The 124704-nt window shown below is 42.3% G+C and overlaps 6 protein-coding genes across 7 annotated transcripts; 2 read left to right on the plus strand and 4 right to left on the minus strand.

The window, feature by feature from the left end:
- Positions 1-10413: 10413 nt before the first annotated feature.
- Positions 10414-14634, minus strand: mrpl19 (mitochondrial ribosomal protein L19). The gene is made up of 6 exons (XM_079216269.1): positions 14541-14634; positions 14235-14346; positions 14010-14128; positions 11639-11773; positions 11148-11329; positions 10414-10929 (listed from the first exon to the last, which is right to left on the minus strand). The coding sequence occupies exons 1-6, from the start codon at positions 14617-14619 to the stop codon at positions 10708-10710; spliced, it is 849 nt and encodes a 282-aa protein (XP_079072395.1). The 5' UTR covers positions 14620-14634; the 3' UTR covers positions 10414-10707.
- Positions 14635-15282: 648 nt separating this feature from the next.
- Positions 15283-83058, plus strand: eva1aa (eva-1 homolog A, regulator of programmed cell death a; the record flags this gene model as incomplete). Of its 2 annotated transcripts, none has more annotated exons than XM_079216065.1 (8): positions 15283-15391; positions 35828-36051; positions 37989-38112; positions 39619-39771; positions 48758-48901; positions 78582-78725; positions 81273-81437; positions 82679-83058. In XM_079216065.1, 8 exons carry the CDS (start codon positions 15283-15285, stop codon positions 83056-83058), a joined length of 1443 nt encoding a protein of 480 aa, XP_079072191.1. The 2 variants fall into 2 exon arrangements, with proteins under 2 accessions (XP_079072191.1, XP_079072192.1); XM_079216066.1 differs by having other exon boundaries at positions 78582-78716.
- Positions 83059-85425: 2367 nt separating this feature from the next.
- efhc1 (EF-hand domain (C-terminal) containing 1) lies at positions 85426-89720 on the plus strand (the record flags this gene model as incomplete). Its single annotated transcript, XM_079216080.1, has 10 exons — positions 85426-85491; positions 86458-86679; positions 86790-87077; positions 87282-87431; positions 87711-87903; positions 88036-88262; positions 88529-88669; positions 88839-89052; positions 89369-89521; positions 89658-89720. The coding sequence occupies 10 exons, from the start codon at positions 85426-85428 to the stop codon at positions 89684-89686; spliced, it is 1683 nt and encodes a 560-aa protein (XP_079072206.1). The 3' UTR covers positions 89687-89720.
- Positions 89721-90253: 533 nt separating this feature from the next.
- On the minus strand, positions 90254-97629 carry tram2 (translocation associated membrane protein 2; the record flags this gene model as incomplete). Its single annotated transcript, XM_079215284.1, has 11 exons — positions 90254-91090; positions 91223-91380; positions 91981-92124; positions 92277-92381; positions 92606-92676; positions 93133-93217; positions 93905-93963; positions 94071-94187; positions 94997-95106; positions 95344-95407; positions 97510-97629. 11 exons carry the CDS (start codon positions 97627-97629, stop codon positions 91014-91016), a joined length of 1110 nt encoding a protein of 369 aa, XP_079071410.1. The 3' UTR covers positions 90254-91013.
- Positions 97630-99706: 2077 nt separating this feature from the next.
- Positions 99707-104263, minus strand: xkr5a (XK related 5a; the record flags this gene model as incomplete). Its single annotated transcript, XM_079214852.1, has 7 exons — positions 99707-100653; positions 101328-101439; positions 101654-101823; positions 102120-102332; positions 102466-102650; positions 102830-103013; positions 104131-104263. The coding sequence occupies 7 exons, from the start codon at positions 104261-104263 to the stop codon at positions 99707-99709; spliced, it is 1944 nt and encodes a 647-aa protein (XP_079070978.1).
- Positions 104264-105965: 1702 nt separating this feature from the next.
- Positions 105966-114337, minus strand: prdm1c (PR domain containing 1c, with ZNF domain; the record flags this gene model as incomplete). Its single annotated transcript, XM_079216267.1, has 7 exons — positions 105966-106696; positions 107068-107196; positions 107380-108407; positions 109842-110094; positions 111089-111208; positions 112666-112899; positions 114311-114337. The coding sequence occupies 7 exons, from the start codon at positions 114335-114337 to the stop codon at positions 106157-106159; spliced, it is 2331 nt and encodes a 776-aa protein (XP_079072393.1). The 3' UTR covers positions 105966-106156.
- Positions 114338-124704: the final 10367 nt, after the last annotated feature.

Genomic DNA, 124704 nt, shown 5'->3' on the forward strand with positions numbered 1-124704 from the left:
AAATTATAGTAATAAACAACAAGTCACCCCCCCGATCCCACCCGCCTCACCTCCCAGGAGGAAAACAAACGGCCCAGGATCCCGTTGCCCCAGCGACTGAACCCTGACCAGCCCGCCCAGCCACTGACTGTCTGTTTCCGACTTTGTTTGTTAGTTTGTTTACTTAAAAACACCAGAGACTGCGACAGCGGGGAGGGTTATCTTTACAGAGCTCAGGCTGAAAGCAGTTGGAGAAAAAAAAGGCCCTCCAATTACATGTGATTTAGTCCATCCTGGGGTATTATGGGGCTGGTGTATTTGATTGGGACAGATAAGCTGGACTGTGAGTGGGCTCTAATGACCGCCCGGCCTACGGGAACACTGGGTGTGCTTTATTCAATTGTGTGCTTACCGTAAATCACAAGTGTCTGTGAATCATAATTGTATCCTCATTTTACAAAGTCTGCATGTCTGTTTTCAAACAAATCCAGGAGAAAGTGAGGGTTGTGTGAGGTGTGTCACACAGTGAGGACCGGCCAGGTACACAAGGTCTCACCCCAAACTATTGGCAGGTATTTGCCAAGAGTTCTGTTTTGAAAGATTCTCATCCACACTGTTTGTCTCCAAGAGTTGGGATGGTTAGGATACTAAACTCCATGCTATGATCCTGATGTTGTGTCTGCTGCTTGTTTTTGCACACCATCCCATTCCCATCAAATAACACAGTGTGTCCAAACGGGCAGAACAACTTTATTAAAGGGAAAAGAAATGTACCACTCATATACTTGTGCAGCAGTCAAAGACTTCACCTCACGTCCAAAGCCAGCGGCACTCAGAAGGTGTGGAATTTGACAAGAGAATAACTCACAGCCCTCTACTGTAGCTCACATGGAACTGCTAACAGAGAACCTATGAAGGCTCGGGCGAAGAGTGGGCGATCATTCACGACTTTCTTCTTTTATCTGGTTTAGCTAAGAGAAAAGCCAGATAAACAATATCTGGTACAGCTTTTTTTCCAAGGTCAATCCCTGCGTGACACTAAAGCCTCGCTGGGAGATCCACCAGGCATTTAGGTGAGAGAGGGAGATAGAGATGCACAGACAGAAAAAGAAGAATAGATCGAAAGACGGAGGACCAAACATAAATGTTTAAGTTCAGGAGCTAAGTGGGGAGTGTACCTCCCCGAGCCTCGCTCCGGCAGATCAATCATGCTAGTATCAGACAGTCATGGGAGGAATGTCAACAGCGCTCACCTCTAACCTCATGTGTGAAAGCATTACAGTGGAGCAATGACCCCCTTATTCTCCTCACCGCGACCTCTGGGCAGCCCTGCTCTAATGGAGATTTTATGGATGGTGGTTCACTTTATAGAGACTGTGGGCCTGACTCTGCAGCTCTGGGAGCCAGATGTGTTATATGTAGGCCAATTACTTGAGACGGAAAGAACTTTTGATGCTTTTCTCAGGTACAGCCACTGATATGTCAATTTAACTTCACTCAAAGCATAAGAGAGTACTAATGCAAAAAATTGAAAGCCTGTCTCCTCCAAAATACATGTATATACATACTTGCCAATTAACTTGCTGCCTGGATTGTATTTATTGTATTATTATTTTTTCATCATACTGTATATGACACTGGTGTTACAGTTGTTTAGTCTAAGGCGCTGCCTCGCGGCAACATCTGTGCTCTATGTTTTAAACTGTTCAAATTTAAATCATGAAATTAAAACAGCTACAACAGTTAGCATATGTAGATTAATTATATTCAAAGATATTTTTTAGGACACAACTTGAACATTTCCACAGTGTATTTTATGCAAGTTGAGATATCAATCTATAAGAAATACTCAAGCAGACAAAGGTTTGTTTGTGCATTTTTCTTTATTATCCGCTGGCACTAAAGAGTTAAATGAACTTTTAACCGTAACAGTTAGGAAACAGAAGCATGTGGAAGCTGCCTTTTGTTACTATGGAGTGCGGAAAAAAAGAGCATGAAATATAGCTTTTGTATGAATACCCCTCTCAGAACTTCAAATTCTATAAGAAACATCATCGGACTCATTATAGGAAAATGCATTTTCAAATGTAGCTAACTCAATGTGGATTTATTCTTGGAGATCAAGAAAGTAAAAGAAAGACAGACGATGAAAGGAATGATGGAGCAAGACAGACAGAGAGTAAGTGGAGAGAGAGAGAGAGAGAGAGAGAGAGAGAGAGATAAAAGGACTAGAAAGAGAGGCAGAGAAAGAGTAGAGAGATCAAGTGTCAGGTCCACTGTGGTCCATTTTGCCCGGAGACAGCTGCAGCCACAACTGTCAAATCCAGAGGGGCCCCTTCCTCTATAGGCACCGGGAAAGCACCGGGAATTATCCAACGTCTCAGCTCTCTGCTCCTTGGAGAACCCCCCCCCCTCTCTCTCTCTCTCTCTCTCTCTCTCTCTCTCTCTCTCTCTCTCTCTCTTTAGTTACCAGAGAAGAGGAGGAGGAGGAGAGGGTCACGGCCAGTTCCACTTTCAGTGCCTCCACTGATACCCCTTCTCCACATGACTCTCCCCTTTGCAGTCCTTAAACAGGGTCCTGGACATTTAGGGGGCACAAACCTCTCCCACCCTCCTCTGCTTCCACTTCTTCCTCTATACGTCCTCTAATAATGATTTGTATACGTGAGTGTGCGTGAGTGTGTATGTGTTAAAGGGATGTGGAGGGACAGGAGGGGGCAAGCGTGAACAGCTGTGATGTATTGTCGTCTGGGGCATGATAATATACCCATGTAATTAGGGCTGGACATTGCTAGCATGTACATGGGTATGTGTGTGTGTGTGTGTGTGTGTGTGTGTGTGTGTGTGTGTGTGTGTGTGTGTGTGTGTGTGTGTGTGTGTTCAGGTAGGTTTTTAAACAAGCTAGTCCCAGTTCAAAGGAGGCCTGATACCTGCTGCGCCCGTAAAGGAAGGAGAATGAAGTGAGTACAATTAAATCAATGCAGCCTACCACCACAGAGCAAGAAAAAAACTCAGGGCAGGCTGCAGATATTAGTGAGAGAAAGGGGCTATCAGGTGAGTGAGTGTCTGTGTTAGAAGGAGGAAGGGGGGCAGTAGCTAGAAGGGTGAGAAAGGTAGAAGGTTTTGATGTTTGGAGCGAGAGTGCAGCAGGGGAGCGCATCGTAATGTATCTATTGAAGTTCAGGCCTCTGTGTTTGATACAGTACATCTGTACCCCATTTCCATCTTTCCCCCAGCTGTGCACTCTCACGTGTACAGGAACAATAAGACCCGGGACCATAAATTCCCTCACTCCCTCTTGCCTTTCGCAGCCATCTCCCTTAGCCTCTATGTTTCTCTCTTTTTAATCTCTTTTTCTCTATCTTGTTTTACTTCCCTCCTCCTTTTTCCCCTTCTCTCTTTTTGATGTAATGCATATAGCCTTTGCCGTTCGCTCTGACGTCTGCCGCAGATTGCTGACTTGGCTGCAGCCACTCATCGCATACACACTGCATCGTAAAAAAAAAGAAGAAGCTTGAATTAATTGATTTCCTCTCGGTAAGAGGGGTCATGTCTTCCGCTCTGGTTTCCACCATCCCTTACTCCCCACCTCTTCCCTCGCCTCACACTCCCCATTTCCTCACCCCACATTCTCAGTGCACCCCTCACACGAATCCGTCCACCACCACTCCCCGCAATGCAGAAGAGTGGACGTATCAGTTGGCCCCCGTCAGGTTCACTGGGGTCTGGGTGCGCGGCAAATGAAATATGGTAGCTGTCGCATTAGAAAATCCATTGAAGTTAATTAGGGCCGGTGTTCTCTGCGGAGCCACATCTGCTGCTGCTTAGGCGCCAACACCCCTTCCTCCCCCCATCCAGACACTACTAGGGGGACCGTGGTGGGGAACAGGAGGGTGGGGGTGGATACCAATGGGGAAACAGGACCTGGGGTATTGAGTGGTACTGGCCAGCGGTTGGCTGGGGAGAGTGGCAAGGAAGCTGAGTGGCTCCGAGGTCATGACCTCCAGGTAATTCATAATGGTGGCTGGATGGAGGATCGAGTAATGGATACTGCGTTGTTATCAGGGCTATCAGCTGGCTAAACTGTTGTAAACCAGCTACTCCACACCCACATGCTATGACAACAGATGATATCGACCAGCCAACTGAGATTATTTCAGGATGTATGATATTTCAGTCCCCACGTTTGAACACTGATTGGTTTCATTACGGTCAAGCAACGTTGACGATAAAATAATGAAACTGCCTCATATTATTGGTCTGTAATGAGCTGTGAAACAGATCTTAGTAATTTGCTAGTGAGGGCTATTGCAGGGTAATGGGGTGTAATTTTGTGATGGCAGTTCAGATAGAGCAGTGAAAGGGCATGTGAGGCTTTACAGTACACTCACAATCCACAACAGCTGACTTACATCATGAGGTGTGTGGGCCAGAGAGTGATAGTGGCAACCAAACAATAAAGACAAGACAAGTAAACTCTGTGACAGAGCTGACCACTACATCGACAGTAGTCAGAGAACTCAAAGGGCAGCGTTTTGTCAAAGAGTGACAGACCCAGCGGGGTCAAAAGTTTAATGATAGTGTGTGTGTGAAGCTTGGCGACTGGGCAGTGTATTGGTATGAAGACAAACGGTTCAGAGCTGCCTTGAATGGCCGGTCACAGCTCTTGAGTGCTGGACTGATGGGCCGGGTTAGGTTCTGAATCATCCATCAGATTCAAAGAGTGCCAGGCAGGCCCACGTGGAGTCTGCTGGCTGCTAGAGGGTTTGTTTTTATTTCAGGCTCAGGTCAATCATTTGCAAATTAGTTTAACTTTCTTGCTTGAAGTTCCAGATGGGAAATGTTTTACTGTATCAGAACGGTTCAAAGAGTGTTTGGTTAGCTGTCAGTCACCGAGTCTTAAGTTGACATTATATTTTTCTGTAGTCATTGTGTTGCTTCACAAAGACAACCCCACCCATCTGGTTTCTCAGATCGTTTAATTAAAAGATAACTAAAAACAGCTCTATGTTTTGGTATGAACAGGGATGTTAAGGAAGTCCATATGTTTCTTTTTCCCTGCACTTTTTAAGTCTGACAAATCTTTATGATATGCATTAATAAAAAGATGTGGATCAAAGTCTCGTTAACATAAGGCATCCTCAACTAGTGTTTCTTTAAAAATCAGTTCCAAATGGTCGTTGTTTGGCTTATTACATTCATTAAAGTGGATTAAATCTTTTTATTTAACTATACATGTGAGTATAGTTGTGACGGCACTTTTGTAAACTTTATAAACAGTTTCCGCAACGTTTCACTCCTAATTGTGGGTCTAAGGAACGACGTGAGGTATGTCAAAGAGATTTGACTTAACATGACTTTCAATTATTTTCTCCCAAAGAAAAGCATAAAAAGAAGGAGTGATCAGATCACCGATAGGTCTGCCAATCAGCACGGGAAAGAAGGTGAAGAAATGGTCACTTAACCTTTGTCAAATCACAAAATAACCCACCGTCGGTCAGCCATAGCAGGGGGTCAGTACACCCACTGAGGTGGCCGGCCATTTGTCACCTACAGTTCAGTTCAGAGAGCGTCTTCACTGTGTCATCCATCTTCACTTTGCATTATAAGTGTGTGTCCGTGGTGTGTGTGTGTTTCACGCCATTTGTCAATAGTTCAGAGTGCATCTTGACTCATTCGTCTTCAGCGGGCGTCTTTAAGGGTGCATTCTTTGTGTCCATCTCAGGTCATTAGTGGTCAGCGTATATAATGGATGAATGGGGTGGCTGACTATCAGGATAATGTGAAGGGTTTCTCTCTTCTTGTTTGAAACTGATTAGACAACTTACCACGATTGTGTTAAAACAGATTTTCTCCTCTGATCATTTTCTTCACAGAAAGACACAAAACATGAGGAAAACAATAACTGTGTTCAAATGTACCCTACTGTGAATGCATAAGAGTGACTCTGAGACATGTGGTACTGTCATTAAAGTAGACTTTTCTGGGATAAATATTGTACAATTTGGTAACTGCAAAATATCTGTAGTCCCCTTCCTCTCAAAACTATATTTTTCTTATTGTTAAATAATTTAGATGTTTGACCTTCACTGTGCAGAATCAAGTGTGCAGACTTTTACACCAGAAGTATGTTTTCACATTAATCTGCTGAAGGTGGAAGGTGTGTTTACAGACAAGCATCATTTATGACATCACAGCAAGTTTGTAGTCAATCGTGATCAAATTATGCAACTCGTTTATTGATATTGTTGTACTCAATTATTATACAAGATAGAGTATTTTCATATATCTTCAAACATTTCTGGATGGGATGTTTAAGTTGAACTTAACCTCAGTAAACAGGGGCCTCACAAGATTATATGATTTGTCCGTTGACCCTTTGGGCCCCAGGCCTTGCAGTGTTGGGTTTGCTTGACTTCCTGTAACTGCACTGGTTCCCTCCCACAGTCATATAGATCTCTGAATTCCCCATAAATGTGAATATCGTTCCATCTATGTCCGCAACACATGACAAAATATACACTTCAGACAATCTAAAGCGATGTGGTTTGGCTGGGAACCAAACGACTGTGAGAGCTTAAACTCCACTCCATCAACTCCCTCCATGTATATCAATAGCAATTTGGGCAGAATTGCCTCTCAGCTGTTGTTTGATATGAGAGAGAAAAAATATGAGGAGGCAGTAAGATGAAGCTGGCAGTACCCGGTCCTGTGAATGTGTGTTCTGCCTACATACTTGGCATCAGATGAAGGTGAATCTGGTATGAGCGAGGGAATGAGCTAAGGAAAGTGTGTGTGTGTGTGTGTGTGTGTGTGTGTGTGTGTGTGTGTGTGTGTGTGTGTGTGTGTGTGTGTGAAAGAGAGCAGTGTGTGTGCATTTGCAGCCCTCATTAGAAAACTCCAGCCCTGCATTCACAGTATGAACACACCACTCCTCCCCTTCCCCTCACTCTCAGCCTCTCTACTAAATGAGGTTAATAAACTCAAGCGTTTACTACCATCACCAACACCATCCCTCCTCCCCTGCTTTCTCCTTCATCTCTCCCTCTCTTCCTCCACTGCGCTTTGCACTCCCGAGCCAGCACTCCTCCACCTCCCTTCTCCTGCCTAAGCCTCCCTCCTTCTTTCATCTTAGCTGAAATGCTTTCTTCCTCTTTTCCTCACCTCTTTTTTATTGTCATTGTTGCGGGGTGAAAGCTCTGGGATTTCCTCCCTCTGCTTCCCAGGACAGAGCTGCAATTACAGCTCAGGAGAGAAGAGGACCAGCTGTGCAGGGGAATTGCAGCAGTGTACCAGCGGTAGCAGGGAGGCAAAGATGAGGGCGCCCCTCAGAGGAAAGGACAGGAAACTGCTTGCATTTCTACCTCACATCAAAGCAGAAGAATACTTTCAGACCACATGATTTTAGTACCAGGCAGGGTCATCATGACCAAACAGGAATAACAACCCATCATAACGAATAATGTGCTGTGTTATGACCGAGCTCCTGAGCATTAAAACACAACTGAATACCCCCCCCCCACACACACACACACACACACACACACACACACACAGGCTGTGACAGGAACGACCTGTGATACCAGGCAAATGTGAAGAATGCTTTAAACAGCCTTGGGTGCTCTTATCTTGGACCGCATGTGGACAGGGACATCCTAAAAGAAGAAAATACACAGAATATGATTAAAGAGAACATGTAAATATAAAACACTAATTCAGACAGCTGTGACCTGAATATGTGAAGGAATGCTGTTAGAGCCAGGCAGAAATAATATGTGGCAGTGTGTCAATTTGTTTATGAGGGAATGTCTTCTTTATCCTTTCATCTTTATACGTTTCGCTTCCGGGGATATAATCAATCAAGTACATTATTTCAGACAATATAGTTTACATACATTACTTATTATACTTCCTTAATATCTGAATTTACCTGGGATACAGTTCAGGACACGTGGATGCAAGACTCCAATTTAAATAGCCTCCGACATCTGATTGCATTACCTTCATACAAGATCATTATTTTCACCTCAGGCACTTTTATCTGTAAATATTTCAGATGTTTGGCCCCAACTGGAAATGATCCCGTGACCCTGGCAGCGCTGCACACTGGATCACATTATTAAAATGACTGTGATATGGGCTTCTTCGACTACAGGCATCAGCTGCTTGCAATGTAATGTTTCCTAACAGCTGTCGCTCTGTCGGCTTGTCTGTGTGAGTGTGTAACAAAGAGAGAGTGATGGCAGCAGGAGCTCCCGTCGGGCCCATGGGACAGTCGGGAGAGGAGCAGACGGTCGTGTCGTTTCACTGGAAACATATGGTGAAACTCAAGTGTGTAATTTACCTCAGACTACGGGTGGCCCCGAGTAACACGCACACGCACACACACACACACACACACAGTGACAGGGTGTAATTTACCTGGGGCCTATGGGTGGCCTAGTATCCCGTTGCACTTGTCATACACACACAGACAGCTCCAACTCAGTTCCCACTCCCTGGCAGAGACAGAGAGAGTGAAACTAATTTCCCCCGGCCCGCAGACAGGAGAGTAAGAAATCACACAATGACAGAGATGTTAGAGATCTACACAGCGAAAGGTTGAGAGGCTGAAACTGCATTTAGTGTATTGACCCAGTGGAAGACATTACCCCAGAATCTCCACCTGTGGGAGTTGCTGCACACCCTGGATCACATCCTCTCCAATTCATCAACCTGGCTCCTTTTCAAAGTCGGCGCTATCCTCCCTCAGAAAAATAAAGAGATGAAGGTCATGGGAGCACCAGCCAAGGGGAGGAAGACAGATTAGAGGAGTGTGTCCCTCCCTACATTCCTGCACTGACCTTCATAGTAGTGTGGCACTGTAGCTATCATCAGTCCACCATGCTTTATAGTTGGTTTTGTTTGAGGGGTGGGATTATGGGCTCCTCCAACCTGCATGCCCCACCCCGATTCCACGGCAACCGTAAATGGAGCATATCTCCTTTTGCATGAGGATTGACAGACAGGCAGTCCCAGACGAATACACTTGGCACTGTTTGAGGTGTCTGTCTGTGAAGGCTGATATGATAGTCTGTCTGCAAGTTGCTGTGTGTGTGTGTGTGTGTGTGTGTGTGAGAGCGAGAGCGCTGGTGTTTGATCTCCTTTCCCAGCCAGGAGGCTTTAACTTTACTCCAGGTGCAGAGAAGTCAACCTGAGGGCATGAGAGGCACATACAGTTGAGATCACACACACACACACAGGAAGTTTCCAGCAACTCATACTGCGTAACTTTGTGGTTTAAACTGGTTTACCAGTCCAGTGGTGTCGCTGTGGAATGCTCCTGGAGACTCGGCACTGCGCTGGAGGATAAACACGACTGTTACCGCCTCCACATGTGAACATCAATCAGTCCCAAACAGAAATACTGAGAGTAAAAAAAATGAAAAGGGGAAAGGGCCAGCTGGTTCAGTGGGCAGTGTAATGACAATGTGCAGGACAGTCTACTGTACACAGAAGCAGATGGAGTTGCTTTTCTCTGCTGCAGGTCAGGTCTGATTGGGCAGAGAGTAAATTAGGTGGATAGTAAACAACGGGACTAAACACACTGACGTAACGCTGAGACACAGTTGTTCAACAGGTGCAGAAGATTTGGCAAATTTGGCTAAAATAATGTGCGAACCATTAACTCTATCCAATAAAGTGGATTGCTGTGTAGCGACGTTAAAAGCTCTAAACTGCATTTCTTCCATTCCATTAGCTTAAATGTAGCAGGAATAATTCCTGTGTATCTCCACACAGGGAATGTGTGTGGTCCATAATGAGCTCAGTAAACATCTGCTACTCCTGTATTAAAGACCATTTTCTCTGCGTCTCATCCTGTAATATGGAGAAATTAGAGTGCAGGGACTCATTCGGCATGTTTATACACACACACACACACACACACACACACACACACACACACACACACACACACACACACACACACACACATTCACAGAGAGCAGACATAACATACGGAGTCCAAGTGTTTTTATGCTACCCAACTGACGCTCTAACATACCATCTCAACACCACAATTTTCCATCCACAACAGTAAAACACTACCGGGTGTCCTTGGTGTACGGTCCCTGAATACCAGGGTTGTTTTTCTTTTTTTTTCAAAGTGAAGGGTACTGAAGCCTGATCCAAGAAGCAGGTTTACAGATTCATCTGGAAATCTTTGTTAATTTAACCCCAGAAGCTCCACAAATCTGGAACATGTGAATGTAGAAATACTTTTATTTTTAGGTTTTAACCAGATACGCAACTGCTGTTGAACGCAACATCCGTAGAGGAATAGCACCACCAAGTGGCAATACTCCATAGCAATCAGACAGAAAAACAGATATCTAACAATAGGAAACAGAAACTCCTACAAAAAAAAAAACTGTAATTCAAAAGCTTGGAGGGTTTATTGGTTTTATTATAGAAACCACTTCATGGATGTCACAAGACAGTGACATTGAAAAAGCATTTACTGCACAGCAGACTGATAAAACAAAAAGAAGGCATGACTCCTCAGATCACAACACCAGTTTCCACATTGGGTCCTCCGTATGTACACTGGTGTAGTTGTAGTAATACATCTGGTTTAACTTAATCCAGCAGAGTTCCACATCCATGCAAACCTCACGTTCCTATCGTTTTCCCCACTCCTGAAATAGTCTGTTGATGATACGCTGAGCCATCTGAAGAGGATCTTTCTCACTTGCTCATCTCCAGCTGGACCTCACTGAGGATCTCCTCCTCCAGTTTGGACGTCTCGTACTCCTTCAGCATGTCGTACTCCCGCCAAGGCTGTGCCCACTTCTGGGCGTGCTCCATCTTCTCCGGGGTCAGGGACAGGTCAAAGCGAATGCCCTGGATGTTGAACTTGGGTCGTTCCCAGCGTTTGGACCACGGCTTTGGACGCATCCTGACCTTCATCTGGGGAATAGACAGAAATGCTTAAATGCTGCAGTTCTTTTTAGATCAAACCACAGACCGAAGGCACATTTTAATCTAAATTACTAGAAACCATTCCTGCATTAATAAGAATACTGCTACATGCAGCTGTAAGAGTACTTAGTATAATAATCTTTGGAGAAGCCCCATTTAATCCAGCCCTTTGTTATACATTAGTATCCATCTTGAAGCTCTCCTACCTTGTTGACAGGCACCTCGTCAGTGGAGGAGTAGGGCACAGGCTTCATGTCCGGGTCCACAGTGCTGTACTCGGTCAGAGCATCTCTCAGATACATGAGGTTGTCATCCAGCCTCTTCTCAAACTTCAGCACGTCAATCTTCTGGACACGGGGGCTGTACAACTCGTAGCAGATTTCCACTCCTGAGACACACGCGTGAAGAAACGGGTGTTTTAGCTTCTGGTTCACTTCTTGTAAATGTTAAGTAACTCTGGATATAAAAAGTTAATAAGCCAACCAAGTTATAAATGGCCAACACTAAGGTAGAGATAATATAGAGGGAGAGGGACAGGCAGACTTAATACTGGACCATAACAAAACATTTACAATGACATCAAACAACATTTTGGTTCGCTTAAAACAAGACATTTCATCATATCATGAGACAGTGATGCCACAGCCTGTGTGAGTCAACAAAGGTTTACTGAAATGTGAAAATAAATAAACCTCACCTTGATTATCAATGATGTTCCTAAGGACAAATGTGGCTCCCAGTCCCTTCCCACCCCTCTGGATACAGATGCCAACAAAGCGATTAATTTTCCCACTGGCATTGGGGTCGGCCATGGTCACGGCCAGGATGCAACCTTCAAACAATACAAATAAGTTACACCATTTAAAATTATGCAATCAACACACTTTGTGCATAATTAAAAATACAATTTATATTTGCATAGTTCTTTACAAGATATCGAATTAAAACCAATTGGAAAAAAAGTTTAAAAAATTGTCCTGAGATAAAAAATCTGATCTGAGGAGGCACTTAAAACACGGCTTTGCATGTCTTAGATCTTGAAACAGGAAGTTCCACAACTGAGGGGCGAAGACAGCAAAGGTTTTGGTAATCTTACAGTGGTATTGAACCTGTTGAGTTACTAACCCTTGTGTAACCCCTACATTTTTATCAAAAGAAAAATTATATGATTAATTATTTTTTCAAACTCCGACTCATTGGCTCATTTTCTAAATCAGAACACATTTTCAAGATCTCATACTGTACACCCCCTACACATGTATATTACATACAGGATGTTCAGGTCCACTGGTCCCGGGGATCATAAGAGTGTGGAAGTTGAAGGTCCTGTGTACCTTCACTCTGTCCTCCTGTCTGGGCCTGCTTATAGTGTGTGTGTGCCTGTGTTGTGTGTGTGTGTTTTGTTTTTATGCCCCAGCCGTCCCGCACAAGGTTGCAACTGACAAATGTGTGCAAAATGTGCAAATGTGCAAACGTAAAACAAATCTTTTTTGTGGCATTTAGTCCAGTGCTTCTGTAATGTGTCTTGTCCATATATTGAAGCAATAATGATAACAAATAAAAAATTCTAAATAATAAATACTTTTTATATACTTATACCTATATTAAAATAAGAAAATTAAGACACTTTTCAGTCCTCCTCATGTGGTTGGGCATATTTCTCTGAAGACTGAATCTTTCCCAAGAGTCGGCGATTACCTATCAAATAGGTATGAAAGTCCTTGCAGGTCATGTGTTTGAAATTTTACTTGCTCTGCATGTCATGCACTCAGCTTCCGAAGCATCATGGCCGAGGCAAACACATGGGTTTTAGTTTGTCCCGTCCGTGAACATACATTTACATTTCGGCATGGCTGCAGATGTCATGTGCTGTTGTAAACAATGCAACTAGTGGAGGTGGCAAGGTGCTCAGTGTTGCCAGATTGGGAATGGCGAAGTATCGTACCAAAGGGGTCACCCTAGGTTACGGCATGTTTCATCACGTTACGTTTTTTTACAAGCAAAACTGAACTGTAACGGAACATAATGGAACTTTAACGCCAACACTACCTAAACACGTTAGCTAACGTGATAGCAAGCTGACTAGCTTCCATTAAAAACAAGTTTGAGGGAAATGAAGACATCTTAACTCTGATTGGCCAAGACGTTCTATTTTTGTGAAGATCACGATTTAAACTTTTCTCAGCGTCTCACTCCAATCTCAGAAACGCTGGCAGGCCAGTTGCTCTGCTCCGCTCTTTTTTTTCTTCTTCTCAGCGACTTATTGACTGGCGTAATAATCGAGCGACACAACGAATCGATAATAAAATTCGTTGCCAACACTTTTGATAATCGATTTTGATCGATTCGTTGTTGCAGCCCTAGACAATACACAACCCAAACACGTTAGCTAACATGATAGCAAGCTGACTAGCTTTCATTAAAAACAAGTTTGAGGGAAATGAAGACGCTGTAGACATCTTAACGCTGATTGGCCAAGACTCGATAAGTCACATCAAAGATGTTCTATTTTTGCGAAGATCACGACCTCAGCTTTTCTCCTCGTCTCACTCCAATCTCAGAAATGCCGCCAGGCCAGTTGCTCTGCTCTTTTTTTTTTCTCTCCGCGACTTATTGACTGCCGTAATAATCGCGCGACACAACTAATCGATAATGAAATTCGTTGCCAACACTTTTGATAAATCGATCCTACAGAGGTGTCAAACTCATTTTAGTTAAGGGGCCACATGCTGCCCATTTTGATCTCAAGTGGGCCAGACCAGTAAAATCCTAGCATAATAACGCATACATAATGACAGTGGCGGGCCCGTCAGGGCCTTCTAATGCCGTGTTCACACCAAAACAGTTGCGAATTTTCGCAACGCCACTTCAAAGGTAAAGGGAAAATATTAACAACATATGCTGTTTATATTGCTTGTAATTGAGATGAAATGTGTTTAGTATTTTAGCATACAATTGTGTTGAATTAAAAAACCCAAAATGCAGCAGGTCCACCAGACCCATGAACACTGGCTGAATGCTGATTAACAAAGATATGACCACCACACAAAAATCAAGAGGTTTCTTACCTGCGTAGAATTCAGGGATGTTGAGGACTTTCCTCCTGCGAATCATATCTTTCCTCTCAATAGCAAATTTAAAAGGATCTGTCCTCTGTCTGGGAGGGATGAACTCTGGGCTCAGAAACCTGAGAGGGAAAACAGCATTTTAAAAAGCGTGCTTTACACAGTATGCAGCGGTAATGTGCGTATTATGGAGAGAGATTTAAGAGAGAGATTGAGGCAGTGTCATACTTTCGCAGAGATGCCACAGTCTGTGTTTTATCTATGACGACAGGTTTAGGCGGAGGGGTGAACTTCGACGGCTCCTTCGGGGCAAGACGACCCAGTGACGTCGATATGAATCCTGGAAATAACAAGAAAATACGACAAAAACATTATTTGTCAGTTAAAGTGGTCATTACGTTGAACTACGGCTAGCTAACACTTCAACGTTAGCTTATGTTCGTGGCTGAAGAAGTAGGTTACAACACATGTTCAAAGCCTGACAGAGAATTATGAAGTCTACCGGAGGAAAGAGAGCTTCTTCAGTTTGCTTACGTTCATTTTGGAGCCGCAGGTTTCGTAATAACCTCAGTGAAAACATACATTTGTCGAGCCCTTTCGCACAGGCTGCCATGTCTGACCTTCTGTTGTCACATGGGAACTAGTACGGAAGCCGTGTAAGGAAATGTCAATGATACGCGATTTGTTCAAATCTGCAGTAAAGTCTATTGTCCACAAGATGGCGCCACCGTTTCATCGGTTATACATCATCTCACCGGGTCCTATTTCAAATGCATTAAAAAAATAGGAAGTAGCACCGAAATATATATAAATAAATACATATACATAAATAAATAATACACTCCATTACAAGGAAAAGTCCTGCATCAACATTTTTACTTAAAAACTCAAAAGTATGAAAAACAACTTATTCTACATTACATGCATTATTACAAGTACAAATAGGATAGTCATTGGTTGGGAAAATGGCTCCTTTCAGAGTGTTATATTATTGGATGGTGGCAGGTGTCTGGTAGGGAACTCTGGTCTTTGAGACCATGCATGGGAACGGCGGTCCTCCAGGTGGGCTGCCTCCCCAACACGCAGTTAGAAATGCACTTAGAGAGCAGTGCACTGCTCGACCCGCTCAGTCTCACAGCGGTGTGGTGGGAGGATGAGGGACGACTAGAGCCATGGGACCGCACATCTCCCGCACGCGACGCAGAACCTGAACCCCAATGCGGCGGCTGGACTTTCTAGTGCTACGGAGAAACTCACAAACTTTGAGGCTTCAAGGATGTTCCTCTCAGACGGGACTCTCTCAGCCGTCAGTTCTGCGCTCCTGTTGGGAATAACGTGCCTGAGCGTCCTCGCTGATCTCACCAACGGCTCTTCAGACTTTTCAGGTTGGGAATTATATTTGTTGTGTTCATGTTTTGGAGACAAAAGTGGACAAAAACTTGTTTTCCACACTTTAAAAAGCAACGCTCCTACAGTTTGTTCAGATGACCAGGTGGTGTTTTACTGCGTGTGTTGTCTGCACCAAACCTCATCCTTTTTTCTTTTTTTCTGCGCGAGAGAAGTAAACAATTAGCACTCTAAGTCTAGGAGATGAAATATAACTCTGATAAGTTTTTAGGCATGCTTTAAACCGCTGAGCACGACACTCAAACCCACCACGAGCAGGGATTGCAGTGTGTCGCATGAACTTCTGCTCCCGGGACGACCCGTGCCCGTGGCGTGCTGCAGCACGCTCACCCGAATGTTTGTTTCTTAAAACGTACAACACAACTTTGACATGCGGAAAAAGCCCACGTTGTGCTTATCTTTTGACCAATTCTGACCCACATAAAGGCACTTCAAACAACAGGGTCTCCTTTAGTAAAGCCACCTGGCTGTAGGGCTTAAGGGTTGGTTTATCAGCACAGCTATATCTGCCACACATATATCCCATTGATGCAATGAAGATAAATGGGTTAATGTGTTACTAGATGGAAACTATTGTCTAGACCAAGTGCTGTGGATTTACAGCTCAGAGAAGAAAGCATGTTTATGCCTTGTATAGAATCAGTTTGAAAGGTAGAGGCAACGCTAGTAATATCAGTGCCAATTACCTCAGGTTCATGTGCAAGCCGGTGTGACAGAATCTGAAGGCTCTCATGTCCGCTCAGAAAAGCCAGCATATTGCTAAACTAATGAGTTATTTTCTGTGTTGCATTAAAGGCCATTGAGCTCTGCTGAGCCCAAGGCAAGCCTGCAGGTTTTGTTTACTGTGCCATAAAACGTGAAGGCAGCTTTGTGTCGGTGTTAATTGGCCTCTAATGGGTCTAATGGTTGGGAACGAGCAGACTAACACTGTGGGGAAAAGGTGCTAAAGAGCAGATGTATGTAACATGCCCTCTGTGTGTGTGTGTGTGTGTGTGTGTGTGTGTGTGTGTGTGTGTGTGTGTGTGTCCAATGTTGTGGCCTAATGAGCTGCTAGAGACCATGGTGAAGTGAAGGCTGTTAACAAGGTCACATTTCTGTAATTGCCATGCATGTCGGTGGCTGTTGGTTTGGTCATGAATATGATCGAGTAGATTACATGGTGGTTAATTAAGCAAGAAGGGAAAACTATTAGTGCGGTCTGAATCCAGATTTCCGCTGGTTGGAGCAGGTTTACCAATAACCCGGCTTATGCATGATTATGTAAATACTATGTCATAGGCGGAAGTTAATTCGTTGAAATCTCAGCTTTGGTGTGTCATTGTTTTTGTCCTGGAAGTGGCTCATTGATACTTTTGCTCCATAGGGGGATGGGGAGGAGACACTGTTGTCATTTTGGGATCTTTCTTTGCTTTCCGTGGACCTAAGATGGGGTCTGAAGGGACGCCGGTGTTGAGTCCCCAGATGTAATTTTGGTTTGCTCATCAGGGACTCTGTGCAACGTGCTTGTAGAGAAATGCTGACCCAGAGAATGAAATGAGAAAGAGGAGTAAGAATACCTCAGGGACAAAGAAATCCTTCAGTCCTCACATTCTTGACCAGCGGAGTCTCCCTGGAGACCGAGAAGGGTGTTTTGATTGACAGGTGCTGGCCGGCTGACAGAAGTGGGAGATCTAACCTCTGTCGCTCAGACCTCCTTTCGATCATGTGGTCGGAGCAACGATGGTGGACAATCGGGTCTCATCGGTGAACCGGAGCCAACTGTTGATTTCCAAAGGAATGTACATCTTATAGTAGTTCCTGCCTCTCTGTGTGTTGTGTTTGCATCACTTGTTGACAACTGGAGTAATAGCAGTGTCATATTTCATCATGGAAACAAACCACTGTATGTTGGTGGCTGTTTTGATTCTGTCTCTCCGCCCTGTTATCATTTTCTATTATACAGCTGCCTGAACAGGTAATTACAGGTGTGGAGTGAGCCGAGCAACACTTAAGAGCCCCCGGGCTATAACTCTGCAAGCGAGCTAATTATGCCCAACGTTTAACGAGTCATCGATTCTTCGCTGTTGATGTTTTTATTGATTTAGTTTTTTTTCATACCAAGAAGTCATAGAATCTATAGAACACAGGGTTATCTTCTGCTCTACATGTATATCCATTTTCTCAGGTTTACTCATGTGACAAGTTTGTTATGTAACTGTACTTTGTCAGACAGCGAGCCATAGACTGTATGCACTGGATGGTGTCTTACATACTGTAACACTAAAATAGAGCTGAAAGGAATAGTTGATTCATTTAGAGGTGGATCAGCAGAAAGAGAACCTGCAAATATCTTGATAATCTATAACTTGTTAACATAGCTTTATGAGTAAAAGTGCCAGCATCTCAGTTGTGAGGATCTGTTCCTTTTCTCTGTCTTAAGTCATAAATAGAAAGTTTGTCTTGTGTTGGTTGGACAATGAAAGTCATTTGAAGACTTCAGATTCATTGGCCTTTAGGGCGATAGGTGTGATTTTACTGACTTTATAATCTGCAGATTATTAATGATGAAATGGTAATGAAAATAGTCAGTAGTTGCATCCCTATGGTCAATTTGTGACTGTTTGTCACTGTAAATTGAATTTGTTCTCAATATTTGGTATCTGATTGAGTACTATATGCTGTCTCCTATGGCAGAAAATAGATTATCATCTTTGTCAACACATACCTGTGAAGCGATGAATGCTGGACTGTTTTGAAAAAAATGGCAAAACAATAACAGGAATCTAGCATTTGCTACAACTGGGCCTTTCGTTACTTACAAAACAAAGATGTATTGTATGTCACTTTTCACCGCAGAGCGCTTTAGGCCCAGTTGTTTGTTACCAGACAAAATATATGACGCTGCCAAAGGGTTACAGTGCAGCAACTTTTCTTCTCTTTTATTAAACCCTCGAGGCAAAAACCCTATTTAACCCCTGTCAATGGGATGTGAGGCTGTTGAGGGGCCAAGGGGTCAACTGAGGTCAACCCATAGTAACTGTGAGTGTGTGGTTAGGGGGAGTCATCATCCATCTTGCTCTTTGTTCCCTCTTGTCGAACCTCATCACACATGTTGACCACTGTCGGGAAAGCTGGAAGGAACAAATTTTTTTAGGTCATGAATTTAAAGTCAGTTCAGAAGAGGCAGATGTTTGGATAACTTCAAAGTAGGGCTGGGAAGTTGTTTGAGATCAATTTGTTCTTTATAAGTTTTGATATTTTTGCATTTAGATCTCTTTATTTTTTTCAGAAATGTTTTTGATGAACATATCTACTTGTCACAGGGGGCAGTTCAACAGTTTAAATGATTACATCGCAGTAAACCTAATTACGATCTCAAGAAACAGCATCATTTGATTTTTTTAGTATTTCGTTTTTAACATTTGATACACCTAATTGGTCTTTGGTCCGAGCCACTCCAGCCATATCTGCGTTGCCATGTTTACTGAAATATAGATGCTCTGCAGAAAGCTTGATGGGGAAAAAATACTTATCAAACAATTACAGCTGAAACGAGTCAACTAATCGCTTGGAATTCAACACAACATGAATTACTCTTTGAAGACATTTAGCAAGCAGACTTCGCAAACATTTCATAGCTTTTTGGTTCTCAAATGTGAGGATTTGCTACCTTTCCTTTGAAAGTCGGAAATGATAGCAAACTGAGTATTTTGCGGTTTTTAAATTGTCGGTTGGACAAAACAAGAAATAGGAATGGGCCACTTTTGGTTCTGGGAATTGTGATGGATATTTTTTAAACAAATTCTTGAGCTTTTATATACCAAACGATTAATTAACCATTTGAAAAAAAACAAGGAAATGAATCATTAGTTCCAGCCTTAAACGCTTGCTCTTGTGATGTAAAGAGCAGAGGTCGATCGATCGTGGCTGACATAATAAGGCCGATATAATAAAAACATAGGTCGATATAATAAAAAGGCCGATATAATAAAAATATTTTGGAGCAAGAAAAAGCTGATAGAGGATTAATCGTCCGATACTAAATCAAGAGCTGATGGTGTTGCATTACATATCTTAAGAGCTAACATTTGTGTGGAGAAATAAAGTCCAGACGGGTCAGATATGACATGAATACCACATGTCAGCTTCCTGTGAAATCAGCTGTTCCCGGGATTGTGTTTTTGGCCTGTATTTCCTAACCTTATCCCCAGAATGATGAGGTAAAGGTTCACATGCACACTGACATTTTAAGAAAAAGTAGCCCTATGTGAAGTGGTAATGCACATCCCGGAGTCACTGGTGGAGCTCAGTTCCGCCGATAGCAATAGTTTGTAGCAATCGATGCATATTAATCGTCCAAACCAATAATCAGTGGACCTCCAGTAAAGAGACTGGGCAGCTCGATCCTTCATCAGAGACGGATCAGCTGATTGCTTTACTAGGGGAAAGCGCTCTAAGCCGCCTGACACGGCAGCCAACAGACACACAAATCCACCTATGCTTTTACCCTATGTCCTAGTCCATATTACTGAGCGCTACCAGAGGCCCCTCAAATCTTAATCCGCTCTGATTTTTGAGTGGCCTTGAATAAAGGGTAGCACACTGAACCCCATGCTCTCTTATCCCAGCCCCTTCCCCCCACTCAAACTCTCAGCAGCTCCCTTGCCTCCTCTCCCCACCACCTCCACCTCACTGCCTCGACTCCTCCCTAGGGCTTGCCTGATCACTGTTTCTGTGTCTGCGTGCGCCAGGTGAGCTCTGTCTAAACAAATCCTGCCTCCCACTTGTTTTGTCTACTGCGGTGGAGGCAGGCGGCGAAGGCGGATAGCGAGGGCCTGGCATAAGGCTGCTTTTCTCTCCGGCTGAATAGAGAGGGGGAGCTGCTGCTATTCAAAGAGTATACTCTCTGTGAGCGAGTTCCCGAAGGAGGGAAGTGTCAAGATATTTTGATTCATTCCATGATGGTATCACAACACAGAGCTTTTGGGTGTCAACAAGCGAGTGCATTCTTTAATATCATGCATTGTTTTTGATCTATAAACAACGTGTGTGGTGCTTCAGACATGTTTTGCGGTTTGAATAGGTTTGAACTATAAACCTTTTGAAAACCGTTGCGTCCTGTTTCACAACGTTTGTTCAAATCTGAATCAAGTTTTGAATCCGCTTATCAAATCTAAATCCTTTCAAATCCCTTCTAAAATCCATTTAGGTGTTGCTTTGTGACAAACGTTACAGATAACAGTTAAGACCTACAACTCAGAGATTGACATTAAATTAGCTTTTGTCGACAAAGGAAGAGAAAAGACATACAATAAAAGATTCAACAAGATCTGTCTTAGTGTGAGATGAATTGATCCATTTTGTTTAGCAACTCAGAGCTGGCTCTAAACGAGAACCAGCTGACTGACGTTTATTTAAACTGAGACGTAATTCAGACAGAAGTTTGTCCAGTTTGACATGACAGAAAAGATTACATCTTGAATGCTGAGAATTTATTGCTGACATTTGAAACAGCATATCCAGCCGTTTGGTACAAGATGTCTCTTGCAATCCACAGTCTCGTAAATAAAGGGAAATGTGACGCGAAGGAGCTTTTGGCTGCATGATGTCGATAACTTCTGGATGTTGTATGCATTTATGGCACAGTGGTTGCCATACTGTGGGAGCGTGCATTTGTGTAATTTAAAGCGGAAGTCTGGCACAACATGATAGTGATGAAAGACTGTGTTAGTTCCTCCCCCTGGATACAATAAGTACATAAACAAACACACACATCAAGCTACAATGTGGTGTTGGTGATGAGAGATGGGTGTTTACAACAGGAAACAACTCTTCCCCTCTGCTCCCCTTCAGCGTGAGGACATTATTACCCCACCTCACACCGTAACAGAGACGGACATTTTAAAGACATAGCACTGATTCAAATGTGAGTTGGTGAACTTTTTTTCGAATTGATTTTCTTTCTTTCTTTTTTTTTGACGACAGCAACAATGGGCTGAAGATAATTCATGACAAAGCTTTGAATACAAAAGTGTTGACAAGATTAATGTGAAAATGTGTTGAAACTTAGACGTGGCCTTAAAAGCGAGTCAAGTCTCGGCACATAAGCCGTTTTAACTTGCACCAATCAAAGTACGCTTTTGTCTCATTGCCAAGATGTGTGTGGGAATACAGCACATCCGGACTGAGGTAATACTTAATTAACGATGTGGCTGCTCTGGGCTAATATTGCACTAAATGAAGTTCCAGTCTGTCAATTATGCCCTGGGAACACAAAAACTATACAGAAACACATTTGTCAGGCTAACTCTTTCCAATCAGTCAAAGTCTTTGAGCATTTCTAGTGTGTTATACATCAATAACAAGTTATTCTGTTGCTCTCCCAGAGCTTCCATTGGGATGATGTCCTGTTTCTTTATGCTACGTTTAATGTGTGTTACTTTTAATGTAAAACAGATAGATGGTAGAAAGTTTATGGCAAATTTATATTTTGTCTGTGTAAATTTATTGTTATGGACGAAGTGTCGAGAGTCTCAACTACCTGTTTAGTTTGTCTCGTTTGGGCTGCTGTGAAAGTGATTAAGGACCAAACAACTGCTCCAAGACTGCCGGAAAACATTGGTCTCAAAAGAATACACAGAGGGGAAGCTGAGTTGGCCCCCCAAGTGGTCGCGGCACTTGGATGTGCACCCCTGAAGTTTCGTAACTTGGCAAACCCGTGACTGTCACAAATAGTTAATTGATAAAAACAATTTTCATGCCATGGGATTATACGAAATAGGCCAATTCTTTTTGAGATGCTTTAGAAACAGGCGGTCCTAAAAATCTTAATTTTTCCAGCCAAATCAAATTGCTTACAGGATATCAAACCTTTGTCTCTTTCTAATGCATGTAATACTTTATTGTTTCTTTCCAGGGCTTGTAAAAAGGCAATAAAGTACTCCTTGAACATGAGATATTAATTGGTAGATAATTACAATCCCTCCTCGGCATTGTGGGGGTTGGTTTATGGCATTTTTCCGGTTACATCTACATTCTATATCTCAGAATTACACTCATTGTCCTTTTGATTCTTCAAATTTTGTTTGTACGCCCTATGGCGGTTCGGAGAATATTGCAGCGGAGAGTTTTAAACGCCATCAGCAGAATTGTATGCTACTGTGCTGAGCGCGAGTATCAACAAAGCTAAAGTGTTTTTGTGTGTCTACTCTGACTGAGTGATATTTAGTCAAGGCGGTAACTATCTGCTGGGCTTGACTGTGGCTCAGGAGAGAGCACGTGAAGGCTTGTGTTGTAAAGCGCTTTAAGTGGTCACTAAGACAAGAAAGAAGAAAAGGACTACATAAATGCAGTTCATTTACCATTTAATATAACAATGCAAGACTTCTTTCAGTTTCTTTGTATCTTTTTGTTATTATTCCTAATGGGTCCAAGTGGCAGCGTAATACGTCTTGTAGTCAGTTACATCTTATCTTTGATTTTGCGATGTGTGTTCATGTAGTGCTGATGTCAGTAACTGAATAACTTGTTCACAGCTCTTGTTTCATTTTGTAAAATGTCAAAAACGTTCTAGAACAAAAAGTCAACAATCTAAAAAAAAAATTGTCTTCTCTAAATCAAATAAATCAAACTACATGTGTGACACAGCCTTAGGGTCTCACCAATATACTATACTGTGATGCTGTGGGTATCAGTGTGTTGACTGAGGGTTCACTAGGCTGTGAAAAATCACTATAATCTGAGTGAGAGTAGGTGTCACCTTTTCAAACAGCGTCTGTCTCCAACCTGTTGCTTGGGGGGGAAACTCCCAAAATACACTCAAAATGACCGACGTAGACTGTGGATACATTCTAACTACCAGCTGAACAAGGCTGCGCGTCTTAATCACGGTTTATAATCAGTCCTTAATATGATAATCATTATTTAGAATAGATTTCTGTCAATCCCTAAAGCCACCCAAATTTCTAGTAATAGCTGTTATTGGGGAGACAGGAGGGGTCTAATTCCTAAAGCATTTCACTGCATAGATGTATATGTAGACTTCACAGGTGTGTGTTTGCACTTGCCCTCTCTTGCTTGGGGGAGGTGTAAGAAGGCCCAAAGAAAACACTGTGAAACGTGTGAGGGAGATTCTTGAGTGACACCACGGCGCTGTTGCATGCAGCTGCAGTTTAGCGAGCTGTCCTCACATCTCTGTTTAGGCAACGATTGTGTGGTTAATTAAGAATGTAGTCTCATTTGTCATATTTTGAGCACAGGGCGTATTTTTACAGAGATGAGATGTTGTGTTTACATTGGGAATCAGATAAGCAGTGATACCTGCTGCTGCAAACACGTGGGGTTGCACCAACCATTTAAAGGATGAAGCTGAGCTGTAAACAGAAAGAAGCATTGAGAAAGAGACTGGTGGGTTTGTGCACATGTCCTCCCCACTAACCCCATGACACACTCAAAACCAGCACACACACCTTTTCTGCTCCTGCATCTCAGAGAATGTCAACCATGCTTTGATGCCCCTCCTCCTCCTCCCCTCTGTCTCCCTTTTTTCCTGTGTTACTCTCTGTTTCCTGGGAGCTGATTTATGTTTGGTTTAGGAGTCAACATGTCCGCCTTGATCTGGCTTCCTTTTTATCCTTTCTTCCTCTGTCCCTCAATCCTCTTTTCCCTCTCCACCTCATGCTTTGTTAGAAGAGGGAAAAGAACATTTTGAACACCCTTAGTTTTTTTACGGTTTGATTAAACCCCCTAGAGGCAAAGAGAGAGATAGAGAGACAGCAGGGAGAGATGGAGAGGTAGAGAGAGAGCAAGAGAATGGAGAGGTAGAGAGGTGGGGCATAGAAGGGCCAGTCTGAACAAGGAAGCATTGTGTAGCCCCCCAACTGTGTTGGACTGACAGTCTGCATTACAGCACGCTACAGCAGCCCGCTTCCCAAAGCACTGCTAATCTGTTGCTTACTGGCCCCTCTGGCTAGCCCAGGTAAGGGGGAGGGAACCCACGAGAGGCTTTCTCTCGTTTTTTTCCATGGTTAAGCCTAAAAAAACTGCATTTGTTCCATTAGTAGAATACAAAATTATTCTTCACTAAAAGTATAAAATATGTATGAAAGAATACATTATTAGATTCATCTTGATACATCTAATAATGGCTCACTCCTGATATCTCTGTCCTGTTTAATTACACTATAACTATTTCATGGCGTTGCCTGATTGGTTGGTAGAACTTCTGGTGAGATGTCATTGGGTGTTGTAACTATCGTTTGAATTGCGATACAAGTACATTTTGGTTGGTGAGAGATTCATCCTCCTTCACTGATGGGCTTTGAGCTAAATGCTAACCTCAGCATGCTAACATGGTCACCGTGATATGAACACGCTGATGTTTAGAAAGTATAATGTTTTCTGGTCACAAGTTAGTTAAGCATCAGGGTCATACAATGAAAATTAGATGGCTCAAATGTGTCGACCAAATTGTATGGCAATTCATCCAATAGTTGTAAGGCTAGCAAGTCTACAGTGTATCACAGTATTTAAACTTGAATAGGATGGTTTGGTTTTTTTGGTTGCCAGACTAAAGAAGTGAGCGTATAATTTAAAAACAACCAATGGAGAGATTTATAAAAATAATCGTTAATTATAGTGCGGTAGTAGTACAGCTAAGGGTTTATGTGTAGCAGCGGATGTTTTACAAATCGAGACTGGACATTTAACAGGCGAGAAGAGTTTTACCCAGACCCCAGTTACAAAAACAAACTCTCTGTGAAACTCAGAATGAATAGGGCAAGGTAAGCTTTCACATCCAGTCTGGTCATTCCTGCAGATACGTCTGGGTTTGTTGTACAATAGATGGAAGGGGATCTCTGGCTGCTAAGTCCCATTGGACATGCTGCAGACGACTTTTCCCTCCCTCAGCTCCTTAGGAGTTGTTCTATTGCTTGTTTTCACAGAACAGCCCCCACTAAGCTTGTTAATTCCCCAAAAAGCTCAGCCTCTCAGTGCCCACCCACTTCTACCTTTTTTTTCTCAAAGGAAATACCTCTCTTTTCTCACAGCACATGCTCCAACCTTGATTGAGATATGCTGCCTTCTGTTATTGCATTAAAACTCATTACACTAAGTGACGGAGGAGGGAGGCTGCTGGAGTTGATGCCCGGGCCCCCAGGGTGTAATGAAATAATAGAGCTGTGGAGGAAAAAGTCACAATCATTTTCTGCGTCAATAATGTTAGCTGACCTGCGGTTGTGGAGCACTAAAGCTAGGAAAAAGGAAAACGAGTAGCAATGTTAAGTAATAATTAATTAATATAAAAATATTTATATATATATATGAACATTTAACTCAATTATGAATCATAAGGTGAAAGATTCTAAACCATCATCATTACTATCACATTTCAGCATTCTTCATCTTTCTGTCGTAATTTGCAACAAAGTCAAAGGTAATGTGTATATACTGTATACAAAAGTCGGGAAGGTCTACTGTAAAAAAGTAAGTGTTATAGAAACCTTGAGATAATTCTGCAGTGATAATGGATTCACTTTCAGACTCCGGGTCATTTCTGGATGAACTCTGAAACTTTGGCGAAATATTTTGCTACTAATTGCATCGATGAAGCTTTCTAAATAATATGCTCCTTTTTCAATTTGCGCCTCTCACACTGTCTTCTTCTCCTTAGCGGTGGCAGCTGACGCTCACGGGTATCAAAGTACCTATTTTATTAGTTTTCCAGCAGAATCAGGTTCTTTGAGAGCTCCCTCAAAGAGCAGAGCGTTCTCCAACTCTAAACATATAATTTACTATAAATGGTTGATTCCTTGACATATGTCTGACTGACCTGCACAACAGCAGAGAAAACAAGTGAAAGGAGATCGTTCCTTTATGACCTTTCTGTCACAAGCTGTCTTCTCCAGGCCTGAGGCTACCACTGCCCCACCCAACGATCACTTAAATCCAATCCGTGGTGAGGACGACTGAAGAAAGATACATCTGTCGTTCACTTTGCGACAATAAAGCTCACACACTAATGCATCTGTCTGGTGTCTGAGGTCAGTGACGAGGCCGTCTGGATGCCACCCAACTCTCCCAAGCCATAAAAGTGACCATTAAAATGACAGATTCCTCTTCCTCTGGCTCTCTCTGTCCAACTCCCTGTGTCTTTCTTTCTGTCACACACTTTTTCTGGTTGTCTCTGTGGGCGTCTGGACATGCATCCGAACATCAGGGAGGCTGTTCTCGAAACCTCTGTGCCCATCACGCTTTCACCGCTCACCCCCACCGCCAATGCGAGCAATGATAAGAAACACACAGGTTCAGAGACTCAGAGTAAAAGCGTCCTCTTGCCTAGTGCCCTTTGACCCCCAGGGGTCATAAGGAGAGGCACGTGCTAACAGAGGTCATGGGAGGGCTTGGGTGGGACCAGTTTTTGGGGGCTCCCTAGGGTAGACTTAGCGGCCTCTTTCCAACCGTGAGGCCATCTCTGAGCCCGGCAGATGTTTAGTACCCAGTCACCCCCTCAGGATGAGCTTAGACAACAGACCCACAGGGGGACATCCGCCCATTGTCTGGAGAAAGTAAGCTGACGCCGATATCCTGAAATATCAACTGCTGCCTTTTTGCCAACTTCACTTTTTAGTCTCAGCTTCTCTTGTGATTTCAGGCCAACGCGTTCTGTGTGGATCTGTTTTTCTGACGCACAAGCAAGAAGAAGCGAGAGGAGCAAGAGGAGCATGTTGTGTTCATGTGCTCCTCCAGAGCATACGTTTCTCATATTATTATATATATATATATATATATATATATATATATATATATATATATATATATATATATATATATATATATATATATAGTTATCCAGCTTTTATTATTGAAATGTGTTCTATTTTTTTAATTCAAAAGTTTAGCAGGACCAGTTCTGTGCAGCCCAGTATTTGTTGGAGAGACTGTATGTCCATATTGGTCCTATTCTGTGTGTAGCAAAGTAAGGGTGTTGGAGTTTGGATATCATAAGGGCTTATTGGGGTGGGAATCACCAGAGGTCCCACGATTCGATACTATCACGATACTGCGATTTATTGAGTATTGCGATTTATTCCCTTTTTTCCACCACAAATTGTCCCCAAAGGAAAACTTTGTCAACATAATGTATCTAAGAAGATACTGTTTTCAGTCTCTTCATCTCACTTCAATAATTTTTCTTCGAGCAAAATGTGATTGTCAAGTAGACAAACTGACCAACATGTAATAGATGTTGCACCTGACAAACTGAACTGTTTGTATTACAGTCTACATAGTCACTTCATTCGAGCTGGACGCGCCGAAGAGGGGGCGGGGCTTATCTCCGTGCAGTTTTAATTTCTGCCATTCACCATGGAAATGACAATTCTGTCTGCTTCATACTTGTTGTGGAAATCCCAAAAACGTCGGAACAACAAACCCCCTTTTGTCTGGGTTTATAATATTATCCGTAGCCGCACACAGCTCGGTGGATTTCAGGTGAGGAAGTACGTCTGAATGGCGGCCGCTTCCAGCGCTGCTAGAGGACCCGTAGTCAGTTTGATTCATGCTTTTTCTAACGTCTTTGACCAGCACCATGTTGCGCATGTTGTCCCGTGTTTCGTGTAACAGCTGTGCAGCAGCGGCGCTACGAGTGACAGGAAGTCAAGACGTCTGCTTTAAACGCGGACGGCACATTTCTAATTTCTTTCTCCGGTGTCTCCATGTTTGTTTTTACCAACTTCCTACCATCACGCTGATCCGGGACCTCTGCTGACCTCACCAGAAAACAACACAGCACCATGTAGTGGGCTGAAAAAGCAATTGATTTTATTTTTCGAGGACCAAAAAGTTTATAATTGATTAAATAAAAGATCGATACTTGGCTTCTGTGTATCGATACATTATCGGCACGCAAAATATTGCGATACTATGCTGAATCGATTTTTATATATATAGGCACAAGAATGTATATATATATAGGCACTGCCAACTTTCATTCAGGAGATCAACGTGTGCATCCCATAAACCATACCATAGTTGCCATGTATATAGATACTGTAAAAATATAAAATATAAAAAAACATGTAATGTAATGTAAGGTCAGATAATGAACATCGTTGCATTAAAAATATCCTTGATTTATTCTGTATAACTGCATCAGTCTGTATCTAATTCTATTGCCGCTTACTGTCAAAGAAACAGCTGAACAAGGAATGAGGATTCACCAAATGGGTTGGTGAGAATTATGTTAATGCTATGACCAATTGAACACTGGTGCAAACAGCATCAAGATTACAAATGGTTTTGTCTTGTTTGGGGTTGATGGTGCCCCAACACCTTACTGAAACACCTAATGTTGTTTTTTCCATACCTTATTTATCCCATTTATCTATTTGTAATAATCACACATCAGTAAATCTTCCAGGAGAAAGCCCTTGTTGCCTCCTCTGTCTGGTGTTTATTTATTTGATTTTCTTTCCTTTTGGTATAATGAAAATGTTTTTTTTAATAGTTTCATCCTTTTAAGACCCATTGGTCATAATACACACACAGCCCATTATAAGCCTGGGAGACTGCTGCTGTTGGACAAAGTGTGAGCAAATAAATAAGCTGTATTCAGGGAAGCCGGGGGCTGGGCTGGGTGTGGAAGTTTGTTGATCATGTCCAGCAGATTGAAGTTTGTGGGTGTATGTGTATATGCATGTGTGTGTGTTTGTGTGTCTAGGTGTTAGAAAGATAAGCCACCGGGCCAGCACAGTGTTTGTGTTTGTGTCTCCGGTTTAATGACTTCAGCTGCTCGGACTCCGATCCCTGTCTGTTAGGGGAGAGGAAGGGGGATATGTTGGCAACCCGGCCATTCAAATTAAGGATACTGTCGCCTGAGGATATTGATACAAATCATACAACAAGCCCATGTGGTGATTTAAAAAATGTTAGCCTTCACTCATCTTCTGCCTCCAGATTCCACACCGCAGTATTTCAGTGAACCACATCTAAACATGTGAGTTATGTTTGTTTGTCATAGCTGTCCCTGCTGATGGACTGAAAAGGGTGAGGGTGAATGCATGGCCCATGTTAATGTATGGTTTAACCACTGTGCAGCTCCACAGCTTGCTGTGAAGTTTCACCTCAATTGGCTCAAAGAAACACAGTACATATTGCTTTAAGTATAAGCATGCCCTCATATTTACTCAAATTCTCAGTTTCCTCTTCCTCTATCATATTGTTTTTCTCTATTAGGTTTTTTCAACACACTCTTCCCAATTTCATTAGCTGTTGGTTGATCAGTCTGATGAAGTTTGAAAGCAACGTGTGAAACACATGCTGGGTGTATATCCTGGGGAGAAGGGAGGGGAGGATACTCTTTAGTGTGAAGCCAAAGAGCAAAACCAATGGGGTTAAATCCAGGGGACCAACCTCATGTTATTAAGCCCCCTCAGCTGACACCCCCACACCCCAACACTGTGTGTGTGTGTGTGTGTGTGTGTGTGTGTGTGTGTGTGTGTGTGTGTGTGTGTGTGTGTGTGTGTGTGTGTGTGTGTGTGCGCGCTAACATGTCCAGTAAGTACTCTAGGAATCCTGCACCTTACTCATTTCAACAGCCGTCACGTGCCACCCATTAATGCTGTCAATACAATACAGCCCCCACTTCTCTCACACACTTTTCCACTTGTACTGCACATCACCCTGCTACTGATGACTAAAAACACGAAATAACATGAAATAACAACTACTGTTTAAACTTAAAAGTTTGCTAAAATGTATTTGTTCCTGAAACAATGTATTAACTTTATTAAAATTTATGGAGAAGGATTATAGCCCCTGACTTGGCTTCAAAAACCTAAAGTGGCTACGATCAAAGCTTATATTCACTGTGGATCAAATGCGTTATGTGGCAGGAGTCACTCACAGTGACAAACCTGCAGTTATCAACCAACTATGCTCTACAAACCCTTCTATCATCTTTCAGCTCATTTTGCCTGTATCTCCCAAAACGTAATTGATTTGTTTCACTCTCCCTACTTTCATCCACCTCACTTTCTATTGGCTGTAACCCAACTAGACTCACATTTTGATTAAAATGTTGCTCAAAATCACATTTTTCCCATCACAGTCCAGCCCTGTGAGAAAAGCACAGACCAAAAACAGCAATAGAGAAAATAATAAAAACAAAACAACAATGATTCCAACAGGACGTCTGTGTTCATATGGGACCCTAATCTTGCTCAATAAGAATCTGTGATAGTTCATCAAATCTCCAGGTTACAACAATCCATCAAAAATTAGCTCTGGACCGAAATGGCAAGCTTGTTCAAATTCATGCACACAATCTGAGATAGTTTCACTCATCACGTACTGCAGCCCTCGTACTTGAGTAGTTTAAAAGTCTATCCTGCTGTACCTCAAATTTAACTGCTAAGGTTTGAGCAAAATATCTGGGCGCTCTTTTTCTGCCCCATTGCGATTAGCAAGAAAGTAGGCTAATCCAAAACATGACTATAGCAGCACGACTAATGTATTGTAAGCAGAGGAATGCAGTGCATTTTAGGAATGCATTTTTTTAGACCCAAATCTGAATGGCTTAGCAGTTAGTACTGGCATCTTTACAGCAGCCGTATATTGTAGATTTCTTTGGACATCATGACCATTGTGTGGCGGTGCGTCCTTTGTAGCGTCCATGTGAATTTTTGCTCCGCTTTCTTTTCATGTTTGAGGTCTCATTTCATGTTTACACACCTCATCAACCTGTCTCATGCCGCTATCATATATTCAGCTCACGTTCAGGTATGAAGAGGTGAATGCAGAGTTTTGACGACGTATGATTTAGAACCAGTGGTTGTTTTATCTTAACGCCATACTGAGCTCCAGGCCCTTGTGGTCTGAGGAGAAAAGTAATTACTACAGAGCCTAAAGCCACCAGCTCTGGCCTTTGGACCTCTGCTGCCACATCCTGTAAGCAGTGGCTTCACTTTTAAAGCTCTCTTTTTTCTCACGACCAGAGTGCTGTCTTTTTCTTCTCTCGTCCAATTAAAACCACTGCCCTCTTGACATCTTTTCAGATTTTGAATTAACACTTGATTATGTAGCGGCTGTCTTTTTGGATTCGGCATGTCTTTATCTCACACTTTCCTTGTCTGTCACTCATCTTCTTCTCTTCTTTTCATCGTCCTCTTCATCTCCACCAGCCACCTCTAGAGTGTTGCCAAAGTGTCTTTGAGGGAAACCTCCGCTCTTCCCAGTAATCACCACTTAAAGGAAATTCCTCTTTCAGCAGTAGGCCTGCAGTCCTGCATCTTTGAACATTTGATGGTTTGATGGCTATAATTTGCCTAAAATAACACCAATGAAATCATGAATCTGTAAATGCTTAAATAGCTAATGCACCAAGATGAAACACGATACAACCTTTGATTTTGTAGCTTTCAAGCAGGTCTTGGTTCCTTCCTTTCTGTGGAATATGTTTTGAGCAGTTGTTCCAGATATATCTTAATTGTTCTACATAGATGATCTATTTAATGCGGTTGTAACTCTCTTAGTTATGCCTGCTGATTATCTCTAAAATACAATGTGAACTGGAACCTTTGAGCCACTAAGCTAAAATGTAATATTCTAATATTCTGCAATATTAATCATACTTGCCCAATGCAAGAGGCTTTACAAACATTACCTCACAAGCAATATGAAAGCCAGTTAAATGGGTAAGCAGTTGAATAATAAGCATCATTAAGCCTGTGCTATTATAACACCTCAGTAATATTTCTTGCTGCAGTGCATTGTTCATGCTCCAGCCAATAGGAGGATGGAGAATCTTTCAAAAGCTCAAAAGCAGGGGAAAGCCCAGAGCATAAGTAACAAACAGACTCCACCTGAAATGCCTCTGGAGTCAAACCGTCCCCATCTCCTCTCTCCTTTCTCTTCCTCCCTCCTGCCCTCGGTTCACGTGAGAAATACCTGCCGCTCTCATTCGTAGCAGACACTGAACACCTCAGCTTAGTGGACCATGAAAAGTGAATAAGAGCTTCCTCTCAGTCTGACCTGAAAGGAGAGACAGGTAAGATTGCAGTGGGAGCTCCAGCTGCGGAAATGCACGTTATATGGAAGAAATAAAGAAGCATATTTAGCCACAATCTGCTGTAAATTTGCATTGGTATGTGAGGTGCACCAGGTTATGTCTAATCAGTGGATCCCAGAGAGGAAAGCCTTCTCCTGACAGGCCTCTTTCTGTGTCATGTTGACACAACACAGTGGCCCGTCACTAATCTCCATCATACCTGACCTCTCCACCGATGGGTCAGACTTTAGGGTCATCACATGACCACAAATGAGGAGCTAACGATCACTAGGGCCTTCCATTCTGGCTTTACAATTGGCTGAAAGATTGCGGAAACTCTTGCCTACCGACAGGTTAAGTCGTATCATATGACAAGTTCCCATCTGTGTTGGATGATAATAATAAATAGATACAGAAAGCAGGTGCCGCCGTCTGTGTTTATAGCAGATCCCTATGCTGCTTGTGCAGAGATTAAATGGACCTTGCACGCCTTTCAATCCAGTTCACGACAAGCGCGACTTGTTTGTACACGAACAGCATCGCGACCGCAACCTCCTGTCTTTTAATGGCCGAATAAACAAACCAGCAGACATAATAGTGCGCCGCTTTTGTCAAGGGAAAGGGCAGAGAGCTAGTTAAGGAAGGAGTCGGGCCCCACATGAAAAGGAACCGAGAGGAGGAAAGACGCCTGGGTGTTCCTTCTTTATTGTTCAGCCTTCTGCCTCTGAGGGACACCTGTCATTGGCTGGGCGGTTTACACAGGTGCCTCAACCCCGCCTGATTTGTCGGCCTTGAAAGGAGACTTCAGTCAACAGGTAGCGCGAAGGGAACAATAGCGATGATCCTGAAGACGACAGAGAGCGAGAGAGTGGGAGGAGGGCGGGATGGCTGAAAAAGAGAAATGGATTCTTTAGAAAGCACCTGAGGGTTTGTGTGAGATAATCTGTTTGCTTTTACCCACAATCCCACTTTGTAGGGCGGAGGAAGGCGTATCTGTGTGTTTTTGGTGCTCAACGATCCCTCTCTGGAAGAAACTCCTCCTTCAAGTGGCCTGTGCAAATTCAATCATCCACCTTCATCCCTCTCCGTTTCACCCTCTTCATAACCTCGGCCATTTCCATGGTTACACCGCTGTACCCGTGTCTCAGTGTAACTGCAGGGCTGCACAAACCCCGTGGTCTCTCATGGCACGGGCGCTTTGCCAAGAACCGGCCTGAATAATGTGATACTGTTACCCTAGTGCACCACACACCCTGGCCTCAAGAGCCAAGCGGCGCGGCTTGTTCCTTCTTTGTTTGTGTTGATGTTTTCTATATCTGTGTGTGTGTGTGTGTGTGTGTGTGTGTGTGTGTGTGTGTGTGTGTGTGTGTGTGTGGTCTCACTGCCAGGGGGAATGCCAAGTTCCTTCTCACTCTGTGTGGAATGTGGCAGACCTGTGTGTGAGCCGGAGATCACTGTGGGAGGGAGAGAAACTAGTTAAGCCCACACGACTGAAAGAAAGAATAAACATTTAAATGAGTGACGTCATAAGTGCAATTTCTAAATTGGATAGCCTTAAAAATCATGTTAAATTGGGTCATTCACACATTTAGTCGTATAAAGAGAAACATTTTCATCATTCAAATCCGAACACCTACATGTTCATATACCAGATCTTATTTCAGGGTTCTAATTTCTATGATGTTAATGATGCATATGACCTAGTTTGGATCAAATAAATAAATATAGGTATTCAAAAGAATTGAGCTGTGATGTAAAGACAGCAACTGTATCTAGTTCACATACTACATTTTAAAATAGGATTTTTTGTGCACCTGTTCTCCATTTTCACAACCCAGCCACAGGTGTAAACCTGTTACTGTGAGCAATGGTGGTTTAATAAGCATCTCTATTTAGAGAGGCCGGCCTTTCAAAGCCGGAGAATGTCTCTTGTTTCCCTTCCTTCTTTTAACTGTGGCCATGGTGATAAGAGGACAATGTGTGTGTGTACGTTCATGTGTGCTAACGTGTGTGTTAGAGAACGCTGTTATTTCCTCTTCCTTACCCAAACATTAACCAAATACTGATAATGGAATCACAGCGTGTCCACTTAGCGAGTGTGTGTGTGTGTGTGTGTGTGTTTACTTCTCTGTAAATGTGTTTGCACAGCACTTATGGAAGGAAGCCGGAGCTCGCTTTGGAAGTAGTTTTTTCGCTGATAAATTAGTCAAAATGATTGCATTTCTTTGAATTGTCTCAGTTTGAGTTTGATTTATTTCTAATGACCTGGATGTATTTTAAAACAGAGACATTTGAGTATTAGACTTAAAGAGAAGCGTTTGTTTCTCTGCCAGCAGATAAATGTTCTAGATAAGTTCAGAAAGACAGTGGCCGGTGGATCAGCTCACTCCTTTATCTGTGATTTCCTCCTCACTGGCTGGAATGTCAATGGTGGCTTTGTGATGGGTTCACTTCTCCTGTGTGACTGACAGGTTGACTGGCAGCTCTCAAAGACTCTTAATAGGAAAGTAGAATTAGCCGAAAGACTTCAGTGTTTTAAAAGAAAGAGAGCTTTTATGTGATTTGAAGCAGCCTCGGCTCCAAGTTTTGCTTGTTCCATTAAATGGTTTATACAATGGTTGTATTGACAGGCTTGATACCAGATGGTTGTGTGGTACAAGTCAATAAAGTTACTGGCAACATACTAATGGAAATAGATAAAAGCATTGAGAAAGGCCACTCCATTCTGTCTGGATAGGCGTATCTGAGGCTTTAAGTCACTTTTTAGTGGTAGCGTTCTGCAGAAGGCTCTCAGAACTCTGTTACAAACCTGTGGGAAAAGCCCAGTGAGGAGGTATGTGTGCACTGTATCCTGGTAGGAGAAAGTGTAATAATGTCAGGCTTTAAAAATCATCCCTGTCAGGTATTTTTTAATATCAACCAGATAAGTGTATGTTCCACAGCCATGACTGGAGGGCAGACGCTAACAGCTAAATAAGCTTTCGCTTCACCCTCTCTGTGTTATTGTGGTATTCTAGGCCTGGAGGTGTCTTCTAGATGTAAGCAGTGATCTGTCAGGGCTTGCTGATATGCAGCTCTAGCAAATGTCCGTGAAAACACTACACTTTTAAACAAAAAGATCACAAGAGCCCGTAGCATGCTGCCAACCCTCTCTGCATATTGTAAAATGTATCCATATATAGAATGAGGGAATACATGGTCATTTAGTTTGGGCAATGCAACGCATTAGCTTTAATCTGCCAAGTAAGCATTTTCCTCCTTATTGGTTCTAGTTTAGTCAAATAAAGTCATACAGGATGAACATACAAGGCTCAAGACATTGTCAATGGTGTGTGCATGACGTGATTGTCTGAAGTAACAGCTGATTTGGCCCTTTGCTGTCTCATAGGCTACCTGTCCAAAGTGTTGAGGAACTACACCGAGCAGGCCTGTGACGGAGACTTCCTGTCTGTTCGCTGCCCGCCCCGCACCACCATCACCATCCAATCAGCTTTCTATGGAAGGAGAGGCGCCTCTGACCGCCAACAGTGCCCTCAGACCTACCAGGCCCTCCTAAATTCTTATACCACTTGGGAGGATGACCGATATTGTTCTGTGTCCACCTCACTACAGGTTAGTAACTAAGCTTACATCTGATAGTGTTTTGTGTCAGAAAATTATCATTTTGTCATCATTTTGGTTACTTTTCTTCATTTTTTTAATAAATTGTCCCGAAAGTTAAAGAGTTTTCCTAAGCCTCTGAAGAGATCTTTTAAATCCGTCCCCAGTATCTCATGTGCCCCAGACCTGGATCTTTCTTTCTCTTTTTTTGGCTTTTGTCCATCAGTTAGTACACACACACACACACACACACACACACACACACACACACACACACACACACACACACACACATCACTTGTGAGCTGCAGCTCCTCCTGGGAGAAAGTGTCCTCTAAAATGCTAAAATTGGCCACGGCTTATATTTTGGAGGACCACACTGATTATGTAATGCTTTGTGAGGATGTTTTCCGGCAAATTACACTCTCTAAAGAGGAAGCATGCTTGTTCCCATGACACAAAGAGATTTCATGGGGTCTTTGCCTCAGCATCCTCTCCTAAATTGGGATGCGGCTGGACTAGAACCCTCCCTTTGCAGCACCAATACAAACACACACAAACACATCCTGTTCAGCATTCATTGCGTCCTTTGGTTTATTCTTGGTCCCCCTGCCTTCTAGCGTCGAACACCCTCCGTTTCCATAATAGACAGGACAGCCATGAATGCACAGACACAGAGAGTGCATTGTGCTGAAGTGAGAGAATGACTGACTGCTGTGCCACCCACATTAGTACAACCCTGAAGAATCCTATCGTACGACCTGTTCGTGACCCCCAGTTTTGGGGGGTATACGTTTGGGTCTCCATATAAAAAGGCTTACTTCAATGGTATCCCAATCTTATGATTATTTTCATTATCTGTCAATCTAATATTTTTTTTTTCATTCTTTATTTAATCTATCAAATGCCCATAAATAGTCTAAATCGCCATGTATGTGTACACATCAAATAAATATGACTGGATAACAAAGCTTGACAAAAAAATACAGGACTAAAACTGTTCACAAGTATTCAAAAATAGGTATTAATATTGTAAATATCCATAAAAAGCATCTATGACCTACAGAATAATACAAATAAAATGTCTATAGTCAAGTGTTCTGTAAATTGTAAAATACAAACAATGGAATACTGAATACATATATGCATGGACTGTATATGTATACTGTATTCACAGTGTGTATCATTTATATTATCAGTGATAGTTGATATGTACATATTGAAAACTGTAAAATGATAATCTATAATGGGAGCAGTGGATGTTTAAATAGTTAGATAACATATTATTAAGAGTTACCAGTAACAGTTTCAAGAAATTACATTTTCAGAATGTTATTTTAATTTATTTATTAGTTTTTGGTGCAACAATGATGTAAAACGGAGGAAAAACATATTTTTGAGAAGCTGTGAAATGCAAATTTTAGCTTGATAGAAGAATTTAATGATCAATTGATTATAAAAAGTAGTAGAACTGATACATTTTAACTTAACATGTTCAACTGGCTTTAATATATATGTTTTCCTTCTGTCAAAAAATCCCTTGAAAAGGGCCTGCATATGTAAGAAAACCCTTGTTTCTTCTTCTGCATTCCATGATCTATTGCAGTAAATGCTTCTCCTCTAGGTTAATTTCGGGGATGGCTCTGAACAGAATCTATTGAGTCATTCCTCCAGCGAGTGGGAGTTCAGTATCGGAGAAGCTATTGTGTTGGAATGTGCTCACCTGGCTAAAGATGATGAAACGAGAGAAGCAAAAGGATGCCAGGAAATGAGTGGAGTGGAGCTTTCTCTTTACCTGCTCCTCTCCTCCTTATTCCCATGGCTATGAGCAGCCTGTTTGAAGTGGTTTTAGGTTTACCTGCTGTTGGTCTCACCGTCGTTGTTTTTTGTTCTCCCTCTAAACCTCTCTTTGGTCTTCCCCCGCTCCCTGTCACTCTTTCCTTCTTTAGAAAATGCTGGACGAGTGCCAAGACAGAAGGAGCTGTCAAGTCCTTGTCAACAGCCGCGTGTTCGGGACGGACCAGTGTCCTGGCAGCAGTAAATACCTCATTGTCTGGTACAAATGCAGACCGAGTAAGTCCATCACCGCCTCAAATCTTGACAGTGACGCACATTTCTGTCTCTCTCTGTGCTGGGACACACCTCCACATTCAATCAGAAACACACCAGAGGTGCACTTGAGGCAAAATTAATTACATTATTAATAACAGTCAAAGGAAGATTATTATTAGAGCTGTTAGTGTTGCTTTGAAGTGTACCTCCTCCTTTCAAACAATGACCATAATATGAAAGGTTGATTTCCACTGAAATTGGTTATTTCCATCTCATGTATATGTCATTTCATTATTTTAAGTGTACAAAATGTGTAGAAAAGTGTGTAGTTTTTATTATGTGTGCAGCAGCACTTTGCGATAAATTCTACAACGGATTAAGCATCACAGTATCTATGTGAGTCTTTCCTTCTGCTGCAATCTTTGCTGCTTCATTTAAAAGGAGAACCATCTTTGCATGCCTCTCCCTTTATCCCTCTCCATCCCTCTCCCTGTGAGCCAGGAAGCTAAGAGTATCACTCCAGAGGGGAGCCACAACAGTGCAGTAATCCCACCCAGATTCTGGTCTCCATTCATGGCTCAGTGCTGTGCTGAGCCGAGCCGCACTGAGCTGTGCAACAGTTCACACTAGAGTGACCAGAAGTGGGCATTAATCCACTGATCCCCCTGCCCTCCCCACTTTTTCCTTTTTTCACTGGACCCCAGGGCCAATCAACAGATCTTTGTTCACTGTCACTTAACCAATGACTTCTCAGGGGAAGAGAGAAAGGCTGCATGGAGTGTTAGTGAGGTGCAACGGACAGGTGTCACTGCCTCTGAAAGGAGAGGTAGATGTAGGATAGAGGAAGTGAAGGAGAAAGGGAGGGAGCAGCGATAGCGAACAAGATCGAATCCGTCACTAAGAGATATAACAAACTGGGTCCTGCCCCTTTTTCTCTGCTCTCTTCCTCTCTCTTCTTTCTGCATTCCTGTTCCACTCCCCACATGGACGGAGAGGCGGCTGCTGTTGTGTTTTTATTTGCCGGCCAGTGGAGCTGCTCTGTCTGTCACAGGTCACTGTGGCTGGATGTGTGTGAGGAATGCCTCTGCATGGCTCTACATGTCCACTGAGCAACTCTACCTCTGCTTCTTCACACTGAACCAAGCCATTTGTTGTCAGTCTTCTGCTTTCAGTGCTTATTAAAAGGGATGGGATAACGTAATGTCTTGTTTGCAAGGCCAGACAAGAAATGAACAGAATCTTTGGGTACCAGCTCAAATATTTTGTTTATTGTAGTGTTTTTGCGATAAAATCAAATAGAAAGCTAATATTTAGCCATATATGGATAATTCTTAAATTCAGAATTGCTTTGTTTATTATTATTTTTTAAATCTATGAGCCTCAACTCACACTCTATATCATTAGTTAAAACATTACTATGCTTTGTTTGTTTAAATTGTATACACAACTTTTGGGAAGAAACTGGTCTTTTGGTTTTTCTTTTCATCATTTGTAACACATATGTATCCTCTGTCCTTCTATCAATAGACGAGTATAAGAGCAAGGTGGTCTGTGAGGAGGAGAGGATGAGGCTGAGCTGCAAACGGGGTATGCAGATTGCCGTTTACTCCGCCATGTTTGGCCGAACTCAACAAGGCACCCTGGAGTGTCCCCTGCACCACAGGAGGGCCCCGTCAGTAGGTGAGCCACCTTCTCACTCTCACACTGAGGGTAGCAAGAGAGGAGCTTTATGCAGAAAGGAGCTAACTGACACAATTAACGTGAGTTTGCAAACATATGACGAGTTAAGTCAGAGAATAAAAGATGTAATAAGTTCAATACGTCTGACCTAAAACTAAAAAAAAACTAAAATTGTTTAATTATAATGGGATTATGATTTCACAAAAATAACACTTAAATACTTTAAATTACTAAACACTATACAAATGACAGGTTGAAATAGAAATGAGCGGTCATGTTAGCATTATCGATGTCGCACTGATTCTAAACTGCGTGAATACTACTAACTGTGAACCACATAGTTCTGCTTGTTTACCATATTGCCTCTAAAACTTATATTTTTGGCAGTTATCCTTTCTTGTCATGCTACATTGACTTCATGTTCACATGTTCACATACATTATATCAATTTAGTATTTTCAAAATGATCTCTAATGTCAGCATTACCAACGTGCACAACCAAACATGTACTCTTCCAGTGTGTGCAGAACGTAGCAATTCTGTTGCTGGTATTTTACGAAGGAAGAGTAAGCCTCCTGGAGCTCTTTAGAAAATACTATAATAGCCAGTCATCATCCTGGTTTCTGGTGCTGCAAGACATTCCTATCAAGTCCCAAGCTGCTGTTTTGTATTGAGTGATACTCATATTATCAATGCTGTTGACATTATTAGCATTTTCTCCATTCATAGCATCAGTCTTGGGGTCAGCATGAGGTCAGTATCGTCAGTATGAGATTTCTTACATGGAGACACAAGCTGGGGATGCAAATCGAGTCTATTTGCTTTTGCATGATGTTAAAATGAGTCTCCTTGTCCTGCTAACGTTCTTATACATATTCATGATTTCAGAGCTTCAGGTCACTCTAGGCTTTGATTTGTTTCTTTTTGCCACAATTTGTCTGAGCAAAACATACCAGGAGTCATTATGCATCCATCCGGTGGAACATTTTTTTTCATTGATGAGTTTTACGCGTCAGGACTCGAGCACCTCAGAGCCACAAAGAGAATTACAAACTCTGCCAGGCGTTAAATCTCTCCATTCCTTTTCTTTGATTTGGGTGATATTGCCTTGAGATACTTTTGTGGTTTGGTAAGCTTTTATAATATCCTCTCCAGTCTCAGAGGCTCTTAATTAAAGTAACACTGGCCTATGTCACCCATCCTTCATGTCAGATGTTTACGCAGTTCCACTGCAATTACTCAAATAATTGTAACTTTTAGAAACATATCACTATTTAACATGTTTTCATCATGTTATTAAGAAAGCATGCTGAGATATGTAGATCCACCACTCAAGCTCGGCTAGCTGCAGACAAACATGCACACACACATTGCCAGGGGAATTGGGGTGGAATGCAGATCAGGTGTCTCCGTCATCCAAAGCGCAGAGTTTGGCCCGTAGAAAAGGGACAGTATTGAGTTCCCTCCAAGTATGTGTGTGTGTGTGTGTGTGTGTGTGTGTGTGTGTGTGTGTGTGTGTGTGTGTGTGTGTGTGCGTGTGTGTCTATGCGCATGTGTGAGGGGTATCCAGATGTACCCTCACCCTTGTTTAGGGGAATGTTAATGACTCTAAGCTTGGATCCATGACAAGTATTAGTATAACCATAGCTCATGTGGTGGTCCTGGCCTCTTTGCTGGGCAGCTCATTTATTCCGCCTTAACTTGCTTCGTAAACGTATAGAAGGCAATGTACACTGATGTTTGTGCTTGTGAATAAGTAGCCGGAGCAGGTGCTAAAAACAGCTTGTATAAGGTTGTGATGGAAGGCAAAATGTCATTCGTCGTGATTCAGAATTCAACAATGCACTACAGACATGCCCTGAAGTGTGTGTGTGTGTGTGTGTGTGTGTGTGTGTGTGTGTGTGTGTGTGTGTGTGTGTGTGTGTGTGCGTGTGTGTGTGCGTGTGTGTGTGTGTCACAGAGGTGACAGGATGGGGTCGAAAGGCGGACACAGGCGTCAGTCACCGGGTAATCAGAGAAAGATATAAAGAATGGCTGTGTGTGTGTGTGTGTGTGTGTGTGTGTGTGTGTGTGTGTGTGTGTGTGTGTGTGTGTGTGTGTGTGTGTGTGTGTGTGTGTGTGTGTGTGTGTGTATGTTATTGTATACTATATGAGCATTGCGGTCTGCTTTAAAGCCACCTCTGCCACTCCTCTGCAGGTGGACCAGGAATGTCGTGGTAGGTGAGACAAGGCTGGCCTGATATCTGGTTTCAGGCTCAGGATTAAATACAGTAGCCAAGTTCTCCCAGCATAGATGGAAAATGCCCTCTACTGTTACAGTTGTACAAAAGCCAGATTAGAGCAGAGGAGAAGTCTTGTTTACCGCCAAATCCTGTGAACTTTGTGCGTGTTTACGTGAACTGAACACTTAGATTTACACAAACGCCTTGTTGTTCCTATTCACACATTATACAGCGTGTTTCTTCTACCTCTCTATCACACACACGCACAAACTCCAACCACCCACAAACACCTCCTCAGGCTGTTTCAGACAGTCTAGAGGTGCCGCTGTGAGATTTCCCCTGTCAGCTCTGTCTTTGATGTGGCTCCCATGTCACCAGGAGCAGGAAGTGAGGGTGTTTTGAGTGACAGCTCAGACACACACAGTTGATTTTTTGAAACAGCTTTTATCCCCTCTATCTGCCCTCCCCGTGTGTTTGTGGCTGGGCATCGGCTTGGCCATCGCATTAAGCGCAAGTTTGTTTTGTATCTATTTTGATTTCATGTCTCTTTAAATGTGAGTTTGAATGTGCCAACAAGGTGGGCTAAAGTAATCTCCTAAACCACAGCGTGTTGGCAGCCTCATGCTGCCTGAGGTGTGAGGTTCTCAGCTGAACTCACACAGCTGGCTGCACCTGCCCAGGTGATCTATGCATAGATTAACTCAGATAGACATTACTGTGTGCAGCAGGAAGTTTTTGCAGCAGCGAAGCAGGTTTCATCCTTAGACTGAGGTTGCAATTCAACACCAGCCACCTGTCACCTAGAGGTAGACTTTTCTTTGTGGCTTGCTGGCGACATTGTCTGAAAAGCGAGCCTCTTCTGGATGTCCTTTTGTGGTCAACAAACCATATTAAGCTTGTGAATTCTGCTGTATATTTACCACCAGAGAGCTGTAGAGAGCTGCTATCTGGTTGCTTGTTGAATCCAAAGGCCTGGAAAACTATGACTGACAAAAACAAGTGGGCATGTGTGCACAAAAGTAAGACCTCTTTGATCTCGTTTGTTCCTTGGTTTTAGGGTGGGGTGGGAGTGGTGGAGTTGGACAGATCTTGGCGGCAATGGAGAATCCTCAAAGCAAAGGGGCCTGCTTCAGCCCTCCTCTCTCATCTGCCCCATTACCATCACACACACCTCTTGACATCTAAATAGCCCCCCATGCTTGGCATGCAGGGTCTCAGACTGCTTCTTTTACTTTTCTTTTCTTTTTTTGCAGGCCATTGCGCTTTCACTTTTGAGTCTGTGCTCCAGAGAAGGCCCACAGCAACATGTTTAAAACTGTGAGCACGGACTGACTGGTGTCTCATATGATCACAGTAGCTTTTAAAAGCCGAGTACGCACAGCTGCAGGTCAAATTTAACACTTGGCTTTTAGAATTCTGTTCCAGTTGTTAGGGTGCAAGCTGCCTCGCTGTAACTCTATCTGCATTTCTATCTGACTTTGATGCATACAGAGCAGATATGGAGCAAGATGTTGGTGTTGTTTTGGACCAGTTTAGATAAAATACAGTTTTAAACCTCTCCTATAGTCCAGCTAAAGCAGTAGCTGGATCATTTATGTCATTGAATTCTTAGGTGGTGACTCCTTTTTGCCCTAAACTTCTCTCAAAAAACAACCCTGACGTTTATATTCCGGCTACCAAGAACTTCAGTCTGCATATGTTGTCCAGGATAACAGGTCAATGGACGGTTTAGGGAAAGGGGTCCCACTGATTGGACTTCAGATGTGCTGTCTGAATATATAAAGTAACATGTTGTCAGTGAATAACACACATGCTTGGGGTTGACACTGTATTAAGAATAAACCTGCTATCAATTTACAAACACAGCTGAAGAGAACTCTGCATGTGTTTGTGCAATTGTGTTCGCATGTGTCCTTTTTTAAGAATGGAAGTATAGTGTGATACTGAAATGCATTATGTTACAGTAGAATTAAATCCTGCTGAAGTGAATAGAACTTTAACAGCAAATGTGTGTGTGGGAGAGCGGTCTACTTGGCGTGTGCATGTCACTTCAACCTCAAAATCACAGAATCTGAAAGTCACTTTCATGTCACACAAAGACTTTTAATCCCACAACAATGACTTCGGCCTCCCCAGCAAATGATAGGTATCTCAGGTGAGTCAGGGTAGAAGAGGAAATGAGTGCTGTTTGCCCACCCATCATCTTGGAAATTCCAGGAAAGGTTTGCGTGCGTGGATAACCTGGAGGATTTTTATGGAGCGTCGCTGAGAGGATTTTCTGGGAAAGGTCGCTGCCTGTGTTTGCGCATGTGTGTTTGTGTGTGCGTGTTTGTGTCTGTGTCTGGATTTGCATGTGTTCTGAGTGTCTTTTTAGCAGATGCTGCACCCACACTACACCCAGACACAAGTCTGATAATAAGGGCTTTGTGAAGTTGGGAAACTGGATGTAATCCAAGGCTGATGCTGGTTTTAAGGCAAGCAAGTCAAATGCATTATGGGTGATTGCTGTGACAAAATGAGCTGTTGGTATATGGCAGTGTATCAACGCACACCTCAATAGCAGGCATGATGATAGTGGAGGTTTCTCACTAGAAGTGCTCTGCTTCAGGTATCAGTAACTTTAAGAGGCTTTGGGTGATCAACCCAAAGCCTCATTCAAGGTCATTCAAAGAACCTGCTTTTGTGTTTTCTTGTTTATCGTTCTCTGTGCATGTTTCCTGCTGTGATCAGCCATGAGTGAGAATAAGTGTGTGTGTTTGTCCAGGAAAGTTCTCTCTTTCCCTCAGTCCACTGCTCCTCTTGATGCTGGACCTTCTCCTCTAAACCATAGATAAGCCTGTCGTGGTCGGGCAGGTGGAGGCTAGAGGATGGGTGCACAGTCTTGGAGGTGGTTGAGGGTTAGAGATATCAGGGGTTATATTCATGCAACTGTGTGTGTGTGTGTGTGTGTGTGTGTGTGTGTGTGTGTGTGTGTGTGTGTGTGTGTGTGTGTGTGAGAGAGAGAGAGAGAGTGAGAGAGAGAGGACTGTTGCATGCTTGTCTGTCTGTATTAAAGCCGCTAATGAGTGTCAGAGGAGGTCAGACCCTGAGGAATGCTCTTTTAAACTGCATTGCAATGTGTGTGTGTGCGCACGCACATGTATGCATGGAGAGCCAGTGGACAAAGAATACATGTATGTGTGTCTCCATCCTCTTGTCTCGAGAAGTCTTTATCTGTCACTGAATCCCCCCCCACCTCCATCCTCCATGGGACCCCTGCTCAACTAATCACCCAGTCAGGGAATCAAAGCTGCAGCTAATAGGGTCCTGTCTGTCAGTGGCCTCCCTCGTCAGAGAGGAAGGTTTTCAGCATGGCACACCAGCTCAAACGAGCCCTCTGGGAAGGAAAAGAGAAAAGGGAGAGCAAATACACATCAGGCAGACCAGTAAGGCAATGTGCATCTGCACATAGACATTGAAACAGACAGAAGACACTGTGACAAAGATAAAGGCTGAAAGATAGGAGGATAAATTCAACTTTTTTTTGTGAAACTTCAACTATCTGACATTATTTTGTCATGAAATAATGTGCTTGTGAGTATGTGTTTATGGGTGTATGAATAGAGCTTTCGGTAGGTACATACATACGATAAAGACTAAAAATGATATGTGAATAGGCTGCATCTCAATTAAGTCATTTTTCAGAAAAAAAGGCAAATATTTGCTGGTTCCAGCTTGTCAAATGTGAGCATTTGATGTTTTTTATTGTCATATATGATCAATATATTACGATATGATCAGTGAACTAAGTATCTTTGGGTTTTGTAACTGTTAGATAAAACACCAATTAGTTGGGGCGGCTTATCACATGAATTTTTCACAATTTTCTGAAATTTAATAGATACAATGATTATTCAGTTAGTTGAGAACATGATAGTCGTTTGTTATCGGTCTACACCTTTTAGAATGGTTATCAGGCTTATAGGCACCGGAATGTCACCAGTTTGCACGTTTAGGATGCTCAGCTGAGGTTGATGACAACCATCAGTCAATGCTGCTGCTTTTGTCTTTTATGTACTTCTTCATTTTATCACACTTGAATGAACACCCCCTCCTTTCAATTATACTGTTATCAACCACATTACAGAATTATATAATTTTGTGTTGTAGTGAAAACTGATGCGGGCACGTTTCAGACATGTTTCTACTGCACTAAACAAGCAAGAGGAGAGGTGTGTCTGTATAGGGAGAAGTGTACCAAAGTAACAGCCTGTTTTGTTTCTTTGGAGTAACTCCTTTGAGACGAGCAGTGTGGCATAAACTAATGTATTTTAAAGCACCGGGGAATTAGCTTCTCCCAAAATCCATCGTAGTGCCAGCAGTATCTCAGAAATGTCAGTCTCTATTAATGAATCTAGTTGTGTTTTACGTGACAGTGGGAGCGGTCTCATCTTCGAGGTGTCTGACCAGTTATCCAGTTACACTCACTGGTTCCCACAGGCTTCCCACCTCACTACATCCTGGTTTGGAATTCCAGTGTGTCAGCTCCAGCTGGGGAGTGTCCGGTTGCCCCTTCAGACCGCGTCCAAGTGGATAGACGTTGATTCAGGTTCACATTCTTAAGGAGGTTTCTACACACAGTCTTTGATCTGGCTTCGCTACAAACACAATCATTACCAGGAAATAAAGCGTTGCCCTCGATTATGATTGTTGTAATCCAATAGGACGGGGTGGCACAGTTGCATCATTCAATGAATACTCCTGTTGACACTGTGCATGGACACTGGATTGCTCTCTTTCACTTCCTGACTGGGACATTTGCCCTTTGACCTGTGCCATAATTCATTGGGGCCTGTTGACGTGTGAGCCAAGCCTTAACCAGCTTGTTCTCTCTACCTGTCTGATCTCTGTCTCTCTTTGGGGCCCACCAGGGCAGACACTGCAAAGGCCCAGTGTCCACTTTCAAAGGCTCATCTCCTTGTGTTGTTTTTAGAGGCTAGATGGGCTGTGGGGAACCTGTGGAAGTCATTCATGTGGAACCCCAGCCCATCCACATTCCCACAAGACTCAAGCGGGAGGTTCTTTAGGACTTAATTAGTGCTCCCCACACCTCCGTTTGGGGTGTTACAGAAGTTCACCAGGTGAACATAAAATACTGATTCCACGAGAGTGAGTTGGGCTCATTGATTGGTTCACATGATTTGCAATATGTAAAACGATTTTGTAGCCACAGGTTGGGTGTCTCTACAAACACATTATTACTTTGAACCACAGATTCTTTTGACGATGTTTTATCTCCAGCCCCCTTTGCCAATGTTGAAGTTGAAGTGTATGTGACCTTGCAACACGGACCGTGGTCTGTGTCTTGCTGATTCAATTAATCGTTTAGTCATCACCAGAAATCTCATCAACAACAATTTTGTTAATTGCATAATCATTTAAATCTTTACATGTCTGTAGGTTGAACATTCCCTATTTTCTAAACCAAACAATTCATTGATTAATCAAGAGAATAATGTGCAGAAAAACTGCTCATGAACATTGTCTGTTTGTTGTCGCCTTACTTAAAACATAAACACACTAGACACCTGTCTTTAAATTAGCTCTAAAAACTTCAATCTAAAGTCTGCGAACACAGCGGGTCAGCATATCATCCATCAGAGAGGAAGGAAGTGAGAAAAAGAGCCTCATCTGTCCGTCCACACTCCCCCAGAAGATGAGAGCTGCAGAAAAGAGGGTCTGGAGGAGCTGGCATGTGCTTAGTGATGATGTATGAGAGTTGGAGTGTTGTCCCCTTGCTCTCTCTCTCTCTCGTGTGTGAGTGTGTGTGTGTGTGTGTGTGTGTGTGTGTGTGTGTGTGTGTCTCCATTGTAGCTGACAGAGACTCATGTAGTCCTTTTGTGCCTAAAGTGCTACTTGTCCATCAAACACTACAGTAGTAGTTGTAGCAGTGAGAGACTCAGATGCAATATGAATTTCAGTAATATAAAGTTATATAGACTCAGTTGCAATTTTGATGACATTTTCAGTAACATAATCATGTCATGAGCAGGTTATCTCTCTGTCTTGTGGATAAATACACTTTCAAGCATAACCTTTAGGCTAACTGGCTGTTTTTCTTTTTTCTTTCTGTCCGATAAAACAGAAAAATTCCAACCGATAAAATATATTTCATACTGCTATGGAAATAAATCTTTATTTCACAATTACTGTAATTTCTTAATAGGATAACTATGTAATTTGGTACCAATTACAGGGAACATGAAGCAGTGCATGTAGTGACTTAGAAAGAACAGATAAATAATAGTATAGTTACATAGTCTAGTTTATAAGCAGGTGGAAACTTTATTTTTTCATATTTCTTATATTTCTTGCCTGAACTTTACAACTGAGAAAGATACAATCACAAAAGGCTTTGGCAGAAGAACGTTTTGCTATTAATTCCAGTAACTGGGCACCATCTCCATTTCAGGTACAACTAAATGATAATGCATTTTAATATTATAAACTAAGAAAACCAACAAATATTTAAATTTGAGGAGCTGAAACCAGTGAATATCTTTGTTGATTGACTAATTGATGAATCACCTAATAAGCTCCACAAATTACAGTCTTTTTCCAGAAAGTAAGTTCCTTTTAATATTTCTGTGAACCTTAGAAGTGTAATCAGAAAATAATATAGAAGCAACTCCGCTTATAATGTACAATTAGCTTAACTGTATTATTCCATCCTTCCAGATGTCTGATACTAATTCAATACTTCGTCCTCTCCATCTTTCTATCAGACTGCCAGTCATCTGTGGCTCTGCAGGTTCTGACCGCCCGCTGTCAGGGAAAGAAAAGCTGTCTGGTTCGAGCCTCCACCAGAGACTTTGGAGATCCATGCTACTCCGGCACCAGGAAGTACCTCAGTGTCATCTATACCTGTGGTGAGTCCCCATAATCTTCCTACCACTAGGGGGTGATATCCACTCACTGATCGGTGGGTCTATGTTTTAGCTCGAAAACGGGCTCTGTTACACTGAGAAGAACTGTATGTATTTTAAAGGTATGATAAGGATGCTGTTAGATGCATAGTGTTAACTCATATGGATCTCTCTACCACATCTCAAGCATGAAGTTCAAAGAACTTAATAATACTTAATATTAATAATTAAGTTTGTTAAGTTAATATTACTTAAAATATTTTCCATGTTCAAGTCACACCTAAATCAGGTTTAGAAAAAACAATGTTGGCTATCTTCTATTTTGACTTAACGGCTGGAGAATGACGGTCTTCCTTTTTATCTGTTTTCCTCACCCCTGGGCAAATCCTGCAATACATTAAGCATATCATATTCTTAAGTTGTGATCACACTTTATGGCTCGTTTATTGTCTGGTTTTGAAGATCCCCCACCCTGAGGCCTTTGTCTCACAACGCTGTGTGTTTGTCAGAATACTGTTGTCCAAGAAACCATCCATCCTTTATCTCAAAGACAACCGGTGAGCGCAGACAAGAACACACAGACCATTCAGCTGTGTTTATGGAGTCGCTCGGCTCTGACTGACCTCCCTTATCTGTCACTGATAACACAACGTACTCTCCTAACAGCTCTGGTGCTGAGTTGGGTCAGTGCGAGGTATGCAGGGGATGTGGGATGGTGTAAATGTTCAACAACGTGAGGGGGTTAGAGATGGGCTGGCTGCGCTGCGGCGGGAGCGGAGAGGGTTGAACGTGAGTAAATCAGTCTAGCTGCTGCAGACATGAAGTCACTGGTTGCTCCAGGCTCCAGCAAAGTGGTAATTTTGGGGGATCCTCTTTCATTGGTGGTCGAGTGTGTGTAGGATTGACCCCATTTGTGTTGGAGTCGGGGACGGAGGATGTCTGTCTGCACATGATTGGTTGCATTTGTGTGTGTGTGTGTGTGTGTGTGTGTGTGTGTGTGTGTGTGTGTGTGTGTGTGTGTGTGTGTGTGTGTGTGTGTGCGTGTGTGCGTGTGTGTCAGTCTTTGCAATATTTTGTTCCCACTGATAAAAGTGGTACTTACACAAAGTGATTGATAGCCCAAGATGTATTAACTTATTTATCTCTTAGAGGTAATTTAGAAGAGATTCTTTTGGAGAAAAAAATGATTTAGTTTTGCTCTAAAATCCATGAAGTGAACTTTGAGTGTGTGGGTTTGTGTGAGTTTCGGCTCCACTAAATGAACCCTGCTGCCAGAAGGAGGTGTTAACCCACTTAAAGTCTTAACTGTCCCTGTCTAAGTGCTATTTTAGGGGCTTTTGCAGCCTGCCAAGAAGAAAATAATTTTAAGAAACGACGTCTGGGGTTAATGTTTAGGTGTACCACACACACACACACAGACACACACACACGAACATGTTTGATGTAGATTATGGACTTGCTATCAGCCTCGGTTTGCCTGTGATTTATAAAGCCATCAACCCTCTGAGCTCCAGCTTCTTCCTCACACCGCCCCAGGGGTAGACTTGCTCCTGAGCAATAACACAGCAGCAAATGGCCCGGAACCTGCCATCAGTCTCCTGGCAGATCACACACACTCCTCACAGCCGCCACTGTCAGGCTTCATTTCCATGCATTCCCCCTGGAGGAAGTCCCTAAGGATTGTTTATTTGTGCAAATAAAGTACTTCAGCCAGGTCTCCGATCACAGCTCTAAATATCTGACATCTCTGTATTTTCACAAGATGAAGTTCAAAACAAGTTTGCAGCTATGAGTTCTGTCTTGCAAATCATATACAGCCTAAACTTGGAAATATTTATTCTCAGTGCAGCTGTGATGAATGAGCTTGCTCGGGGCACTTTCTTCAATTGTCCAATATGGACCCTTTGAAGTTTCTTTCTTGTAATGCTGTGTTGGTTACTTTGTCAGTGTTTGACCTACGTCTTCTGAAGCTGCAGGAATATATCCATCTGTACGTTTAATGAAAAAGTGCGAGGTATGTAGGGGATGTGGGAAGAGTAGTGTGAGTGTGTCTTTTGTCATGTGTAGGAAGCGTCCTATTTATACAGCTTGCTCCACCAGGCCTCTGAGGCTGGTCCTGCAGCCCCACAGTATTATCCTGAGGAAGAGATACTGCTTGAGGGCTCTCTGCATGTATGTGTGTCTTTGTACCGTAAAGCCCATGCAGCGATAACTTTAAACATCTCTCCTTCCTGTGTCAGTCCTAGACACAGGCCTCCCTACACAGAGCACAGTGCTCTTCCTCCCCGGAGAGGTATTAAAGCCTGAGACTTCATATCAAGGACTCTCCCTAAACTTCCCCGAGCTTAAGAGTGTTCGCCGTGGTGTAACGGATCAGCCTGAACAAGACACACAGCCTCGTTTGAACCACGCAGAGCAGACTTTCAGGGGGATAAAAGGTTATGAAAAGCCTAATGAACAGGTCTAATTTCTGAAGGGGAAATGGATTAATTGCGGCACTTAGCTAGTTAACATGGGGTCTGGGTTTGGAGAAGGGGGGGTCGGTGGAACAGGCAACTCCGGCATTTACAACCCTGGGGTTGAAACCTCAAAATGGAAATAGAATCTCTAAAAAAACTCCTCATGAAAGTATAATGAGCCCATTAATATCATATGTCAGTTTTCAAATAGGACTACTACCACGACTATGGCTTTTGGACAGGATGCATAAAAACACTATGCAGCATAGCTGCTGAAACATTAATACATATCAAATATAATGATTATTTTGACAAAATAGTCGCACCTCAAGGTCTAAATGTTTACTAGATTTTCTGTATCACGCAATCTAATCAGCAGATGGATATTGCTCCGTGCTCCATTGTTATTCACATTTCCATTTTATTCACATCACTTTTAAGGATTTTTCGTTCATGGTGGCTTAGAGTTTCAAATTGCTTGATGAAAAAAAGCAGTCCATAAACTTATAATAACAACCTACCAGCAATATGTTAGTTATAATAGACTCACAGGTCAGTCAGGGAGAGTTTAAGAGATAGAAGGAAATATACACAAATTTAAGCAAACGGTAACTGTGCTTCTATTTCTGGGTTATTTTTGTTTGTTTGGTTTGTTTCAATTTCCACACAACTCAACATATGTCATATTGAGTTTCTTACAATGAAGGAGTTTTCTATAAAATAAACATGAGTATTATAATACTATAATATTACTGGTGACATTTACTAAAATAAAAGACAATGGATTTTTCCTTCATTGTCAAAGCTGGTCTAGTAATTGAATTTCCCTGTTATGTTTTCACCAATTGTTTAATAATTTCATCATCTATTCCTTTAGCTATTAGGATCCTAAAGGAGCTTTCAGAGACTAAACCCCCGACAGAGGTGTGGTCACTGAACTGTGCTACAGTTATTTTTAATGGACACAATCCGAGCAGCCGACATGTGGCTCAGAGGGGCGCTGATTTAGATGTAACAGGGGAAAATAGAGGAAGATGAAGATGTAATTGAGAAACTTGAGGGTTTGGATTATCCCAATTGGTTCTGCAGACATGCACACATATGCGTACACACAAAATATACATGCACAGAGATTCTTGAGGTACACATGTGACCGCTGCAAGCCACACACTCCTCCGACTGCCTCACGCGCGTTTATGTCTTTTCAGCAGAGGAGACTGTGGGGAAGATGTTTATTTTGGCCCAGTTATGTGGAGCTGCAGTCCAGGCAGGCAGGAGCTGCTGCAGCTGGGCTAGAGGACCAGAAAAAACACAAAAAACACACATTTAGAGTAAAATATTAAGCTACTGCAATGTCATCCATAGTCATAGATGTATGGAGGACTTAGTGCCACGTATTGACAAGTGAATCAGAACGTGATGATTATATGTGAATGTCATGTTTCTTCATTTTACTTATTGTTTTGTGTTTTTATTTTTAGGGGTAAATATTAAAAGAGAGGGAAAATGTGTGATATAATGTGACAAATAATCCATGCATGAAAAGAACATTTCCCAAGTTTAATGGACATCATTTGGGCCCAAGATTGCTTTACTATCTTAGAACTAGAACATAATGTTGTCAACATGTTTCACTCTTCTCAAATAAGAGTGAAGAGAGAATTCCAGTTACAAATATATGTATTTTTAAAGACTTAAAAAAAAAAGGATATTCAAGACTTGGAGTGCGTTTGGATTATTTTCTTCTCATTTAAAATACTTTGACCCTTGACTCCATTGAGTGTGATTTTAACACATTCAAACCATTTTACACTTTTTCTTTATTACTTTATAAAGCACATACTTATATTCCCTATGAACTAATTTATATTTATCTTTGGAAGCTTAATTTCAGTGCTGCTCGATTTGATTATGTATGCCTGTTTATCAACTTGGGATTTCATTGTTAACTTGATTGAAGAAACCTCCAGGAAACAACAGTACAAACATCTATTAGTAAATATGTTGGGGGAAGTTGTGGCTCATTTTAGTCAATCATTTAACCAAGTATTTATTTTTTGCTGTTTTAATGCCAGCCATGTCAATTATTTTTGTTATTTAAATTTTTTGAAGCCGTACCTTGAATTCTTTGAGGGTTATTTCATCTGAGTGCACGGCCAGATTGGGTGTGGTGTACTACAGACTGGCAACTCCAATTGTACAAAGTAAGTTGTCAATCACAGGAAAATGGCCTACCTTAACTCTCAAATACTCTAGCGATAACGTCAGAGGATTCTTGCTCTCATTGCATCATTCTCCAGTATTGGACCCGCCCCGCCCATTGTTTTTTTTTATCATTGTAAAATAAACCAAGAACCAGGAAAAGGTGTTTGGTCTTTGACCCACGTGTGATCCGTGGTGTGTCTGATTCTAGTGAGTGAAGAGGCAAGCAGAAAGGAATGAAGTGGCCCCTCTGAAAGCTCCCTAGCCTCGTAACACAAACCTGACTCTGCAGAAACCCTGGAATAACAGCTGGCACTGCTGCGAGAAAACACACAGCACGTGACCTCAGCTGACCTGTGTGTGTTGCTTTATTAATGGTAATGGTTGGTTCAGCCAATGCCCATAATAGGCATTTTTGTTTGATTGTTACAGTATAACATCATCTCTAAACTCTGTAAAGTACTGAAGCTTGAAGCCACCCAGGGTGTGGTCTCCGGAGCAGGCCGTGAACAAGGAGGGAGTTTTTTTTGGCGGGAACACACTGTTGCCGTGGTGATTTGCTGACGCAAGGGGTTGTGGATCTGTGCTTTGCCAGCAGGTTGAGTCAGCTGATGTCTGGCCCTGCACAATGTCTCGCTGACTTGTGTCATCTGATTTATGCAACCTGTAGCACCAAATACAAATAAGAATGTGTTAAATGTTAAATCCCACCTTAATTCTGGTAGTTCTCCCTTGAAGCAGACTTGGCGATATGCAGTGTGGTCACACAACATCTACTTTAATGCCCAGCCGATGTGGTCACTGGGCCTGAGGGAAAGTCTGTAAGAACTTTAATCTGATTAAAATGCATCTTGAACTAAATGGACAAGGTGTTAGATTCCCTTTTAAGTCCTCACGGCTTTACTGACTTTTCCTTTTATTTTTTCAGCTTTTTTTTTTACCCCACTCACATGTTGGACTCACAGGCTTTTTGGGTTTTACTGGCTTACTCTCTCCCCTTTAGTGTTCCCAATTTCTATGTCCACGTCACCCTCACAACCTGCAGCCTTTCATCTCCTATGCCACCCTTATTTTTCTTCTGTCTCCATTCTGTCCACCATTTCCGACCCTGCAGACAGCGATAGCCTCGAGGTTAGAGCTGGAAGTTGACTGGTTCATGTCCCTGAATATATGAGGAAATATGGGTCTGGTCATGGGGAGGGATTGAATTATGCAGCCAATATTGTCATAGTGGGTGACTGTGGCTCAGTGGTGAGCAGGGTCGTCTTTCAATTAGAGGATCGGCGGTTCGCTCCGCTAGACCATGTCGATGTGTCCTTGAGCAAGACACTTAACTCTAAATTGCTCCCGTAGCTGTGCCTACAGTGTATGAATGGTTGATAATCCTGATGTGGCACCTTGCATGGTAGCTTCTGTCATCAGTGTGTGAATGACGTCATGTAGTGTTAAAGCGCTTTGAGTGGTCGGAAGACTAGAAAAGTGCTACACAAGTACGGGTCCATAGTGCCTATGAGCAATCCACTGAGCTGGCAATAGCTTCCCAAGTTGCTCAGTGCCACTCACACAGTTTGTCATGTGGCAGCTCCCACATTACACTGTAGTAACACAACACATGACCTTTAAATGACAGCATCTCTATCCAAAATACATAATTATGTTTGTTGCATTATAATCTAATCCTTTAAAGTTGTTTTATTTCATATAATAAAATGCAACTTCATCTTAATATGTTCACAGAACAAGTTTATCACTTTAATTGCTTTGAATTAAAATCAGAAATTTCTCCAAAGCAAGAAGAAAACAAAAGTTTGAGGCTTATGAAGTGTTAATAAGTGGTCATTTGTATTTGTTATGCAGTTAAACCGCAAGCAAATCCTTCAGGTGAAAGAACTTTAGCAAAACTAATTAGTTTTCATTTTCCCGCGGAATTGGCATCCATTACTATTCACTTTTTGTTGTCTCATGGTACCACAACTTAAAAACGTCCCTTTAATGAAGAGCTGGAAGAGGAAACTGGGCTGTGTGCCAGCCAGATGCTTAGATTCCACCCTCTGCAGACTGCTTAGTAAACATGGGGAAGCAACAACAGAGAGCTGTGCTGATACAGACAGATAACACAGGAAACTGCTGTGTGATGCAGTAGTATCAGAGCCAACTTTACTCACTGAGTATGATCAACTCAATTCTAACCTTTCACACTCATCAGCTCTGTTGGTCAAAATGTGCATCATCATCAGAAACACGAGATAAACCCACACATTGATAAGTATCACGTTTGGATGAGGAAGGTTTCAATGGTTCAATCAATGAGGACCAGTGGTGCAAAAGAACTGAGTTAATTTACTCAAGTATACATTTCAGATACTTTCGTTGAGTGTTTTCATTTCATGCTCCTTTATACTCCTTTTAGTTCTCTTTGATGATACTTGATATCGATTGCAAATAATACTTTTCAATGTAGGTGTTTTACTTGTCATGGAGTCTTTTTATATTCTATTATTTGCTACATTTACAGGTAAATAATTTGAATAGTAAGTGTGCTTATTAAATGCCTTTGGCTCCCTGAGGATGTACTATATAGTATTTGCATAGTTTAGGATCTAGAAGTAGATAATTTATACTTGTTGCTGAGAAATGTTTTATTCTATGATGGATGTATAAAGTGTAGTCCTTGCTAAGTGTGTGTTATCAGTGGCATTAGCTAAAGATTTATAGTTTTGAGTTATTTATTGATTATTTGATGTTCTCCCTTGACGCTGCAGTAAATGTAGATTTGAAGAAAAGCTCACTCCTTCCTACTTGCCTCCCCTCCCGTTATCTTCATTGTGCAGCGGGCCTCGTGACATTGCAGATAATCTAATCTAAAATAATTGATATTTCCCCTCTTGTTTGCCCTCCGGCCTCAATTCTGCCCACTCACTTCGACCTGGCCTCTGTGGCTCTTCTGGTCTGTATGGGAGCGGGAGAAAGTGGGCCTCTCTGATGATCATTTTGGGGTCTGTCGCTCCACTGCCGCTAGTTAAAGCCACTTATGTCCCTGTAACCGTTCCAGCCCCCAACATAGCAGGCGCTTTCCAGAGCGGAGGAATGTTCTGCGTTTGGCTTTAGGCTGTTTGTCTGCTTTAGAAATGTTGGATAATAGGAGCATGCAGTCAAGTTAACTTCCATACAGTCACATGTTTGCACACAAACACATGCATACAAACATACCGATACACATGAATAGATTATACAGTACATGCACAAACTGAATGCACAAACATCGTATACACACAAACACAAACATCTCCACCTCCGTCCTGTGTTTTTTTACTTGGCCTTTTTCCCCAAATGAGCAACTGCCTCTTTGTTAAGTTGGAAACTGCAAAATAAGCAAAGTTCTGGACGTCGCTGCCAACTTTGTCGGGTTGAGAAAGTCGTAAACTGTGTTCACTACTGTTGTTGTGTCACTGAGTCACGCTGCATTCACGGGGAAAACTACTCTCAACTCCTTTTTGTGATCCATAGTTCTTGTTTTCGTTTGGAGAGTGTGTTGAATCGTAGAGGGGGGCAGACTAATGCTTTCCAGTCTGTGGCTGGTTTCAGTTTTCCTCCTGCGGTGAACAGAGGGGAGAGAGGAAGGGAGAGAGGAGAATTAGTGGAGTGGCGGCCTAGGGGGTGGGAACCACGGGCAGAATTTCCCAGGGCATCTTAAGTTAGAATTATAGTTCTGCAGGATACATTTAAATGTCTCTGTGGGTGATGTGCTGGGTAACTTTGGGTCTAAGAGGATCACAGAGGAGTCAATGTGGGCACCTCAAATCTTCTTGTTGTTTGAAGAGGAGTTTGTGTCACTGTACCATCTGGTTTCATTATGAAGCAATGTAATTAAAATAATTTGTCGATTTTTGGTTGTGAATGTGGTATTTCATCAATACAATTATTCAGTTTAAATCACAGTGGGTAGTTTTTAACCACTACTGAGTAATGTTTTCAAGAGTGGGTCCCTGTTGTGTTTGTACACATGTACGCACACAGCGGTGCACACGCACGTGGCTACGCAATACACATGCCTGGTGACGAGGGTTTCACGCTGTTCTTGTTAACAGCCAAATAATGCCAAGAAAGTCAGGGAGGGGAACAACTGCAAGCTCGCAAACTGGATCTTAACAGCGCAAGATTTAAGACGTTTAAGAAATCAAATGTTTAGAGCAGGTGAGAAAACACAAAATGGAAATTTAACTTTTATGTAACAAATATTTGTTGAAAAGATAACTCCACCGCACTTTTGACCATATACTTTTCATTTAGCATGTTTCTATAAGAATTGTAGGGAACAAAAAGTGCATTATCCAAGCATACCTGAAAGACCGAGACCATTTGTTATGGTGTATGAATGTCTTTGCATAACGGTTATGAATGAGCACAACGGCAAAAGAAATGTAAACGCTTCCCAAATGTCAACAATGTATGGTACCGCTCTGAGTGTCCGAAACGCTGATTGGTTTATCCAACTTCCTGTCAGGAAAACCATTTTCATCTTATACAATTAAATTCTCTGTCATGGAATATGTCAATATTTATGTGCTCTTTGTCACAATATAGTACATTTTCTGGTAAATCAATTACATGTAAAACATGTGAGGATAAAATACCCAACAAATCAATGATCTCTATGAAACCCCAAGATTTCAATGAAGCAATCCTGCTCATTGATTTGCAACACAATGGCCTAACTTAACCAGAGGCATTAAAGGGGCCATGTTACCAACTGTGTGGAAAGACGTTTGACAGTTTTATATATCGCCTAGCGGTATATACACGGGCCATGCTGCCCAACCTGACCGTGCACACTCTCTCATGTGCAGCCATGAAGGAGCAGCATGCTCCAGCTCTTACACACCACAGTCCCAGATCTCCAATCTGAGCTGAATGAAATTCTCAGGTAATTTCCTGTTGCTGCGCTCAAACTTTTTCATCGCTCTCTCTCTCACTCATGCATACACTCATAGCCCCCTCCTCCTCCTCCTCTTTTCTCTGCTCCTTCCCTCCCCTTCCTACCTCTCTGCGACTGCTCACTCACGCAGCAGTGGGCTGTGTAGGTGGACACTACATGTCCCTGCGTCTGTCTCTCTTTCTCTCTCTCTCTCTCTCTCTCCCTCACCACCCCATTCTCTCTCCCTCGCTCTCTCCTGCTGTCACATTCCAGTTGTCCAAAGCCGGGTTTAACTTTCTCTCTCCCTGAGAGCAGGAAGGAAGGGGAAACTAAAAGAGGAGAAGAAGTAGAAGAGTCTGATTCTCTCTGGATGAGAAGAAGAAAAAGAAGAGGAAACTCTCTTTATACTCCATTTGGCTTAAACACGGGGGGAGTCACCATAAAGGAGCATACCTTTTTAAAGGGGCAATCCTTTTTTTTTTACTCCCTCCCTTCTTCTTTCTTTTCCTTTTTTGAGGCTGTAGTCTCTCATTCTGGTCGGACACACGGTGGACTATTCACGTGAGTGCTTGTTTTTACGGCAAAGCTACTCCCACCTCTCCTGGCGGGACCGAGAGGAGCAGTAGGAGGAGGAGGAAGAGGAGGAGGAGGAGGAGAAGGAGGAAGAGGAGGAGGAGGAGGAGGGGGCAGCGTTTGACAAGACAGACACACAAACACACGCTCAGAGAGAGAAAGTTCTTTCCTGGACCCTCGGAGGATTTTCCATTCAGCAATGTGTGTGTAAGTGTCCACTCGTCTTCTGTGTAAGCTTCTACATCTGCCCGCTTTATTCTGGCTGCTTTTGCCCGCTTCTATCTGTGAGACTTTTGAGTTATTTAAGAAGTTGGAACATCCCTTTTGTTTCCAGTCTTAAATGCTTTTGACTAGTAATGATTAAAAGTATTTTTGTTCTGCATATTGAATCTGCTATAAGACTGTTATTACCTTTTGCTTGTTGCAGAGTTTAAATGCCTCACCATGTGTTGCCCCTCAGGAATGTCCTTATTGTTTCAGCTCTCGCTGTTAAGGATGAGAATTTGGTGTGATTGGTGATTGATTTGAGTGTTTGTTAATTATTTGGGAGATAGTGTGTGTGTGTGTGTGTGTGTGTGTGTGTGTGTGTGTGTGTGTGTGTGTGTGTGTGTGTGTGTATGTGTGTAGCATGGGGAAACAAGTGCTAAGAAGCTGATAGAGGGACTTAACAGGTTGACTGACTGGATTAGACTCTGACAGGGAACTGTAATTTCACTTGTGGACAGGTGAAGCAACATCCACGTGAGATCACTTGGATACACACAACAGTGCACACACTCGCACACACCTGACTAGACTGATACCAGACAACACCTCACTCAGTGTTGGTACCTCTAACAGGAACAGAGACACTCTTTTTTCAGGCATCCTTCTCTCTCTCTCTCTCTCTCTCTCTCTCTCTCTCTCTCTCTCTCTCTCTCTCTCTTTCTCTCTCTCTCTCTCTGTATATGTGTGTGTGTGTGTGTGTTTCCATAAATAGTCAGTGCCGTTTCCCCAACAAGCTGCTGGTAGAGAGCAGGCTCTGCTGGCAGGAGTTTAACTCCACTGTAATTAACCGGGTGCACGATACAGTAAAACCAACAGTGGCAGCGAGGCCTTCACACAATGCAAATACTGGCGCTCAGCAGGGTTGAGGTCACTGAAGAGATGTCTCCCAACTCCTTTCGTTATCTGTTAATCTGCTAAACATTTCTAGATTAATCTAAAATGTGTAAAAATAATGCAAGGTTTTCGAGCGGGGCCAGAGATGATGTCTTCAGATCTTGTGTTTGGTCACCAAAGATATTCAGTTAATGAGCGTTTATTTTTGCTTAATCAATTAACTAAACAGTTGCTCATTGATTTTCTACTGGTCGACCAATCAATTAATCAACTAATCATTTGCAGCTGGTCCATTTCTGGTCTTATAGGTCTCCGAATATTTTCATAGTGTTTGGTGAAATGATGAAATCACATGTGTCACATTATTATTATTAATGTATCCTGGATTATGATATTTCCTTTCTCGCACTGTTGTACTTGTTATATATTTATTAGGATTCATTACTGTATTGTCAGTTATATATAATATAATATAATATAATAACATTCTGGACAAAAAATTTGTGGATTGGTTATTTGATCTTCTGTTTAGTTCTCAGTTTGGTTTTATGGTTTCAGACGGTGTGCTTACTGTAAAATATAAAAATGAATGAGCAAGTGTAGGTCATGAAAGATTTAAGAGATTTCGTAATCAGTAAATGTAGTTTATCGTTGTATATACCGGTATACTGAACCAGGATAATCAGACTCATCCTCTCACTGTAACACGGCCGATCGGTTCCTTTGAACACCTTTTGCTGGAATAAAACCAAAACATGTTCAGTGTTAAATTCACATGAACTATTGTAGCAATGTCTCTTGCAATTCAACACACTGATTTGTTTTTTTCCACAGTAGCCTGCCTTGAGCTCAACACAACTGCAGGCTTACAGTAACTCCCACCGGTGCATGCCCACTTTACACACACGTCACCCCTCGTAAACAGGACGAAGAAAACCAGCGAGCCGATTACACCAGACAATGGCGCAGTCAGTTCCTGAGCTCCAAAATGACAAAATTGCTTTGATGGCTTCCAAATGGTGTGCGCATGTGTGTGTGCTGTGAACATGTGTGTACAGTAGGTCTGTGCTCCCGCTGCCCTGCTTGTAGTGTGTGAGCCTGCTGGTGTGTGTGTATGCGTCCACACCTACGTCTCCCCGTCAGCCAGGTTTCTCTCTAATTGACACGTAGCCGTTCCGCTGTAGCGCCAGTTTGCAGAGCCGGCCCGGTCCCTCCCAAACCACAAGGGACTCTTTGTTTGTAATTTATGAATTAGTGTGTGGTTTGGGTTACGAGAAGAGGGGGCAGGCCAGAGGCTGAAAGCAAAAGAAACAGGAACAAGTCCAGCGTTCGTTTTGATGAGCTGGATGTTAACTGGCTTTTTGTTTATTATTCCTGATTAGCAGTGTGGTTGTCCTCTGGGGATGGAGGGAGAGATTGAGATGATAGTAGAACTGATGAATGGGAAAGATGAGTGATCATCTGTTTTTTTTCTTTCTCTCTCTTTTGCACCCCTTTCCCGCCACACACAGAGCTGTGACTTCATGTTTGACAATGCTGTGATGATCTGTGTAAATCTGTGTCCGGCCATCAGATTAGGCCGACCGCTCAGTTGTGAAAACAGAAAGTGCAGGAAGTCAGAGCTTCTGGTTGTCTCTATGCTTGGAGAAGTCTTTCTGCCATCCATTGGCTTATTTTCACTCTTTTTCATCAAGTGGTTTTATTTACTTTGTCTAGTCTGAATGGAACCTGGCGCTGGACTAAGCTTTGGCCGGGTTCTTTCACAGAAAAGCAAAGCCCTCTTTCCTTTCCAACCCCCATTTTTTTCTTCTCTACCCTTGATTTGATTTTTTATCCTTTTCTTCTCCGTTTTTCAAGCATGCATTCCTAATGGCTTCAACTCTCCTAAATTGGTGTTTTCTTGTTTTCCTTCCTTCCTACTGCCCTGCCATCCTTCCTTCCGTCCTCCCTTCCTCCCTACTTCCAGTCTTTTGCACACCAAAAAAATAAATACAAGTCATTTTGAAGTGTATGAGAGACGACTGGGTCTCCTGATAGCCAAAGCAGATGTGCCCCCCCCCCCCCTCCCCTAAATAACTTCCTGGCATTCTTCAGCACTAACATGCAGCTGCTTGCAGGGGGCGCTGGGGCTCTCCTGTCCTCTCACCCTATAACCCCCACCCCAACCATCATCTCAGTAATACCTGCACATCCTCATACCATTATCTGTATGGCTTCCCTACTCCCCAATCCTAGCTGCCAGGGAGCCTCAGTCTCATTATTATACACCGCAATTATGTGTAAGCTGACGTTACAGACTATAGTTCTGCTTCTAAAACACTTTATAGTTCATCAACATTTTTTTTTTGCAAACAGTGTTCTCCTTGAGGAGCAGTGTTTTATCACTCCTCTGATATCTGTGTTATTGCCTGGACTGGTCCTGGATGGACGGATTTGGGGAGCCTCATAGCTGTAGGGAGTAATTTATCCCCCAGTGAGATTGTGGGGGTAAATCCCCTGGATCAATGGATTCTGCTAGATTTAAAAGTTCAGCGAGATGGGAGAAGGAAAACATTTTCAAGGAGTGTGCACATGGAGTTCGCACAGATATGAACACCTGAGGATCCAAAAAACACACTCGTTTTGTGTTATGTTGCAATGGCAAGAATAAAGTTGCATTGATAACATCATACACACCATTGATAGCTGCAATATGCAGAAGCATCCAGAAAGCATGTGCTTGTCCAGCAGTGTGTTTATTCAGCAAGCGTTCTGCCTTTTTAGTTGACCTTTAGCAAGCCATGCTTACCTGGTCAGGGTGAAGGACGCTGCCCCTGTGTGTGTGTGTGTGTGTGTGTGTGTGTGTGTGTGTGTGTGTGTGTGTGTGTGTGTGTGTGTGTGTGTGTGTGTGTGTGTGTGTGTCCTGCTAAAGCATTGCACCATGAGCAGAGAAAACAGAAAAAGACCAGTGTTGAGGGGTTAAAATGGATGGGTGGTGTTTTTGACTCTGCATTGTATACTGAAAGATGAAAAACTACACATTAATACAAACTGGATTGTTCAGAGTTTTCCTGTATTTCCAAAACAAAGTGTTTGAAGTAACCCAAGAAAGAAACACTTCACTAAATTCCTCATTACATTAACTGTTAAGATGTTGTTGTTTTTTGCCAATCAGTGAGTTCCTGTATGAGTATATGTGTTGATTCTTGCTCGCACATATTACTGTTAGATTTGAGGGAAGGAGTAATGCTGCTTTTCTCCTGGTAGGGGACTGGCAAGGAGTAGCATGTCATCCCCCTCAGTTCACCCTGCCTCACTCCCATTAAACTCAATTTGTTCTGAGAGGTAAGGCTCACTATGAGTCCAGAAACATGTGCTGTACGGGCAGAAGAAGGCAAAGCAACTTGCTTTAGAGGAGGATTTAGTGGCAAAGTGGGAAAAAGAAAGGACCTTTGGCTCAGAAAGGAGATATAAATGGAGAGAGGGAGAGACATTTATAACATACATTTCAAGTCGTCAGCAAATAGTTTGAATGTATGAAATGTTGTTGACCTGCTTTCGGCTTTGGCCGGCAACTTGCAGTGCTTTCTACGACCTTATTGAATTGAGAGAGAGAGAGAGAGAGAGAGAGAGAAAGAGAGAGAGAGAGAGAGAGAGAGAGAGGCAAAGAATGAGAGAGAGAGGCAAAGAGAGAGAGGCAAAGAGAGAGAGAGGGAGGCAAAGAGAGAGAGAGAGAGAGAGAGAAAGAGAGAGAGAGGCAAAGACAGAGAGAGAGAGAGAGAGAGAGGCAAAGACAGAGAGAGAGAGAGAGAGGCAAAGACAGAGAGAGAGAGAGAGAGAGAGAGAGAGAGAGAGAGAGAGAGAGAGGCAAAGACAGACAGTGAGAGGAGAAGAGACAGAGCACTCCTTTCATATCAACAAAGTGTTTTATGTTTTGGCTTGGTTGACTCTTTATTAGAAGTCTTTTCAAAAAGCCCAAACACTCCTCAACAATCCACAGAGACTTCCAACAAAGGTTGAAATGTTATGCTGCATGATTACTGGTTGCCGATTTAATGAAGTCTGAACATCTCAATGAAGAGACTCTGAGAGGAGGTTTCTATCTAAACATGTGTTTTAAGTCGGCCCACATTTAGAAGGTTTTAATATACAATAAACATGTGTTTTGGGTTGCGTTGCCTTAGTAATTTTATTGCTGCTGTATTTCAGGTTTCAGAAATTAGCAGACGCGCTTAATGATGTCTGTGGATTTTACAGGCCAGGTTTTTGAATGAAGCCGTAAATGACTAGCTGCAGATGTGAGGCAGGTTTTCAGATGTCTACCAGTTGTAGAAGGACCATCTGCTGTGAAGTAAATTTGTGTAAGTGATATCTAATAAAGCGCCAACTGTTTGGGGCTGACTTGTATCCCACTGCTGTCTCAACTTCAAGATGTGTCGGCAATATTTATATCCAACAACTAGCTACTGATGTTAAAATGGAGACACACATTGAGGAGGTTGTATACTGTTACAGGAGATTAGCTTGAAGTGAAGTACAATTGTTGGTTTAAATATTCATATTTCATTAGTGCCTTATTTGTATCTTTGAAAACATTGCTGTCCTTATTTGAGCCTCAAATTAAAATCACGTTTCCTTTAAATCAAGTTGAGGAGCTGGACATCAGCCAAATTAATCGATTACCTGAAATATGTTAGGGTTCCTGACTGAAGACTTTTTCATGACTTGATCTGACATAGCGTGAGAAGCTTCACAACGATACAAATCTAAGATTTAAGATTCGGAAAAACACAGAGCTCAAGAAAACATGTGATGTATCACGACCTCAAATGGCCGGGGTTAGTCCACTTAGCGATGTGTCCTCTGTGCAGGCCGGCCTTACTAGATATCGTTCTCTGATTGTTGCTTTGAGGGGTGAAAGGTTATCTCCGATCAGCAGTCGATGTTTCAGTGCTGTGCACCTGGCAAAGGTCAGGAAGTTGTTTTGGAGGAAGTAAACTTCACAGGCTATGTGTTCAATGTGTCTGAGGGTGTTGCTCAATCATCAGTGTCTGATCAGTAAACCTGTGTGTGTCTGTTCCTTGACAGGTATAGTAACAGAAATTAAAAGGAGAATTAAAGCATAGATCTGTTTTATAATTTTGGCCATTATGTCTATCTTCTACGACATAATTGCTGAAATTGGGGGATGAACCGATAAAAAAACAGTCATCAGACAGTCAGGCAGGTTTTGAACCTTAGGTTTTGAACCTTACTTTCAGGTAGCCAAACATTTCCAGCCGAATGAAATATCCATCAATGCGCACACACAATTAACTCTGCCCATTATTTATTTCATTATGGTTTACTTCCACATGAAGTGGTTTATAATCAGCTTGCCCCATAAACAAGTTGTGGTTTTACGGAGAGTTATAACCAGAGCGTAACCAGGCCAGTTGGCTCATTGCTACATGTTGTTTGTGTAGGGATTAAACAAACAAGATGCAACCTGATTATGGAGATTTAGAGGTTCTGGTACGTGTATTTTATTTTAGACAGAGCCAGGTTAGCTGTTTCCATTCTTTATGCTAAGATAATCGCCTCCTGGCTCTAGTTAAACATAGCTAAAAGAAATTAAAGTGGCTCTTCTCATCTAGCTTTCAGTATTTCTCAATATTTTAAACCTTTTATCATGACATATGTAACATATTCTCTCAAATAGATACTGTAATGTTAGCACATATATTTGTAATGTTAATGATAAAAGCAGTACTTTATAGGAATATTATTCCTCAAAGGCTTGAACTATATCCTCACCCATAGGGTAGTGTCCTAAATAGCCTGCAGGCTCTGCGCCCCGGCCTAGCCCAGTACAGTAGAGCCGTGCAGGGCTGTTATTTAAGAATCTCCCAGAGAACTCCATCACTCTGATCTCCAGCCAGAGCCCACTGATCTAGCCTCCAAGCACCACCGCGGCCTCACTCTTCCTTGTCCTTCCAACTGAGGATGAAGGGATGATAGAAGGAGGGATGGAAGGAGGGAAAAAGGAGGGAAGCATTCTCTCTGGCCTTCTTTGGCATGTTATTTTTTTCTTCTTTTTTTACCCAGCAGGCCATCTGTTTCCTGTCTGCAACATGACACCAGCGCCCGATTGGGTTCTGCTATTCTTGAGGTGTGTGTGTGCGTGTGCTATTGGAGGCTTTATGATTAGCTACTATTCTAATACAGCTGGATACGTATGTTGCTACAAAGTGGCCCATGTGCTCTCATGTGATTGAAGTCTGACACGCTTTGTCCCAAGTGTGTGGCAACGGTGAACCTGTGTATCATTGATTTATATCGATGTAATGTGGGAACGCATTATTTTCTCCCACTGTGCCTTCTAGAGTCATGCAAATACACTGTATTTTTCACATTTGTTTGTATGGAACATTATGAAATACTGTGTACTCTAATTGAATATATAGTATGGTAATAGTGGCTGTTTTATCTGACCACTGTTAGGTCTTGTATACACTTGAATGGAGCGGTCTCTGTTTGGATCTTGGCTTTTCTCCACTAATAACAGTCATAAGGCTGGTGGGGTGAATCTGGATAATCCCCACTCTCTTATTTCACTTGCTTTTTCTAACAATGAAGGAGGTGTGAAAGTCATTCAGCTTAACTGTCATTTCAGTTACTGTTTAAGTGGTAAGTTGGCATCTTGGCATTAGACATCTTATCCAACAAACAAGAAAAATAGGACTTGCCTGTGCATCAGCTAAATGCTGCCTCAGGTCTCAGCCTCACTTTTTCACTCTCTTTTTCCCTTTCTGACATTGTCAGATGGGGATTTTCCACCTCTAGGCCCACACTGAAAAGCTGGACGTCTCTCTCTGCCAGTGTGTTTGTGTTTAATCGACGTGCATAATGACGTCCGTCAACTTAAGCGAAGCCAGACCTCCAAGTTGTGTTTGTTTAGCGAGGCCACTGTGGATCCAGACCGCTGTAGCCAAACCAGATAGATTTTGCGATGCTACATGTATGCACACCAACATTTTGGTTGCTTGCCTGCTGAAGTAAGCAAACACACATCAGGGCTCTGTTGTTGTCTGTGCCAGATTAACTGTAATTCTGAGCAGGCAATATTGAAATACCGACCTAGGAGTGCGAGGAGGTTGATTTCCAGTGCTTTGAGCTGCTATTTTCATTAAACACTTAAGTTAGTTACCGTTTAGCAAATTCCACCACAGAGAGAGAAACAATAGTGATGTCAGAACAAAGGTTGCAAAAACTGCACTTGATTTCTTGCATGATAAAAGTACTCAGCTTTTGAGACCCACACATGCCCTTTAGTAATGTTACAAACAACCACACGCTTCGTGTTTTGATCACAAGACTTCAACTCGTTCATTTGCCTAGTAATAAAAAAGTCTGTCAGTGTTAATATGACAGTTGCCCTATAAAGGCCAGTCCTGATTAATTCTTGGGTGGTCCTCCAGCTACTGAGAATCCTTTTGGCGTGAACTCTGGCTCCTCAGATGTTGGCATATCCCAGACCCTGCATGCATGAAATGCCATAGTGAAATTATTGTGGCATACCAAAGCATTGTGGCTCTCTTTGAATGTAACAAAATCCACTCACCATCAACTCTAAAGCTCACCAATTAACGTGTTATATCTCAGTTGTTTAATCCATAAAAAAACTAAGTTTTAAACCTTTAATTTGCCATATTACAGAGGGCGAAGTGCTGGACTATTTCTTGGCAGGGAGTCTTAGCTAAACTCTCAGCAAGAAAGCATTTTCCACGTATTTCCCAAAATGTCAAACTACTGCTTTAACTTTCTGTCTGCATGTCACTCATCTTTCTCCCTTCCTGGTGTAATTTGTGTCCCTCAGGTAATACTCATGAAATAGGTATAATACGTGTGTACATAAATACAAATATTTCAGACTATTTGATTGGAAGCTGATCTGTCTGCATGGAAAATCATAATTGTCTTCTCCCTCCTTCTCTTTCCACCCCTCCGACTCTTACTTCCTGTCTTCTTCTGTCTTGGGGTTGAATATACGTGCTGAGAAGGTGTTCTGTGTAATGTATGTGAGACTTAAAGTGTCAAGTGTTGACCCTTGTGTCAGTGTGTGCTTGTGTGAGTCTGTCTTGTGTCAAAACTGCACCAAAACCCCCCGTAGCAACTCAATGTGAAAACAGACCCAACCATCACAGATCAAATTGCATTTTCTAACTCTGTAAGCCACAGTTGGCCCATTGTCGGAAGGTTTCTGCATCCGTTTGATACCATAATGATTTAGAGCACAGCTGGAATGAAAATACTGCTCTCATTGACCGGGGATTGAGGACAGAGATCTTCTCAGCTGCAACAAGGGGTGGATTTCTCTTAAGTAGAGAGTTATTAGTCCCTGTATTCCGGGTTGTTATGATAACGAAGTGTGGGCCATGTCATGTTTACATTTATATATATATAGATATATTGCACATTCTCTCTATTCTCAATGATCAGGGATATTTCAGAATGAAGAAACCAAGAGACGATATAGGCAACTACTAAGTTGGCTCTTTACAACTTCTTTCCATAATTAGGAGAATAGGACACAACCATTGCATGAATGTTTATTGGATCACCATACAGCACTACTTGGACCAGAGCTAGTTGTATTGCTGTTAGTAATTGAAAACAAGTTATTTGATTCAGCCCTTTTTAGACTCATGTCCCTCCACTTATCGCTGATTCATTTATCTGCTGCAAATGTTTGTGCCAGCTTAATTTGTTTTAGGTCATTTTAAAATCTGTGTTGCTCAGTCTTGTTGAATTGCCCTCTGAAAGGGGCATTCTGGGATATAGTCAATTTGAGGCTGGCTCATAAAATGTTTCCTTCAATGGAATTTCTAAAGTAGAAGGCAGAGAAGTCCATGATTGTGCAGAATTAGACTATTTAGCAGCTCCAAGGACAGTTCAATGCATTTTCAGAATCAAGTTCTCAAGAGCTAACAAAGTATGGGTCTGATGACACCCTTAATTCCTGTGTGGTTTTCGTGATTTGATGATCACTCTGTGTTCACAGGATACAAAGGTCTCAAACCAAACTGTCCTAGACTTTTCAAAGGAAACTGAGAGGCAACACAGTCTGAAGCCACTAACAGGTGTAAAGTTTGCATAAATCCTCACAGGTGAAGAATTTGAGAGGAGGGCAAACAGTGTTTTATCTGCTTTTACCCTCCACTCCAGCTCTGGCTGCACGTTGGACATGTGTGTTTCCTTGTGCTTGTACAACATATCCAATCGAGACTTAAAGACTTTAGAGGTAGTGTGTATGTTGTAACTCTGCTAGCTCAGTTACATTATCTAATCAGAGCCGTGCAGTTACAGACTGCAGGATCTCTGAATCCCTCCAGCACTGCAGCCACGGCAGCAGGTGTTTGTTTTGAAAGCCGGTGTAAAAGTGTCTCTGCCAGCCTTTGTGTCTATCGCTCCTCTCTTAGGGACATGCATCCGCATCTGTTGTGGCTTAAGCTGTTTTAAGACCATGGCTAAGTTGACAGGAGCAAAAGAAGGAGACAGCACACAGAGTGGATGGACCAGGAAAGATAGACAGCAGGACAAACGGAATGCCAGAATGTCTGAAATGCTGAAGCTTTGGGTCACATTGGACACATGCGTTTCTAAAACTAGAGGTATATCATCATCTACGGACCCAATTAGTGTACTGCTGGCAATATATCCGCAAGCAGTGTGTTTTTGTAGGAAACCAATTTAGAACAATATATGTATTCAGCGCTCCTCTGTGCCAAGAAACCCAAGCCGTAAGGGGAGAAAGGAAAGGTTCATGGAGGTTTGTATACTCTCTTCTCTCATCTGTTCTCCTTTTCTCTTCTCTCTCGATCACAAACAGCTGCTCAGTGTAGCATGTGATAGCACCCGCCTACTAAAGTCTATTTTTGGAGTTGGTTCTAAAAATAGCGCCTTGCAGAGTAATGTCAAAAGTTTGCTCAGATGGGACAAGTTTGGTCCAGTGTAGGGCTGGCTATCAAACCTGTTTGATAGCCAGCAAGTCCTTCAATAGCAGCCTATTGTTAGATCTTATTGGCTTCTTTTGCAAAAAAAAAAATATTATTTGTATTGGCATTATCAAGAAATCTCAAACAATACCTGGCTTGAGTCCAGCAATGAAGTAGCAGACTAAACAGAAGGTGGAGGGTAATGTGTGTGTGTGTGTGTGTGTGTGTGTGTGTGTGTGTGTGTGTGTGTGTGTGTGTGTGTGTGTGTGTGTGTGTGTGTGTGTGTGTGTGTGTGTGTGTGTGTGTGTGTGTGTGTGTGTGTGTGTGCACTTGTGGCGATAAGACCGATGACAGCCTCAGTCTGACCGAGACCTCACCGTCTTTATCTCTGCCCAGGCCCAGCACCCTGTCAACACACCGAAGAAAAAATAATTGCCACCCTTTCACATACACATGCGAACACGCCAACTCCCACACACTGCATTGGTTTCTTCTGTGGAACTGGTAAGGTATAGCTTAGCCCACACTCTCACTTAGGGCTTGCCTAATTACCTGACAATGACAAGACGCTGAAGCACTTATGATGGACAAACGCCGCATGAGGCAGGTGGTAGCGTTTTACCAAAACGATAAAGAGGGCGTGTGCATCAAATCATAGAGCATGTAATGGCACACACATGCTAAAACTAACTCTGCCGTGTTATTTTATTGTGGGTTTATCCTCAGTAATTTTGCACAATGGCTTCTAATCTAATCTAGTCATTTCTGGTGTTTACTAAAAAGCCGATGTGTCATAGAGGGGCTCTTACGCGTGCCTCTCTGAGGTCATGCACTTATCTTGACTATCCTTTCCCTCTGGGGTCACACTTACTGCCTTTACTCAACAAGTGTGCCTATTGTACGATATAGTTGAATTTCCTATTCAAGACTTATCGCTTTAAAACAACTTCAGGGACACACCAGATACACCAGGGATGCATGTTGCAATGCATCAGCCATGTTATTGCCTCTCAATTAACTTCTTTAATGGACTTAGCTTTATCAAAGAGGCTCATTCATAAAGTTAGGTGCCGACCTCGGTGAACTCTCTGTTGTTGGATAGAGCAAAGTGGGAATCTGGCGCCGCAGGCATCTCTGCTAACATTTTGGAGCTTTTTGGTTCATCCATTTTTACTTTTTGTTGAATGTTGTTTTGGAAGTTTGTTTGTAGGTACTTTAACTCTTAAACCTTGAAACACATATAATGTAATACAAACTAAATTGATCCAATTGTCAATAAACCTGCCCGTTGGACAGTACACCCCCATCCCGATGACTTTCTTATGATATATAGACCATCCTAGTTTCTGAATTTAATCAGGACAACACAAACCAGTGACTGGAATGAACCTTGCATCATCATATTGTCATTTTAAGAATGTATTCAACCATGAGATTGAGAATGAAAGAAAATGTCGACAACCAACATTAATCTCAACCCTTGTTACTGTTGAACTTTTACAGAGACGACTGTATACTGCATGAAAAAGTTAAATAGAGACTCACTGGTATATTAAGAGGGGCTACTTTTAGCTAATCATAGTTTATCCTTCATCAAAACGCCATTCATTCCTCAGGTCCCAGTAGATTTTAAGTGTTGATTTTATAAACTGCTGTTGACGACCAGCTGTTGCCGTCTGCTAAAGATAGCACCATTGTTTAGATCAGCCTTGACATATGTTGGCACATGCTTGTTGAATGTTGCTGACTTTATTTCTGTCGGGATTGTGTCTTGACAGATTCGGCCATACAGTAGCTGTTCCTCCCTCTGCCCCATGTCAGCAACAACAAAATGACAATCTCTGTAATTTCACGACCTCAGCAGCTCTCTCACCCAATCAAAAACCCAGCATCCCATTACCTCACAACTCTGATATGAAGGAGTGAGTTTAGGCGGGCGTGTGGTTTGATGATTCAGCGTTCACATCCTTGTTGACCCAATGGAACATCAGATAATGATGAAGCAGTGCTGACTACGACAGTGTACCCATCTCTCCCACACCCAACTAATATAGACGTGGAAATGCAAACACAAGAGCTATCTGAGAGCGGCATTCAGGGTCAGAGGTCAAGTCTAGCTCACACAGAGAAGCAAATTGCTGGAAAAAGGATTGTGTCCGCATGATGAACGCAAATAATCCTACTGCAAGAAAATACTTACCTATCTTACATTACACATGTCCTTTAGTACAAACACAGCTTCTTTTTTTTTACAGTAATAGGAAGTTCAGAACACAAATGAGCTGCTGATTATTTACCAGACTCCTTTATATAAGTACATTAAGTTGAAAAAATGGTTAAACTACAGCGAGTTTGGGCTATACAATTGTATTTTAAATGTATTTTGCTTATTTGCTTTTGTTTCATGTAAATGGTGTCTAATATTAAACAGTCTTTATAATTTGCTACTGATAAAATATCTTGAAAATATGAACCTAGACGACAGTTATTGCAATCATTCAGGCTGTTGACATGGTCAGTGCAGGCACACATTAATTGCCATGTTAAGGTTAGAGTCTCTGAAGCTGAAAATCTGGGAGAGCACTGATTTGTATTTGATGCGATTATCTCACTCAAACCCTCCTCTTTGTGCATGTTTCAAACTGCCTTGACATTGTGGATATTATTGTTGTTGGATTATCATTATAAGACATCATTGGGATTCTAGTCTTATGTGGGATCTGAGGAGGGGAGCTCCACAACGGAGGGGTTTCTTCACTGATTGTTATGACCCTACACTGTCAACAGAGCATCTATTCCTGTCTCTGCATCCATGTTAAAGACACCAACTGTGTGCACGTGTGCGGTGTGTGAGGAGTGTTTTATATAGCCAAAACAGCTGGGATTTTGGAGTCGAACTGACGGTTGTGGTGAAGAAAGAGTGATTACGTTCACTGCCCGTGCTGTGGCATCTGCACGTGTGTGTGTGTGTGTGTGTGTGTGTGTGTGTGTGTGTGTGTGTGTGTGCATGCATGTGCATACATTTGCATTTGTGTGTGTCTCACAGCAGAGTGATGTGTGTTATCCATTAACGTAAATGGGGAAAATAATCTGAATGTAGGGCAGGGCGCTCGGTGAGGCAGGATGGGGGGGTTGAGCTTTTCCACTCTCTCCTTCCTGGAATGTATTCCCGACCTTCACTACCCCGACTCTGGTTGCTTTTAGACTATGTCACCGTCCAGCTATGTCTTGCTTTAGTAGAATATACCTGTGTTATTTAAAGAACACTGCATGAGCACAACTCTCTTCAGCAGGCAGATCTAAGTCACAAGAAGCTGCTGCCAACTCAGGGATTTTCTAGCCTACACAAATTCATGCTGACTGGATTTCTTGAAACCGCTGATTTGATTACGCATTCATGCATCTGAGCCAAAAGAAAAAAACTTTTCCTGGATCTCCAGAATTTGAGACTTGGTTCTCATAACTTCCTGCAAAGGTTTTCTGTGCTGTGCCTGCTTCATAGTTACATAAATATATATCATTGTAGGGAACTTCCTAACAGAGCCAGTTTTCCACAAGTGGCCTTAGCTGGGCTCCAGAAGTGCTTTTGGGCTGGGATTAGGCGTCTTGCTCATGGACACATTAATGGTAGTTGGCTTACTGGGACCGTTCCCAACTCATACTCTTTGTATGTCTATGGATTAAAGGCCACTTTGTGATTTTATACATTTGACCTCTTGAAATGTATAAAACAGGTATGTTAAATCATCCATGTCTTCTGTATCTGTTCCAACACTGTTTTTTTCTTCTATTACATGAAAAAGAAAATCATCTACATGTGCATTGTTTAATAGAATGAATGTAAATCAATGGCTGTCTTGAATGTGGGGATTTAATTTAAAACGTATGGCTTTTTTGTTTTGGTAAATTGTTGACTTTCATGTAAATTAGATTAGTTTATAGTCAATGGGATAAGATTCTCAAAACCACTGGTATGCTACTCTAAGCCTCCTTTAAAGTTACCACACTCCCAGTGCAAGTTGTATCTCTAGAACACACACACACCCACACACACACACACACACACACACACACACACACACACACACACACACACACACACACACACACACAACAAAAGCTAATAAAGTAGAAGAGAAGGTGAGATTGCCCACACTAACATAAAAATGGAGCAGAACCAGAAAAAGCCCACAGCTCAGACCACCAGTCCCTTAAAGGAGTTGGCATTACAAAGTCTACTTTGGGTAGACAAGACGAGAATTAGAGTGTTAATCATGTCTTGCAATTAGACATGTAGACACTCATGCAGCCATTCATTTTCACTGTGTGAGGTCAGGGTAGTGCATTCATTTGTGGGAAGATAAACATGGCGCTAACGCCTCAGCTTGGCTCAGTTCTGGGAGGTTTGTATCTCTCTACGCCGCTCACACATCTACATCCTTATACTGTGCCATCCACATCTAAGCAATGCACAATTGTTTCTGTATATTGAATATACAATCCATTTATTGCATGTAGGGCTATCAAATGTGCACAAATATTCTCATACACAAACTAAATTGAACCCAATCAGCTGCTGTCAGCCGGATGCTGTTAGAGTTACGCTGAAGGTTCAAGGGAAGAAAAGAAGCAGAGAAAAGAGGAAATAAATCTCAACACCTTAAGTTTCTGCCCTATTTACCTTACATGTTGTTCTGCAGGGATGCCTTTAGCTCGGTACAAAAATTGTTTTGTGTGTGTGTGGGTCGATGGGCTTGTGAATGTGAGCTTGTAGATGTCTGCAGGCCTGTCTCTCTGGTGTCGGATTGAGTAGCAGGAGAAAGAGCTAGAACAGAATTTATTTTGTGAGTCTGAGTGTGTCTATACACAGTGAGACATTGCCTGTGTGTGTGTGTGTGTGTGTGTGTGTGTGTGTGTGTGTGTGTGTGTGTGTATCAAGTGCACGTTGAGTCTCCAACAGTGCTTTAATGTTGTAGATTAAGTAGGCTCTGGCTGTGTGCTGATTGAAACCAGACGCTTTTGCTCAGACACATGCCCACATATGCCAGCACATTGTTTCAATGAACTTTTTTTCAAAATGCTATAGATCCCTTGAGGAGGACAATATTATCCAAAGTGAGATATAGAGAGTTTTGCTCCTAATCAGATTTAAACATATCACTATGTATGCCGTCATAAGTGTGTGTTGTACACATGGTTTTTCAGTTTCTCACACACTCTCCTTTTCTTGTCCTTGTCTTTTATGACTATACATGCTGTACATCTCAGTCAGCGGTGGGTCAAGTTGTACGTAATACTTTTAGATGAGTGCCACCACATTGAGGCTTAAGCTCACAGAAAAGTCATAGTGGCTGTATTTATTCAAGCCAAAATCTCAGAGAGCGAAAGCAGACCAAGCATTAAAAAATGCCCTAAAACATTGACCCAGGTCTGATCACATCTCGGATTTAGCATTGTTGAATGTTTCATTATACCCCTCTGGCGTACAGGGCTTTGTCCCAACTGTGTTCTGCATCGGTCAGCACACGGCCCACAAACAGACACACACACACACACACACACACACACACTCTGGCCTGCAGAGCCCAGTGAAAACAAAGCTGGGCTCTGCCAGTGTAAACACGGCCCATTGTTACGGGCACTCTTTCCCGCCTCGTATCTTCGCTCCCCGTGGCGGTCCCGGGCTCTGAGAGGTACAGCGTTGGCACCGGTTCCATTTCGTCGAGTTATATTAGGACTCATTTGCCATGCGTTTATGTGACCATGTCATTATAATGCAGGCTGTAGAGTGTGATTTATGTCCTTGGTTTCTCTCCCTTGCACTCCTCTTTCTCTCTTTTACTGCTTCAGATTTTACTGCTTGGCTCCTTAAGTGTGGTTTGCGGCCGTTTGCTTCGAGAGGTTTTAGCTTTTTGACGATTATTTTTAGACAAGCAGCAGTCAATTTACTATAATGTACCAGCTTCTGCCAACAAAGTAAGCCCATAGAAAACATGGGAAAGGGCTGTTTAGAAGGATAGATATTCTAATGTTGTAAGTGTGTTGGACTATGTGTGTACAATGCATGCGTGTGCCTGTGCATGTATCAGGTGGCCTTGAGTGTTCATGAGCGTTTCTCAATTATATGTCTCTTAATTGTGCAAAAATGTGAGAGAGTGTGCGTTGCATCATGGCGTCTCTCAGCTGTGACCCTGGGCCACATGTGCAGCTAATTAGGGCCAATCAGAAGGCTGTAATCAGGGCGTGGCGTGGGGATGGTGGCAGCGTGGCAGAGGGGGAGTTTTAAGACCCGTGATTAGTGTGTCAGCCTGATGAGGAAGGACAGGGGAAGCTGCCGGTCCCAATCCCATTTCTTCATTTCTCTGCGTTCTTCACCTCCACATATGGAGCAACTTTGTTTATTGTGTTTGTGCCAACCAGAGCTGAATAAAATGGGAGTTCAAATTCTTGTGTTTTTAACCTATTTAGGAAACAGATTGGTGTGGTTTGCCACATGAGATGATGCAATTACAGAAAGGTATTTAAATGTAAGAGTATACCTTACGATATGAATTCTCCTGATGCAATGGTGAGTGATTAAAACATAGTCCGGCATCGATCCCCTGCCTATTTCGCTGACAGGAGGTGGGAAAGCAAAGGGTGGAACCAGATTCACCAGCTATTTGAAGTCAATAAACCAGCTTTGATGAAAGGCTCTCACGTGTGCTTTGCTCCATACAGTTCTCTCTGCACGGTTGTACAATATGGTTTATGTATGGCAAAATTAATTTGAGAGTACAGTACTATTTTGTGCCTTTGTAAGGCATTTACTGTTCTCATTAGCAGCACAACAGTACAATACAATGTAAGTCGGTGCATTAAGGAACACATTACTCAACGCAGTTAGATCATGCAGTGTTTGCACTGTATAGAAGCAGCTGTAATTATGAGTGTGAGTGAAGGACTCCCATTTATGCAGCAATTTGGCAATCAAATGTTTAACTTTGGGGTTAAAACTTTCAAATTGCACTCAAATTGCAGTATGAACATTTGTATTGCCATTGGAGTCTTTACAGTTGTTTTGTTTGGCTGTGATTGAAATAATATGTGAAATGGAAAATAGGTATTAAATCCCAACAGCCTTGCTGAAATGAAAACAACATTTCTGTGTTGACTTTTCTTTAAATCACAGCACAAACCACAACTGCTGCAAGTTCACCTCTTTGGTTTCAAAATACCACAGAAAAAATAGGTTTGCATAATCATAATAACTGAATGGTAACTTGATGTACAACAACTTTTATAGCTGCATCAACTTCTGTTGTTTTCTTCTCACAAATGCAGCTAGCTATCATTGTAGGAAGATTACTTCTTCCTAGCTTACAGTCGGTGTAGGTGTACGACGCAGCAACATCTATCTCGTCCCCATCAGTAAACTTCTCAGTGATCGCTGTTGTTATATACGTGCATTTTACTCTTCACCAATATATTCCGTCAGTCTGTACTGTCAACAATCTATCTAAAACACTGTATGTCATGAAATGATCTCTACAATAAATGTCAGTAATCTTCCTGCACAGTCTTATCATCATTGCTTGCAATGTGTCCAGGGAACAAGTAGTTTCCAGTGGAGGGAGCTTTGTGAGGTCTGCTCCGCTTCTTCCTGCACTTTGATTGGCTCTTGGACCAAAGCCAGAATCCATGTCTGGAAATTTGATCAGTGTGGTTTATTCATTGGCCTTTATACAAATGGTCCATTTATATCCTAAATTACATGTCACAGATTACGAGTGCCACTGATGTCAGCGAAACCAGGCAGCGGATTATTCGTCGCTGCCTATTTGTTTGTCCGATTGAAATGCAGAGATGCAGCTGGACAGACAGTCATCTGGTGAGCTGTAAATCACAGCTGATCTGACAAACACAGTGACCGGAGAGTGGCCCGGCCGCCGAAACCACATGTGAGCGGGCAGGAATGCACAGCCCACTGCATTGTGGGTTTGTGTCTGTGGAGAAAGAGTGCAGACTCCCTGACTCACAGGACACTGTGAAGTCGGGGGGATGTGAAAGGGGGAGGGGGGGCAGCATAACTTTCGGGAATATGAGTGCAAGGTCAGAAGGAGTGTGTGATTCACGGCCATCATGCTGTCTCATTTATAGCTCCTTACTCCTCCATCCACTTTATACCTCCAATGATATAGCCAATACAGCTATGTGCACACAAGGGAGGAGAAGATCTATCCAAGGGGCAAAACAACTGTTTTTGCAAGTTTATTTAATGTGTACAGACCCTGCTTGTACTGATATATCTAAGATAAACAAATGTAAGCAGATAATATTGGGTAATCATTTTAGTCAGGCTCTATGGAGAACTGAAATAGAAATGACTGCTATACTTGTTCTTTTCAAATTAGACATCATCTAATTATCCTTGTTGTATGTTTCTTTGATTCCCTTATCCCCAAACTCCCTTCCTTTGCTCCACCTTCTCTTTGAAGTCCCAAAGAAGTTGCTCCAGGAGCATGGACCCAGACCGCCGGTGTTCTCCCCTCCACCCAGCGCCCATGACCCCAACATAGTGGGAGACAGCCCTCCGGAGGGGAGCTCAGTCAAACGGCCTGACGCTGTTCCAGGTGAGCAAAGTGAGGAACACATACACTTTTTCACTCTCACACTCACACTCACGGCCTCCCATGGAGAGCAGTTAACACTAAACAGTCCCGAGGCCTCCCAGGAATCAAGAGAAACACTAATTCAGGTCTCAAGTCAGGGCATAGATGTCTGTATATATATAAAGTCACACGGGTTCAAATGTTTCCATATGTATCCAAACAGAGCCATCGGTTTGGAGCATTTATGATCATTGGTCTTAAAAATATACTGCTTTCCAAGAGCCAATGATGTGACCACAGTCTAAATCAGTCCGCTATACTTTCTAACTCCCGTAGAGCGACAGAAGGAGAAGACAATGAAATGAAAAAGAAAAAAATTAGACGCCAGCAAAGGAAGGGAACTTAAACAAAGCTTTATTCATGAGGGATGGTGGCCTGCGTCCAGCACACTAATTACTCTGCTCAGCGACCGGCACTGTACTGATTAGGAGGATAGACGGATGAATGAGGAGCTAAGAGAGGGAGCAGGACATGTGTGCCGTGGTGCTAACAGTTCCTGACGCATGAATGGCTTCCCTTCCTTGCACCGGCTTCAAACACTGCCCTTCAAGCTCAATCTAGAAAAACCTGTTTCTATCCGTGATGCACCATTAAGGGATGAAACGTATGAAGGCGGAACAAGAAACATTAACCTGTAAATATAGGTGTCCTGATCGTCTCATTTCTCTTTGTTTATTATCAACTGGAAAGATTTGATCTTTCTGCTTGACCAAAACATTTCAGTTTACAAAACAGCTGGATCACCATTTACCCAAAATACTTCTTAAAGGAATAGGTCGACACTAAGGGAAATTTACTCAAAATCTGTCATGCCCAAAAGTGATTTTTACTTGACTCTCATGTGTTTCTCCATGTTGGTTGTTTTAGTTTTGTTATTTTTTATTTTTTTTATTTTTACAACAATTCAATATTGCTATGGATGCTCACATTGGGTTAAATATTCAAGCCCAATTTGTCATGGGAGCATTATCATATCAAATTTTGTAGAAATTAATCCACCCGTTAGAAGGGTAAAATGGGTTAGAGTTGTAAACCACAGGTTTTATTGTCTTTGTATTTGGTCTGATCATTTCTATGTGGTGTTTCTGCACTGCAATTCCCAGAGATCATTTGGCCACTAAGTGCTTTATTTTTACTCGAATTTTCGTTCAGTGAAGTCCTGTATTTATTTATTTTTTCTCCCTCTAGCGATGATGCCAATTGCACCTGGTCATAATCTGCTTCCTCTTGTGTCTGTTCTTAACACTCCTCTGTTGTTGATGCTGAAAACATGAACTACTGTATCTCACTCTGTATGAGGCACATTGTGTTTGGTTCAAGGATTTATAATTGTTAAAATGGCATTGGATTGTTGAGATTTAAAATAAATAAATGTATTATTAATAATAATTTCAGATAAAGACATCATTATAAAAGTATTCAATCTAATGATAAACTCCTGCATTTCTATCATTATCAATTCTGTTTTTTTCCGACACTGCAAGTGTTTTCTATGGACATTTGCCTGTGTTTAAGTGCGTTAGTTGTGGTCTGTTGGTTGAATGTTGCACAACAGCAGTGAGTCCAGGTGAAAACATTCAGTAAGCAATTCCCCTCAAAACTGCATTTAACAGACAAAGAGAGCCTGACACACCGAAGAGACTCTGCAATTAGAGGTCATTGGTGTGTGTGACAGTTCACCAAAGCGAGCTCACCTACAGGGACAAAGAAATGAAGCTTATGAATATGAATATGCTCACAGAGTTAAGGCTTAGGCCGTCGAAGGGAACGCTTCTGTTCATTTTGGCTGCCTTTGATGAAGTTTTTTCTTCAGTGAGGCATTGCTTATTCGTGGAGCTAAAGTTACAGTAGTTACATAGACAACCTAAACACTTCTTCAGGTTAACTGGATGTGACTACGCTAAGAAAAACTTGTTTAAATCAAAGTGCCCCAACCACTCAGGCTTGCATACGCAACACAAGCCAGCGGATAAACACAGAAAGTCAAACTCCTTGGGAGGAAACAGTTGTTCTATCTATAAATAGATTGTTTTCTGAGATTTTGGGGAAGCTTTTGAATTGTTGCCAAAGTGCAAACTTTTCCCATGTGGGTGTCTGTTCTCTTAATGACCTGAGTCAGAATGAGTTTGACAGAAGCGGATGTTGTATTATCTTCTGAATCACACAACTCTCAGTGAACACGTGTGCGTGTTTATGCGTTATGCATCTTTTTCACAGAAGCGTATCTCCTAAAATCGAAAAACCGCTGGGAGACTGCAGATGACTCACTGGTCTGAATGCTGTAGTCACAATTCCTCAGAGACAATACACTCTGACTTTACTGTAAATGAGCCCACCAGTCGCGTCACAATCTGACTGTACACACTCCAGGCCCCTTGATCTCAGAGTGTAGTCATGGACAAAGGAAACTTTTCAAAAACATCTGTGTCTAAATAAAGAATTCAAATGCTAAATGAATTACCCTCTTGGAACGCAGTCTGCTTTGTGTTGTTAAACTGAACTGTTTTCCTTTTGCAGATAGGAAGAAGATTAGGGAGACTAGCCACCACGAGGAGAAGTTTTCAGAAGCTGGAGGAGAAAGTCTTCTGCGGCCCCCGGACATGAATCCCATCATCAACTCCACCTCAAGCGCCAACATGGCCCTCATCAGCAACGCACTGGCAGCCTACAATTACATAGCAGGTAGGGCACGATTCATATAATCTTGTGTGACATCACGTCACATGAGTAGCCTAAATATGCAGGTAAATAAGTGACCTTCACCTGACCTCTTTTCACTTCAAAGGGAAAAGATGAAATCCCACCACAGAGATTATTATTAGTAGAGAACAGAGCTGGATCTTTAAATGTAGGTATTCCAGTGTATGGTTTCATGTGTGGTATATGTGTGGCACGCCATCTTTTGAGTAAAAAAATAAACCCCTGTTTCATTTTTACTGAGACTGAAAGGTATGTAAATGTGGTAAATGTTCCTGTTTTATGACCTCAAATAAACCATTTATACGTTTATACGAAATGCATAAGTCATGCAGTCAAATAAACGTAACTTCCATTCCACATTAACTGTAATGTGTAATGGAGGTTTATCCTGTGCAAGATCAGCTTACTCAACTTTAAACGTCTTAACAATTCTAACATTTGTAATCTGCCAGAACATTTTATTATCTGCGTTTATAGAATGCATTTTATTGACAAATATTACACCAACCAACATAATGCATGGACTTGAAATGTGGTATTTTTTAAAGAAATAACTTGCAGTTTATTCCCCTCTTCATGTGGAACTTTGAGAGTCTAATGATCTGAAAACCTCTGTACAAAGAAAAAGAAAGATACTGAGTCCCAGTGTATGACTGGGTAATGGTGTGAACCCTAACCCTGCCAGTGAATTAAATGTCAAAGAGGACTGTAACACACGATAGTTTTAAGTTGAAGACAAGCAAGACTAATACAATCTGGAGCTGTATGGGTCTATGAGCATGCATGGAAGCTGGCAAAAATGCCCTTAGTTTTAACCAGCAGCTGTGTAGATTAATTCATAACAAAGAGCCGAGTAGTGTAGCAGAGAGAAAATGTACCGGATGCAGCAAATCCTATTTAGAAGAAGAGCAGCTCTGGTCCACCTGGAACTTGAGGTGGTGGTGGTGGTGGTGGGACACATTAACCAACATTAACAGCATGTGAAAATACATTTCTGAAGATGAGTGGAAGGAGAAGTGCAGTGCATAGCGGGGTTGGCAGCCTGGGAAGTGACTAATATCAGCTGTACGCCTGCAGCCAGTGTTCATCACAGTGAAACATCATGTGACATAATTCATCACAGAGCAGGCCCAGCATCACTCACCAAGATCCTGTTAAATGTTTGACATCGTTTCGGAAAGAAATCAACTAAACGTGGCTTCTTGTCCTCTGTCTTTCTCCAGACCACCCAGAGAGGGCGGCGCTCTTCTTCGTCTGTGGCGTGTGTTTGGGCCTCTTCCTCACACTCTTCGCCCTGGTGGTCCAGATCTCCTGTCGCACCGACTGCCAGCCCCGTCAGCGGCCCCCCGCCAAGAAACGAGCGCGCCCCGCCGACTCTTCCTCCGACTCCAGCGACTCGGACTCAGACTGGGACACCACCTCGGATCTGTCGGCGCGGCGGCACCGGCGATTCGAACGCACGCTTAACATGAACGTATTCACGTCGGCGGAAGAGCTGGAGAGAGCGCAGAGGCTAGAGGAGCGGGAGCGAATCATCCGAGAGATCTGGATGAACGGGCAACCTGACATCCCTGGGACACGGAGCCTCAATAGGTATTACTGAGGTCTCCTGAGTGGAATCTTATAGAAAGCTTACTTGGCTTGAACAACATTCAGGACGCACTTGGGCTGGAAGGGGAAAGAGACGTGGCCCTCGTGAAGCAAGCATGCAAACTGTGGACTCACACTGATGAGAAATGTTGAGGGTATTGCAGACTTGGGAAGAAAGTTATTTTCCCTCTGCTGGTTTGCTTATTCCTCTGGGTATCATAAGCTGTGTACCCCATTCAGTCAGAGAATAAGCTCCCACTCTGCATGCTAAGCTCGCCCCTTTCTGCCGGAAGCGAGGGGTGAAGGGCGACACTGCCTTGCCCGTGACCTCAGCAGGCCCTTTTGAAGTGGGGATTTATGGGTTAGCTGCCTTAGACACACACAGGCCTGTAGAAACTACACAATGACTGAAGGACCGAGGCCTCAGATGGGTCTGTTTCATACAGACTGCGAGTCACCTGCAAAAAGACTGTGACACTTGGAGCTTTATGCTCAGCACCCTCCAGTATTTAAGTGGAGACTTTACAGAGGGGCAGCAGAAAGCAGAAAGAAGTGTACTATGGGATAATGTAAGACAATCTTTCCACAGTGAATAACCACGCTGCCTTTTGAACTTTATAAAACCAAAATATATTTTTGGGGAATTCATCTCAACCCTTTATGAAATCTATTTTATAATATTTAATAGTTTATTGATGTTGTGTATTTGTGTTCTCAAGTATGGTTTATTATGAGATTTTTTTTATACTTGGCGAAGGTTGTCTGGCACCTCAGGGATGCAATCCTAGTGTTTCTGTGTTCGGTTGATGTATTTGCTTCATAAGAAGGGGATCAGCCCATTGAAACAGCTAATGTTAGCATTTAAAGAAAAGAATTAGAAATATCATATATATTGAGCCTCAAAGAGGTTTAGTGATTTAACCTTATTTTTGATACAGTACGTCTAATTCACAGTGCAGTACCTTTTCTAGCTATTAAGTCACTGTTGTCAAGAGTGCAGAGTGTATGAACCAACAACTTGTCAAATGATTTATTAATTGGGTATCCCGAATTTATCTTCCTGTTGCTTTGCTGAAGTGGAGCATTTGTCAAATCTGTCTCTGGCACGCTATGCACTTGCTGCTCTCCTCAGATGTATATGTACGAAACCAGAATATGCCAATTTTGTACCAGTGAATTTGCTAGAAATCATTTTCTGGTCCTTGCGAAATTTCAGGTCTTGTGTCAACTGTGCCCTTATTTCAAAGATAGCAGTGCTAAACCAGATGCTCGTGGTAACCGCTGCTCATGGCCATCTGGAGAAGGAACCAGCACTGAAAAAAGGTTCACAGTGGACATGCAACCTGCGTCTCTAAAATCATGTTGCCAGTTTATTAAAATAAGCTATTGTAAAAACCAGCTCTGTTTGTGCTGCCTTGGATTCAAGCGTGGAAATAATTAGAGTTATCATAAAAGCTTGGTATTTTCCTGACTGAGAGTTTAATTGAGCGTACACAGGACATATTAGGGTCATCCACATAAAGACTGCCACTCTATATAATTTATATAAAGACAGTTATTGTGCTTAAATTTGAATGGGGTTCAAATGTGCTGATAGCTGGTAAAGTGAGACCAAAACATGACCCCTGTGCTTGGAATAAACTGTGTTCAAAATAACATGCCCACTGTTTTGTTTAATCTTGCACATTTTTCTGCTGAAATTATGTTTTGAGTTTTAAATGTCACCTTAAATGTGCACAATGCTACTATTAAAGTCCAGCACAATACTTGCTCTGTACTGTGGCACTCTGAAACAATGAACTGCTCTAACTCATAATAATATCATACAGAGTATATAATATAATAGAGAGTTGACACACTGTACACTAAGGTCTCCATAAACTCGTAATGTGACCTCAGGTCACATGACCTGTGGGTCAGGGAGAGCTGGAAGATGTATTGGTGTTGATCGCCCCCTGGTGGTAAAGTTGGAGCTCTTCAGTTTGTTTCATTTAAGTTTGAAGACACCCATTTATTAAAGTTATTTATGGATTTTGCCAAATATTTTTTCTGATATAACTTATATAACTGATTGTAGCACGTAATATACTCGCATCGGAACAAAAACAATGATGTTATGGAGGATATGCTATTTTATTTTATTATTTATTATATATTTATTTTTAAATCTTTGTCAATATCGATTTAATAACACTCTGCATATTTATTTCCTTGGGTTTTCAATCTCACTATATTTGTGTTTTAGTTTCGGAAATGTATAATGTAGTTACGTTTTAATTTACTTGAAACTGTCGGGCCGTTTCCATGGATACCACAAACTTATCACGAAAGAAACGAAACCTAAAACTGAAAACCTGTAGGACCAACTTTAAGACCAGCAATGTCTTGGAACTGGAATAGCCACGGACTTCCATTTTTACCGGGATACACGTTTCAGGATGTAACGGTAAGCATGTAACGTTCACGGTGAAACATACAACTAGGTTTGTGACGTAATCTTACTTGTAGAGTTGTGTTAAATTGCCCAGCTTGGTTTAATGCTCACACGTTCCACTAGCTAACATTCGTCAAGTGTAGCTAATCTTTTTATTAAGGAACGTTAATGTTCTCTTTCTGTAATGCACATGGCATTCCTCCAGTCGTATGTCGAATAGTTTTGCAGTTTTTTGAAGTGATATTCAGGTCTGACCCGGATGTTAACAACTTAAATCTAAGAGATTGAATAATGTGTTTATTGCATTATCATGTACAGGCGTTTCTATTATTCTGTCCACCTCTGTATCTCACACTTCCTACCGCACAGTGCTGTGATGGACAGAGGGCTGGCTCCCATGAAGATTGCCCTTTGTGTGTAGTACACTGGTGTTGAACATAGTTGATGTACTAACATTTGTAATTCTATTGTGATTTACCACAGCTAATGTTTAACTTAACCTCTTTAAAATGAAACATGTCATGCTAACTGCAGGTTCATGCTTGTATTTTGGGGTTTACAGGCTTGATTGTTCAACAAACTCTTCATTTTTCTCATACTGTGTGTCTGAATATACCTACATGTACTGTATATATTATACATATGATATATTATGTTAGTATATTCATCTTAGTTCCATGTTTACCTCCTGTTTGCTGATTTCGTTCACATAAAGTATGTGTAACTGGAAATAAACTGGGTCTTAAAACTGACATGATCGACATATTGTAGAGTTGCGGCATCACAACTTGACAATCCTGTCCGCTCATGTCAAGGCACAGTCTCTGAATACTGGGAGAGTATATGTCTCCATGGATTGAGCACTTCAATGCTTTCACAGTATTTATAAAGCACTTCGACCTGTTTTATAATTAAAAAAGACATACAAAATCTCACTTTTTACAACTTTTTTGGGACCTTTATTGTCTTACTTTGCAGAAGTCAGCCTTCCATCGTCCCCAGACACTGAAGTATAACAACGGCTATGCTCTGGCCCATCGGCCCACTGTGGGTATTGGACAGGATCCTCTTTTGTCTGTGGAGCTGCTCCAGCAGGAGATCAGTAAGTTGTCTTTTGAGACACCAGACATTACTTATGGCTCCTTCGACCAGAGCATAGTCGAGGACTTCATCCCAGCTCACGTGGCCCTTGACAAAAAGGTACAATAAGGTTTTTATTAATTATTTATTTATTATAACTTAATTATTCATTGTATTAAGATTGTCGTTGCTGTCCAATAAACTGTCTGTACCATCCTCTTGTCTTGTAGGTGCTGGTCTACTACGCATACTTTCAGGAAGACATCCTGTTTTCCCCTGAAGAGGAGTACTGCGTGCGCCCCGTGGTCATTTACTACTACCTTGAGGACGACAGCATGTGCATCGTTGAGCCCAAGGTGGAGAATTCTGGCATACCGCAGGGGAAACGGATCAAACGCCAGCGGCTGCCCAAGAATGAACGTGGAGAGCATTACCAATGGAAAGACCTCAATGTTGGCATGGACCTGGAGGTGTATGGGGTCAAGTACCATATCACACAGTGTGACACTTTTACAAAGGTACAACATTCACTGATATGAAAGCTCTCGAAGTGTATTATGTGTTATCTATATGCATGTCTTACAAAAACAAACATGGATATATGTGTGTATATATATATATATAATATATATATATATATATATATATATATATATATATATATATATATATATATATATATATATATATATATATATATACTGTGTCTCATTCATATGTAGGAATTCATGGAAAGTGAGGGCCTTGTTCTGAACAACTCGGAGCCAATGCCTGTGGATCCCTACAGCAACCGACGCGAAAACCCTCCGCCTTCCTTCAAAACACCCTCCGGATTTGACCCCATGCACCAGTTTCTGACCATGGATCGTAAGGTAAAGGATATTCCCCCCATTCCAAACTCACTAGGTAATCCATACATTTTTGGTGAAGTTTACATTTCATCTATTTAAGATTGAGCCTACTTATACAGTAACGATGATGCCAATTTTAGGTTAATTGAACCTTATAAAACCTGTACAATGTACTAAACCACTGACATTTTTCAAATAAGTAATGTTGTGACGTGGTCTTGCATCATTAATGTTTCAACCTTGTGGCTTTGCATTTGGCATACCAATTCTAACTCAGGCTTTTAACCTCAACCTGGTCAGGTGCTGCATTTCTTTGCCCTGTGGGACGACACTGATTCTCTGTTTGGGGAGACGAGGCCAGTGACCGTCCAGTATTATCTGGTGGACGACACGGTGGAGATCAATGAGGTCTACGAACGCAACAGCGGCCGATTTCCCTTCCCGGTCCTGATGCACAGACAGAAGCTGCCCAAGAAAGTCAAACCAAAGTTTGGTGAGCTGCAATTATTGGTTATGATTTCTTTTTGTCAAATATTGTTTGCACTATAGAAGAAAAAAAACACAAGAGGAGATAATAAATATTTCTAAACAAATTAACACTAATAATACTCATATTTCCCTACAGAGACCTTTCCCAGCTGTGTGCTGGAGGTTTCAGCAGCGGAGGTAGATGAGTACTACTCCCCCAAAGACTTCCAGGTGGGTCAAGCGGTAACGCTGCTGGGCCGTCGCTTCCTCCTGCATGACTGTGACGCCTTCACTAAAGAGTATTACCAAAAGAATCACCCTGACCTGGAGATGAAACCCTTCGAGGTACCAAAAAAAACTGACCTGCTTAAGGAGAGGAAGAAGGTAAGAAGTGTAAATGTATTTTTCATCCGTCTTTTCTTGTCCTTCACTAAAGTATATCATCTCTATTGCCTGAGGATATGGATATGTGACTTCATGTCACTGGAGATAATTATGTTTTCTCCATTATTAACCCTCGTCTGTCCATGTTTCCATGTTTATTTATTGTATAAATTTGTGTCGGTTTTACTGTATTTGTATGTGTCTGTGGCTGCTATGATGTTTCCATTTCCCTCCGGGGATTAATAAAGTAATCTGTCTATCTACAGGAGGTTCCACCTTACAATGGTTTTGGTTCACCTGAAGACTCTCTCCAGAATTGTTTTTCATTAACTCCTGGGCCTCCCACAAAGGATGTGCTAAAGATCCTAGAAAACTCACACAACGTTTTGCGCTACAGTGCCAGGCTGGTGAGAAAATGTTTGTGCTGCTTCTCTGACCAAACCTTCTGAATGACTGTTGGTTGTTTGTATGTAGTCACAAGTTACCAAAGTGCATTCACCAAAAGTCAAAGCCATTGACAACAAAACAGATTACGTCTCACCTTGCTGAAGCTGTTCTTTGTTACCGACATTCCAGGACTCCCAGAATCCCGGAGAGGAGGGCCGACAATTCATACTTTCCTACTTCCTGTCCGATGACATGATGAGTATTTTTGAAAAAAACACTCGCAACTCCGGTATCATCGGTGGCAAGTTCCTGAGAAAAAACCGCATCCACAAGCCAGGTTCCACAGTCGACAATTCTGAGTTCTACTCACCTGCAGACTTTGCTATTGGAGCCACAGTGGAGGGTAACATGCACATGAAGTATATGTATTTATCTATTATAATGTCTGGATTTCTGGATTTTTTATCCCAGGAAAAGGTATCAATGTATAACTCATGGTGCTACTGTAACATACATGTTTCCCTAGATGCATTATGCTATAATATATATATATATATATATATATATATATATATATATATATATATATATGTATATATATATACACAGATTTATATCCACTTATCATTGTTTAATTTACATTTACCAGTAGGGGATTGAAAATAAAAACCTATATGGTCACACTGCTTCCTTTTGCTCTCCTTTGTCTGTTTTTGTAGTTTTCGGCCACCGCTTTGTGTTGACTGATGCTGACCACTATGTGCTCAAGTACCTGGAGTCCAATGCAACACAGATCCCTCTCCAGACACTAGAGTCTCTGCGTCAGAAGCATAGTGTGGGGACAGCAAATAACCAGCAAGCTGACCAAAATGGTAAAACATCAGATCAACCATTTAGAATAACATACCCCTCTAGAGTTGTCTCGCAATGATAATTTTCTTTCCCAGTAGATGTCACTTTAAAAATGTTTTTGACTCAAACAATTACGGTATGCCCATTCTTTCTCAGGTCACGATGTAGCAGAGCCATCTTCATAATGTCAGGGACGGTTGGATCGCCTCAAGAGTTTACTCCCAAATAAATCAGACCACAAGACCAAATGAAAGCCTTTGCAGAATATTTCTCAACATAATAAACAAACAATTGCCTGATATCAGACAGAATTGTCATTTAATTTCACTCTGACATGTTCTCCACACTTACTCATTTTTGCTCACCAATCATTTGGGAAGGAAGACCAAACAGGGACACATTAGCATGCCGTCATTAGCATTCAAACGAAGGGGACTCCTCCATTGCTCAGTGGTCGAGTCCACTTGCACCACCTGTACAGAATCACCCAAACACACTGCTGTCTTTTTTCCCCGTGAAAGGGTTTTTCTGTTTTTTGGGGGAGGCGGAGGGGAGTTTTTCCTCTTCCGATGTGAGGTCCTGGGACAGGGATGTCGTATGTGTACAGATTGTAAAACCCTCCGGCTATACAAAATAAACTGAATTGAATTGTTTACTATATTATGAAAGAACATTGGAAATCTAGGGGAACAATATGTAATTCTGAGTGCATTCATCTCCTTTTATCAATTAGCAATGCAAGCGTTTTTTTATTTCTGCAACATAGGGAAACATGTAGAAAAATTACTTCAGTCACAATATTTCAGAAAAAAATGCATTATTTAATAAAGTAATAAACAAAAAAATGGAATGGCATGCGGTAATATCCAACATATATACTTGATGCTTATCTGTTAAGTGACCTGTGATTAATGTAGGATTTTAAACAGACATTATTCATTGGGAGGAGCCCAGGTGACCACTCTATTGGGTGGCCAAAATCTCTTTCCGGACACGGTGAAGGGATAATGTTACAGGAAGCTTTTATCATAGCATACCAAATCAGTAACATTGTCCTGCTCCAATAGTCCAGACTAGAAAACAAGTAAAGCCAATTCAATGAGGAGATCTGAAAACTGTGACACCAGACAACACTACACATACTTATGCATCAACACATTCAACATTGACACACAGACAGTACTATGTGTGCCGCATACAAGGTTCACTTTACATTTGAATCATTCTGCATACAATGGTGCTCCTTTTCCGTGGGATAGCAGGCTGCGTGGATGTATAAAAAATACTGATAAGATGGAAAGAGTAAATGTCTGTTGGGTTCAAGGGATTTCCTTTGATTTCATTTTCCAGCATTCAAGCCTAAGTCTGTAGCAACTGAGTCCCTGTTACATCTCAGGACATACTCAGCAAGAGGTTTGGTAGCCAGTGGCCGCCAGCGTTTCTGTTGTGGTGATGGATGAGAAACCTCGGCCAGGGGCGAAGGTCACTGTTCAGGCCAGTAGGTGTGCCATCTTAGGGGGATTTGAGTTTTTTGGTCCGAGGAGAGGCTCCATTCTCAGCTTTAAGAACTCCATTTTCATGGTGACCAACTAGCGGGAGAGAGAAGTGAAATGTCAGGATCTCTACTAATATAGCGGATATTCTGAAACAGTTGTTGACTGACCATCTGTAACTATTAGGAGAAGACGACAGTGTTGACAATTAAACGTGTTTATACTCACGCGAGTCTCTCTTCATTGGCCGTAGGGGTTGTTTTGCGGCCGCCTTCTTGCGGAAAGCCTGTTCGTGTCTGAACTCCCTCCAGCGTCTCAGCTGGAAGCGGATAAACTTCCAGAGCAGCCAAGATTGGATCAAACATACCAGCAGCAGAACCGTCATCCTGAAGGGGCCCCAAGGCCAGAAGATTAGTGCAATTGTGTGCTTTGGGAAATGGACCTGACATTGCATGAAGTAAGGTCTGAACTACATTTCTGAAATTGCTCGGGCTTTGAAAGTAATGGTTGCCATGAGCAACAAGGGGACCACAGTTTAGTTTGGACCAGTTGCCCTGTTTGAGACCTGTGTTTAAGTAATCCGCTAGGTCTGTTGTCCGGGGCCAAAGTGCATTATAAATAATAGAAGTCAAATTAAAAGTGCAATGACTAACTTTGGAGTACCTCAAAAGGTACAAAGTAAAATATATTTTTATATATATATATATATATATTGACTCATAACATTACTGTATATTCAAAGATATATTTCAATAGAGTCATGTAACTGTGACTGCAGGTATAGCAAATTGGTATTGTGACGCATTTTTACTCGTCATGTCGTATTTGGTCAATCAGTGCCAAATTCCTGGCTACATCTCCTGAGAATTTATGTTGAAGAACAATAAAGACACGTTTTTTGATTATGCGGTTGTCACAGCAGCTGTGAAAAGTAATAGTGCCACAAGATAGTTGATTTTCCACAGGTGTCGGCCGTAGGTCGTTACCTTATCAGTACAGTGTTGAAGTTGCCCATCTCCCAGTCCAGCCCCTGGTTCTCACTACGAGCCAGACCGAACCCGACAGCCAGGAACATCAGGGTCAGAGTGACCATCCGGGTAAACACAAAGCCGATGGCCCACATGTCAAACCTGCAGCACGACACAGAGCAAAAATGTGGTTTAAAAAGAAAAGTAAAAGTTTAACTATTTGTCATAGGAACATATCAATACATCTTGAAGGTCAAGTCGTGGCGATAAAAGCTTGATCATTTCAAAAAGACAAAAACAGTGAGGATACTCACATTTTCTGATGGTTCTCATCGGTGAAGTAGAAGAGTCTGGCGATGTGAAAGCCCAGTTCTGACACATACTGGAGGAAGAGGAGTACCACACCCACACGACTTAAACTAAACAAAGAGGAAAGAAGCAGGCGATGGATAAGTTGGGAACATCCATGAAGGGTTCTCAAACATATCCAGTCATTGACATAACATCAGTAAAGCAGAGAAGTGTTTCAACCTGCAAACTAAACTTTCTGTGAATTATATTCTCTCTCTCTCTGTATTTTTCCTTGACAATGCTTTGAATTTGCAGGTTCTCAAAGAGAAAGCTTCTTCTCCTGAACGCTTACTTTAACAAATAGGCTGCAGCGATGTGCAGCAAGTACAGGCAGATGTACTGCAGCTGACGAGAAATCTCCTCCTGAAAGAAAACAAACAGCCGTTATTTGTAAATGGTATTGTATTTTGAAATCCTTGAGCTCTTTGTCACTCTCTGTATAATGTTCATACATGCAAAACAAACACTCGCTCCTGTACTTCTGTCTTTGTGATGTCACTCATTGACATTGTGCCTTCACACCATCACAACTAATTAAATGCCTCAGCCTAACTCTTGTTTGCCATGTCAAGAAAAGAGGATCTGCCAAAATGTCCTCATTTCCCCAAAATGTCTTCACTCTGACGGTCTAAAAGCCAAATGGGTGCTCACAAAGATAGATGTATAAGTGTACACACACACACACACACACACACACACACACACACACACACACACACACACACACACACACACACACACACTACACACTACACACTACACACATCTTATCTAGTCACACTCCGAACCACATCCAGTTCCCAGGGCCTCCTTACTGACCTTGCGTACTTTCTGGAAGTAGAGCTCTGGCAAAGCATGGAGCCAGTAGGCCAGCTGAGTGAGGTAGAAAAACTTCACCTGAAACCTGAAAGCACAGATAAGCAGACGGGAAGTAGGAGAAAGGGAAAAGAGCAAGAAGGAGAGAGTCAGTACAATTTGCACATTATCTGCCAGTGACACATTCCCAGTTCCATTTGGCTCTTTTAAAAACAACTTTAAGAAACCTGATTAAGAGTAGACAGCAGAAATGTCCCTGTTTTTAACTGTTGAACTCATTATGTTTTAATCCCCTTTTAAAATCATGTTATGTCCAAACTGGAAAGTAATCCGAATAAAAAAACTCTCATGCATGTCACATGGCTGGTTAGTTTGGGCTCTGTGAGCGAAGTGAATGCAGCACATGTCAGGAAGTGATGATGAACTACAAACTACAGGCGGTAGACCAAAGCTGGATTACCAACAGACCAAATCAGACAACCTGGGGCCCCAAAGTCCCTAGATCCACTGTGTGGCAATTATTTAGTCGTACTTTGATGTTTCAAACTCATTCGGAAATATGTACCATTAAACTACAATATGAACTCCAGCATTTTTCTAGTGGACCCTGAGTTCAAATGTAGTTTTAATTGAAATAGTTGAGTTGACATCAAGAGGATATAGTGCAGAGTATAACCAGCCTTGGGGTAGAACAAAATTACGTAATCTTCTCAAAACTATTGATGTTTTTAATGAAAATGTATCACTAACAGAGCAAGTATCGCATCCTTCATACCTGAGGTGTACATGGGGATAGTTCTCCCATAGACTGCTGAGATGAAAGAGATATCCTTCCTGAGAAATAAAGAAAAGACACTTTATACAGTCGGTCATTTGTGCGTGCGTGTAATACACTAGTTATCTTGATATGTCTGAAGTAGTCACTGAATAATCTCACTCACGGATATGAGGACGTACAAACTCCAAACACTCGACACCAAGTGGAACACACACAGTTGACCCGACTCATTAAACTTGGTGTTCTTGCTCTTGGAGAGGTGGAGACGCCGGTTCACTTTCTGCAACATGAACAATACAAGAGATCATGTGAATGCAACTGGATCCAGTCATAATGGCTGGCCTGATGACAGCTGGATTTGTCATACACAAGGAAGTGTCACAGTAAAATAACTAGGACAAGAAAAGACAGCAGATACTATTTATGTCTGCCGCTGAAAAGCCTCCTCTGAAGTATTCCTTTCAAGACACTTTGGAAATCGTGGTGATGGTGCTAAAATAAAACCTCATTGCTCCTCGCTGGCCTATTTCTAAACAATGACACAAGGGCTCATACCTTCAGATGGATTAAACTCTACTCTGTCTCTCTCGCTTCGCAACTCTATTCCCAAAAGAACTGGAGCAATGTCAGCCTTATTCCCTTCCCTTTCCTTACTATTGATGGGATATTGCTGATAACTCATTTGGTTAACATTTTATTTAAAAGGGTCCATCATTTATAAATAATTTCCTAACAATTTTTTTTAAAGTTCCTTGGAATATTTAAAGCATAAAGGCAGTGTTGAATTTGTACACTAGCAAATATTTATTTCAGCAAATGCAATGCACATACAATTCAACAAATATGGATAATGAAGTTTCCCAGTTATAAACGAATGTACACTTACTTGGGTCTTTCAAGGAAATTACTATTTATTTGTATTTTTATTTTTTTTTACAAGAAAATTCTTGGGAAATGTCTTGTAAAATAAAGCCTTTATTATGTACTCATTGCTGTGCTTCTCTTGCCCATCACTGACAGTACATTTGCAGTCTAGAGGGACCTCTTTGTGTGTCGACCCTGCTGGGGTCACTGGGACTAGGGACTTACATCCAGAAGATACTCCTGCACTACTGCATGGAGGATGATGGCGATGAAGAAATAGAAGAGGATGGTGGCAGAGTCCTTCCATCCGTAATGGTAAAACGTCACCTCGCCCTCTAAGCACACATGGGAGGGGTCAAAAACAAACACACACAGCACGTTTTCAATGAGAGGTGTTAAACATCCTGGAGCAATGTAAACTCATTTTGAAATTACAATTCAATGGCAGATGATGTTTATGCAGGAACAGCAAAAGGTAGAAGGGAAACTGAAATGTATCAACTGTAAAACACAAAGGTGTAGATAAGCCATACACTGTGAATTAAAGTTAGTATTTCATAAGCACGGCATACCTGGTGATAGTGTGGTGACATTGTACTGAGGCTGAATGAAGAGTATGGCCGTCTTGGCTGTTGCCTGGAAATTAGATGAGAATTAGCATATTTCAGAGAACATCAAGAGGCCAGTCTTCAAGGTGTCGTGTGTGTTGTGGCAGGTGTCTGTGTGTGTGCTTTCGAGTGTGTCGGGGGATAGAGAGCGAGAGAGAAACCTAGCTTTTCAGAATATATCATGTTTAGAGTATTGTCAGCCATTACTCCCCTGTGGGATGTGGACTCTATAACAGCTTCTCAAATTAGTCCATGACTAATGTTCGCTTAAGACCCCAATGAATGAGACAATATGAAGCCGCAGCCCCTTGTGACAGGTCGATGTGGCTGTGACGAGTTCAATCAAATGAAGATGTTCAGATTTTAAATATAGTTTCATCAGAGTAACTTGTGGAGGCCTAAAGAGGGAGACCGATCCAGTATCTCGCAAGACGAATTTCTCTTCAATTGTATTTGCAATTAGCTTCTTTCTCTGAAATGGAATAGAGAAAAATGGCGATCACATTTTCTCAGATCCCTAAAGGAAGGTTTTCATATCGCTTGTTTTGTTCAACCGGCACTCCAAGACGCAAAGATATTCCAATTGTGACGTTGTAGCAAAGTAGGAAGTGCTCACATTTGAGAAGCTGAAACCATATTTTGCTTGATAAATTATTGAGGCAATTCAAAGATGTTCAGTTGATGAGTTGACTAATGGTTTTAACGATCATGGTAATGTCATGTTGTGCTTTGGATGGCAGTCCTGTACCATGTATCAACTTGTGAGCCCTCATGTGTCTTGACCCTTGAGGACGGCCCATCAGGTTGGGAGCATAATGGACTTTGATAACATTTCGTCTAAAGCATCCCCTCTTTGCTAGACAGGACTTGGCACATAGTGATTACAGAGTCCCCCTTACTGAGAGCCCTAAAGGGACCCTGCTGGTCCCCTGGACCCAGTTTAGGCACCTTGGTGCAATAATTCAGTCACCAGTCATTCCTTGCAAGCCGAGGCTCCAGGAGATCTGTCAACGTCAGACTGTCAGGTTCAAGACCAGCTGTGTAGCATGATTGTTCTCTTTTTTGCCGAAACGGAAAAAAGGATGAGGAAATCCCCTGCTGAGTTTCTACTCGGCCAGTTGTGTGAACTCAACCAGGGTTCCGGATTGAAACTTTTGCACACACAAAAAGGCTCAAGCGGCAAGCCTGGGGAGTCTGTTTGATAGCACGAAGCAGACGCCATTAGCTTTTGAGAGACCCTATTAATAAAGTCACTGCACGTCGACGTGAATCCTCCTCAGGTCAAAGCAGTCCTGGGGACGGCTGAGCCCACGGAGAGCCAGCAGTAACGGCCCAAAGATTGAGACGTGGCAGTTAACTATCACTGTGAAGCCAGGGACGGAAAATCCCGCCACTTCCGTTTACGCTCTTCAAAATAAAACCACTGCTGTCGGACGTCTGGTGAATCACATTCCAAGCAACAGCAACGCTTTTAATTTGAACACAAAAAAAAAAACTTTAGTGGCCGTCTAAGTTGACTCAATGTGGCAACTGACAATTTTTGGAATCAAAATGTTGCAGCGGTCTGTCTTTGCTGGAAACTGGAACAAGACAGCGTCAAAAAGGGGTAAAACGTACATTTCAGGAAACGAATAAGTTGCATTGTGTAGTATATGAGAAGACATACACATATGCCTGTGCCATCAGATGAGTTTTCAGTTGCATCCCGGTTTATTAAACTCCTTTTGAAATGAACTGTAGCAAGAATGCAAAAATACCGACAACTTTGAACATATCACAATTTAACTAGCAGTAAACGTGTAAAGTTGCAGTTTACACCCTGCTGTTTACAGTCTGGCTCAGTTATACATCTTACGTTGCTACTTTGACTGCGAAAAGAGCAACATTCATTGTTTATAAAACTTAAAAAATAAACTGCAGCAGCAAGCAGTCACCATATCCGCACAACTGATTCCACTGATAGAAAGCGAAGATGCAGTCAAAACAAGAAATTGTTACAACGCAAACGATAGTTTCGACCGAATAAGTTCCCACTTCGCAGAAAGTTGCATCTTTGAAAGTGCAGCGGTCTTGCCATCGCGAAACAGCTGAGTGAGACTAGGGAAGAAAGCGAATCTCAGTTCATCTCACCTCAAACATCAATCCAATCAAAACGAAAATCACCAAACTGAAGACGATGTCGGCATGGTTTTGAATTAAGAACTCCTGGCTGAAGAATGGATAACTCTTGTTTCTTCGGCGAAACGCCATGTCAACTCAATGGTGTTTTCCCTGCAATTTTATAAATCCGAATTTTTCTGACTACGAAGTTCAGGAGTTAACTTTCTCACTGATTTGCGCATGCGCCACTTCTTAAAGGGCGAGTGCCATAAATACCTTCTTTGTGGCCGTCGACCATTTACACAATCTATTATGACAAAAGGCCATTTCAACCTGAGCGGTCACCGGTGGTAGTTAGTGGGTATAGTTACTCAAGCACTGTAGACACTTAAGTACTATTTTGAGGTACTTGCACTTAACTATCTAGGTAGTATTTCCCATTTACACTACTTTGTAATTACTCCACCACATTTCTGAAGCAAATATTGCACTTTTTACTCCATTACATACGTTTATTTGATAGCTTTAGTTACTACTTACTTCACAGGTTTAGATCGTTAATACAAATTAGACATCAACTAAGACATTATGATAATTTATTATAGCTTTGGCTGCCATATATGAAGTCATTGAAACTAGCTTCACCTGTACCAGCTGCAACAATGTTCACATCAATGCATCATTAATTATAATCCCAAACTATAATGTACATTATTCTGAAATGGTTCATAATGAGTACCTTTTACTTCTGTTACTTAACGTATATTGTTGTGCTACTTAAGTAATGATCTTTACTTGAAACATAGTACTTCTACACTGTAGAGTTACTGATTTTTACTTAAGTAAAACATCTGAATACTTCGTCAAACGAAGCAGTGCTTCGAACTGTTTTTGAGTTGAATTGTTTTTGAACATGTAAGATACATGTTCAAAAACAATTCAACTCAAAAACAACTTACTTTAATAATACATTTAAATGATTACAAACACTTGTACTCCAGTCACCCCAATATGCAGGTTATTTATTGCTTATTTAAAGCCACCAGTGGCCGTTTACTTCACATTTCAAAATTCCATACAGGCAGTCACCTGGGTGCAAGAGAAACCCCAGCATCATTTCACTGCATTGTTTGTGGATTTCGTCCCTTTTACCAAGCAGTAATGAGCAGAAATGCATGTGTGCCCGAGAAATAGCATCAAGGGCACTTAATAAAAAGTCACTACAAGTACCTCATTAGCATCTTTTCATTGTGTTACACATTAGACAATTGAAAGCTTTTAAAGAAAGTGCCTGAGACATTTTTTTCCCAACATAATGTAAATTCAAACAACATTTTAGAAATTACATGGTCAACATGTAAATCAAGATAAAACATCAAACACAGTTTTTTACCAGGTTTACACACTAGCCCTGCTCCAAGCAATGTCAGTTGACATGGTTGATTATAAGAAAAATACAGTTTATTATTCTCTTTGGGGACCGGGTAATTGTTTCTTTATATGGGAGTAACCAAAAAATCACAGCAATAGACATATGGTACAGAAGATACTTGTGCTTTTATAAAGCCAACAAAGCTCTGGCTTACACTGAGACGATAAAGATTCAGAGTTCAGACACTCCTGTCTCCTTTAGATATCGGAAATAGTTTCTCTATTCGCATAACTGCTGGCGATTATTAACATGAATAACAGCAGTTTCGGTATGTAATATAGATGTGTTCAAGATCGTAAAACAGCTGCACACTTCTAATGACGTTTATTGATACAACGCATGGCTACTTCCTCAATACATAATTAGAAACTGGCAGAACCAGTGTTCATTTTGTTGCACAGTATGATTCTTGAGGCGTAAGTTATTTGCTACCAAAAGAATAGAAAATATTTACTCAGGTAGAAGGTGTGACTGAGCTCCACATACCACCTTAGCGAGCAAATCCGCTCTTTAATTACCTTCTTGATGTCTGATGAAAACATTGCTGAACTTTTCATTGTGTCCAGCAATTGGGAAAAGCAATGCTTTTAAAAAATAGTTCATGATTTGAGAAGAATACAGGCCAGTTTAGCATTTCACCAAAATTGTTGCAAATACTGTGCCCTACGGTGTACTAAATATATCGACATAGAGGTAAAAGTTCTGCCAGCATTATCATCCTCCTGCACTGAGCAGATGAAAAAGCAGCCTTCCAAAAAGCTGGTGTTCCCTTTCCCTGATTCTGTCTGTAGAAACCTAGAAGGTGTCCTCTTCTTCTCTCCGTGACATTATAAGCTGCCTCCTGGGACCTGTAAGATGAGGGACACTGGCCAAGGAGTCCAGCACTCCGGAGTCCAGTTTAGGAGTGGAAGTGCAGCGTGGCCCCACCCGGCCCATGAGCCCACGGATATCTCTGTGAAGGGCTGGATCACTGGGGATGGAGTTGAGGCGCACCCCATGTTCCAGACCCCCTATGTCCCGGTCCAAACGGGGGTTACTGGCACTGCTGGGAGACTGAGGATCAGCGCTGAAATATAAGGTTGAACTTGACTCTGTAGGACAAAAGTACGGCTCTGGGCTGTCTCCGAACACAGACTTGCCCTCTGGTGAGCTCCGTTTGAAATCCGATGTCGGTGACTCCATCGGGCTCTCCATTTCCAGACTGTCGTCCTCTTCTTCAGGTTGTTCGGTTGATGTGGGCTCGCTCACACTCTGGAACTCGTCTTTGCAGTCAGAGAGGGGTGCCAGGCCTTTCCCCTGAGACTCTGAAGTGGAGACCCCCTCGCAGCTGCCTCCTGCTGTGATAGTCATGCCCTCGTTACTCTTGAACTCTTGGTTATACTCCTCCATATCCAGTATGGCTGCTGCTCCGCCGGCCCCATACGCTCTATTGATCTTCCCCAGGTCCCCTGTTTTCAGAGCCAGCCGGATGAGGAGCCAGTGGTGGTGGTAGCAGGGACAGGAGCTGTCAGCCCGGCCCCTACAGGCTCCTGGGTGCTCCAGCAGAGAACCAGCCACACCTGAGAGGGAGAAGCTGCCGTGGTTTTGAATGGAGGCAGCTGGCAGGCTTTTGTCCCCGAGAGAGAAAGAGGACTCCCCTCGCTCTATACACGTGCTGCCCATGTGATTGCGGTTCGTACCCTGGGAAATCTCTGTTGACTTGGGGTGGAGGAATCTGTAGTATAGGACAAGGGAGGTAGCGCCTAGGAAGCAAAAAGTTGATTTTAGAACAATCAGTTCTACTGTTTATTTACGGTCATATTCAACTATCTAAAACATGACTGAAAAGGCAGAATAATGAATATCTTGCATCTAATATCTCTGTTAAGGTGGTACATTTACACCATATATAATGTTTGTAATATTGTTCTTATTCAACAAGTAGCACTTAGAGTTCAATTACTTTTTGTAATGTTTGCAATGTTGTAACGGTATACCAGTATCAAGGTATGTAGTAGTATTAACATCGGCTGTTATCCTACAGTGTACATTTGCTTATCTATGGTATGGACAAAAACTGACAGAAGTGAGTGTGTGTGTGTGTTAGTTTAAGGCACACTCACACACAACCACACACAACCAAGTATATGATTTTCCTGGCAAAAATAATGATCATAGTGTTGAACTATGTGATATTATTGATTCTGATAGTATGTGATAACTGTATGTGATAACTGCTTTCCGAGATGGTCAAAATCTCATACCGTTACAAGCCTAGTCATATCTCTGTTTTCCTATTTTTTTTAATAGATTTTAATCACCGGCAGTGTAGTATTACTTAGATACCACAGAAACTATTAGACGCTAGTCTAAGTGTAAGCATTGGACACCAAAACATCTGAGGCAGATAGCGATGCAGACAGCGAGAGTGACTCACCAAGGAGAAAACTACACAGCACAGTGGTGGGAAGGGTCATGCTGTCCCAAGATGGTTCGCTAAGGAAGTCGGAGGCGGCCAGTAGCAGAGTGGCGTTCTCTACAAGCATGAACTGAATGAGGAGAGAAGGTCACACCATCAGTCATCTCGGACAGCTTTACGTCATTGAAAGCCATGCACGCAGAGGTGAGGATGACAATGCAAATTATCTGCCTGTGTGTATATCTGAGTGAATGAGTCATTGAGGCCGTGATAGATTTGGAGTACAAAACAACATAATTGAAACCTGGCACCATAATCAAACACAGCAAAAAGTAATTTCTTACTGTATAAAAACTGGCCATGCGAAAGCGCGAGGGTCCGTCTTTGATGTTGAGGAAGAGGAAGACGTGGACCAGCCCCATAATGCCATTAAAGGCACGCCAACACCAGGGGCCGGTGCAGATGTCAGGTTGCTGTGATACCAGCCAGAAGGAGGCCGTGAGCCAGTGGAAACCTGGAGGTCAACGCATAAATAGACTTGGAGATACAAGCGAAATTGGGAATCCATATGCAGTGTATTAAACTGATGCAGAAAAGCATTAAGAGGATATGCTGCATCATTATGAGGATAATTTCATCACTCATTACGTCAAGTATAAATTAAGAAGAATCTCTACCTGGGTTAGTCATCAAGGTCTATTTGCATTTGTGTACTGTGTTACTATACGGCAATAATGTAATATCAATTTTGCTCCCTCTCTCTTCCTTTCAAACAGCTAATAAAAAAACGCCATGAAGCCTGCTGCTCACCTGCTACTCCACAGACCCACCAATTAAAGACCCTGGCAAAGAACATGAGGCAAGTCACCCTTGCACCCAGCATGCCAGCCCTCCACACCAGCTGGCACAGCAGGGCCGCCGGAGGCATGGCCAGGTGGCCCGGTCGTATCAGACAGCAGGCTCTGCTGTACAGCACCAGGGCCCAGGAAATAGACAGCAAACACAGACCACAGCAATAGGCCACTGACAGTATAAAAACAAAAGGAGAAAGTATGAAAAAATACTTCATCTCTTAGTCGGACACTGTCTACATTACAACAACCGGCATGCCACGAACAAGGTGTTGAGCCAATAACAGATGCTACGATCAGTTTACCTGGGGACATGATGCCCACATCAGTGGACACCACAACGTATGCCTGCAGCAGGCTCTGAGGCAGCGTGAGGACGAGGGCCTCCAGCAGCCAAAGAGCAGCAACATCTGCCTGCTGCATGACAGCAGCTCCAAGCTCCGCTACTGACCCCTGCATGCGTAACACAGACCTCATGCAGTCCCATAACCTGCCAGAAGAGGAAGACAGATACCAAAGAAGTAATACACACTAACCTCCTGTTAAGGGTTCAATGAGTTTTTTCAGACTACTATTTTGTTTGGCACACTGGATTAAATCCTAACAACATATTCTGTATATGTGAATGATGTTATATTTTGTAATATAACATCATTGTAAAGATCTTACCTTTTGAAGATGCCCAAGTGCAGTATGTGTATGACAGAGAGGTAGCACCGCCTGTCATCACCGTCATCATAGTACCATTTCATACTTAGCAGCTGAACTGCTGTTCCCGGTAGAAAAAGGCCAAGAGTGAGGCCCGCCCACTGCGTCTCCTCATTCCAAAGGTAAAACCCAATACAGTAGATCACTAACACACGTACACACACAACACAGAGACAGATGCAAGTTGGTATGAATAGTTTGTTTCTCCAATGAGATATGTATGTTAAGAATGCATATGATTAAATGCAGTCTGATTTATCACATGGTCATGCAGTTTTTAAAGGAAACACATAACACCCAGCATGTGTGTATCGTGTGTGAGGATTTGTTGAAAGCTGCAGAAGCAGAGACAGCAGAGCCCTTGAGAAATTAAAGAGCACATACGCCTTGCTCAAGTGAACTATCCTTTAATTTAAAAGGACACTGTTCTGATGACTAATGAGATACAAACTCCACCAGGACAAAACCAGAGACTGACTCCTGGCTTTAACACAGCATGCAACTATTTGTCATTAATGACATAAGACCTCTTAAACTGTGAAAATAACATATTGATACATTTAAGTAACGTCTCATTTTTCTTTGTCACACTGACTCCGATCAAAGCAGCAGCATAGTGGGGTTGTTTTTTAATCTTGTGGGAATGGTAAACCTGCTGGAGGCAAAGTCACACTTTGTACACACCCAGTCACCTCCTCCCTCTTGGTGCTGCCCTTGTCCCATTGATCTGCTGAGTCAGGGAATCATCACACCTGCCAGTGTGTTCAATACAGACAGAAGTGCATTCATTTAACTGAAGTATTACTAGTAATGACATAAGTAATAATGAGCTATTTCATAATATGTTTTTGGAGGGTGGATGCAAGAGAGATATACAAGGTGACCAGTATTCCTTTGTATCAAGGACAACCTTTTACTGCGGATGTTTTTTCCTTTCTTTTTGACCCTTGGAGGTCCCAGGGGCCAGTTTGGCTACGGTTAACCAATGCCAGTGTCACATAGCTGTGCATTTAAAAAAAGAAGCTAGCTTTGCCAATTCAATAGTAACGGCTGAGTTACAGCGTGTCTAACCTGAACCACGGCTGGAAAGCTCCAGCACAAAGCACAATGGCTGAGCAACACATTTTTCATTCATTAAAGCCAACGAACATTCTCCACACACAAACACAACAGTCCCCCTGCCGTGTTTTTTTTTCTTTTTTCTATTCAATTTCAGCTCGCTCCAGCAGACCGCTAGCGCGGGGAATTCTATGCCCACTTACGAGCGGTCCGTTCGGCCACGATAACCAGCGCCGACGCGCCGAGCAGCGCCGCCTGGCAGCACGCTATCCAGCAGCCGCTGCGCCGGGCCGCCGACGGCATTCTGCGGGCGACCGCCCCGGCAGCGTGTATCATGATACGGTTAGGCGGGAGAGGGAGTACACCGAGGGCATTATCCTGGGCATCCTTCACCCTGGGTACATCCGCGCTCTTCTTCTCCTCCTCCCGCTGCCCGGCTGGCTTCTCCTGCTTTGCCCCCCTCCCGTCGATACATATGTGACGTCACTGCGCGGTTTTAAAGGGGCATCGGTTTACCGACGGTAATCTGTTACTGTACAGAGCTCACCTTACAGCTACCTGTTCTCCACCTCTCACCACTTATATGTCCTAATGTTGCATAGGAGATATGTCTCACTTATTTCCTAATTAAATGGTTTATTTGATAAGGGGACACAGTGCACACAAATGCAGATAGCCAAGAGGCTATTTTTCATCTGTAGTCCCGAGAGGCAGATGTTAAAAAAATAAGCCTAAAAACAGAAATAGGATTAAATATACAAGGTTATACAATATTGACGCTTTTAAAATGCGTGCACAAACAATGAAAGACTATTAAAATACATAGTATCCTCATTCAGGAGTACTAACAAGACAACACAGAGGCTCACAAGTTCTACACACACAAAGCAAATAAAATGAGGGATAAGCATGTTGAAATAGAATGGACTAAAGACAAGATAGAGACAGATAATAGACCAATTAATCAGTTTGAATTTCTTGCTTTATAGTCAAGATTACAAGTCAGGGTCCAAGCTAGGTTTGGGGTTTGACAGGGTGTGTGTGTGTGTGTGTGTGTGTGTGTGTGTGTGTGTGTGTGTGTGTGTGTGTGTGTGTGTGTGTGTGTGTTTGTGTGTGTGTGTGTGTGTTTTTCACAAATTATAGCCTACTTTGTTAACAGATGCTATCCCATCTTCTTCCATTGCTTTGCTTGTAGGAAGGCAAACGATCTTCAGAGCAGCTGATGGTAATGCTGTGACCCGATCAGGAGTCTGTCATCAGCGTTGCAGAAGCATCTGTATGTTTGTAATTTATCTCATCACACTTTGAACATTACGCCACCTGACACCCTTTTTAAGTTGTAACATGAGCATCACAGAAGAACGCTGCACTGAGTCCCAAAGCATGCCATGTCAGACCTTGTACCCCATTGTGCTGTTATATGTGTGTGTTCCTGTTAAGCATTATTACATTTTTCTAAGATATATATTTGGTAAATGTTATCTAACAATAAGCTGTAAGAGTGCAATTCAGAAATAATCTAACAGCTGCATTTATATCTTGGAATAAACTGTAGTCATTTGTCCGTCAGCTGATTCATACTGACACCAAAGTATAGACGTGCATGGACAAAATTAGCACCAAGATCTTATTGATAATGAAGATAATTGTGTTATGTGTTGTTATTTTTTCCAGGGTGAAGGGTAGTTACTTACTGGTGGTGAGTGTCCCAAGACTCACAACAGGATTTTTATCTACGTCACCACATTAGTACGCTACACACACACACACAAAGGCAAATATATACACATTGCATGCAAACCAGTGAGATTTCTTCTGTGATCACTTCAAGGCTTAGCTCACTGACACAACATATTTTAAATAGGAGGCTTAAATACGCACACACACATATAAACAGACACACTCACAGTGAAAAACTTGGTTTATGGAAAATCACATGAAGACATTCCAAAGATACAAAAAATGGCAGAAAAATGTAACAAATCGCTGTTTTTTTACATTTGAGATTCATTGTAGCAACAGAATAAATTAACAAAGATGCATACATTAAATCAATCCAGTCACTGGTCCCAGGCAATGCTGGTAAAGTCTTGGTTATTCACACGCTACAGTCTGTGTAGAGTATAGGCAATCCATGATTGAGATAAGGCTTTACTTCAAATCGGCCAGTAACAGGCAGCTGCTGAGTTGACCTGTAAGGATTATACGGCTTGGATTAGCAAGGCTGTTTTAGGGCTCTGATATGCAGCCTGACTCCAGTTTGATGCTGGTTGAATGCAGAGGTGAAGGCAGATCAGTAGAACACTCCTTTGCTGATTTGTAGTTGGCCAACTCAGTCTCCTGTTCGTCATCGTGTTGGCCAGAGGTATGAGTCTCCATCTTTCTTATTAGGTCAATTACATCCCCCTTGTCCATCTCGGCCTCTGCAGCCATGGCCTCGAGCTGCTCTGCCGCCTCACTTATGTCAAACCTCTCGATCTCTGCATTGACCTGGTGTAGCTCCTCCGGCGAGTGTCTGTGGGAGGCCGAGGGCGAGAGAGGACAGAAGCCTTGGAGGTGCACCCGGAGGCTGCAGTAGTGGAGATAGGCACAGGGGCAGCAAGGACACCTGTGAGGTCGTTCTCCAGTGTGGAGGCGCTTGTGGAGCTTGAGGTGGACGAATTGAGTGAAGCGGGCGGGGCAGACCTTGCACTGGTAAGGCCTCTCACCTGAGTGTAGCCGCTGGTGGGTCTTCAAGTTACTAGTGCTACTAAATCGCTTATGGCACACCTGTGTCAAAACAGATCCGAGGAGAACATATTTTAGAAACAGATATCCCACAGTAAAATTGTAAATTGACCTTTTTATACTTCAATTTGTGTATGGATTGAACACGTAATCTATAACATGTTAATTAGTGCGCTTTAGAGGTAAAGGCAGGCATATTTTGTAATCTTCCGACAGAGCCAGACAAGCTGTTTCTTCATGTTTCTTCTCATTATGCTAATCTAACTGACTGCTGTCTCCAACCACATATCTATTGAACAGATGTTAGAGTGGAATAAATCTATCCCAAAATGTCGAACATCTTTAATTTTTCTTTCATTTTCTTTCATCTTTAACATTTTTAATTTTTTCAATCTTTAATTTAAGAGTCATACCTTGCATTCATGGGGCTTCTCTCCAGTGTGAACCAGGAAGTGTTTCTGCAGGTGGGCCAGCTGAGTGAAGGTCTTACTGCAGGTCTGACACCTGAAGGGACGCTCTCCACTGTGCACTCGCAGATGGACCTGAGGATAGCATGTCAGAGATTAGTATTCACTATTTACATTGATTTATTCTGTCAAACTCAAAAAACCATGGTAGCTGCTAAATTAAAAAATTCTGTATCCACTTTTAATGTCAGTTTACATACACTGTATTTAGGCTTTTCCCCCCATCCTTTTGAACTAATATGAAGAAGAGGAGCTTACCTTAAGGTTGGACAGCTGCCCAAAGACCTTTCCACAGACGTTGCACTCATACCGGATCTTTCCATTCTGCCTGCTGAGGGGGTAAGATAAGGTCTTGTACCCAACAATATGCCCGCCTCGTTTGATCTTCCTGAGGTCCATTGCATCCTCAGTATTGCTCTCAGCAGGAGAGGTAGGTCTCGAAGGGAGGCAGTCTGAAAAGGCTGCCACGCCAACTGGTGGCGAGCATCCTCCAGGCGAAAGAGAGGGCAGTGCTCTGCGGTTGGAGGGGACCACGGACGAGGCACTAGATGTGGCAGGTATTGGGAGGTCTGCATGGACATGGCTGGGAGGAGAGTGTTTGAAATCTCTGAGGTGATCTAAGGGGAGCCTGAGGTAGTTTGTCCTTTCGGATACACGGCTCTTGTTGTCTCTGTAGTCACTGGTTGGTGAAAAAATGAGGTCTTGTTTGGTGTTGGATAGTGCAAGTGTCATGTCTTTGTGTCTATTGGCCAGAGGATGAAGAAAGTGTGCATAGCCATCAAAAGGCACTACATGAGATGAGAGTGTTGAGTGAGGTTTCAGTCGATCTCTGTAGTACGGGTATGAGTGAGGTAGAAAGCTGTTTAGGCCGAGTGAGTAGTGAGGCAGCAGATAGGGAGAATGCCTCAGAGCAGGATGAACTCGATCATGCACAGCAGGCTCTTGGTATGGTTTGGCTATGACAGGGCCTTGAATGTGCTGTAAGGTGAAGTGCAAACTGGAGGGAAGAGGACCACTTAGAGATGGTCTTGTGTCAGCTGAAGAGCTACAGAAGGACAGAGGTGGTAGAGTTGCATATCTATGGCCATGGATGGATTCTGAGTGGGGCTGGATTGGGTACACAACACTGGGACATAGGGGGGAAACTGTTGTGAGGTTGGTCTGAGACAAGAGACTATCCAGACGTTTGGGGCAGGTAGTCAGGGTTTTGGAAGGCTCATCTCGGAGAATTTCAGAGACGCTGTGTCCTCGTTTCCCTGTCGTCTTCCCCTGTGCTTGATTCTCTTCTGTGGGACAGATAAATGGAGAAATGACATCAGAAACATGTGAAATCATTTTTAGAGATTCAGTAACAGTATCACCATTCCTTTGAGTGACACATACACTCATGACATGCATGTGATCATGCACACAAACTGCTTGTAAAGACCTAAACTGCTATTGGTTCCTGCTCTAGTCCAAAGCCTTATCCTGTGTGTGTGTGTTTTATAAGGTGTGTGTGTGACTGTCTGTGCATCTCCTAGACGTACCCTGACACTCTATGAAAGTGGACACCACATGTGTAACAATAGGTGTCTGATCAGGATACAGATAGCTTGGAGTTAGTGGGTACAGTATGTTATTTGGAGAGTGCTGGCCAGTAGTTTCCACTATAAGCAGGACAGGATGCAAAGGATAAGAAACTTTTTATCTGAAAGTGACTGATGAACCAAAGAGTTCACCCAGGTATAAATAATCCTAAGAGATGCTTGATGGTGTGGAAAATATACCCATCAACAATTGACCTAGTAGAGTGTATTGTCCACTAAAGTCTGCACACAGGTCAACTTTATGAATCAGGATCCAAACTTGTATTTCATCCCCTCACTCTCTACCCACAAAGTCACGAGGAGTGATGCTTTATTGACTTACCAGCATAGTCGAATGACACAATTTAACAACCAGAGGAAGACGAAATACAAAAGTATGCATGCACATTTCACCTACTCCTGGACACAATTGACATCAACCTACACACACACACAGAGCAACCCTTATCTACTGTGTGCACCCCCGTGTTACCCTCCCCCTCTCCTGAGAGGCCAGTTCTCTGCAAACAAACAGCCGACACTCAGTGAGATATCAATCTGTCAGCAGGTCGTCTTGTCGGGAAGTTCAAGTAGTCACTGGAGCGGTTCCTACTTCTCTTCCTCCTTAAGAGCCAAATAAATAAGTGGAGTTCGTGCCAGAGTTCTGTCAGCACCTCAGGCACCCGCCTGTCTGTGAGCGTGTAAATGAGTATTTTGATGTGTGCATGCGGCCTCTCTACTGGCATGTGCACTCTTTGTGTTTGTGAATGAAAGCCAAAAGCTTTGTGTGCCAAGGATCTGCCAGCTGTGTTTCTATGTGGCGTTAAAAAAGGGAAACTTAAACATAGCCTAAAGTTCTGAAATCAGTCTCATCTTACACAGGTACTGTCGCTATACCTAGAGACAGATCATCTTTGCTTTCAGGACTCTACTCTCCTCCTTTGAGTGTCCTGCTTTAACAAAAGGGCCATGGGTGGGACAAACAAAGAGTGTGTCAGTCGGTCTGCACTTTGATTGGGAGCCTTTACTCCACAATAACAGATGTGTCTCAACGCTTGGGCACAGGAAGGGTTCTTGTTAACTTAAGGTGTCCAGAAACACTCAGTCCTCGCACCAGCCTAAGATAAGTTAAGATAAGACTCACACACTTACCAATATTGTCAATGGCCAGTTGGCCCAGTGGAGGGTAGTTGCAGCGCTGTGCAAATTCAGGGCAGTACCACACTAGGAGCTCCTCACCCAGTTGAAGTGGTTTGATTGTGTAGAAGTAGATTTCCAAGCCGCTCTGGCAGGCGATCAGGTTCTGCTCCTCCACAGAACAGGCCGGGTGGACGTAACGCATCCAGTTGCTCTTCTCCTCGTTCAAACCATCCAGGATGTGGTGTAAATGCCCCTCCGAGAAGACCTACCGTGTGAGATATATGAATATAACAAGTTGAGAGATAAGTCAGTTGATGATGACATGCTGTGAATCTGAAACCATGATGTCACAGGTTTCCTGATGCCTTTATTGTAAATACTGATGCTGCTGCTGAGATATTGGTGCCGCATGTGTTTGCTGTAGTATTTCACCGTATGACTGGATTATAGTAATGGGTATACTATCTCGCCCACTACGACTCCTGACTATCGCCTTTGTTGTGATGTATTGATGACCTTTTGAAAAGAAATTTTAATTCAGCTCATTTAAAGAGTTATCCCTCCCTATCTTATCGGCTTACAACGGTTATTTAGGCTGTCTGCTCTTTGAAGCTGTGCTGTCACTTGAGTAAAGGCTGTAATGTTAACACATTGTCTGTGTTATGGCTGTTGCAAGTTTTGGTTAGGGTGGCATGATTTCAAGGTTGCTGACTCTCAACTGTAGAATTACACAGGCGCTTGTGTGTCATGGAAGATGTCCCTGTGCTGCTGATTTGTAACATAACAGCTCTCAGGCTCAAAGCCACTTCCTTGCTTAGTCAGTGTGAGAGTTTATGACTCTGGAGAAGTGCGGACCTATGTATGGTGTATTTACTGGCAGCGATACCGCTGCCGAGAGAAGTGGAGAGGAGAACCGCTGCGTCACTGAAACCAAACAGCTGTGCGTGCGTGTGTGTGTGTGTGTGTGTGTGTGTGTGTGTGTGTGTGTGCGTGTGCGTGTGTGTGTGACCTCAGTCAGCTATGCAGGGAACTGGCAAACACACATTTACAGCGCATGCACATTTAAACGCATCTGATCCAGCTGCATTTAAAGGTACCCAAGCATTGGCAGGCCGAGGTATACTGTCACAGGATGTCAGGCGTTGACCACAACTGCTAACTCGTGCCACGCCACAGCCCCAGAGCAGCGTCTCCAGATGGAGATACAGGATGTGAACACAAACCAAGACAATTTTGAGATTCACATGCAGCTCACTTACCCTCCAGAAGAATCTCCTGTCAGCATCTTTCAGCAGCGTTTCGTTGGTGTAGCTTTCCCCCACCAGAGGGCCGAAACGTGTTCCCTGAGGAATCAGATCCTTACTGGTCACCCCAAGCACCTGTTCAACAAGGAGGACATGAAATCATCAAACACCAGAGTGGCTCACAAATTGGAGGCCTGAGCAAGCATCCGGATGCACTCAGAGCTGGAAAACATAATTATAGGGATGAGATTCTTGGCAATACAGTCCTTCTTATCTCACTCTCCAACCCGTACTGTTTTTTTAGTGATTAACAAAAACGATCAAGCAAATTCACTAGAAAATCTACAGAAAAAGTAAATAAGGGACCAAGAAATGAGTTGTCATTGTTATATATTGGCTGTCATGACAAATATTGCCCAGAGAAAAAAGGAGAATTTTGCTCGACTGTGACAGAACGTGCCCGTTACTTCACATGCTGAATATTTCATTAGCCGATCGCCCATGTTATCTTTAGTTTCTCTTCACTATTAAAATTTCACCACCACTCTTGTTCTGCTACCTCCAGGTGTGAAACTCACCCCTCTGTGTCAAGCCTCCAGGATGTGGGAAAGAGGATAAGGTGTCATGGGCACACCCCGACCAGTCAGCTGCACTTTGAGCTCGGGGTTTAAATCCCCTAAAGCAATGGTAATGTATTCTCTCTTTCATCTTGGAGCAATACTGGCATGGTGTATGGAGCTGGATCAACCACTACATGCTTAGTTTACTCCAGTCTATCCAGCTAGTTTTACCCTTGCTTTGTCAAACTGCTCCATTTGAGGTGCCCTCGTGTCACAGATTACTGTAACATATCCTGCTCTTTGGTGTCGACCAGACTCCAGACAGACCTCATTAGAAGGTCAAAGTGGTGCGACAGGTATTTTGCTTCAGACGCCGAGGCCACTTCCTCTGATCTCGCCTGACAACCATTTTTCATCTAGAGAGGCTCAACCCTAATCTTGTGTAAGGAAACCTAATGTTTCCTTGTCATGGATATCCCACTGGGCTAATCTTTTATCATGTATTTACCATGTTCTCTGCAATGTCCTAGTCCATCCAGTTAAACATAAACTATCTTCCACTTTATATCCCTATAACTGCCACCCACTTATTCCAGAAGATTGTTTATGGTGCTATCCATAATGGGGGCCCCGGTGCTGGTGCCCTGCTTTACGGTGTAATTGTGTGCTGGGACAAAGGGTTGGGAATCTGAGGTAGTTACTAATCATAGAGACCTCAGGCTGTGCGCTCAGGGGCTTGCCTTTCTCCGTCTTTGCCTCAACACATATATAGCAGTGAGGAAAGGCTGAAATTAGACAACAACATGTCAAGTACTTCCCGCCTGAGGATGGATGAGTGGATGGAAGGATGTTGGACTGACGCAAGGAGCCGGTAGTTACACAAAACATAAATAACTGCAGTACATGCTTACATACCACTTAGATGTATAGGGATTATTTCCCTGCGTTTGTTTTTTGTAATAACTCTTTTTAACTCCACTTTCTTTGATTTTGAATAACACAGAGATAAGAAAGATGTGCTCTGCTGCGTACCTCTGCGGAGCTGTGGCAGCGTTTCAGGGCCAGGTTTCTGGGTAAGGATCTCTCAGCTCGTGTCTTGCCGTTGTTTTCGGACGCTTCCTCCAGAAGTTGGTCCTTCACGATGTAAGTGCACTTCTCCTCATATTTTGCCTCGTTCCATGATGTCATGTCGGCATTCTGTGACGACCCTGTGCTTTGCGGTGAGCTTTCTGAGGTTAACATGGCTTTGGTGCACTGAGAGGAGGCCTGCAGAACAGATAGAGACATAAAGTAGGGAAACATGTTGTCAAATGTATGTCATTTCATATAAAACAAAAAGCACACACAAAAAACAGATTGTTGACCAAGGACATCTTTTAACTTTTCCTTTTATGTCACAATATAAGGAGAAAAAAATCCCAGACCAAACAAACAACAGCTGGAGTACCAAGGGAAGTGAAGTCTTGAATGGATCTAAAATTAGATCTCAGAGTGAGATGTGACCCAGAGGATGCAGGGGAAAGTCAGGGGCGTTATGGATGTGGCGGAGAATCTACCTTTCCCATCAACTGCTACTACCGGACAAACAAACTTCAAAGTGGAGCCTTCGTGCTTGCTGCCCCATTGCTCCCACTGTCCCATACATCCTCTTTCCAAATCACAACCCCTAGGCTATAAGGGAGGTTCCTGTGCACGTCAGCCCCGGAGCAGGACCACTTTCACAAGGAAATCAGCGCTCCCAGTGACTTCCTCTGAACTAACTGGGACTTGGCTCTCAGCCAGGTCTAAAGTCTCTTTCTCTTTCTTTCTGTCTGCTCCTTACTGTCTATCCTTCCCTTCTTAGGAAGATTGTTGTCAACCACATCTTCTCTGACAAAGGAACAGCGCCCAGACTGATGGGATGAAACAGTGAAATAGTGAAAGAGAAGAAGATATAAGTCTTGTGATTAACAGACAGTGTTGATGTGTGCCTTCTCACAACTTCCTTTTTCAGGCTCATCAGTTTGTCTCTGAGATTGTGATAGATAAGGTTTTGTTACTGATTCTTGGTAAGCGCTCAGGTGATATCTTGAACTAAACTCAAGATGTAAACTTAAGTGGAAACTGGGGGGGTTACGGTTTACAATTCATTAGCCTTAATGGCTGCCTTAATGGAAAGACTGTCGTTCCCCTTTTGAAGTTTAAAAAAAAGTTTTGTTAATGAGTCAAAACTCACACAGTAATCTGACATATATGTTCAATAGTGGCACGTATGCTGCAATCACAACACATATCTATCTCATCTTATTCTCAGAGAGAGAAACCAAAGGAATGCAGATAAAAGTGCAGAGAGATGAGATTTTATAGATGAGGTTTCACCCTATTTTCTTCTGAAGTGTGGTAACCACAGCTGACTTGGAATTACTGTCACAAGTGTGACAGCTCACTCCGAAACCATCGAACCCAGTGACAGAGCAGAAAATATGTTCTGAAAATCAAGACATGAGTCAACCTCGCACAGCTCTGTGTAGCTTTCTGGACAACATGTAACAGGTTGACTCCAGAAAGCACTCGTAGCACCTTCCTTTGACATGACGATCCACGGGACAGTATCGTAATAAATAATATAGAATCAATAGAACAAGGTATTTTCTACATAAGTATCAATAAGATGATTTTGAGGGAGATGCATACTTACTGTGAAGCCTTGAGAGGAGCCACACATAAGGCAGACCTTCAGTGCCCTCCTTGGAAGCTTGAGTATGAGCAACCAGTCTCTTGTCCTCTGTCTCTTGTCGTCTCTCAGCAACCTCAGTATCCTGTGTACCTGCGTGTGAATGACCGCGCAACTGAACACTCGAGTGTTTGACTCTTCCTCTTGCTTCTTGCATGGGAGGAGGGAAGGTGTGTGCTTGAGACACTGAGAGAGAGAGAGAGAGAGAGATACACTCCCTTTTCCTCTTGCTCTGCCTCCCCCTCCTCCCCTTTGCCCCATGACTCCTCCTTGGAGGGTGTTTGTGTGTGTGTGTGTGTCACTCTCTTGCCCCGGGGCGTGAGGCTTTCTCCGGAGGGTGCACTGGCTGTCACACAGCTATGTCCGGATCAGACAAATACATCTTCATTTTCTGACAGTCACCCACTCCATTTCTGGGTGAGAAGAAAGCATATCTGCATTGTGGTAGGAAGTCAAGGACGCAGCACAGAGGAGATTAGGTCATTTTGGTGCTCGTGTAGTGCGAGGCAAGGTTTCAAATGTTTTTTTAGAGACGGCAATTCTGCTCAATTCAGTTTCAGCTATTAGTTTGTCGTAGGAGATCTTATTTACAGTTTAAATGCAGCACACCATATTCACACCACTAGAGAAGAAAGTTCCTGAAATAACAACTCTTGATCTTCACACTTAATCTTCTGTCATAGTGCATGAAAAAGTCAAATGTCTTCAGTGTTTTGCAGATGAATTAGATGGTCAGTTTAAAATGAATAAAATGCTTTTTGTTAAGTGACACTTGTTGAATATACAAAATGCATATACAACTCTTCCTCACAGCAACAGCTGCAGACTGAAATATTCCAACGTTACGTGTCGGTGTTGCCTGTTTGACTCTCTGATACAGATACTTGTGAATGTTGAGCTCCATAGAGTACAACAAGGTAAAACAGATTATTATTATCCTAAAAATATGTATGTCATCAAAAAAAAAATTCCATCAAAATGCTCAGCGACTCAGAAGTGCAAGCTGCTGCAACATGAAACTATGACATCACTTAAATCAATGGAATATATTATTATTCGTAATCATATTACACTTATTAATATTATACGTATTAACATTATTCTTATTAATAGTAATAATAATAATAATAGTATTCATAGCACCTTTCTAATACACCAAATAAAAATAATGGATATCATGCTTTTGAGACTTGGTTTAAAGTCTGGCGGCTGCGTTTTGGACCCACTGAAGCCGTGTAATCATCGACTGTGCGGGTGGGTTTTCTGCTGCATACTGGGAAAAACTTCTTCCCGTGTTTTCACTTTCAGGAGACTTGTGTCCAGCTGTCCTTCTGTACGGCTCAGTGGGGGCGAGATCCAGAATGTGTTGACGCTTGTGTCATGCTGTAGGTTTATCTGCAGCCCGGCTTTCACGCCGGTCTGCTCCCCCATGGTTCTTTTCTTCAGAGGCAACATTTAACTTTAAGAATTGTCGGAATTTTCAGACTTGTCATCCACGCTTTTGACGCGTGACATACTGGCCAACAGCCATGTATGCACGTCTGTGAGCCTCCTTCCACCCGTAGCAATAAACTTGCCATACTCTTCGATTCCACTTTCTCCACTTCGGAGGAGTTTGTATTGCATTGTGTCAAGGTGGATTCTGTTCTTATTAGATTCTCCTTTGTTTCTGCTCTGTTCTTCCTTCTTTTCATGCTTCCTGTCCCACTCATCACACCTGACCAAGCTGCTAATTAGGGCTGCTGACATGAGCCACCATGTAATTTTAAATCCACCTCTCTCTCGGTGTTTTGCTCTTTCTCATTGCCTTCAGTCATCTCAGTCATCACCTTCTATTCAGCTCTCTCCTCCTCCACCTCCTCTTCCTCCATAATGCTCCCCGATCTGAACCTTTTCTTTACTACATCTATTACTCATGTACTGTGTGAGTAATTCACGTAATGACCACATGAGCTTTTCCTATGAGTCCTTGAGAGGCCTCTGAGCCGAGATTGCACTCATAACTTTGGTTATGTGTGGGTGTGTGCCTTTGAGCGTGAGTATATACTAGTTGGTATTTGGCTCGGACTACCTGATATTTCACACGACATTCTTAGAACGACAGGATGTTGGAGACATGAACATGACCGTGCAAAAAGAGGCGTGTAAGGGAATTTAATTTACTATGTTAGACAAGAAGAACACGCTCACTGATAGAACCATTGATAGGCAACATTTTGGATAGCATTGTAAATGCCCACAAAAGACAAAACCGACATTTGCCCGAAAAGGGGCCACAGCAGAAATCACAGTTTCACATGAACTGCTACAGATGTTAGCTTAGATGTTAGCTTAGCTAGCAACAGGCACACAAGGTGTTCAAGAGAAGAGTTGTAGTGTCGGCCTCAGTGATGTCAGTTACACAACAGCACGGGCAACATCTGTCTAAGTTTGACCATCATCCACCATAAGCTACTGTTCATACCAAGTAGAGCTGGGTATCAAAAAGCTTGGGATACAATCATGAACCTCTGTGGTTAGATTTAACAGAAAGGAATATTTGCTTTTCATAGTTCGCAGAAGATGTAAGTTTCCATAAACCAGAATACGGAGAACTGCTTGCACACAGACTGATGATGCCTTCAGGGCCTCTGTAAATGCCGTAGGTATCTTAAGCCCTGTAATTTCTATGCTTGAGTCTGTACCTGCCTCGGGTCATTTCTCGCAGCAGGACTAAAGGCGACCACTCCTTCCCCGTCAGCTCCCCCGAGGATGAGGACAATGCTCTTTGGCAGACATGGCTGAGGCTGGGGCCATTTTATAACCCATTACAGCTGAAATGTTTGACACAACCTCCACCTCTGCCTTTCTTTAAGTTTTATGACTGACTCAAGGAGAAATGTTTCGCATTCTATCACAACTATCTTCTTGTCACAGCCCCCTACTCCGACCCATGTCACCCTCACTAAAGCCCTGGCAGCTTCCCCGACCATTTCATGTTGCTTTAAGTGATTTCTTTTGCCGTGCATTACCCTGCACTCTATTCAGCTTGTGGTGGAGAAATCACTCAAATGCACTTTATTAAAATGACAGGTGCAATATGAATTTAAAGCATTTTGAACAGAAAAACTGTGACGGAACTTGTCTCTCTCCATCTTTTTATCCTCTATGTTTTCCATTTCAGGTGTGAATGCAAATAAATGTCAACACTACACCACCCGGCTAGTCTAGCGGCCGTCTTCCCTCAACCGGTGGATGATCTCCTGTTGACAGGCCGAGGGTTATTATCATGGTTTGAGGGCTAAGAGGAATGTTACTGCACTTCAAAACAGATGTCTTTTTAAATCCTGACGAAACCACCCACAGAGATGAGGAGAAAACGTTATCACCGTACTCAGCTGACCCACAGGCTAGATGTCTGTAACCTGTGAATGAGAGGTAGCGTCCAACGATGACGACAAAGCAAGGACACACGTGGACTTACAAAGACAACACCTGCACACACAGTCTCCAGGGGGCCGAGAAAGGATTACTATTCCAAGAAAAGATTTGTGTTTAAATGTACAACTAGTATAATGCTAGTCACATAGCATTTTGGATATACTTTGACTTCAATTTGAGATTTACACCACCAGTTCAGGTTTTAAATGAGATGAATCAAAATCAGACATTAGCCGCTTTAATTTATAATCAGTATTATTAGAGTGTGAGGTGACTTATGTGCAAAGAATATGAAAGCGACAGAGAGAAAATGTACTTAACATATTTGTGTGCTGCCTGGGTGTCAGGCAGAGGAGTCTGCGGTGTAATAGACGTAATTCACGTTGCAGTCTAGAACATTTGTCAAGTGTCATTCTGTCTCTCCCGTGTTCACAAAATTGTCTCTGGATTAACTGGAAGAGCAGCTGCTGATTAACACTGCTCTAGTAGCTCGATATGATGGCAAAACACATACAGTCATGATTTGCATGTCACAATAACAACACGCATGTTTAGTTGAGTTTATGTTGCAGCTATTCCTCCTAAATATTGTTATATAAGATGTTCTGCTTGATATGAATATGACAACTGTGCATTCCACCTTTCAGACATGTTCGAAAAGTCTGTTTTTTACATTTTATTCAATGGGCACCAATTTATGATAACGTTTTTCTGGTTCTGTTACTGAAATAATAATAAGCATTAAAGTTTATTTGCGACCTTGTAAACATAAAGTTTCACAACAAACTAGCTTTTTTTCAGTTCTTTCAACCACATCTCATGGTCTTCATCGGGGGAAGGAGATACAAAATGTGGCATCACAAGACCTAAGTATGGGACTTTAGTTACAGCAAAGATTGTCTTTGTCCTCTTTGACCTTTTTCCAGCTGATGTCTCTTGTCCAGGGTCCTTGCTGTTTAACCATCAGACCTCTGGTTTTCTTGACATCCATCCCAATAATCCTAGATTATCTGTAGATTATCACAGGTTGAAATTTTCTTTTGAAAAAAACTTGATTTTACTGTGAGTAATCTGGTTTGATTCCTCCCTAATCTTGATCTTCTTAATTTTTTTTTTTTCTTCTTTTTACAATATGTGAATAGTAAAGTTTATTTCAATTAACCACTTTCGAGCATTCACCAAAAACACATACACATGTTTAAAACACATGTACGAAGGCGGGAGAAATGGAGTTGTTACTAATTAGAGCCACCATCATCCCCTTAGAGCTCAACCCACTGCTTTTGACCCTTGATTTCATCAAAATCCTTTCTGGATACTTGGTGTTGAGTTTCCTTTTCACACACTTGCTTTCAGTTCTGCCAGTGATGTAACATTATTTCCTTTTAACATGACCTTTCTTAAGAAATGCTGCAGAAACTCTTTAACCACTTTTACCCAGAAGCCATATAACTATTGCCCAACATGCTTTATTTTGCCCTTCTGCTTTTTTCAACTCAATTTCTCTCAAATTGCAGCACCACAGTCACCTGAAAACATATTGTCCTCAGTTTCTTCACCGAACACCAGATCAACTGACTTCTTTAGGAGGAAGTGTAGACCCCCAGGAGCCGCACCTGACCTGTATTAAACGGCTCCTCGCATTGTTTAGTCTTCCCCTTGATTACTAAGGCAGACTGTAATAATGACCAGCACTGAGACACATCATCCGGGAAGGATGCAAACAAATTTGTACACTCACACAAACACACACAGCTTAAAATGTTGTGTTAGTCTCCCAGACTAAAGAAAACACTGGTACTATTTAATGTGATGAAGTTACAAGAAATGATGACAAAGGATGTAGAATGTGATGCATTTCTTGTGTAGGCCGGTCTGGTTGTCTGTGTCTCTGTCCATTTGTCTCTCAGGAGCAGCAAGCTGGTTCAGCTCAGCCTTAGCTTGCTGTTCTCAGATTCCTGCCATATTTCTGGATGGTCACTGAACAAACAGAGGTGAACCTGATCCATGCTGTCACTGTGGCCCAGGATAGAGTTTCCCCTCTCTCTCTCTCTCTCTCTCTCTCTCTCTCTCTCTCTCTCTCTCTCTCTCTCTCTCTTTTTTTCTCTCTCTCTCTCTCTCTCTCTCTCACGCGAGAGAGAGACACACACATACACACAACTTCCTTCCTGATATCCCAAATAAAGACACAGGAAGACCGACTGTGACCCCTGCATGAGCTGATGCAATATGCGTGTGTACATGCATATTCATGTATGCATGTTCTTTGCTCTGTGCCTCTCATCTTGTGTGAGTCCCTGAGACTGTAGTCATCGTAACTGACATGGATCATCTGCATAGTTGTTTCTTCATGATATCTAAATAAACCTTTTCAAAGAAAGAATGAAGTGACACCTGTTCAGAATAACAGGAGCCAGTCGCTGCATCAATAATGATGGTAAAAGAGTTTTCATTGATCAAAAATGTTTTCAATATCATTAAGACAGAGTGTGAGGTTCATTCTAGCATACTAAAGGGTTCCACATTTTGAGAAATAGGCTAGGTTTGTATGTTTTTCTCCCCAGTTAGATATGATTACTACCACTTTAGATATTGAGATTGAATTGATTTGAATTCAGTTTATTTTGTACAGCCCAGAATCACAAATTCAAATTTGCCTCGGAGGGCTTCACAATCTGTACACATCCATGTCCTGTCCCAGGACCTCACATCAGATCAGGAAAAACTGCCCCAAAAATAGAAGAAAAAAAACTTTCACAGGGAAAAAAGGAAGAAACCTTCAGGAGAGCAACAGAAGAGGATCCCTCTCCCCGGATGGACAGAAGCAATAGATGTCATGTGTACAGAATGAACAACGTAACAGAGTTACATCTGCTCATCAAACTCTCTGCAAAAAACTGAACATACATGTTTGTCAGACTATTCCTTTAATATATAGCATCCGTGTTGCATTCATAGACTGTGTGTGTTAATGATGATGCAATATTGTAATTTCTTCATAGAGCAAGAGCACAATAGGAGTTCAATACAGTGCGTTTAAATGGTTTGAGTCGACCGCTCAGGAATGGTGTCCATTATAAAAGGGGAACTTTACTACCACTCAGTGACAACATCAATGACATCACAGGTGCCACAGTGTCTGTTTGCATGTCTTAGTCTGTGTCTGACACTCCTACACACTCATGCACAGACGCACACTCTCTATTTTAGGACCATTCAGACAGCACTGTCCTCCACCTGTCTCCAGTGTTACCTGCCCCAGTCATTAACAGGGTCCCAGATCCCCACTGTAAGTGCACATGTCAACAGTGAAATTACAGGGCATGCACACACACATATTTGTTTTGCTTTTAAAAGGGTAATATCCGTCTGCACGCAAGCGATTCATTTATTTTCCCTCCTCCTTTTCTTTTTTTGACAAACCCAGAAAACAAAGCAGGTGAGGTTCAAACAGAGAGAAGATGAAGAGAAGAGATGTGTAGAGATGATGGACACACATAGGTGTGTGTGTGTTTGTGTGTAATGACAAGGGAAAAGTCAGGTTTTTCCGCCTTGATTCTCCGGACTGTGCGGACTTCACCTGATTACAAACCAGTGTCATTAGATCTCAGCTTTGTTCTCCGACTAAGTTCACTCCGGCCTAACTAATTAAGACAAGAAAGTCTTTTCAGATGTCTGAGGTGAGAGTCTAGAAATGTGGCTGTCAGTCTTTGGCGAGACTTGAGGTTCGAGTGTTGTGGGAAAGAGTGCCTGAACAAGTTTGACGAGGAGGAAAACACAGCGCTTGAACACAGACACAAATCGCTTTGAATGAAAGATAGAGATCTATGTTCAGACAATGATGTCAGCCTTTCTTTTGACAGTATACATATGCACAAGCAATTAAAGACACTCTACCCATGAAAGTTGTGTTTTTGTAAAACTCTCCTTTTATCCTCACCTCTTTCTCCAAGTTGGTTTTGAGAATCCTGAGTGCTCTCTTTCCCTTTTCAACATGATCACTACAAACAATGACAAACTTCCCTTCTCCCCTAGCTGATTGACTCAGCCTTATTGTCTCTCTTATCATGTGTTTTCTGCTGAAAGAATGCGTGACTGCATCTGAATAGATACTGACAGAACCTTATTAAATGTGCCATTGCTGTCATCCTGGAGAAGACAGAAATGAAGTCACCACTGGACAACATTGAACTCGTTTGCAAAAGTAATAGTCGTTCTTTTGTCAATGATCAACACACAATGTTAGTCAAAACATAAGAGCAACTGTAAACAACCCTAGTGAGCAAACATGCTCTATATGCATGATGACAAATGCATTTAGTATTTCCTTTCATTTGCGCACCAATCACATCCGTCTTCCGTGCGCGCTGTAATTTCCCTGACGGGATCCTCATAACATCCTGTTGTCTGAGGACATCTGAGGGGCCAGGTTGGACTGACCCTCCACCACATGACACACAGGACAGAGCAGAGACTGTTATCCTGGCCCCGGATAATGACAGCCGAAAGAGAGAGAGAGAGAGGCAGGAAGCTGTCCCCTGTGATCTCTGTATTTAAAAGAGGTCTTATTATTGCTTGTGTATTGTTTTGTCGCGTTGGGATCCCTTTGGACTATTATTAAGTTAAGGGACTGTGACTACAGACTTTAGCTGGTGAGATATCAGAAAAGAAACATGGACATCCCTTATTGCTGAATATGGCGTTTGTGATGAAAAATAAAAGCAAATACAACCCATTACATGTTATTGTAAGAAATTACCACATTAAACTGCAGTAAGCGGGCTTGTGTCCACATTATATGCAAACCAGTCTCTCTATATGAACAAATCAATAGCAGAATAATCATGTTTACAGAGAAAACATTTCCTCAAGTTTAAACACACTTTCAGATTGTTGTTGTTCAGCATGCTGATGTTTAGTTTGCATGCTGTTCACCATCTTAGTTTTGTTATGTCAGGATGCTAACATGTGATAAGTAGCACAGAACACAATTTAGTATATCATGTAGGGACATGTTGGTACAAAACCCCCAAAAAGAGCCACAGAGGAGAAATCCGTTATTGATTTGCAAGAGACAGACGTGTCAGTAGTAAATAATATGGACACAGAATGACATTATTAAGTTAAAACATACAATATGAAGTAAATATTAACCTTAATAAGTTAATATATACTGCCTTGTACATTTGGAGTAGACTCTTAGAGGCTTAATAAAGAGGAAATAAATAATAATCAAAAGTCGAGGTGGAGCTTGCTGCCTTGCATTATTGTTGACCTCAGAATGTGTCAAGAGTCCTGGGTGAGTTTAAACAACGAGCCCATAAGAGAAGGTAGAAGCTTCCAAAAATCTGATGGATATCAGAAAACTTGTTTTGTGTGTGCAGGCTTCCAAGAAAATATTTTCTCTGTGCATGTTGATTGACCAACACATCAGCACATCTTGGTACGTTAAACTGGTTCATCCAGTCTCACGATTTGTAATATTACGTCAACTCATCTCTTTTGATTGCCATGCCCAACAGTTTCCTTTCTGCTTACACCTCTAACTGAGGTTTCACAGGAGCCACTCAGAGCGAAGTCATAGAGATTTATGAATGAGTTAACCTTGTGGTAACCCTGTGCAGTGAAACACAACAGGTGGTCACCCTCCTTTGTCCGCCGCAACAGAGACAGGTGCTTCCGACTATGAGGGACAGATCACTGTTGACTCTGGACAATGGAGGAAAACAGTGGAACAAGAAGGTCTAATTCATGCATGGCAACTTCCAGCCCAGCCCGACTCTTTGTCAAACACACAAATGCATAAACCCACCCACTCCATGAACATAAAAAAGTCCATATTTCAATGGGAACACAAATACCCTCATTCAAACTGTCATTGTTTTTCTCTCCCCGTTTTGTTAAGGAAACAGAGGCGTCAGAGGACAATAGCTCTGTGACCCATATCTGAGCCTGACGTGGGCAAACAGGAAGAGATCTCCTTTGCATAGAGGGGTATTCCTGCCTCCAGCTTAAGGAAAGGAAGAAGAATGGAGTAGGGGAAGAAAGAAGGGGGATGCAGGGAACATCCTTGGACCAAAAACATCCATTTTGGATACCAAGAGTCCACCAGAAGATTATGACACATTCCAACAACAACTATGGATTTTCTTCAGAAAGAAAAACAATCCTCCTGCACTCAGATCCTCTCTTTCTTCACTTTCACTGTTCGTTCAGAATGGTTAAGAACCGACTCATCTTCGTCTAAAATCTGGCTTAGCGGTGTGACAGCTCTGACACGCTTCAAGCTGGATCCGAAAGTAACAACACTTGGTGTACACGTGGTATTCAAACAATGTGTTTCCTTTTCTACTGTGTAATTAAACCTGTTTCAAGGCTCTTATCTGCATAGCTGTAGAATGACTTGCAGTCACAATGTGGCAGAAGACGTCAGAGAGGATTTACACAACACATTCAACAAGACGGCCTCTGTATGTCACCATAGAAGAATATAGCTACAAATATTTTTGCAATTTAAAATGTAATAACAGAAACGAACTAAAGATCCCAGATAATTATTTTTTGGGAGAGACAACTCTTATAATGAATCATGCACTTCAGTGGATCCATTCATTTCCTCCTGGTAAATGCTACCTCGGGGTGCCTTATCTCATCAGTCACTGTGTAAGAGTAGGTGCCAGTGATAACGATGGTCAAATCAGGATTGATTGATTAAGTAAGGAGAGGAAGGAAGAGAGGGGAGGATGACGAGCAGAAAGAAAGAAGAGTGAAGGGTTGACCCCGATCCTCTTCTGCCTCGTAGATAAGAGTGGTGATGGAGACTCCCAGTGGACTTATAACCTTTAACTCTACTATGACTACAAATTTCCCCTTGGGGATTAATAAGGCATCAATCTATCTCTCTATCTAACTCAAGCTCATGCTTCCAGATATATACA

Source organism: Taurulus bubalis, assembly GCF_910589615.1.
Source record: "Taurulus bubalis genome assembly, chromosome: 3".
NCBI lineage: Eukaryota > Metazoa > Chordata > Actinopteri > Perciformes > Cottidae > Taurulus > Taurulus bubalis.

Excerpts from the sequence above, each read along its gene's own strand:
- mrpl19 (XM_079216269.1), bottom strand. The coding sequence starts at position 14,619 with ATGGCAGCCTGTGCGAAAGGGCTCGACAAATGTATGTTTTCACTGAGG. Across the intron at positions 11,330-11,638 it reads GAACATCATTGATAATCAAG|GAGTGGAAATCTGCTACGAG; the intron begins GTGAGGTTTATT and ends CGTGTGTCTCAG. Across the intron at positions 10,930-11,147 it reads ACGAGGTGCCTGTCAACAAG|ATGAAGGTCAGGATGCGTCC; the intron begins GTAGGAGAGCTT and ends TCTATTCCCCAG.